This window comes from Salvelinus alpinus, chromosome 1 (genome assembly GCF_045679555.1).
Source record: "Salvelinus alpinus chromosome 1, SLU_Salpinus.1, whole genome shotgun sequence".
In the NCBI taxonomy this organism is placed as follows: domain Eukaryota; kingdom Metazoa; phylum Chordata; class Actinopteri; order Salmoniformes; family Salmonidae; genus Salvelinus; species Salvelinus alpinus.
Window position 1 is genome coordinate 45166702 of NC_092086.1, and position 119234 is coordinate 45285935.

At 43.7% G+C, this 119234-nt stretch overlaps 6 protein-coding genes and 2 long non-coding RNA genes across 9 annotated transcripts in view; 6 read left to right on the forward strand and 2 right to left on the reverse strand.

Annotated features, from left to right (window-relative positions):
* The first annotated feature begins 12218 nt into the window (after window positions 1-12218).
* Window positions 12219-30382, forward strand: LOC139577492 (vascular cell adhesion protein 1-like). Its single transcript, XM_071404512.1, has 8 exons — window positions 12219-12576; window positions 13106-13378; window positions 13469-13786; window positions 18388-18651; window positions 20279-20527; window positions 20873-21196; window positions 21449-21691; window positions 27403-30382. The coding sequence occupies exons 1-8, from the start codon at window positions 12516-12518 to the stop codon at window positions 27627-27629; spliced, it is 1959 nt and encodes a 652-aa protein (XP_071260613.1). The 5' UTR covers window positions 12219-12515; the 3' UTR covers window positions 27630-30382.
* A 4467-nt stretch (window positions 30383-34849) lies between these two features.
* On the forward strand, window positions 34850-37419 carry LOC139577503 (vascular cell adhesion protein 1-like). Its single transcript, XM_071404542.1, has 5 exons — window positions 34850-35016; window positions 35568-35834; window positions 36008-36340; window positions 36461-36712; window positions 36966-37419. Exons 1-4 carry the CDS (start codon window positions 34965-34967, stop codon window positions 36709-36711), a joined length of 903 nt encoding a protein of 300 aa, XP_071260643.1. The 5' UTR covers window positions 34850-34964; the 3' UTR covers window position 36712; window positions 36966-37419.
* A 4-nt stretch (window positions 37420-37423) lies between these two features.
* On the forward strand, window positions 37424-40419 carry LOC139577500 (hsp90 co-chaperone Cdc37-like). The gene is made up of 8 exons (XM_071404527.1): window positions 37424-37807; window positions 38221-38502; window positions 38616-38721; window positions 38804-38919; window positions 39277-39399; window positions 39486-39668; window positions 39791-39862; window positions 40042-40419. The coding sequence occupies exons 1-8, from the start codon at window positions 37697-37699 to the stop codon at window positions 40180-40182; spliced, it is 1134 nt and encodes a 377-aa protein (XP_071260628.1). The 5' UTR covers window positions 37424-37696; the 3' UTR covers window positions 40183-40419.
* Window positions 40420-46076: 5657 nt separating this feature from the next.
* On the forward strand, window positions 46077-59500 carry LOC139539167 (non-receptor tyrosine-protein kinase TYK2-like). The gene is made up of 24 exons (XM_071342062.1): window positions 46077-46232; window positions 46860-47068; window positions 48895-49018; window positions 50110-50242; window positions 50387-50550; window positions 50755-51139; window positions 51267-51452; window positions 51727-51884; window positions 51969-52086; window positions 52224-52407; window positions 52569-52684; window positions 52926-53096; window positions 53353-53440; window positions 53710-53837; window positions 54055-54190; window positions 54567-54718; window positions 54842-54992; window positions 55123-55214; window positions 55359-55551; window positions 55784-55902; window positions 57778-57950; window positions 58067-58184; window positions 58348-58470; window positions 58561-59500. The coding sequence occupies exons 2-24, from the start codon at window positions 46882-46884 to the stop codon at window positions 58696-58698; spliced, it is 3537 nt and encodes a 1178-aa protein (XP_071198163.1). The 5' UTR covers window positions 46077-46232; window positions 46860-46881; the 3' UTR covers window positions 58699-59500.
* A 3606-nt stretch (window positions 59501-63106) lies between these two features.
* Window positions 63107-70385, reverse strand: LOC139577525 (uncharacterized). The gene is made up of 2 exons (XR_011675322.1): window positions 69983-70385; window positions 63107-68882 (listed from the first exon to the last, which is right to left on the reverse strand). It is a non-coding gene; the product is annotated as an uncharacterized lncRNA (long non-coding RNA).
* A 41-nt stretch (window positions 70386-70426) lies between these two features.
* On the forward strand, window positions 70427-83649 carry LOC139577509 (ribonucleoprotein PTB-binding 1-like). Of its 2 annotated transcripts, XM_071404553.1 has the most exons (15): window positions 70427-70783; window positions 74201-74267; window positions 74431-74900; window positions 78125-78316; window positions 78425-78545; window positions 79142-79242; window positions 79370-79441; window positions 79755-79833; window positions 80181-80356; window positions 80496-80577; window positions 80687-80826; window positions 81262-81333; window positions 81491-81622; window positions 82261-82320; window positions 82423-83649. In XM_071404553.1, the coding sequence occupies exons 1-15, from the start codon at window positions 70430-70432 to the stop codon at window positions 82555-82557; spliced, it is 2253 nt and encodes a 750-aa protein (XP_071260654.1). In that variant the 5' UTR covers window positions 70427-70429; the 3' UTR covers window positions 82558-83649. The 2 variants fall into 2 exon arrangements, with proteins under 2 accessions (XP_071260654.1, XP_071260662.1); XM_071404561.1 differs by lacking the exon at window positions 79370-79441 and having other exon boundaries at window positions 70428-70783.
* Window positions 83650-94810: 11161 nt separating this feature from the next.
* Window positions 94811-119234, forward strand: part of LOC139577532 (3',5'-cyclic-AMP phosphodiesterase 4C-like) — a 65251-nt gene continuing 40827 nt past the window's right edge. The window contains exon 1 of the mRNA XM_071404578.1: window positions 94811-96529. Within this exon, the coding sequence (XP_071260679.1) occupies window positions 96234-96529 (296 nt within the window). The 5' untranslated portion in view covers window positions 94811-96233. The remainder of the gene's footprint in view (window positions 96530-119234) is intronic.
* Window positions 98104-98702, reverse strand: LOC139577549 (uncharacterized). The gene is made up of 2 exons (XR_011675329.1): window positions 98324-98702; window positions 98104-98165 (listed from the first exon to the last, which is right to left on the reverse strand). It is a non-coding gene; the product is annotated as an uncharacterized lncRNA (long non-coding RNA).

Below are 119234 nucleotides of genomic sequence, written 5' to 3' on the forward strand. Positions count from 1 at the left end.
AATAAAATATTGAAATATTTATATTTTATTTGACCGTGATGAGCACTGACAGAAAGACGCATCAATCTCAGATAACATTTCAGAGCGAGCGAAACAGCACCCCCCTGTCTCCGTATGTGTAGACCATGTATCTGATGCTGTCTGGAATAAATGAGCATGGCATGTCATACATTTTCTGGCCAGACAGCCTCAGATACATGGGCTAGATATAGTAATACAGAGGGGCGCTGTTTAGCTCGCTAGTTTCAGCAGAGAGGAAGAGGCGAAGCGAGAGGGCTCACTCTCGCCAAAATCTGTCCATAATAAGCCCAATGCGTTTCAATGGGCATATTATGCAGAAAAACGGGACGCCTATAGAAATCAAATGCCCATCCTACTGATTCATTCGGGCGCTGGCTCTGGTGTGTGCATGCTTGTTTGTGCACCTGGGTGCTTGTGTGCCTGTGAGTGAAGTGTAGTGAATGTAAGCATATATTATTTCACGCAACATGGCTGGAATTTCTCCTAGGAGCAGCATCATCAGATGATATTGAAAGGTCTCTTGACTGAAAATATTTCCACTTTATTATCCCCTAATGCATTACACAATCTGTTATAATTCCTCCACAATCTCACATAACACAGCAGAGGACCCATACATATCTGTACATATCATCCCCACGCACATAGTTACTGGATCTATCTTCATTCAGTCACATGATAACATGATAAGAGCCAGTCAGCCAGCAGCTACAGTTTACGATGGAGCGCTTCCTCTACCACACAGGAGGTGCTGGCTGGATCTGCTTGTTGTCAGTGAGCCGGAGAGGAGGGAGGAGAAAAGGAGAAGGGCTTACTCCTAAGTGGGAAAGTGAGAGTAGATTCTTCATGCAGGAGTGTTCATTCTCCCATGACTCAGCAGAGAGAGAGAGGTCCTGTGAAATCCAGTCCCTCAACAGCCATCACTACCCCCATCCCCACCCCCTCCTCAAGAGAGGGCATAATAAGAGAAGAGAGGGGAAGACCAGAAGCAAAGAGGAAAGGGGAAAGGGTGAATGAGCCTCTGATTCATCAAGCCAATGCTTACCTCATGCTGGTGTACATGTATTCATATTCAGGGCCGGCTCCAGAATGAATCAGTTGGAAGGGAATTTGATTTCTATATGCCTGCCTGTTTATTTCACGGGACTTCCTGTGTGCACGCGCTTGCTAATTAGTGGGTGTTATCAGTGGCGATTTTAGCATGTAAATCTTGGTGGGGCAAACACTAAACAATACATTAATTGCACTCTAACGGTGACAAACGGTGCCCACAAACTGTTAGGGCCTACATAAAGCTGTCCCAACAGCAGTCCTGACACCTTACCACCTCTACACCTGGCTATCAGAGGATCATTGTCTGGCAGCAAAACAGTTCAATCAGCCTCATTTACTGCCTTTTAAAAAAACATAGCTGATATGGCTGACTTGCTTAAACAAATGTGGTTTCGAATGACAATTGAGATGTACAAACTATGGGGATGACAAGCGGATAAGAGGCAATTCGTAATTTCGATTAAGACAATGAGCGAGCTAAGACGGACGTAACGTTAGTCAATATAACTATTTGTTTAGCACCTTTGAAATGTACAGCGACAGTACTGTGTGTGCACAGAACAAGACTCAGTGGCAAGCTCCGGCTGGCCTCCTTCAACCACTTCCTGTCCCTCACCATCCCTGGTCCCATATATCCTTGGACTTCGTCACGGGCCTCCTGCCGTCTGATGGCAACAACACCATCCTTACGGTAGTGGACCGGTTTTCCAAAGCCGCCCATTTTATTCCCCTTCCTAAGTTGCCCTCAGCTAAGGAGACGGCCCAGCTCATGGTGCAGCACGTCTTCCGGATCCATGAACTGCCGGTCGACATGGTCTCCGATCGCGGTCCTCAGTTCTAGTCCCAGTTCTGGAAGGTGTTCTGCACCCTTATTGTGTTGTCGGCCAGCCTGTCCTCTGGTTTTCAGTCCTGAGTGGCTGTCCACTCAGGACCTGCCCCTCTGGGTGGAGTCCCGCAAACTTTCCCCCCATTTTATTGGTCCTTTCCCGATCTCTAAAGTCCTTAGCCCCTCTGCTGTTCATCTTCTGTTGCCCCTTTCCCTCTGTATACATCCCACTTTTCATGTGTCCAGAATTAAACACGTCTCACAGCCCTTTGTCTCCTGTTTCCCCCGTGTATTTATATCTGTGTTCTCTATTTGTCTGTTGCCAGTTCGTCTTGTCTTGTCAGGTTTTACCAGCGTGCTGCACAAGTGTATGATTATTTTGATATGCACATTTAGGTGGAACAGTTTCATTTCAATAATAATGTGGTTAATCATAAAAATCTTAATTAAAATTATAAAAATCTAAAAAGTTCAAATTCAACTGAAGCAAGAGCACCAGCCTTTGCTTTTTTTTCAAATAATCTTTATTAAAGTTTGATCTCACATTTTACAAACATAACATTAATTAATATAAATACAAATCTGTTTTCACATCAATACATTAATTATTAGGCTACTTAACATGATTTACATATTTAATAATGTTCATGGAAGTTTTTGTATGTCAACTTGTTTTTTGGAGTCCAGCATTATATTTAAAATAATGTTTGATGTGACAAAACGTTTTTTTTATAGTCATAATACATCTTCTCTTCCAAATCTTATTGTTCACAAGGCATATTATTGTCCATCATAGATCTTCAGTATTGTCATCCATGTGAGTATCAAAAACACTGTGAATGGTTTTAAACATACATCCAAATCAATACTTCTCATCGGGTTCCATATTTCTTTAGTGTTGTAGCAGTTAAATTAAAGGTGTTCTAAACTACAATTCGGCATAGGGCAAAATGTACTTTAACAATTGTTTTATTTATTTTACCCGGTAAATGAACTGAGAACACATTCTCATTTACAGCAACGACTTGGGGGATAGTTACAGGAGGGATGAATGAGCCAATTGAAGCTGGGGAAGATTAGGTGACTGTGTTGATATGAGGGCCAGAATGGGAATTTAGCCAGGACACCGGGGTTAACACCCCTACTCTTACAATAAGTGCCATGGGATCTTTAGTGACCACAGAGAGTCTGGACACCGGTTTAAAATCCCATCTGAAAAGGTAAAGTAATTTGAATTATTATATTTAGACAGGAGTCATTATATAATGTTGGCAAAACATCAATTTACTTTAGGGGAAGCCAGCATTCGAACAGTGCACCATGCACCCGCCAATTTTACTTTCTAATTCGCAAATGGCTGAAACCAGATATCTGCATATAATGACGAGATGCTCATGTCTCCGCCCAAACGACGGTGGTCGTTTTCCCAAAGGCGGGAATGCAAGCAACAAGCTTAGGTCTCCACATTATGCCCATAGAAATGTATTGGGCTTATTGAGCAAAGATTTTGGCGAGAGTGAGCCCTCTCGCTTCGTCACTATCTGATGCTGTCTGGACAGAAAAATTATCTCATGCCATGCTCATTTTGTCGAGACAGCATCAGATACATGGTCTACACATACCGCGACAGAGGGGAGCCGTTTTGCTCATTCGGGAATGCTCTATCTGAGATTGATGCGTCTTTCTGTCAGTGCGCGTCTCGGTCAAATAAAGAATCAATATTTCAATATTTTATTTGGAAGGCAAGGACGTAGCCACCCTACCCCCTCTAGTTCCCACCCATAATACCGGCCCGGTTCATATTCACGGCAGCCCAATCTGAAATGGGGAACAAGGGCTGAAGTGTAACATGACAAAATATTTTCTCCCTGTGAAACTCAGGTCCTTATTGGTTTACCACATACATGGTGAAAGTGAAGGAGAAAGAGGGAAAAAGGCTCAGACAACATAGAAACTTACTGAACAAGACCAAAAGATAAACACAAAAAGGAAGGGGAAAGGGACACATTCAGGATGGATCCAGAAAGATGGACATACAGGAGGAGATCATTCAATTATAGGACTCAGGGTGGGGCTCAATTCAGAATTTTGGAATTGACTCCCATTCAACTCATGAGTTGAAATTGTAATTGAATTAGCCACAACCCACAGGATGTAGAATTAGAATTAGAGTTTGAGTGACAGGAAGTAGTTTTTAATTCAGTGCAATTCAAAGAAATTCCACTGTGTCATTGAACATGAGAGTTTTGTTGAATCTAACAGGTCACACTTCCTCATACCACAGAATATATCACTCACTTCCTCTGAAAACAATGTTAATGTACTCCTTAGTGCTTAGAAGAGCCAATTCTATTTTCTCGACAAGCAATGCAGTTACTGTATATTAGACCATACCTTATACGGTGCTTTTAGAAAGTATTCACTCCTTGACTTTTTCCACATTTTGTTGTGTTACAGCCTGAATTTACACATACCGTTATCTGTAAGTTCCCTCAGTCTAGTAGTTTTCCAATGCCTCGCAAAGAACGGCACCTAGTGATAGATGCGTAAAAAAAAGAAGCAGACACTGAATATCCCTTTGAGCATGGCGAAGTTATCAATTACACTCAGGATGATTTTTCAATACACCCAGTCAAATGTTATTTGTCACACGTGCCGAATACAACAGGTGTAGACCTTACCGTGAAATGTTTACTTACAAGCCCTTAAATTAACCAACAATGCAGTTCAAGAAACAGAGTTAATAAAATATTTACTAAATAAACGAAGTAAAAAAATCGAATCAATCAATAGGTAACACAATAACATAACAATAACGAGGCTATATACAGGGAGTACCGGTACCGAGGGGTACAGGTCAATCGTCACTACAAAGATACAGGCATTCTTCCTAACTCAGTTGCCAGAGAGGAAGGAAACCGCTCAGGGATTTCACCATCAGGCCAATGGTGATTTTAAACAGTTACAGAGTTTATTGGCTGTGATAGGAGAAAACTGCGGATGGATCAACTATGTAGTTAATTCACAATACTAACCTGAATGACAGAGTGAAATAAGGAAGGGGGAGATCACAAAGTTAAATTATTTCCAGTCTGATACTGACATGCAAGCGGTAGGTCACATTCTGAAATAAAGCATTATGTGTGTACGGTACCTGTTAAATGTTGGAGGCCTCCTTGGATGTGCTTTTGTATGTTAATGCTGTTTAAGCAAGTTAGCTAGCATGCTCTAATTAGCGCCCTGCTAATTCACAGTTATTTCCATGCTAAAAGACGAATCACGAATCTACAGCCATCAACACACTGTTGTCCTGCACATCTGATGTGCTTCAATCAACTGGGACTGCTGGCTGGACAGGCCTTTTTTTTAAACACAACGCAAGAGAGTTACAAAGTGTGATGACATCTGTTACAAATGTATATAATGACATGTTTGATGGTGATGTCGAAGATCTAATCCTAACATTATTAGAAGAGGCATTTGGATTTCATTGAATTGAATTCTATTTCCTTTCATTCAAATTCTGAATCCTGTTTACTACTTACATTTTTTATTTTTATTTACATTTTTTGCAGACGCTCTTATCCGGAGTAATTAGGCTTAAGTGCCTTGCTCAAGGGCACGTCAACAAATGTTTCACCCAGTCAACTCGGGGATTCAAACCAGCAAACTTTCAGTTATAGGCCCAACACTCTAAACCGCTAGGCTACCTGCCATCCAAGAATTAAATGGGAATTTATGAGGCATTTTGAATTCAATTCTGAATTGAGCCCAACCCTGATACAAATAAGAGTAGGAAGAGAGCTGTATCCTCCATCAGTGTCATCAACCATCACTAGACTATTTTTGCTGCTCATGACTCAACTCCTGATTTGATTCTGGTTGGAGGAGACTCTTTGTGCTCCGTGGCTCCTATCCTCCCTTTCCTTACAATATCCTCATAAAGTACAGTCGTGGCCAAAAGTTTTGAGAATGACACAAATATTAATTTTCACAAAGTCTGCTGCCTCAGTTTGAATGATGGCAATATGCATAAACTCCTGAATGTTATGAAGAGTGATCAGATGAATTGCAATTAATTGCAAAGTCCCTCTTTTCCATGCAAATGAACTGAATCCCCCAAAAACATTTCCACTGCATTTCAGCCCTGCCACAAAAGGACCAGCTGACGTCGTGTCAGTGATTCTCTCGTTAACACAGGTGTGAGTGTTGACGAGGACAAGGCTGGAGATCACTCTGTCATGCTGATTGAGTTCGAAAAACAGACTGAAAGCTTCAAAAGGAGGGTGGTGCTTAGAATCATTGTTCTTCCTCTGTCAGCCATGGTTACCTGCAAGGAAACACGTGCCGTCATCATTGCTTTCCACAAAAAAGGGCTTCACAGGCAAGGATATTGCTGCCAGTAAGATTGCACCTTTATCAACCATTTATCGGATCATCAAGAACTTAAAGGAGAGCGGTTCAATTGTTGTGAAGAAGGCTTCAGGGCACCCACGAAAGTTCAGCAAGCACCAGGACCATCTCCTAAAGTTGATTCAGCTGTGGGATCGGGGCACTACCAGTACAGAGCATGCTCAGGAATGGCAGCAGGCAGGTGTGAGTGCATCTGCACGCACAGTGAGGCGAATACTTTTGGAGGATGGCCTGGTGTCAAGAAGGGCACCAAAGAAGCCTCTTCTCTCCAGGAAAAGCATCAGGGACAGACTGATATTCTGCAAAAGGTACAGGAATTGGACTGCTGAGGACTGGGGTAAAGTCATTTTCTCTGATGATCCCCTTTCCAATTGTTTGGGGCATCCGGAAAAAAGCTTGTCCGGAGAAGACAAGGTGAGCGCTACCATCAGTCCTGTGATAAAAAAACACATCTAGTCATCGGCATGTGATACGATTATTCTTAAAAGTTCAGACAGAGCCAAGTTTATGCTCTATGGCTGCATTTATACAGGCAGCCCAATTCTGATCTTTTGCCCAATTATTGTCAAAAGGTCTGATCTGATTGCTCAAAAGACCCATTAGTGGAAAGAAATCTGAATTGGTCTGCCTGTGTTAACACAACCAAACAATCTTTAATTTATAATACTCAAACATTGTGCTGGCTAAAGTGCTCTCCGTGAGTGATTTTCCCTGAATTATTCCTCATGATGATTGGCAAACAAAGAACGGCAACATCTGGATAGTTGGATCCTTCCCAGAACAGTTTGTATGGAATTAGAGTATACCTTCTCTCAGAGCACATACTGTACATAGTCCAGATTGGACCCAATCAGGGAAAACAAGTGACTGGTTTTGGCCAGGAAAGTTTGTTAACTTACATAAGCACTGAGGGGCATGTGACAGAGAAAGAATGATCAGGAGAAAGTGTTTACATCATTGTAAAATAGGGACCTTGTAGCAGACATAAGAGCAGAAGAGTTTCAGGAGTCAGACAGAATCCTGTGCAGAAGTTGACTTTTATTTACAGAAGAGGATGGTGGTTCAGATGTGCAATTGTATTTTGTAAATATCAATATTTACAAAACAATAAAAAAAAAAACGTTTATTTACAAACTTCTCAATTTAACTTGTCAATGAAAAGAAAATGCCTTATTGGAGCAGACAAACCTGTATCGTCCATAAGACTCAGGTTGGGGGTATGTCAGGCTCACGTCAGCATCCCCTCACTATTACCAAGACTAATCTGTCTGAGAAGCCCAAAACAGCTGTTTGTGCTCTCCCTAGGACATACCAATGTCAAATGACATTTACAGGTTAACTTTTATTTAACAAAATCATTTTAAAAAATTGTTAATGGCAATCATGTTAACTTTGAATAAGAATATGGCCATGTGAATCATGTAGGCCTACTGGACATTCATGTATGTGACTGATTTGAGCTAGGATTAGCTGATATCTATCACACCATTGCAGATGATCGAGACTGCAGTTCTGTTGTCATCATTAATCATTATTGCCTGGCTACCCAAACTCCTTGCTCCAGTCAAATGATATGCCCACGGATGTTAGTTTCTTCTCAGTTATGAGTCTGGATCTGAGTACCTCTCCAACGATTTCTAGAATGCAATCACATTCTAACCGTTCTGATTGGTCCCAGAAACCAATGGGTTGAGCCAGAGTCGTAACACACGTGGGAAAAGCGGCGTTTTGAAAATTCTGTATGTAGTTCTGTATGTAGCAAACATAGAGCAGTGGAAGAATTCAGTTTGAGTCTTCAGGCAAGAATCATTATGGAAGTAGTTATAGTCCTCTGGGCAGCCATCGTTCTGCAACCTGGTCTCAGAGCATTTCATATTATTCTCTATGTAAATCCGAGACACTCCATTTAGTATGCTATGTTATGTTTCGTATGGTAAGTATTAATCTGTGGATGTCCATCATCCATTTCGTATGATAGATTACGAATTACAATTTGTTTGATATGTTACGAATTGCAATTCATAGAATATGTACGAAATGCAATTCGTACAATATGTTACACATTTGCTAAATGTATGATATGTTATGAATTCCAATTCCAATCCAATGTTAGCTAGATGGCTAGGCAGCTAACACTAACTTTAGCTAGCTCTACGGGTTAAGGCTTAAGGTTAGGGTCAAGGTTAGGAGTTAGGTTAAAGGTTTACGGTTAGGGTAAGGGGAAGGGTTAGGTAACATGCAAAAAAGTAGAAAGTTGATGCAAAGTTGCTAATTAGCTCAGGTTTTCCATGATGAGATTCGAACGCGCAACCTTTGGGTTGCTAGACGGTTGCGTTATACGCCCACCTATCATCTTTTAGTTTTTGTCATAAGTAACCTACAATCTTATGTAACCGTACCAAACATAACATATCATAGTAATTTTAGTGTCCTGGATTTGACATTAACTATGTTATGTCTAGTCTATGAGACTAGTCTGGGGAAGCTGACAGGTCAGGGTTAAATTGGGAGGAGAATTCCCAATGTTTTTATCTTTCTAAAACTCAGGACTAAACATAGATTCACTCACGTGTTTGTGAGTGTGTGTTCTGAGAATAATGTGTGTTTCACAAGCCCTGATTCATTGTTGTAGGTGTTTAGTTAGAAACCCCCTTACAATTGTATACTGAGGAGTGAGTGGCAAATGCTCTATCTAAAATCTACTCTAAATACTGTTTGGGAAAATACTCCCTACTCAGAGAGTACCCAACCCACTTACTCACCCACTCACCAGGCCTTATTCTAATTGGCAAGATATGGGAATGGCTTCTAAATTCCAGTATCCCCATGAAGAATGTGTAGACACAGAGGGGCGTTTGTTGAGCTCATGTATTCTACATGATCATATTTCAGAGGTTTGCATCAGGGATTAAACGAACAACAACCAGATTGTTTTAATGTGCTCCACAAAATGTAACCATTTTTTACTTGCTATCTTTCACACTTTCAAACAGCTTACTGAACTGTGTTAACAACGAGACTGTTGACTGTACTCAGAAGTGTGAGAAAATACAGTCTGGTCACCAAAGCTGACGTGGTCTTTAGTTTGTCAACAGGGTACAAGGTCACGTCATCAGTGTCCTGTATCAAAGCATTACAAAGCTATTAGAGGCTGGCCTTGGAGTGGGACACACACTGACTGTGCGCACACACGCACGCACGCGCACGCACACATGTAGACACTGAGGGGCACAGAGAGCAATGAAACAGTGAGGAGAGAGAAATGTAATGTGATAGGCCTGCCGAAGGGTGAATAGATGAATACACTGCAAGAGGGACACAAGGCACAAGGGGCCACATTCTACATTTCAGAAAAAGTGTAAGAGGGTGCCAACATTTTCCTTTTCCCCAATTTCTACCTTCTTGAACACACTGTACTGTTTTCCTCTGTGTTAGTGTATTCATTTGTCTGGTGCATTCTCTGTTCTTTTTATGTTGCCAGCAGGGATGTACTGTTCTGCAAATGCTGCACTGTTGCCGCGTGTTCTGGTGTCAAAGTTGCTAAAAAAAGGAATGAAAGTGTCATCTTAAGGGGAAGTCATGTGTGGGAAGAACAGCTACTGTGTTTCAAATCCTCTAGTATATTTGTATTTGTTTGACATGTCGCTCTCTGAAACATCGGAGTACACCGAGGTGCAAACTGAACCTTTGATCCACAGGAAACTGAAATGTTTGATCCACAGGAAACTGAAATGTTTGATCCACAGGAAACTGAAATGTTTGAGGTCTGACCCAACATGCAACGTGTCAACTCCCTCCAGGTCTCTCTGCTTTAACGTACAGGGTAGCTACAGGATCTCTGCTGATAAAGTATCAAAACATACACATGGCTGACAAAGGGGAGCGAGGGGAAAACTGAGTTTTGGTTCCCTCAGCTACAGCTCTGAAAATGTCTGTCCCATTTGGCAACTATTTACTTTGCCTTTGACCTTGTTGCTTAGATACGCCGAGCACCTGTGTGGAGATTAAAGTTTCCTTTTGGCTGGTGGTCAATAACAATATCTTTGATCTATCCATTTACATTGAATACTATTGTTCACATTGAGTGTCTGTGTATGAACTTTCTATAGCGTTTTTGGACATTGACTAGAGACTTTACATGTAGATGCAGGACATACATATAACACAGACTCAGAATGTCTTGAGAGCACTACAGTATGAGAGCACTATTAAATAGTGAGTGTGTCGGAGACATGACTGGAATTCAAACGCTTGTTTTTGCAACAAGAACACACTGTTTGTTCTTATGGGGAGTCCAGTCCTCCCCTGTATATCACTTTGTCTCTCCACTCCCTTCGCCTCCCCTTTCTCTGACAACTAGCTAGAACAGCCTCTGACCCTAACTCAAGTCTAGAGCTCTGCTTAGAAATAGCAGCAGCTGGTATTTTGTAAATACTCCTCTTGTTCTGATCCCCTGGTATGACTTATCCTCAACGTATCTTATAAACACAGACCAAACCTGGGCTGATGGATGATGTAGGGCTAAGAAATCATCTAAAAGGCTAGAGCTTTAGCTAAATAATTCCATTGTATTAGTCCAGACTGCTACTGTGACTAGACTGACGGTCCCATTCAGACGAGTAGCAGATGCACCTTTTGATTGGATGGAGCTCTTGAGTTTCTTCCCACCTGCACTTGCCCACCTGTGGGTTGCTATAAAGCCTGTTTAGTGTATAAGATAGTGAGGCATTTCTGTGTTCTCAACATCTCTATTCTAACTAAATATCAGTCTAAGCCAACAGAGATGTTATTTGTGGATGGAGCCATCCCATCGCCCACATCTGATGACTTATTATATCATCACCACTTCACCACTCAGTTCTGCATCCACTCTACCAGAGCACACATCACATGGTCAAGATATTTAGTACTTTCCAACGAGTCGCCTAAATAGACAGGAAAGTGCAGAGAGAAACAGTTCATTCTAGAATGCACAGAGATTCTGCCCTACTGTGCTAATTTCAACATTATGAAAAATGATAATAAAAATAGGAATATAAATATTCTGAAATTAAATAGATGCAATTAATTGAGCGACTGTTCCGCTGAAAAAAAAAATATACACAACAAAATTAAAAGACAAATGACTTAATATGTACATTTGATGGAACTGTTAATTATGTTTCAAATGGAAGAACACAAACACTGCATCACATTGCCTAATGCTGGTGAGTGGGTGTCAATCTGTGAGCTGGTGACCTCAGAGGCTTAGACATATAGCCTTTCAGAAAAAAATGAATATTGCTATTTAAATCTTTGTCATATATTTGTCATATTTCATAAATATTTTTAGTTCCCTGACTATAGACATGCCTTGTGATTGGGCTATAGACAAAACACAACTAGGCTATATAAAAAAAAATAACTACTGATCCTCTTTGGCTAAATTATATGCCTATTACTGGTGTAGTTTTCTGAATTGTTTCATTTCTTTCTGAACAGACAACAGTAATTCTATAATTTTGGCAAATGTATTTCAATGTATCAGCGGTGAAAGAAATGATGTAGAGCAACGCTGGAGAGATGACAGTTGCAGGCTCATGTCTATCAGAGCAGAGAGAGGGAGAGAGATCACAGAAAGTGAATGTCATTCTAGTTCTATTAGAGATACAGGCGCAATTCTGTTTCTGACCACAACAATGGCCACATGTTGGTCTATAGGCGCTACAATGTTGCGCAAACCATAAACCCTGTCCGGCCCTTTTTTAGATGGCAGGATAAATACAGAGCAGGCAACTTGAATGAACTCTGATTGTTTTCACTATAATTTTTACATCGCAAAAAATGGGAATTATGTATGATACAAGAGAGCTACCGCATCCTTGCAAATGGGTTCCAGAATGAAACAGTCCAAAACGAGGTGCCGGGTCCTGTTCCATGGAAATTCCCTAAATTTATATTGATGGTTTCTTGCGCTTGATGGTTGAAATCGTTCGAAGGGGTCTTCCAGTAAAGAGCACGTGACTTCTCACGATTTTCCGGTCCTGTTCTTGTAATTCAATACAGAGCCAAAATATAATGTGAGACAACTGACCGCTGCGCCTGTTGAAGAGTTTGGCTGTGTGCATGTGGGGACTGGACACTTGGACATCAGACACTGACCACAAGGAATACCTATATTTTTCTACGTCTTTCTGGGAATGAAACATTAGTTTAATATAAAATGTGTGAAATAATATTTAGTCAGATTTTTCTTCGGTTTCCGTTACTTCTCTGGATGGCAGGTAAAGTTAGTTTTGTTATACCGTTATTGAAAGATTTAAGAATTTCAAGCAGAATAGGAACACAGATAACGCTAAAATATTTGACATTCCAGTTAAGAGGGATAAGAACAATAGCCGCCTTGGTTCGCAATACAATCCACAATAACTGGATTTTATTTCATAGTGGCCAGAGAGATAAACTAAGAACCAATAACACGTTTTGGAATAACCAGGAGAGGGCAATGTAGTAGCGAATAAAATCTGTATGCTCACAGTAAAGATGATGTGACATATGACACAAAATGTCCATTTTTTGTCTTAACGGTTATGTCTTTGTCCAATATAATACGTTATAAAATGTATTTCCTATATTTCAATTACTGATTAGAAACTGCCTTCTGAAAAAGGCAACTAATTTTAACCTCTTGTTAGTTTACCATTCTGCATTCTAGGCCTAGACTTGGGATCGTTTATGTTTAAAGAAACAGTATGTCTGCTTGAGAATGCAAATTAGCTGATTATGGTCTCTGTCATGTGGTCTGACCTGTAGGTGGGCCTACACATGCCGCCTGTCCTATTGATCTCAACCCTCCAAGATTGGTGTTGAGATATGGAGACTCAGTCTCAGTCAACTGCAGCACATCATCCACAGACCATGAGGGGATTGGCTGGGAGGCCACATTAGGAGGTACAGGTTTAGAAGAGGTCAACTTTGTCATCTGGAATGTGGAGAATTTGACAGACTGGACAATACAACCTAAATGCTTCCTCACATCAAAAGATGGAGAGCAGTGTTCGAAAAAGTTCCCTGTCATTCTATACAGTAAGTTGTTTTTCTTTTTCGTCTTGCAGTGAGTTTTGTCAGTGAAAACAATTATTTTTTTCTCACTATATGTAACTATTTTGTCTCTAGAGACTCCAGACAGCGTCTCCGTCTCTCCTCAGAGACACTCTGGTCCCATGGTGGAGGGGACAGAGTACCAGCTGCAGTGTGACATACAGAACGTCGCTCCTTTACGCAGCCTGGTTGTCAGATGGTACAAAGGGAATGAAACTGTAAAAATTCAAACATTTAATGACTCCAAGATGAACCCAGTGGATGTGTTCTCCACCCTTAACATCACCCCCAGGAGATTTGAGGATGAAGTAAAGTACAGGTGTGAGGCAGAGCTGGACCTGGGACTACTACCTTCTGTCATGTCATCACAGACTCTTCATTTTGCTGTTTACTGTAAGTCTTTTTGTTTTCTTTTTGGGGTTGGTGGCACTGCGGGGCTGTTCAATGTTGGTCCTGGAGTGCCGAAGCACTTCTGGTTTTCATTCTCTCCTTCTAACAAGGGACTAATTCAGACCTGGGACAATTTACAGGTGAGTGCAACCAGGTAGAAACCAACAATGGAAGTGTTTTGGGCCTCCAGGACCGGAATTGAACAGCCCTGCACTAAATGGACCATTTACAGGGCTAAGGGACTATTTAATTTCACATTCTTCAAACGATCCTAAAGTGATGTCATTGACCCTTTTGTTTGATGTTAACGTCAGTCTGCAGTGCCTGTAGTCTGTATCATTGGCAAAACTGTCATCAGCCAAAACAGCTGTGAAGTCCTTGGTTGCTGCACCCATTGCAACTAGCAGCAGGATGTGGGGAGTGCTGACTGAGGGGAACTGTAGTTCTGCCTGGATGACAGCTTGTGGTGGCTCATCTTAAAGGGGAAGGCAACCATTATTTTTGTCTGCGACAGATTGCCTGACAACTCAAACTGAATTCTTCCACTGCTCTATCTTCGCTACAAACTTCAATCTAAAATGGCCATTGTTGAAGTCGTTTGTAGTGACGCCAAAATGAGGGGTGTTCTACAAACAAAGTAATCAGCGATTGGATCAGCTCTAACCAATCAGAGTATCAAAGCCAATGAACAATTTTCAAAACATGCTTTACCCATGTGTTGTTCTGGCTCTGGCACAACCCATTGGTTTCTGGGACCAATCAGAATAGTTAGAATATGTTTGCGTTCCTCAAATCGTCGAGGAGGTAGTCAGATCAAGACTTATTGCGGAGGAGAAACTAACGTCTGTGGGCGTGGTGTAGCTGTCACGCTCATCATAATACCTGGACCAAAGCGCAGCGTGATCTGGGGTCCACATCTTTTTATTACTATGTGAAACTCACAGCAAAACAAAACAATAAACGAACACACGATACGTGAAGAAAATGCAGTCCTCACAGGCACTACACAAAAACAAGATCCCACAAAGCACAATAAGGAAATGGCTGCCGAAATATGATCCCCAATCAGAGACAACGATAAACAGATGCCTCTGATTGAGAACCATACCAGGCCAACATAGATGTATATACATATATTCACCTAGATAACCCACCCTAGTCACACCCCGACCTAACCAACATAGAGAATAAAAAGCTCTCTATGGTCAGGGCGTGACAGTACCCCCCCCAAAGGTGCGGACTCCGACCGCAAAACCTGACTCAATAGGGGAGGGTCCGGGTGGGCATCTACCGTCGGGGGCGGCTCCGGTGCGGGGTGAAGTACCCACTCCGCTCGCGGATCTTTCATCTTCAATGGCGGCTCTGGTGCGGGGATCGTCGCCGGAAGCTCCGGACTGTGGACCGTCGTTGGAGGTTCCGGACTGTGGACCGTCGTTGGAGGTTCCGGACCGTGGACCGTCGTTGGAGGTTCCGGACTGTGGACTGTCGTTGGAGGTTCCGGACGGTGGACCGTCGTTGGAGGTTCCGGACTGTGGACCGTCGCCGGAGGTTCCGGACTGTGAAACGTTGCCGGAAGCTCTGGACTGGGAACTGTCGCCGGAAGCTCTGGACTGGGAACTGTTGCCGGAAGCTCTGGACTGGGAACTGTCGCCGGAAGCTCTGGACTGTGGAGGCGCACTGGAGGCCTGATGCGTGGGGCCGGTACAGGTGTCATCGGGCTGGTGACACGCACCTCAGGGAGAGTGCGTGGAGGATGCACAGGACGTACTGGACTGTGGAGGCGCACTGGAGGCCTGATGCGTGGGGCCGGTACAGGTGGCACCGGGCTGGTGACACGCACCTCAGGGCGAGTGCGAGGTGCAGGTACAGGATGTACTGGACTGGGGTCACGCACTCCAAGGAGAGTGCGAGGAGCAGGTACAGGACGTACCTGACTGGGAAGGCACACTTGAGGGAGAGTGCGAGGAGCAGGAACAGGACGTACCGGGCTGTGGAGGCGCACTGGAGACACGGTGCGTAGAACCAGCACACATTGTACCGGAACGATGACACTCTTCACACGGTGAGTACGAGGAGTTGGCACAGGACGTACTGGGCTGTGAAGGCGCACTGGAGACCTGGTGCGTATAGCCGGCATCAATTGTACCGGAAACATTAACACACTTCTCAGGACGAGTTACGGGGAGTTGGCACAGGACGTACTGGGCTGTGAAGGCGCACTGGAGACCTGGTGCGTATAGCCGGCATCAATTGTACCGGAAACATTAACACACTTCTCAGGACGAGTTACGGGGAGTTGGCACAGGACGTACTGGGCTGGGAAGGCGTACTGGAGACCTGGTGCGTATAGCCGGCATCACTTGTACCGGAACTTTAACACACTTCTCAGGATGAGTACGGAGAGCTGACTCAGGTGGCTTTAAATCAATAACACGCTCCTTAGGGCCAATGTCGTGCATCCTCCACCAATTCAATAACTCTCTCATTTCTCTCTCCTCCACATTCTCCCTCAACTCACTGACAGTTTCTAGTTCACTCCTCAGCGTCGCCGACCACTCCGTGTGCCCCCCCCCCCAAAAAAAACATTCGGGCTGTCTTTTGGGCTTGCGTCGTGGCCGCGAGCCCTGGCGTCGTCGCTGTCCTTCCCTCACCGCTTGCGTCTGCTTCCACGGAAGGGGATCCTGTCCTGCCAGAATCTCTTCCCAAGTCCAGGATACTTCCTCCTCCTGGGCACGCTGCTTGGTCCTTTGTTGGTGGGATCTTCTGTCACGCTCATCATAATAACTGGACCAAAGCGCAGCGTGATCTGGGTTCCACATCTTTTTATTACTATATGAAACTCACAGCAAAACAAAACAATAAACGAACAAACGATACGTGAAGAAAATGCAGTGCTCACAGGCACTACACAAAAACAAGATCCCACAAAGCACAATGAGGAAATGGCTGCCTAAATATGATCCCCAATCAGAGACAACGATAAACAGCTGCCTCTGATTGGGAACCATACCAGGCCAACATAGATATATATATATATATATATATATATATATATATATATATATATATATATATATATATATATATACACTGCTCAAAAAAATAAAGGGAACACTTAAACAGCACAATGTAACTCCAAGTCAATCACACTTCTGTGAAATGAAACTGTCCACTTAGGAAGCAACACTGATTGACAATAAATTTCACATGCTGTTGTGCAAATGGAATAGACAAAAGGTGGAAATTATAGGTAATTAGCCAGACACTCCCAATAAAGGAGTGATTCTGCAGGTGGTGACCACAGACCACAGACCACTTCTCAGTTCCTATGCTTCCTGGCTGATGTTTTGGTCACTTTTGAATGCTGGCGGTGCTTTCACTCTAGTGGTAGCATGAGACAGAGTCTACAACCCACACAAGTGGCTCAGGTAGTGCAGCTCATCCAGGATGGCACATCAATGCGAGCTGTGGCAAGAAGGTTTGCTGTGTCTGTCAGCGTAGTGTCCAGAGCATGGAGGCGCTACCAGGAGACAGGCCATTTTTTTGAGCAGTGTATATATATATATATATATATATATATATATATATATATATATATATATATATATATATATTCACCTAGATAACCCACCCTAGTCACACCCCGACCTAACCAACATAGAGAATAAAAAGCTCTCTATGGTCAGGGCGTGACAGTAGTATTTTGCGTAGCCAAGTACGGAATATTAGTGTGTTCCAACAAATCCAAAATTCCAAACGATCACAACAGCAATTTGCATGTGTTTTTGTCTCTCCTACCTTTCCATTCGGCTTCATTGTACTGTTAATTTAACAGCCTGCTGAAAGGTCTCTGTCATTTCCCCTTATACTGTTACTATACTTATTGAATGCCCAAGATATTACAGCATAGCTGAGTACACAACCCATAACCTGAGCTGCACTGTTGAGGGTTATCCTGTACCTGAGGTCATTTGGTACAATACAAATAGTATATAACATCTTTGAATTTTTTTTGCTGTGCTTGATGGTGTCACGTGAGGACGTGAGCTGGGTGGGCATTCTATGTTGTGTGTCTAGTTTGTCTGTTTCTGTGTTCGGCCTAATATGGTTCTCAATCAGAGGCAGCTGTCAATCGTTGTCCCTGATTGAGAATCATATATAGGTGGCTTGTTTTGTGTTGGGATTTTGTGGGTGGTTGTTTCCTGTCTTTGTGTTTTGTCTGCACCAGAAAGGACTGTATCAGTTTGCCACATTTGTTATTTTGTTTTGTAAGTGTTAACGTTTATTTGTCATATTAAACATGTTGAGCACTGGCTACGCTGCGTGTTGGTCCGATCCCTGCTACACTCTCTCTTCTCGTGAAGAGAGGGAAGGCTACCGTTACAGATGGAGCTTATCTGTGCAATGGAATCAATGCAATAGTCCCAAAAGTCCAAACCCCACCCATGTAGCAATCCAGACAGGCCCAAGCAAATATGCAAAGTATTTTAATGAAAATGTAAAATATTCTTTGAACCCAGGTCTTCTGTGCATATTTGTATTTTCTATATCAGTGTCTGTTGCATTTTGGTCTTATTATGCTCATGTGACTCTCGCGCCTCCAGTCCCACCACAGAACATTCTGGAGCTGAGGGACACAGAAGTTGATTTTGGTTCCCCTACTGGGCTGAATTGCTCCTCCAATGGGAACCCCCGGCCAGAGTACTCCTGGACTTTTCACCGGGCTCCCAACGTGAAATTGAAGAATGATGATGGGGGGTCCCTACTGACCATCAAGCAGGCCGCAGGGGAGAACATTGGGACCTACACATGCCACGCCAGTAATACCCTGGGAAAGGTCTTTAAAATAGCCAGAGTCTCTGTCAGAGGTAAGACCTTCACCAATTATAATGAATTATTGGATTTTGCCTGTCCGGATGCTCAAAGCGCTTTACATAGTAAGGGGGACACTCACCTCATCAGCCTCTGTCATCAAAGCGTCCAGGACATTGGTAATGTCGGCTAATGACACTCTTGGCTCAGATCTACCATGTCTCTCTCTATGGTTCTTAAGAGGGTGAAAAAAAAAAATGGTTCTATAGTCTACGTCTATGTGCTGTATTCACAGTTGCATTTGTCATCTTTGCTTATGCCCACTGGACATTATGTCATTGTTCAGTGACGCATTTGGATATGATAGTCTATTATAATATGATACTATCACAATTTCGTGACAGCAAATTTCATGAGGAACATGCATTGAAATACATATTACTGGACTGTCCCTTTAATACCAGGAATAAAACTGAGCTCAACCAGTATTTTACTGGAGAAAAAAACCCCAGTATGGCTACAGCTTTGTTTTCCCAAATTAATCTCTGCTTTCTGAAATGTCGTTATGTATAGCCTATCTAGGCTATTGATGTGGTTTCTCGTCCCATAATTGAATAACACATTTAGAAACGGCCTGGTGCTTGTGGGGGAGGGTTGTTTTCTATTATATTTAAGAGGGAGTGGAGTTGAGGGATAGGGTGAATGTGCTGTGCTGGCTGCACTTTCGTTAAATAAGTTAAAGTCGGCGCCGCGCGGCTTCTACTTCCAATGAACTAGAGAAAAGCACTCGAATAGATAGATATATTCAGAGGCTGCTAAATAACGGGCCGCTAGACATCCAGGCGGCTTACAAAGCCTCTGACGAGCTCAGGCAATGAAGGATTTGTACCTAAATCGGCTTTTTTCATTCGCTTTGACTTTGGAACTGTTGTCGCTGTTGAATGGATCAGAATCAAGTAAGTTTTTGTAGCGCACTGAACGGGAAGTGATCGGTGATGTCCACTGTAGAACATGTTAACGTGCTCATCGTCATACAAATTGCCTGACAACTTTATTTTGTTTCTTCTAAAATATGATGAGAAAAAAATACCACACTAGTAGACGCACATTGTTGAGATGAAAGAGGCTACAAAGGTAGATATTGGCTTATTTGCCATAACCTGGCTCTGTGCTCTCTGATTCTGAGAGTCAACATCATGTATAGAAATAGTATTCCTAGGTATTTTAGTCATATTCCTTAATCCGGCAATAGTGTTAAAGAACCATGGAAATGCGTGCGCAAACACACACACACAGACACACACACACACTAAACCCCAGTTCATTGAATAAATAATTGTTTAACTAGTTGAAGTTACATTGAAGTTACGTAGAGATGTGCTTCATGTGAAGTATGTTATTTAGTTGTGAAGTGGGTTACATTATTGATGGAGCTTATTAGGTGAAGGGACAGTGACATAAAAGCATAAAAGTCAATTTTTGTGAAGGAAGTGTATCCTTCCTGGCTCATTTTCCTGTATTTTGGTCTAATGAGTCACTGGCGGCTTTCAGCTGTATGTCACATTTGACCACCCTTTTCCTTTTTTGCTGCTGCTCATTGAAATATGATGTGATTTATTGTTGGATATTACCAGCTATTTAAATTATGTAATTCATTATCTCTCTTTTCTCCTAACTCTGTAGGAGCAGAGCCGGTATGTCCTATCAAGCTGATCCCCGAGAGTGTGGTGGTGAAATATGGATCTCCAATCTCAGTGTCGTGCAGCAACACAACCAGTGTTGAAGAGATCTACTGGACAGCAGGTCCAGAAGTTGTCAATGACACTACCTGGAGTGTTCTGGAACTCCTAGACTGGGACATAAGGCCTGGTTGTAAGGCAACCTTTCAGGGGATTGGAAGATGCAGTAAGCCTCTGCACATCACAGTATACAGTAAGTGAAGATGCTGTCTTCCTCATTCTCTATGTCAGAAGAACAATGTCTCTATCCGTAAGGGGTATCCTCTATATCTTGCTGGAATACTATATTATACTGTATATTGTATTATATGAAATGGCATTTCATGTTCCTGTTGTACCGAAATAAAACCAATCTGTGACCCCAAAACCGCAATGCGTACCGAGGGGGTTTGGTGAACCGTTACACCATTATTGTTCACCATATGCTCTTACACATATTTACTGTCTCTTTTTTACTGTTTCGTATTAACTTCTAGTTGTTTTTAAAGGTTGTTTTTTGTCTTCAAACACTAATAAGTATAAAAATTGTCTTCCGCAGAGACTCCAGACAGCGTTTCCATCTCTGTTCTGAGACACTCTGGTCCCATGGTGGAGGGGACAGAGTACCAGCTGCAGTGTGACATACAGAACATCGCTCCTCTACAGAACCTGGTTGTGAAGTGGTACAAAGGAAATGAACCCTTAGATAATGTAACTTACAGTAACGTCAGTAAGACACCAGTGGATGTGTCAGATACTCTGATGATCAGCCCCAGTAGAAGAGATGATGGAGCTCAGTATAGATGTAGAGCAGAACTGGACCTGGGACCAGAGGGACCACAGCATACAGTGACATCAGAACCTCTCAGCATTACTGTACACTGTGAGTTGCTGAGAACTGTTCATATATACAAACCATGCTAACGTTGTATAACGTGTGATAGTATATTAGCTCTATGCACATTCCGTAAGTGCGTAATGTTCTACGGTGAAGTCTCACTCCACTGTCTTTTAATGTTAGAAGAAAATAATCAAACTTACAATTGTGTTTGTTTCCTTCACTGCAGTAATTCATTCAAGAAATGTGTTTTCATATTTTCACCACCGGCCTTTATACTCCCTCCCTCTCTCTAAGATAAGCCATGCATCAATGCATCTCGACTGCCAGTGAGGATACCTGTGTTCAGGGGCTATCCTGAGGAGTTAGTGTGTGAGGCTGAGGGTTACCCACAGCCCAGGATAAAGTGGGTCTATGACCCAGCGAAGCATGTCAGTGAGGCGGGAGGCAACCTGACTGTCTTTGAGGCCGGGCTCTACAACTGCACCGCCACCAACGATGTGGAGACGACCTTCATTGTGGTAGAGGTGGTTTTTAATGGTAATGGAACCTTTATTAAACTGTATTAAACCCTTTATTAACCCATTATTTACTGTTTATGAACGTCTTGTAGAACGTTTTCTTCTTGCTGGTCTGCTTCCTCCTCCCATCTCTCTGGTCTCCTTTCTCTCTCTGTGTCTGCTATTCTTTGGTTGACTGATTAATGTTCTCTGAACAAATTGTATTAATAGCTTTTAACTATGCAGTTTTTCTCATATGTCCTTTACCCGTTGACCAATCCAATACCTCTTAGTTACTGGTTTCTGAACTGCTCTCCTCCTGCCACATTCTGTAGTCAGATACATGTAGTACATCTCAGTTGTGTGAGGGAGTTTGAACCAAAGCTCCAAAACATGAGATTTTTTATTTTTTTTTATTTTTTTATTTCACCTTTATTTAACCAGGTAGGCTAGTTGAGAACAAGTTCTCATTTGCAACTGCGACCTGGCCAAGATAAAGCATAGCAGTGTGAACAGACAACACAGAGTTACACATGGAGTAAACAATAAACAAGTCAATAACATGGTAGAAAAAAAAGAGAATCTATATACAATGTGTGCAAAAGGCATGAGGTAGGCAATAAATCGAATAATTACAATTTAGCAGATTAACACTGGAGTGATAAATCATCAGATGATCATGTGCAAGAAGAGATACTGGTGTGCAAAAGAGCAGAAAAGTAAATAAATAAAAGCAGTATGGGGGGTGAGGTAGGTAAATTGGGTGGGTAGTTTACAGATGGACTATGTACAGCTGCAGCGATCGGTTAGCTGCTCGGATAGCAGATTTTTAAAGTTGTTGAGGGAGATAAAAGTCTCCAACTTCAGAGATTTTTGCAATTCGTTCCAGTCGCAGGCAGCAGAGAACTGGAAGGAAAGGCGTCCAAATGAGGTTTTGGCTTTAGGGATGATCAGTGAGATACACCTGCTGGAGCGCGTGTTGCGGGTGGGTGTAGCCATCGTGACCAGTGAACTGAGATAAGGCGGCACTTTACCTAGCATAGCCTTGTAGATGACCTGGAGCCAGTGGGTCTGACGACGAACATGTAGCGAGGGCCAGCCGACTAGGGCATACAGGTCGCAGTGGTGGGTCGTATAAGGTGCTTTAGTAACAAAACGAATGGCACTGTGATAAACTGCATCCAGTTTGCTGAGTAGAGTATTGGAAGCTATTTTGTAGATGACATCGCCGAAGTCGAGGATCGGTAGGATAGTCAGTTTTACTAGGGTAAGTTTGGCGGCGTGAGTGAAGGAGGCTTTGTTGCGGAATAGAAAGCCGATTCTTGCTTTGATTTTGGATTGGAGATGTTTGATATGAGTCTGGAAGGAGAGTTTGCAGTCTAGCCAGACACCTAGGTACTTATAGATGTCCACATATTCTAGGTCGGAACCGTCCAGGGTGGTGATGCTAGTCGGGCGTGCGGGTGCAGGCAGCGAACGGTTGAAAAGCATGCATTTGGTTTTACTAGCGTTTAAGAGCAGTTGGAGGCCACGGAAGGAGTGTTGTATGGCATTGAAGCTCGTTTGGAGGTTAGATAGCACAGTGTCCAAGGAAGGGCCGGAAGTATATAGAATGGTGTCGTCTGCGTAGAGGTGGATCAGGGAATCGCCCGCAGCAAGAGCAACATCATTGATGTATACAGAGAAAAGAGTCGGCCCGAGAATTGAACCCTGTGGTACCCCCATAGAGACTGCCAGAGGACCGGACAACATGCCCTCCGATTTGACACACTGAACTCTGTCTGCAAAGTAGTTGGTGAACCAGGCAAGGCAGTCATTAGAAAAACCGAGGCTACTGAGTCTGCCGATAAGAATATGGTGATTGACAGAGTCGAAAGCCTTGGCCAGGTCGATGAAGACGGCTGCACAGTAATGTCTTTTATCGATGGCGGTTATGATATCGTTTAGTACCTTGAGCGTGGCTGAGGTGCACCCATGACCGGCTCGGAAACCGGATTGCACAGCGGAGAAGGTACGGTGGGATTCGAGATGGTCAGTGATCTGTTTGTTGACTTGGCTTTCGAAGACCTTAGATAGGCAGGGCAGGATGGATATAGGTCTGTAACAGTTTGGGTCCAGGGTGTCTCCCCCTTTGAAGAGGGGGATGACCGCGGCAGCTTTCCAATCCTTGGGGATCTCAGATGATACGAAGGAGAGGTTGAACAGGCTGGTGATAGGGGGTGCGACAATGGCGGCGGACAGTTTCAGAAATAGGGGGTCCAGATTGTCAAGCCCAGCTGATTTGTATGGGTCCAGGTTTTCCAGCTCTTTCAGAACATCTGCTATCTGGATTTGGGTAAAGGAGAAGCTGGGGAGGCTTGGGCGAGTAGCAGCGGGGGGGGCGGGGCTGTTGGCCAAGGTTGGAGTCGCCAGGAGGAAGGCATGGCCAGCCATTGAGAAATGCTTGTTGAAGTCTTCGATTATCACGGATTTATCGGTGGTGACCGTGTTACCTAGCCTCAGTGCAGTGGGCAGCTGGGAGGAGGTGCTCTTGTTCTCCATGGACTTTACAGTATCCCAGAACTTTTTGGAGTTAGAGCTACAGGATGCAAATTTCTGCTTGAAAAAGCTGGCCTTTGCTTTCCTGACTGACTGCGTGTATTGGTTCCTGACTTCCCTGAACAGTTGCATATCGCGGGGGCTCTTCGATGCTATTGCAGTTCGCCACAGGATGTTTTTGTGCTGGTCGAGGGCAGTCAGGTCTGGAGTGAACCAAGGGCTATATCTGTTCTTGGTTCTGCATTTTTTGAACGGAGCATGCTTGTCTAATATGGTGAGGAAGTAACATTTAAAGAATGACCAGGCATCCTCAACTGACGGGATGAGGTCAATATCCTTCCAGGGTACCCGGGCCAGGTCGATTAGAAAGGCCTGCTCGCAGAAGTGTTTTAGGGAGCGTTTGACAGTGATGAGGGGTGGTCGTTTGACCGCGGACCCGTGGCGGATACAGGCAATGAGGCAGTGATCGCTGAGCTCTTGATTGAAGACAGCAGAGGTGTATTTGGAGGGCAGGTTGGTCAGGATAATGTCTATTAGGGTGCCCATGTTTACGGATTTAGGGTTGTACCTGGTGGGTTCCTTGATGATTTGTGTGAGATTGAGGGCATCAAGCTTGGATTGTAGGACTGCCGGGGTGTTAAGCATATCCCAGTTTAGGTCACCTAACAGAACAAACTCTGAAGCTAGATGGGGAGCGATCAATTCACAGATGGTGTCCAGGGCACAGCTGGGAGCTGAGGGGGGTCGGTAGCAGGCGGCAACAGTGAGAGACTTATTTCTGGAGAGATTAATTTTTAAAATTAGAAGTTCGAACTGTTTGGGCATAGACCTGGAAAGTATGACAGAACTTTGCAGGCTATCTCTGCAGTAGATTGCAACTCCTCCCCCTTTGGCAGTTCTATCTTGACGGAAAGTGTTATAGTTGGGTATGGAAATCTCAGAGTTTTTGGTGGCCTTCCTAAGCCAGGATTCGGACACGGCAAGGACATCAGGGTTGGCAGAGTGTGCTAAAGCGGTGAGTAAGGCAAACTTAGGGAGGAGGCTTCTGATGTTGACATGCATGAGGCCAAGGCTTTTTCGATCACAGAAGTCAACAAATGAGGGTGACTGGGGACATGCAGGGCCTGGGTTTACCTCCACATCACCCGAGGAACAGAGGAGTAGTAGAATGAGGGTGCGGCTAAAGGCTATCAAAACTGGTCGCCTAGAGCGTTGGGGACAAAGAATAAAAGGAGCAGATTTATGGGCGTGGTAGAATAGATTCTGGGCATAATGTGCAGACAGGGGTATGGTGGGGCGTGGGTACAGCGGAGGCAAGCCCAGGCACTGGGTGATGATAAGAGAGGTTGTATCTCTGGACATGCTGGTCTCAATGGGTGAGGTCACCGCATGTGTGGGGGGTGGGACCAAGGAGGTATCAGAGGTACGGAGAGTGGAACTACAGGGTCCATTGCAAACCAAAACAATGATAATGATAACTAGCCTGAACAACAGTATGCAAGGCATATTGATATTTGAGAGAGACATACAATAAGGCATAAAGTGATTGCAGGTCTTGATTGGGAGAGCTAGCTAAAACAACAGGTAAGATAACAGCAGCAATAACAGGGTGCTAGTCTAACACAGCAACAACAGGTAAAAATGGCGACGACTAGGCAGAGAGGGTCGGATTAACTACACACAGATCCTGAGTTAAAGCACAGAGCCGACAGATAAAACACAAATAAACAGAATGGAGTACCGTGAATTAATGGACAGTCAAGCATGCATCAGCTATGTAGCCAAGTGATCATAGTGTCCAGGGGGCAGCCGTAGATGGAGCAGGGAGGCCTCCACTAAGCTAGCACGCGGCGTTTAAAGTTAGTAGCCCGGGGGGTGGTCTGCTCAGACGGAGGGGGTCTGCTCAGACGTGGTCGTGTCGACAGAGAATCCAAGCCAGATGGCGATGGCGAAAGAGAGGTTGTGAATTGTAGAATTGTGTTTGCTAACTGGTGCTAGCTTCGTGGCAGTGGCGCTAGCTGCGCTAGCCGCAAGCTAGCTGTGAGGATCAGAAGCAGTGGCTCAGGGATTACGGCAGGAATCCGGCGTTGTTGTCGAGAGATAGTCCGATGCTGGTAAATTGGTGAGTAATATCCAGGCTAATAACAGGGCTGGTGTCTGTGCAGAAGGTAAAAGCTACTAGCAGCGGCAAAAAATGGCTAAATTAGCTTGTAGCTGGTATTGTAGCCCAAGAATTCGCTGGTAGACCTCTTCAGCTAGCCGGCAGATGGGCCTAGCTCGAGGCTAGCTCAAGGCTAACTGGTGCTTGCTTCGGGACAGAGGTGTTAGCCAGTAGTAGCCACTCGGTTGCAGCTAGCTAGCTGTGATGATACGGTGTAATTGTCCAGAGCTTGCGTCAGGAATCCGGTGATGTGGTAGAGAAAAAGCAGTCCTATATGCTCTGGGTTGATATCGCGCTTGCAGACTGGCAGGTATTGGCCCGGTATTGAAGCTGACTGTGTCCGAGTTGAGGGTGAAGACCGCAGCAGTGGCTAACTGACTACTAGCTAGTAGCTAGTTATCTGGCTAGCTTCTGATTGGGGTTACGGTTCTAAAGTATAAAAAAATAGCAGGTCCGTACCACATTGGGTGAGGCGGAATGTAGGAATGTATATTCAGTTCCTAGATGGAAAGTGAAATTAAAATATATACGAAATGTATACGAAAAATACGAAGACTATTTACACGGGACAGGACAAAACAAAGACACGTCCGACTGCTACGCCATCTTGGATTCGATGATGAGGGGACAGTATATTTTTGTGCACATATAAAATCAGGCATGAAACAAACTCCTTGGGAAGGGCACCTGGTGAGGCTAGGTAGAACTGAGCATCATCCATCATTCATTGAAGAGTGTTGGGTAAAGTTGTTGAGTATTTGGCAGTTTAGCTCAGTACTGACTGTTGTCTTGTAGAAGACTATTTCAAGGTTAAAGTTGAGCAATGTCCCCACTCTTAAGGTATGTTGTAGATCTACTCTGACTGGTGGGATCATGTAATATTATGTTAATTAATACGTGCTTATTCTTTCCTGTTGGAGGAAGTAGGATAAATCAGTGTATTGACACTTCTCTATTTGATGGTGAAAATGGTTCAGTCTGAGGTGGCGCCAGAACGTTAACAGAGTGTGATGGATTAATGGGTGTTTGTTGTTTTGTCTCTCTGTTCACAGAGGACTACCTGCCCCTCATAGCGGGCTTCGTGGCCTTCATGGTCGTGGTCATCTCGGTTATCTTCGTCTTCATCTACTCCATCTACTACAAGAACACCAAGATGGGCCGCTACAGCCTGAAGAAGGCCAAGCTCAGCAGCACGCCCAACGGCAACGTAGCGCAGAACGGCGGCCGGGACACTCCGCTCCCGATGACTAAACTGTCTCAGCCAAACATCAACTTTTAAGAGAACGAGCTTTATTGGGATGGGCCACTCTTTCCCCGCTGAGAAACTAAGTGACTAAGTGAGAGACCAAGTGGTTGAGGTGGTTGAGGGGCTGGTCACAACTCATTCAGCTGGCAGACGCCGGTCTGGATTGTGATAGTTGGGAGTGTCTCCTGACTCTCCTCCAACCTCCCTATGCTTCATATGCACTCCCTTTCCTCTTTAGCACTAAGATTTTAAGTACAGATCAGTCCCTCTATTTCCCCTTCTACTGAAGAACCTGATGAGGTAGAATAACCTCTGTTTTTAGTGAGCTTTATGATCTATTCTACACATTCAAAGTGTAGCTGATGTTTTCTCTGAAGGACAAGAAGAAGTAGCAGCGAATGGACAAGGTAAAATCCCTTTTTGGAAATTGGCTTATTTGAAATGTATTTTTTACATGACTGGTTTTGGAAAAACTGGTTTGTATTGCATAAGCACCAACAAGGGAATTGTTATGTCATTTTGAACATCTTTTTTTTGTTTGGTCTGATGACAATGTAATTGCTGTCACATTATGCAATTGCTTGAAGAGCAGCACATGATTGAAATTGTGAGAATGCTCCCTTTGCCTGGATGTGATGTCTTGCTCGTGACAAGAAGCTTGGAGTGGAACCTGCAGTACAGTGGAGGCTGCTGAGGGGAGGACGGCTCATAATAATGGCTGGAACGGCGTGAATGGAATGGCATCAAACACATGGAAGCCATGTTTGATGTATTTGATACCATTCCACTAATTCCACTCCAGCCATTACCACGAGCCCGTCCTCCCCAATTAAGGTGCTACCAACCTCCTGTGCTACAGTATATGCACATAACTTATTTAGGTTGTGAGCACAATGATCACTGAAACCAATTAATATAGCCTACATGTGAAAAGTATTATTTCCCCAGAGTGTGAATTATTCCGTGACATTCAGGGGGTCTTTATTTTTTTTGCAGGACTTCCTAAAAAAAAGAAAATTGGGGGGGGGCCCAATAGTAAAGATATATTTTAACAGTAAACATGTATTACCTTTTAATGTGGCATGAACACAAACAGTCATGATGCTTTCCTCTGATTCTCAAACAAATCACTTCAAAAATGATTAAGTTACCTGTGCACTTTTGTTCACAAAATAATTCCAGCTTCCAAACAGTGCACCCGCCATTTCCTGAAGGGAAAGAGACATCTGTCACAAAACACCAAAAAGTGTAATGACATTCAGTGATTGTAAGGAAGCCTACACTCTTGTAGCCTGAATTAATTGATGCGTCTTGCTGACAAATTTACGTTTAGAAAAAAGTCTGGACACCTGAAAAGGGGCTGAAATACGGGACACAACTACAGCTGTCTGTCCCAAGCTCATGTGAGGGCCCAGTTGAAACAATGTTGCAAAGCTCTAAACAGACATCAGAGAGGCAGACAGGTGGAGAATGAATGTGATTGAAAGAACCTGAACCAGGTTTAAACCAGTGGGGAGCTCATTTAGGGGAGCTCATGTCTCATTTGGGGGTCAGAGCTACTCTGTTACTACTCTACACTGCTCCTACTCACCCAGAACTGCATCTGGAGTGTTCAGTGTTTTAACTGCATCACTGTAATGCCTGACTGCATGTGAGTTCTGAATGTGTGGAAGGGGCAGTTGGTGTGTGGTTGCCTCTTCCTGTAAGCAGATTGAATCAAGCCATTATTATCAAATGCAGGAGTCAAGAGAAAGCCTGGAGCTCAAGAGTAATGTCAATACTTTTTAGGTCCCACTTCACATTGTGGCCTAAAACCTTTGTAATTACATGGTAGTTACATTGTTATATAGTTACAAGTATGTAACACTTTGTAATTACAAGGTGCCCATATACACTCACCGGACAGTTTTTTAGGTACACCACCCAATTCACGAAAATGGATCACTCCTACAGACAGTCAGCTGGCCGTGGCTTGCTATATAAATCAGGCAGACAGGCATCAAAGCATATAATTAATGTTCGATTGAACGTTAGAATGGGCAAGACGAGTGACCTAAACGACTTTGAGCATGGCACACCAGATCCAGTATCTCAGAAACGGGCGCCCACGACCCATCCTGCCTGGTGTCAACAGTACAGGCTGGTGACGGTGGTGACTGTACAGGCTGGTGACACCACCGTCCAAACTGCAGCAACTGCGTGATACCATCGCGTCAGCATGAACCAACATCCCTGTGGAACGTTTTTGACTTGTAGAATCCATGTCCCGAATAATTCAGGCTGTTCTGGAGGCAAAGTGGGTCTGACTCGGAACTAAATGGGTGTACCTAATAAACAAAGTGTATGTAACTGCAATGTAAATGCATACGTTTTAGGCTACTTCATGTAAACTCAAAGCCTTTTGTGTATGTAATATAAAATATAGAACTGTATATTTAATAAAGTCTGTAAAAATGAGTCCCTCTACATTTAAGGGCCCATAGAGTATGTGGAGAATAGATTGCAAGGGGGGGGGCTTATAGGGAAGAAGAGAACAATTCATATTGTACAAAGGGATGGTCAGTGTAGATTTTCTATCAATATTGGTCCTCTGGTTGTTAGGAGAGAGAGTATCTCCCTTGACCCCCTTTCACCACAGAATGTAGTCTACACAAACTTCTGTGGAGATCTTTTGTTTCACAATCCTCTCATGTCAATACTCCTGTGTTCAGAAATTAATTTGTATTAATCTTTTGTATAATATTGCTTTGAGTTTTCATTAAAATATTGCGTTTTTTATGATGATACTTATTGTTGTATTGTGAAAATGACTGAAAAATAATTGAGCAAAATGTGTTTAATATTTCTAAAAAATTATTGTTTATTTAACACAAATATCAGAATTTCCTTTTCAGAAAGTAAATTATATATTTTAAAATATTTTTTAAACTGTTACATTTGTAGCCACAAAATGTAAATTAGGCCTTATGGCTTTTTATAGCCCAAATAGGCCTAGAGAATACCCCACACTACAGTATTTCTTTTGTGAATTGTGTGCGCTCCCTGGAGATCAATTTATGATGCTCTGAGTCAGTGGTTCCCAAACTTTTTATAGTCCCGTACCCCTTCAAACATTCAACCTCCAACTGTGTACCCCCCCCCCCCCCCCCCCTCTAGCACCATCATTGTAAGTCTGCCACACACACTATACGATACATTTATTAAACATAAGAATGAGGGTGAGTTTTTGTCACAACCCGGCTCGTGGGAAGTGACAAAGAGCTCTTATAGGACCAGGGCACAAATAATAATTTAATAATAATCAATAATTTTGTTCTTTATTTAACCATCTTACATATAAAACCTTATTTGTTAATTGAAAATTGTGAATAACTCACCACAGGTTAATGAGAAAAACTGTATAGTTTTTTTGGCCTTTTCCCCCAGCATTGTCCCAGTCATATCCGCGGCAGCAGGAAGAATTAAGTCCTCCACAATAGTATGGGGCTTGCCTGTCCTAGCCACTCGGGAGCTCATCTAAATGTCTGCACAAAAGTGAAGATGTAAGGGGTGCGTACTGGCGGCAGAGAAGTCAGACGCAGGAGAGCAAAAAACGATGTTTCCAACGGCGCAGTTTAATAATAAAAACCCACCGGAAAACAGAACAATCAATAAATGGGTACATAACCCGATGCGCACCAGACATAACGTGCACAAGCACTTACAATAAACAATACCGGACAAGGACATGGGGGGAACAGAGGGTTAAATACACAACATGTAATTGATGGGATTGAAACCAGGTGTGTGGGAAGACAAGACAAAACAAATGGAAAATGAAAGGTGGATCGGCGATGGCTAGAAGACCGGTGACGTCGACCGCCGAATGTCGCCCGAACAAGGAGAGGGACCGACTTCGGAGGAAGTCGTGACAGAAGGTTTCATCAAGTTGTGAGATAGTACTTTTGCACATATAACACTCTGTGACTGAAGAAAGGCACTACTCCCAATATAAGTGAACCCCAGATCAATGTAGTTCTCATCTTATTTGCGCCTCTTCGATGGTCCAACGTCCCTGTCTGCTGTTCTGTGCTTTCCCGGGTAAGGGGGCAGTAGCTCTTCGGCTGCATCAGATTCACATCTGTCAGTGTCCATGCTAGCTGGGCTAACAACAACTGTAGAATTACTGATGCTTGCATTGGATGTGCTCGTGGAAGCAGAACAACTTGTGTCGTTGACAGGTGCAGGTGTAGTACTGCTGGTAGTAGCAGTACTACCAGTAGAGCTGGTATGTGTCTCTATGGACGCGGGCCTTACTTTTTTTTTACCATTTATCCATTTTCGAGCAAACGGAATGAGCAGCAGCAACTTTTGGCTACATACAGACCGCTAGTGGAATTCCTGCGAGAGAGTAAAGGTTAATGTGATTGGATGTTAATTATTTGACTAGGCTACCTGTATTTGACATTGTGTTGTTATTTCGCTGAACACTGGATGGTTTAATTTTGTTTTTGGCATTGAAACGAGGCTACTAAGGAGGGAAAAAAACTCACCCAAATGTATAGCTCGAAAATGTAAATGGTTTGTTTGAAAATGTGAAGAATTTTTTGGCGGACAAAAAAAAATAAAAAAATAAAAAATAAATAAATATATATATATATATATATTTTTATCACATTTTTGTTTTGCATACCCCCGACGGCATTGCTCGCACCCCTGGGGGTTACGACATCCCGTTGCTATTGTACCCAGTTTGGGAATACCTGCTCTGAGTATTTAAAATGTAACTTGTGAAAAATATATTAAATATTTCAATAGGCTTTTTGTTTTGAAAAACAGTCATATCCTTAGGCCTAATGAATTATAGAAGAGACCCGAACACTCACTAAGTTGTTCATTTCAAAGAATCTCTCATAAGATTTGTTGTGTGATTTGCAGAACTTTATTTTTCTTGTACGTTACTCATATGAGTACCCTTGACAGCACCCTTCACAGCACCCTTGATTCTCAGTATTGTCAGTATGTTTGATGATAGCTTTAATCGTTTGTCTTTCACTTTCTCAACCTATATCTGTGGACCATAGGGAAGCGGACATGCATACCGACATGAACCCCATGGACACAGTCTCAGGGCTGTGAGGAGAGAAAGGCCACTAATGTGTTTTATCTATCTCAGGTATTTTAATAGGCTACACAATCATATCTCACCATAGGTGGCTCACATGGTCCTTTAAGAAGTTGCTAAACTGCGTGTTAAGTAGAAACAATTCCCTGAGATGATTTTGTTACTTGCCACTTCTTTCTGTTTTGACAAGAGTACAGTGGCACAGTTCTTCAATAGTTGTCTTTTTTTGTTGAATCACAATCAGAGATTTGGGTTTATTTTTTATAACAATTTTAAAACAAATTCATGCTAGATATTTCAAGGTATGTTTACAGTGTTAAGTGCAAAGTATGTTCAGTTCACATTGTGGCAGGGTAGCCTAGTGGTTAGAGTTTCGGACTAGTAACCGAAAGGTTCAAATCCCTGAGCTGTCCTTCTGCCCCTGGCCATCATTGAAAATAAGAATTTGTTCTGAACTGACTTGCCTGGTAAAATAAATACAATTTCACAGGGCTGGAATAGCATTGGTACAGTTGGAAATGGTACTTGTAAGGTGCACAGGGCTGGAATAGCATTGGTACAGTTGGAAATGGTGCTTGTAAGGTGCACAGGGCTGGAATAGCATTGGTACAGTTGGAAATAGTGCTTGTAAGGTGCACAGGGCTGGAATAGCATTGGTACAGTTGGAAGTGGTGCTTGTAAGGTGCACAGGGCTGGAATAGCATTGGTACAGTTGGAAGTGGTGCTTGTAAGGTGCACAGGGCTGGAATAGCATTGGTACAGTTGGAAATGGTGCTGCAACATTGGTTGAAAGTTTTGCATCGACAATGCAGGTGATGTTTACCATACATACACAGCATTCACTGTCAAACATCAACCAGTTATGCTCATTGAGTTAAAGTTTTGAAAGAATCCGTCTTTCACTGTGACATGTTCCTCTACTGTCTTTTGTATGCCATTGGGAACCTTTCTCTCATACATCACTGTAACACTGACACCTCCATACTAATCAGTGCAAACTAAGGTCAATTTAAAGAGAAGCATGAAAGTCCATCTGTTATCCTGCCTACAGTGGCTCATATAAATACTTCCTTTTTCAGAATTGAGTGTGTGTCCTTTTTGTGTCACTCGGGTTCATCCTGGTGAAGGGGACTTCTGCCTTGCCAAGAAACAGTTTGTGTGTGCAGCCTGACTGTTGCTATAACAACCTGGCTGCAGTGTAGACTTGTAAGGGCAATTTGCCAGCACATTTAGCCCTTGAGCAAAAGCATTTTATATTATACACACATGATCATTTTCAGAAACAAGTGTACAGTAGTGTACTTCCACAACAAACAAAGGCACGGGGTAGAAACACAAAATGGAGTCGACATACTGTAGACACTGAGGATTGGCAGCTGAGCCTTCTATAAATACACCCAATAAGCATCCAATTACTGAGCAATGTTTCTGGCAGCCTGGTCACGGCCGGTGCTGTTGTGCAGTGGTGGTACATTCTGATCACAGTGTGAGGCCTACACACTACATGCCGGACAACTCAAGTCCAACAATCCAACCTGCTGAGTCTTAACAAAGCATGGGGTCTCCAAGCAGTGTGCGTATGGGAATCAAACATGCCTGCAGAAAAGAGAGTAGAACTGCATTGTGAGTTCTCTCAAACCACCTATGTATATGAATCCACAGTCACACGGGAACTGTTTCGTTTGAGGTAAGTTAACACGGGTCATTGGGGTTTAATTTCAGATTAAAGAACTGAAAATTGTAACCGTAGTACTCTTCTGAAGTCATAGAACTCTATATGGGTATTTTATAAAAACAGAAAAGGGATGTCACCTGAATAGCTTGGGGTTGTGCTGCTGTAACAATACATGACAGCAAACAGAACTACAAAAGATCTAGGCTGTGATTCTAGGAGTAGGAATACATTTTGGGCTGAAATATATCATGGGTCTGCTATATTAACTCTCATTGAACATGAAAATACAGATTCTAACTAAACCACAAATAAATTATTAAAGAAAGAATTTCCCCTGTGGGATGTAGGCCTAATGAGTTGCCATTGAGGAGGTCTGGCCTTGATGCCTGTCAAACGTCCTTAGCCCCCTCTTCTCCCCCTCGGGGCCCTGCAGTCAGACACAGACTACGGTATGAGAGCCCTCGTTTGGTGAGGGAGGGCTTTTGTTAGTGATCACAGTTTACTTTGGAGTTGCCAAGCAGGACCAAGTCGGAATTCCACTCGCCTTTCAACTCCGACCATAGTGGACCTCAGCAAAGTCTGCAAAAAGATGGAAAACAACTTTCTAAAATGGATCCTAGCCTTTTGCATGTTCTGCACCGGTAAGATGTTACAAGAGACAACATTTTATTATTCATAAGATTTATATATTCTCTGTGGAGTCAAGGGTTATGGGACATCTGCAGTAGAGGCCCCCATTGTATCGACGAGTTTGTAGTTTGAAGACGTGTTTGGCAATAGAATCGGTCATATGTGGTTTTAAAGCTCTTTGGCGAAATACTCTTATATAATATTGAATTTATGAGTGTGTGAATTATTTACCTGTGCTTTGTCCACTGAAATTAAACGTGCAACCCAGAGATGATGGCAAAGTGGAACCTGCATCCCACCCAATCTTATATCCACAGTGATACAAACAGATCATAAACACCTGCTAAAGTCACACAATCAAATCACTGCAAGCAACATTCTTTGTATCTGTAAATGTGATTTTATTTAACAAATATCAATGTTGCGGATATGCCAGCAATAATAGACCTTTCTAATTAGATTACGTGATGATCATGATGATAGTGAAAAAGATAGTGAAAATGATGCGGATGAAGACAATGTAACGATGATGATAGTGATGATGATATTGTCCATGTCTCAGTGTCAGGTGAAGGATGCTCTCTGGAGCTGAAACCCTCCAGGGTGGTGGTGGGGTTTGGGGAGCCTGTGTCTGTCAGCTGTGAGGCCTCTCGCCCGGTGCGTGTCCTAGGCTGGGAGTCAGCCATCGGAGCAGCACACACCCAACAGGACCGTGCTGTCCAATGGAAGGTGGACAGCCTGATCGACTGGATCGAGGAGCCTATCTGCTATGGAGTCTTCTTCACTGCACCCAGACAGTGTGAGGAGAAACTCAACCTCATTCTTTACAGTGAGTCAACCTGGCCTAAATAAAGCTGGCTTTTTATCTTAGCACAATTTAAGGCAGAGCATGGCTGTAGTACATGCATCAGGCCATACTTCATAATAATGAATTCTATTTGTGACGACTACTACTAAATGTACGTGTTTTGCGTGACACACTAACCAGCTGATATTTCACAGAGACTCCAGACAGTGTCACCATCAGCTCAGCGAACCACACTGGTCCCATGTTGGAGGGGAAAGAGTACCAGCTGCTCTGTGATGTCCAGAACATCGCCCCTGTTCAATACCTCACCCTGAGGTGGTACAGAGGGCAGACTGAAGTTTACAACCACTCTTTCTCTGATCTGACCCCTGCCTCCCCTGTCCAAGTATCCTCCATCCTCCTGATCACCCCAACCAAAGCTGATAACGGAGCCCAGTACAAGTGCGTGGCTCAGCTGGAATTGGGACCAGAGGGACCACAACCACCTCCTTCAGTGACATCAGAGCCTCTCAACGTCTCTGTGCAATGTGAGCCTATCCACTCAACCCAACCATTAATAGTTTCATGAGAAACAATGAAATACAATTGTGTTTGTGTATTCGTTCATATGCAATATCCATCCCTTTCCCTTATACTTATTTTCTCAGACCCGCCATCCTTCCTCAGTCCTGAGGCTGAGACCCTGGACATCGGTGTGGGGGATGAAATCTCATTAAACTGCACGGCTACAGGAAGCCCCAGTCCTGTGTACAGCTGGCAGTCTTCAGATCCCAAAGAGAAGATGGAGGACCAACCTGTTTTTACCTCTTCCTCCTTGCTTCCAGGGACCTACACCTGCATTTCCTCTAATAAGATTGGCAAGAAGAGTAAGCAGTTCATCATCAAGACTAAGTCTTAAGGTAGGAGGACACAGTGAGGGGGCATTGTTAAATGCACACATTTAGAGGATAGAACTAGCACTCCCTACCATCACACTTGTTATAGAAGCCATTGTTCTTATTTGAAGGTACAAAGGGCCACATCGGAGGTATGTGACTTTTCCCACAGTGGAGTGTTGGCTTTACAAAACAAAAGTCCAAGTTTGGGGGATTAGCAGAGGGAATATAATATCAATATCAATTCTCTAATATCAATTGCACGGTTTTGTTACAGGTGTGAGAATGTCATCATTGTCAGCCAGACCATCGCACAGAAAAAAAGGAATCGCCTTACATTTTTAAAGACTTTGGTCATGTAATAGTTTATAGTAGCATATTATTGTGTTATGATTGATTCTTGTTGTTATTGCAACATAACGTATACTTTGATGTGTTTAAATATATATGTAGGGTATACAGTTCACTTTCAGTGTGGAGAACCCTAGAACGCGAGGTAATGTGAATAATTATATCCATTAATAAGCTATCCATTAACTTTATTTTGGAAATCTACGTTGTTGTTTATGTTCTTTCTTTTTTTACATGCATAAAAACACTAATAAAATGACAAATGTATATTTATATGGCCAGTTGGTTTTATTATTATCAATGATGGTAGGCTATTATTATTAAAACAACTAAATAATCTTTATATTTCTTTTTTTATAATAAAAATCTTATGCCCCACCCACATGCCTTTGCCTTGACGTTCTTCAATGACGAGTTTACGTAGAGACGTGGAAAACGTCTAAACGGAAACGTCTAGGGTTTTCTCCATAGCAAGCTAAAGCTACATTGTGCACTATTGTTGTTTAGCAATAGTAAATATATTAGCTACCGATATAATTTTTAACAAGGTTTGAAGTTAGATAGTTACGTTGTATCATTAGACTCACATCTGTTATTTTCACTTTTAACGTGCTCTTGCTGCAAGCAACGTTTTAGCCTGCTAGCTAGGTAGCTAGAATGACAAGTAGGATAGACTACAGCGTGTGGGACCACATTGAGGTTTCAGATGATGAAGATGACACCCATCCAAACATCGATACACCCAGCCTTTTCAAATGGAGACATGAGGTAACGTTATGTCGAACGTTTGGGGCGGCAGGTAGCCTAGTGATTAGAGTGTTGGGCCAGTAACTGAAAGGTTGCTAGATCGAATCCCCGAGCTGACAAGGTAGAAATCTGTCGTTCTGCCCCTGAACAAGGCAGTTAACCAACTGTTCCTAGGCCGTCATTGTAAATAAGACCCTGTTCTTAACTGACTTGCCTAGTTAAAGGTTTAAATAAATTAGAGTGATGTATTTGATAGCTTCTTGGTCTCTGTAAGTTAGCTAATTATCACATTATTAGCTAGCTTTCTAGATTTGCAGAATTTGTAAACAGCCTGCTATCGCAGATAAACGCAATGGAAAGATAAACATAACATTTGGCGTTGTTATCTTCGATGAGATCTCTTTGTCCTGACCCCTCTCCCCACCATCACCTAGGCGCGTGTGGAACGAATGGACCAGTTCATAAAGGCTGGTGAGGACCTGGAGAAGGGGCTAGCTGAATCTAAGCGCAAGTTGACTGAAGCACAGAAGAAGACAAAGAATCTGTCCAGTTCAGTCACGGACGATGCCAAAGCCGAGCTGAGCAAGGCACAGGCCGAGGAGAAGAGGCTGAAGAAGGAGGAGCGAGACTGGGAGAAGAAACTGGAGGACCACCGGCGGGAAGAGAAGAAGATGCCATGGAACGTAGACACACTCTGCAAGGAGGGCTTCAGCAAGGTGGGTTTAGTGTGTGGAACCATTGGTTCTCACTGGCTGCAGGTGATGGTTATTTGCTGATGCCACTTGACTTGCCCCACTCCAATCTCTCTCTTTCCTTCTGTCTCTCCTAGAGTGTTATGAATGTTAAGCCAGATGTGAAGGAGGAGACCGAGGAGCAGAAAGAGCAGAAACACAAGACCTTTGTGGAGAAGTATGAGAAAGAGATCAAACACTTTGGTGAGAGTCATTTCCCCATTCTTTGTTGTCCCCATTCTTTGTGGGTAGTTGTCATGGCCATGGTCTCTGTCTCTGTTGTCAGGTATGATGAAACGCTGGGACGACAGCCAGAAGTACCTATCAGACAACCCTCACCTGGTGTGTGAGGAGACGGCCAACTACCTAGTCATCATGTGCATTGACCTGGAGGTGGAGGAGGTGAGAGCAGAACCGTAATATGACAAACCTCACCACTAATAACCCATCAGGGATTTCATCCACTATACATTACCCCCGAGGACACTCATCAGGGCCATATTCAGTAGGGCACAGGGTAGCAAAATGTTATGAAACAGAAAACGATAGTGTTTCTTGTTGAACAAATCCAGGTAGTCCTTCCCTGTTTCTGTCCATTTTCTTATGTTTGGTGCATAAGGTTAGTAAGTGATCGTCTGATCCTCTTTATTTGCCCAAACATGCCTCAGTACGAAGTACACATGCAGTTGCCTTTTCTTGATACAGATGAGCATACACAAGGGTTAATGTCAGTGTCCTGTTGGTGTTTTCCTCCTGTAGAAGAAAGCGCTGATGGAGCAGGTGGCCCACCAGACCATAGTGATGCAGTTCATCCTGGAGCTGGCTAAGAGCCTTAAGGTGGATCCCCGCGGTTGCTTCCGTCAGTTCTTCGACAAGATAAAGGTTTGTTTGCGTGTAAAGGTAATACATTTCCCACTTGGACTCAATAGCAAAGCATATAGACTAACAGTTACATTTCCCTCGCTCAGACTGCAGATCAGCAGTATCAGGATGCCTTCAATGATGAGCTGGAGTCCTTTAAGCAGAGGGTGCGCGGCAGGGCCAAGATCCGCATCGAGAGGGCCATGAAGGAGTACGAAGAGGAGGAGAGACAGAAACGCCTGGGGCCCGGAGGACTGGATCCAGCCGAGGTGTATGAGTCCTTACCTGAGGTACAGGACATCTACTGCTGCACCTCCTCCATCATTTAGCACCGTTTTTCCATCATAATCATCATCATCCCTATCTCTGTTTTTGCAAGTTAGTGAAGCCATTTATTTTGTCCTTTTTGTAGGAGATGCAGAAATGTTTTGACGAGAAGGACATTGCCATGTTGCAGACTGTCATCACTAAGCTGGACCCAACGGTAGGTTACAAAACCAAATCCATTCCTGTGTTTCTTTTGTTATATTGTCTTCCACGTGCTCAGGGCAAGCATATGACAACATACATTGTACTACAAATGTAAAGGCACACTGAATAGTGACATAAAACCTGAAGTTGTTATAAACTGGTGCTCTGAATGTCATTGTTCCCACCCGTCAGGAGGCTAAGGTCCACATGAAGAGATGCATTGACTCTGGCCTCTGGGTCCCTAACTCACGGGCAGACGAGGGAGACGACAAGGAGGAAGAGGCTACTTATGAAGAGCTGAATAAGGAGATGGGCGAACAGAAGATAGAATGATTGACATGAATTGACTTTACGATGATGATATTGTCATCTATGTAGTCATCACTTCTATTGCTACTCCCAATGTTTTCATGAATTTCTCCTTAACGCTTTGGAACAATGTAACCTCTCTGTGGTGATGTCCACTCTTTGTGGACAACAATATCACACCAATATCACTTGCTGAATGCTCTTCTTTTTTTAAACAATTCTTGCTTGGGCCTTATTAGTAAAGCTGTATTCTTAAACGTGTGTGTGCCTGTACATAGTCTCTTTGTGTGTGTGTGTCTGTACACTGTGTCAGCCAGCCAATCTGTTGTCTACCTTGTATTTGTGTGCTTTCAGTTGCTGGGGAACATGGTTTCTCTTTTTCATTCAATAGTCTCACTACTGGTTCTACATGTATAGGGAAGGCATGGCAGGATTTCAGTTCTTGATGTGATAGAATTATACATAGTGACGTAACGTGGGATAGCCTAGTAACTGAGGTTGAAATTGGATCATATCAACATGTGACATTTTGAATCCAGTCCACTGGCCCCTTACGACCTTTTTGCTCATTGTTTTCTCTCCTTAATTTGACCAGCAGGTGTCACCTCACATCAACTTTTAAGTTGATGGAGAATCACTTTTGAGTATTATTTGCTATTAAAAATAACACTGTGGTTTACATGAGTCAGGATAGGGTGTTCTTGAATTTAGATTGATTAGAAATATTGTTAGATCGTTTCACCCGTCTTCCATTGCATAATAATGTTAAGTACAACAAACTATTATGGTCCAAACACACCAAGACAGTCGTGAAGAGGGCACGACAACACCTTTTTCCCCTGAGGAGACAAACGGTTTGGCATGGGTTCCCAGATCCCCAAAAAGTTATACAGCTGCACCATCGAGAGCATCCTGACTGGTTGCCTCACGGCCTCGTATGGCAACTGCTCGGTATCTGACCGTAATGCGCTACAGAGGGTAGTGCGTACGGCCCAATACATCACTGGGGCCAAGCTTCCTGCCGTCCAGGACCTATATACCAGTCGGTGTCAGAGGAAGGCCCAAAAAATTGTCAAACTCCTGTCACCCAAGCCATACTGGAGCACCAAGTCTAGGTCCAAAAGGGTCCTGAACATCTATCCCCAAGCTATAAGACTAATGAACAATTAATCAAATGGCCACCTGGACTATTTACATTGATCCCCCACTGCTGCTACTCACTGTTTATCATCTATGCATAGCCCCTTTCCCCTACCTACATGTACAAATAACCTTTACTAACCTGTACCCCCCGCACATTTACTCAGTACCGGTGCCTCCTGTATATAGCCTTATTATTGTTATGTAATTCTGTGTTACTTCTTTATTTTTACCATTTTATTTAGTAAATATTTTCTTAACTCTATTTCTTGAACTGCACTGTTGGTTAAGGGCTTGTAAGTAAGCATTTCACGATAAGGTCTACACCTACACTACCTTTCAAAAGTTTGGGGTCACTTAGAAATGGCCTTGTTTTTTTAAGGAAAATCACATTTTATGTCCATTAAAATAACATCAAATTGATCAGAAATACAGTGTAGACATTGTTAATGTTGTAAATGGCTATTGTAGCTGGAAACGGCTTATTTTTTTATGGAATATCTACATAGGCGTACCAAGGCCCATTATCAGCAACCACCACTCCAGTGTTCCAATGGCACGTTGTGTTAGCTAATCCAAGTTTATCATTTTAAAAAGGCTAATTGATCATTAGAAAACCCTTTTGCAATTGTGTTAGCTCAGCTGAAAACTGTTGTGCTGATTTAAAGAAGCAATTAAACTGGCCTTCTTTAGACTAGTTGAGTATCTGGAGCATCAGCATTTGTGGGTTCAATGACAGCCTCAAAATGGCCAGAAACTAAGAAGTTTCTTCTGGAACTTGTCTGTCTATTCTTGTTCTGAGAAATGAAGACTATTCCATGCGAGAAATTGCCAAGAAACTGAAGATCTCGTACAACGCTGTGTACTACTCCCTTCACAGAACAGTGCAAACTGGCTCTAACCAGAATAGAAAGAGGAGTGGGAGGCCCTGGTGCACAACTGAGCAAGAGGACAAGTACATTCGAGTGTCTAGCTTGAGAAACAGACGCTTCACAAGTCCTCAACTTGCAGCTTCATTAAATAGTACCCGCAAAACACCAGTCTCAACGTCAACAGTGAAGATGCGACTCTGGGATGTTGGCCTTCTAGGCAGAGTTGCAAAGAAAAAGCCATATCTGAGACTGGCCAATAAAAATAAAATATTAAGATGGGCAAAAGAACAGACACTGGACAGAGGACGATTGGAAAAAAGTGTTATGGACAGACAAATCTAAGTTTGAGGTGTTCGGATCACAAAGAAGAACATTCGTGAGACGCAGAAAAAATGAAAAGATGCTGGAGGAGTGCTTGACGCCATCTTTCAAGCATGGTGGAGGAAATGGGATGGTCTGGGGGTGCTTGGTGGTGCTAAAGTGGGAGATTTGTACTGTGTAAAAGGAATCTTGAAGAAGAAAGGCTATCACTCCATTTTGCAACGCCATGCCATACCCTGTGGATGGTGCTTAATTGGAGCCAATTTCTTCCTACAACAGGACAATGACCCAAAACACAGCTCCAAACTATGCAATAACTATTTAGGGAAGAAGCAGTCAGCTGGTATTCTGTCTATAAGGAGTGGCCAGCACAGTCACCGGATCTCAACCCTATTGAGCTGTCATGGGTGCCGCTTGACCATAAGGTACTGTAAGAAATTCCCATCAAGTAGTGATGGGTCGTTCGCCAACAAGTCGGCTCTTGTAGATGAACGTTGGGAGCCGGCTCGCATATCAGAAGAGCCAAATCTATTTATAAAAATCTACAAAAATTAAGATATGAGTAATCAAAATATTTAAATTATTAGAATTAACTAATTCAAAACGAAAGAAAATGTAGGCCTAAATGCTCAAGCGCACACACATTCGTTCTGACTGTCTGCTCAGACTAACAGCCTCACCTGTTGTTCCTGTCAATCAGACACGCAGTGTCAACCAATGAACCAAAGATGCGTGAGGGAGGCTCGAGCCAACTCACTCACAGTCACACACTTAGCTGCCGAGGAGGAGAGAGAGGAAGGACAGCTGTGAAAACAACAGCTGGAAAATGAGTCGGAAGCACAGTAGCATTTGGATGCATTTTAATAATGTAGACAATGTTAGAGCATAGTTTAGAATTTGCCAAAACAAAATCTCATATAAAGCCGGTTCTATGCACAGCTTGTCACGAGAATTTTCAATCCCAATGATAATAACTATCAATCAATAGCTTTGACCAATCCCCGAGGTTTGTAAGACCATGGGTATAATAATAATAATTAGGCAAAGACTCAGCTCATGCAAAAGGTTAGTACAGTTTATTCACGAGAACGTTCTAAGGTCAAGAATACAAAGACATCCATTTTATAGCTGCGCACATACTTCCACACAAACAGTAGATATCCTACGCACATACATACACACAAACAGTATGTGAGTTTTATCCTTCTTCATGGTTCTCACCACTGTGTATCCCTACCCAGCCAACAGTTCCATTCCCCCGAGATTAGAGAAACCTTGAGAAGTCCTCCCTGTCCTCATAAGTGTTCTCAATTCCTGCCAGGTCGGTTCAAACACAGTCTAACTGTTCTCGGTATCTTTCTTCAGTGGTCTGTTGTGTTAGCGACAATGCAGCGAACATAACCAAAGTCATGAAAATGTTTAAATGGACTGACCCATCATCCATGTCTTTCCCACACAATCAACCTGATTGTAAGAGATGCTCTGAAGATGAAGCTCACTGTGGACAAAGTGAAAGCAGCTGTGGAATACTTCCACAGGAGCACAGTAGGTGCTGAAAAACTCAAGTCTACACAACGCCAGATGGGGATGCCTGAGCTGAGGACTGAACAAGACTGCACTACAAAGTGGAATTCAACATTTTATATGTTGAAGTGGTTTCTTGAGTCCAAGGATGCCATCATCTCTACCCTGGTCATTGTCAATGCACCTATTGATGCTCTGACCAAAGAGGAATGGGAGATGGTGGAGGAGGTGTGCAGAGTCCTGGAACCCTTTGAGCAGGTCACTGTGGAGATCCATGGAGAGAGGTACAGTAAGCAGTTATTACTACATCATTATTTAATCCAGTATTATATATGTAGATGAGAATGTAGTATCAGTAGACAAAACATGAACCTGAACTAATAAGTTACTGTTCTCTCTTTTCAGCTATGTGACAGCCTCAAATTATACTCCTGTGTAAGGGTCTGCAGCGAATCACAGCCAGCCAACAGAGAGAAGCAAATGTAACCACAGGACATGTGACAGAGTTGATGGACACCCTATGTTCATCAATGGACAGAAAGTTCCACAGAATGGAATATAATCACGTGCTATCAGAAACCGCTGCACTTGACCCCAGGTTTAAGAAGTTAGCCTTCAGTGATGCCAGAGCGATTGATGAGGCTCTTCAAAGAATAACCTCAGCAGCAGGGAGGGACAGCCCCAGCAGTCAGCTGACTCAGGCACCAGGGCAACAGGAAGAAGAGGGATCAGATGGAGCAGAAGCACCAGCAGCAGTAGTGCCACAAACATCTGCTGGATGCTGTTTGATGAGAGGGCAACTGGGGATGCAGCACGAAGGAATCCCTCAGCAGATGCCATAAATGGAGGTCCGATCCTATTTGGAGGAGCCCCCCCTCCAAAGATCTGCAGATCCTCTGAGCTGGTGGAAGAACAAGGCCTCTGTCTACCCACAGCTTACTAAAGTCATGACAGGGAGACACTGCATAGTGGCCACAGCCGTTCCCTCTGAGGGTCTTCTCGAAAACGGTACAAATAATTACTGAGAGAAGAAACCGCATCAGCCCCTCGAAAGTGGGGCAGCTTGCATTTCTGAACGCAAATCTCTCATAAAAGCAAAATATGGTCAGCATTGCTGTGTGCTGCTCGTTATAACATGGCAATAAAGAAGAGAAAAGAGGGACCAGTTTAATGTTTTAAGTGGGATGCTGCAGTTTTGCACATTGTTATTTATTTTTCTTTGATATGGTGCAATATTATATTATTCTGTTCAGATTGTATTCGTTTTGAATGGTTAGATTTATATGCACTTTGTTATTATACATTAAAAATGTATACTTTAAATGAAAATGTTTAATAGCATTCTTTTTCATAACAAACCATGCATTTTTAAATACATTGTGGTTAAGGTGGAGTATGATTTCATTTAATAATTTAATTCGAATTGTTTTAACACCAATCATAGTCAAACTATCGCAAACTGTTTGACTTGAAAAAATACAAAACATGTTTTTTTTAAAGAGCCGTTTGGGAGCCAAAAGAGCCAGCTCTTTTTGGTGAGCTGAGCCGAACGAGCCGGCTCACTGAAAAGAGCCGGAAATGTCCGTCGCTACCACCAAACCAATCCAATTTGTGAGAGGTGCTTCAAGGAAGCATGGGGTGAAATCTATTCAGATTACCTCAACAAATTGACAACTAGAATGCCAAAGGTCTGCAAGGCTGTAATTGCTGCAAATGGAGGATTCTTTGATGAAAGCAAAATTTGAAGGACACAATTATTATTTCAATTAACAATCATTATTTATAACTTTGTCAACGTCTTGACTAAATTTCCTATTCATTTTGCAACTAATTTCATGTATGTTTTCATGGAAAAAAATGACATTTCTAAGTGACTTAACTTTTCAATGGTAGTGTATTTCTTTAACGGCAATGTTGGTTAAGGGCTTGTAAGTAAGCATTTCACGATAAGGTCTACAACTGCTGTATTCGGCGCATGTGATAAATACGATTTGATTTGATCTATCCCACAAGCCTACTGTAGTACAGCTGGTTCAAGGGGAGTGGCCAAAAGTGTCTTTCGGTGTTTTCATTTTGTAGCTGACTTCTCTGTCTATGCGCTTCACGGGCATGCGTAGGAGTAGGGGAGACACGCATTAGGAAATCATACGAAGAGTGGACTTCGGTTCAACCTGCATTGGGTTTTCTAACTACACGTTTTAGGGACGCAACTAAATGGTAAGAATTCTGTAGTTTGACAAATGTGCAGTACAATTTACAAATACCCGGGTTTATTCCAGCATTGGCGGATAAAGCATACTGTATCATCAGCATTATAGGAAGTGGGCTTTATGCCACTGGTTTACAATTGTTTACAGTACACTGTAGGCTATATGCCACCATATCCGTGAGCAATCAGTTCGATGACGAAGTGATTAATGTATTGGTGAGAATCGATTTTTAAAATGTGGAAACATTGGATAAATTCTATCCGGATTTTCATGTCATGTTATCGTTAAATATGCGTCTTTACTGAAGTTCATGTGCAATACCCCGGAAGGCCTTACTAGAAAATATTGAATCATATCGCGAGTTCTCAGAACATGGTAATAATGCCGATCAATTACATGGTAACAAATCTATTTGATCCAGATGTGCTTACTTGCTACAATAAGGCTTACATTGTAATTGAGTATAATTTTTGTTGATATTAACAAAACCCATGTATAAAACGTATGTTCTTAATTGTTATCTAATTTTCTTTTCAATTAGTGATTTTGCACCGCAAGACACTATTGAATTACTGCTTGTGGTAAGTGCTGGATTACAGTGAAATACTTTTCTCTTACTTCCTACCTGGGACAGGTGTTGTGACCCAGCCTGGTCCATGATGTCTCGAAGTGGCCGTTCCAAGAGTACCAGGACAGGGTCATCCACAGGCCAGTGTGAGCCTCCTCAGGGACCAGGCGTCCATGTCTATCTGTTTTGGACCAAGGGAGGGGAGCGCTATCTGACCCACACAGAGGGTAAAGTGACAGCTGAGGAGCTTTCCATCTCTGCAGCACAGACTGTGGGTAAGAACAAGTGCCATTTATTGTTTTCATGAAACAGAAAGAATATTTTGTGTGAGTATTGAGAAAGAATTTAGGACTCTCCGGTTAGCTGTGTGGTGTTCTGTTTCCTCATGTTTGAGGACATTGGCAGCCAGGCACGTAAGGGTGTGTTTGGGTTGATGACCCCAGGAATCTGGGTTTTACAGGGCATTGAGGAAAGTATTCAGACCCCTTCACAATTTCCATATTTTTTTTTGTTACATTACAGCCTTATTCTAAAATTGATTAAATAGTTTATTTTCCTCATCAATCTACACACATTACCCCATAATGATTAAGCAAAAACAGGTTTTTAGAAATGCTTGCAAATGTATTATTTTTTTTTGATGTTGAAATATTTACATAAATATTCAGACCCTTTAGTCAGTACTTTGTTATAGTACCTTTGGCAGCGATTACAGCCTCGGGTCTTCTTGGGTATGACGCTACAAGCTTGACACACCAGTATCTGGGGAGTTTCTCCCATTCTTCTCTGCAGATCCTCTCAAGCTCTGTCAGGTTGGATGGGGAGCGTCGCTGAACAGCTATTTTCACGTCTCTCCAGAGATGTTCGATCGAGACATTCAGAGACTTGTCCCGAAGCCACTCCTGCGTTGTCTTGGCTGTGTGCTTCGAGTCCTTGTCCTGTTGGAAGGTGAACCTTCCCCCCTGTCTGAGGTCCTGAGTGCTCTGGAGCAGGTTTTCATCAACGATGTACTTTGCTCTGATCATCTTTCCCTCGATCCTGACTAGTCTCCCAGTCCTTTCCGCTGAAAAACATCCCCACCGCATGATGCTGCCACCACCATGATTAACTGTAGGGATGTTATTTGCCAGGTAATGAGAGGTGCCTGGTTTCCTCCAGACGTGACGCTTGGCATTCAGGCCAAAGAGTTCAATCTTGGTTTCATCTGACCAGAGAATCTTGTTTCTCATGGTGTGAGAGTCATTTAGATGCCTTTTGGCAAACTCCAAGTGGGTTGTCATGTGCCTTTTACTTAGTGGCTTCCATCTGGCCACTCTACCAGCAAGGCCTAATTGGTGGAGTGCTGCAGAGATCGTTGACCTTCTAGAAGGTTCTCCCATCTCCGCAGAGGAACTCTGGAGCTCTGTCAAAGTGACCAAAGGGTTCTTGGTCACCTCCCTGACCAAGGCCCTACTTCCCCGATTGCTCAGTTTGGCTGGGTGGCCAGCTCTAGGAAGATTCTTGGTGTTTCCAAACGTCTTCAATTTAAGAATGATGGAGGCCACTGTGTTCTTTGGGACCTTCAATGCTGCAGAAATGTTTTGGTACCCTTCCCCAGATCTGTGCCTCAACACAAGCCTGTCTATGTACAATTCCTTCGACCTCATGGCTTGGTTTTTGCGTTGACATTCACTGTCAACTGTGGGACCTTATATAGACAGGTGTGTGCCTTTCCAAATCATGTCCAATCAATTGAATTTACCACAGGTGGACTCCAATCAAGTTCTAGAAACATCTCAAGGATGATCAATTGAAACAGGATGCACCTGTGCTCAATTTCGAGTCTCATAGCAAAGGATCTGAATACTTATGTAAATAAGGTATTAGAGTTGTTGTTTTTACATTTGCAAATATTTCTAAAAACCTATTTTCGCTTTGTCATTATGGGGTTTTGTGTGTAGATTGATGAGGACATTTTTATTTATTTAATCCACTTTATAATAAGGCTGTACCGTAACAAACTGTGGGAAAAGTGAAGGGGTCTGAATACTTTCTGAATGCACTGTATGTCATTGAAAGGGTGAATCCAAGGTGTGCGTAACCTATATATCTGTCCCCCTAGGTATAACTCCACTGTGCCATGTCCTGTTTTCCCTGTATGACCCTGAATCCCACTGTTGGTACAGTCCCAACCATTTCTTCAACTCAGAAGAGCAGACAAGACTGACACTCCATTATCGCATGAGGTTAGTTTGTGTGTGTGTGTGTTTTAAAAAAGGCCATCCGTCCCCTCCTCTCTACCTACATTTCCCTCACACTCCCTTCAGTTTCCCTTGAGTCCCGTTAGTTTGGCTGTTCAGCCTACCTTAGTTATCCCGGACATCCTGTGGAGGATCAGAACCCAGAGAAGCATCAGCATTGTTCTGAGCGGACATCCCGTGGAGGGTCAGAACCCAGAGAAGCATCAGCATTGTTCTGAGCGGACATCCCGTGGAGGGTCAGAACCCAGAGAAGCATCAGCATTGTTCTGAGCGGACATCCCGTGGAGGGTCAGAACCCAGAGAAGCATCAGCATTGTTCTGAGCGGACATCCCGTGGAGGGTCAGAACCCAGAGAAGCATCAGCATTGTTCTGAGCGGACATCCTGTGGAGGATCAGAACCCAGAGAAGCATCAGCATTGTTCTGAGCAGACATCCTGTGGAGGATCAGAACCCAGAGAAGCATCAGCATTGTTCTGAGCAGACATCCTGTGGAGGATCAGAACCCAGAGAAGCATCAGCATTGTTCTGAGCGAACATCCTGTGGAGGGTCAGAACCCAGAGAAGCATCAGCATTGTTCTGAGCAGACATCCTGTGGAGGGTCAGAACCCAGAGAAGCATCAGCATTGTTCTGAGCGGACATCCCGTGGAGGGTCAGAACCCAGAGAAGCATCAGCATTGTTCTGAGCGGACATCCCGTGGAGGGTCAGAACCCAGAGAAGCATCAGCATTGTTCTGAGCGGACATCCCGTGGAGGGTCAGAACCCAGAGAAGCATCAGCATTGTTCTGAGCGGACATCCCGTGGAGGGTCAGAACCCAGAGAAGCATCAGCATTGTTCTGAGCAGACATCCTGTGGAGGGTCAGAACCCAAATCCCAGTCAGAATAATTGTGCTAGCGGGAGAGGGCATTCACAGCCGACCGCTCAGACGGGCTAGGGAATACCAGCCAACTGTTTTTATAGTGTGTGTGTGTGAGAGAGAGAGAGTTAGTATTGGTCTGTTTGGGGAGACTATGCACTGTATGCTTTTACGTACAGGCATATTTATATAGGGAATTTTCTCTTTCTGTTCCCAGGTTTTACTTTCGGAATTGGCATGGGTTGAGTGAGAAGGAGCCGTCAGTGGCGCGATATGCCCCACGGTCAGGGACAGAGCACGGGGGCTCACCTCTACTAGAAATGACCTCCCTGGAATACCTCTTCTGCCAGGTGAGTTTCAGAATGAGGCGTGTTTTATCCAAAATGTGTTTGTATTCATATATTCCTGTGGAAGTGTGCATTAACATAATATTCCTGTGTCACACGGACATTTTCATATTGTGAAATAAGTCATTTCCCTTTTGTTTCGCTTAGGCAAAGTTTGATTTTGTGAATGATGTCACGCCGATGGAGGATGCTCAAGGAAAGGAAGAGTTGAGTTGCTTTAAGAATGAGAGTCTGGGGATGGCTGTGCTGCACCTGTCTCACCAGGCCCTGCGCTCAGGCTGCACGCTACAGGAAGTGGCAAAGTCTGTCAGGTAAGCCATGAGTCAGAGGGGATGGGTGCATTGCTTCAGGAAGGGCTTTGACAAGGTTTCAGACATTACTATAGTCTGAGGCTGTGTTGAAAATGGCACCTTATTCACTATCAAAACTAGTGCACTATATAGGGAAACTAGTGCCATTACAAACGCAGCCGTAATGTTTTGATTTACTTCCATATTCCCCTTGCCATACTGCAGCTTCCTGCGCTGCATTCCGAGATCCTTCTCCAAACACATAGCGAGGGACAACTTCCTGACCAAGATCCGTATCCGGCGTGTGTTTGCTGACTTTGTGAGGACCTTCCAGGAGCACACTGTGGACGTAGGACGCCTGGGCTCCCAGGAGGTCATGTATAAATACATGTCTACTCTGGAGCACCTAGCCCCCCGCTTTGGCACCGAGACCTTCCTCACGGCCCACCTGGAGCTGAGGAAGGACGGGGGCGACGGGAGCGGCTCCTACCTCAACACCAGCCATGCCCTTGGGGCATCTGACCCTGAGAACGTTGGCCCTCAGGTCATGCATGAGGTCATGGTGTCTGGTACCAAGGGGATTCAGTGGAGGAAGTTGACAGTGAAGAAGGTATGTCTGTCCCATTGGATGTTTATCAGGCCCTTTGACTGCTAGTTAGAACTGTGAGTTTCCTTTGTGTGTTTCTCATAGTATGCCTTCTGTGGGATGCTCTGTAAGTTGTGTCTATCCGTTCTAGCCTCAGACCAACAGTTACTTTGGGAACGATTACTTAGGGAATCGGAAAAGTGTGAAGCAATCGCCCCTCCAGCAAGAACCCAAACCCTCTGACACATGGACGTCTTTCTGCGACTTCCCTGAAATCTCCCACATCACCATCACTGGAGCCAACGTCAGCATCATTAAACAAGACAACTTCTCTATGGTTCGAGCACCTGCATCTCAACTGCTTTCTGTTGGGCCCCAAACTTATCTTGAGATACACACACGTAGCTCCATGTTTTGTGAAAATCCCCCATTGACAACAGTGCATGATTTATGCGAAAACCTAAGTCAAGTGTGCGGATCTCAAGTTAGGTTTGTGTGTGTGTGAAGTTGCATCTTACTATATGATGTATGTCTGTATGGTAGCGGAGTATCTGACTGCGAAATGTGTGTAGGTGGTGTTTTCTGAGGATGATATGTTTATATGTGTGTAGGAGGTTCAAATGAATTCCAGCCTTGAGGCTCTGTCTTTCGTCTCCCTGCTGGACGGGTACTTCCGGCTTACTGCAGACGCACACCACTACCTGTGTCACGAGGTGGCTCCGCCCAGAGTGGTGCTCAGTGCCACCAATGGCCTTCATGGACCAATGAAGTGAGTAACACACACACACACACACACACACACACACACACACACTGCCCTGGCTCCCACTACAATTCTGACTGTCTTTTTCAGTGATGACTTTGTGCTGCAGAGACTGAGGAAGGAAGCCGTGGCAGAGGGAGCCTTTCTTGTGCGCTGGAGCGTCCTCGACTACCACCGCATCATATTAGCTGTTCTAAACAAGAGTCAGGTAAAAGTGCCTCCACACCAAGCCCTGAAGGACGAGGAACATGGGAAATGTTGAGTCCAAAAATATAAAAAGCAATACAATGTCATTAGAAGTTATATATTTGGATGCATGTGTGTGTCTTTGCTGGCTTCCTATAGGATGGACAAGCTGCAATCCACAAGCAGTTCAGGATCCTGCATAGTGGTTCAGTGTTTGCTCTGGAAGGCTGGGACCGGGAGTTCTCCAGTGTCAAGGAGCTCACCGACAGTCTCAAGACCTTTGTGCTCAAGTCTGGCACGGACAATTTCACTGTGAAGAAATGCTGCCTACCCCGACCTGCAGGTTAGTTTGTGTGTGATGTGTTTTTTATAGATGTGCATTGGTGTTGTTCTGACCCTAACATACAACGGCTCAACATATGTACAGCAACGTTATTCTGTAAGGTAGTGTTGTGTGTCCATGTTTTCCTATACTGTATTTAAATGAGTGTTTGTGTGCTGCAGAACTGTCCAACCTCTTGGTGATGAGGCAGGGTGCGGACCAGTGTGTTCAGCCTGACTCTGCCCTCTGTCTGACTCAGCTGAGGTTCCATCAGATCAAAGACAAGGAGATCACCCAGGTGAGAGAGAGGGCATTCTTCTCTTCTATACATCTCTCTGTCAGCGCCCTCCTTTGTGTATGTTTCACCTGGGTTATATTCAGTAGGGCACACCCTAGCGAAACACTTTGCAACAGTACCTCCCAGTTTCACTAAATTCCAATACATTTTTGGAATTGACTACTGAACACTGATGCTCTTCTCTATCTTTGTACGGTTTGTACGCAGTACTTCTAAAATGTCTGTTTGTCACTGTGCTCAGGAGCAGCATCTGGGCCGTGGGACCAGGACCAACATCTACTCAGGCAGTCTGTTGGTGTGGGGCGGAGCAGAGGAGGATGAGGAGGACAAGTGGAACAACAATCTTACTGATCGCAAAGAGATCCGAGTGGTTCTTAAGATCTTGGACCAGAGCCACAAGGACATAGCATTAGTGAGTTACCAATACTGTATCATTATCCTCTTACAGGAATTGATTGCGTGATGAGTAACCTTACCTGAGACCTGGAGACTTTAGCTCTGTGCGATAACACCATCCCAGGTTCCAACCCAGTTTGCCACATTCACACAACGGTTTCTTAAGTACCTTGTTGGTTCTAAACTACCATTTTCACCAATTCAACTCTGTTGAATGTGAACCTTTGTTTACAATGTCATGATAATCCTTCCTCTTTCCTGTCCTCTCGTAGGCGTTCTTTGAAACAGCCAGTCTGATGAGCCAAGTATCTCACAGTCACCTGGTCTTTGTACACGGAGTGTCTGTCAAAGGATCTGAGAGTAAGTCACCGTGGCACTACTCAACCTCACACTTCCTCATTCAGCTGTGCAACTTCCTTCTTCAGCACTGACACTTCTCTCTCAGAAGGTTAATTGTATTGGTTGTTTGAATTACTAGGCAACAGGACTGGCGTACAGTACAATCACAAGCCTGACTCTCAGCCAAACCATATCCCTTTAATTAGAATCAATACATTGAAGTGTTGCTTATCTCTAAAAGTAGGTAGTGTGATCCTTGATAATAATCCTTGTCTTTGACCTGTCTGCAGACATCATGGTGGAGGAGTTTGTGGAGTTTGGGCCTCTGGATGTGTTCCTGCGAAGGGAAAGGGCGCTGGTCACTCCTCAGTGGAAATTTACTGTAGCCAAACAGCTGGCCAGTGCCCTGAGCTACCTTGTAAGTCAGCCTGATACCCTCACATCACAACAAACTAAGATTACTCCTCACTAATTGTATGAAACAATGATCTTTTAGGATGTTGATCTCCTGTCTTCTGTGATAGTCCCTCCGTTTCAAACTCTAAACCCTTGTGTCCATAGTTAATGTATTGCCAACCCTCATCTCCCACCTGCATGTACTTTATGTTGTTACCTCTACCACCTGGTTACTGCAGGAGACTAAACAACTGGTACATGGTAACGTCTGTGCCAAAAACATTCTGGTGGCTCGCCGTGGTCTGGAGGAGGGCACCTTTCCCTTTGTCAAGCTGAGCGATCCAGGCATTGCCCTCAACGTGCTGTCCAGAGAAGGTTAGTTCCTACTTGACCAATAAAACAGTTAGTTCCTACCAGACCACTTCCATGTTGGGCAACACTCACTACATGAGAAATAGAATCTCTCCACAATGAGTTATTTTGTCAACCCTCAATTTCCGTCTCTGGTGATTTTGTTTGGTCTTCATTCTTTTAGATCAGATTGAGTCACAGGAAGCCCAGTGCAAACCACTTCCTGGTTGCTGTGAGGCCCACTTCCTGGTTGTCTTGTACTTGTCATCATATTGACACTTAGCAGGAAGGCTTTAGAGGTTATTTAGTTTGCGCTGTGAGTCCATGTGATTCATGAACCTATTAAATGTAGTGGTATTATATAGCCTGGTGTGACTTAGACTGTCTGTATGCTCTACAGAGCGTGTCGAGCGAATCCCATGGATCGCCCCGGAGTGTGTGCCAAGCAGTTCCCCATTCGGCAGAGCTGCCGACCAGTGGAGCTTTGGAGCCACACTGCTGGAGATCTGCAACAATGGAGATTTGCCCATGAGTGGCAGCACGCTCACTGAGGTACCTACAGCCCTATCGTGAATGCCCTTCAATTCTCCTCCCTCTAATCATAACTCATTTATCTGCCATCCTCTTACCATGCCTGTGATTCAGGCTGAACCCTGACCTCTCTCCTGCCAACAGAAAGAGCGTTTCTATGAGACGCGGAGTCGCCTCACCGAGCCCTCGTCGCAGGAACTGGCCAGCTTCATTAGCATGTGTTTGACCTACGAACCCCGGGAGAGGCCGTCCTTCCGCACTGTGCTTCGAGAGCTCACTGAACTACAGATCAAGAGTATGTCCTCTCCTTTTATTCTTTGGATCACAGTCTGTTTCTCTCCGTCTCCTCCTCTAGCATTTAGATTGACCACATTTTCGTGATTGATTAGTGTTGCTTTAATGTTGCTCTCCTGGTTTCTGATCAGATCCTGACATATCCCCCCTGGAGTCTCTCCCGGATGCTGACCCCAACGTTTTCCTCAAACGCTACTTGAAAAAGATCCGGGACTTAGGGGAGGTGAATTAATTTCCCCGCAGAACAACATAAACCCCTCTGTGCTCTTCATCTTCTGTTGTACTTCGTGATCTACTAGCATTATGTAAAACATTATTCCCTGGCCTTCCTCTGAGAGAATGCTTTGTGCTCTCTCTCTGTCTCCAGGGTCACTTTGGGAAGGTGATGCTCTATGTGTATGACCCAGCCAACGACGGGACAGGGGACTATGTGGCAGTGAAGGCCCTGAAGCATGAGGGAGGCAGCCATCTCCATGAAGGCTGGATGAAGGAGATTGAGATCCTCAAGTCTCTTTACCACAGCAACATAGTCAAGTACAAGGGCTGCTGCTCTGAGCTGGGTGAGTGGCATGTGATCCAGTCAAGCTCACCTGTCTGTCATCCACCTGTTGTATATGACTAGCTGTCTCATTTTCATACAATGCTTGTTTATTACGTTTCTTGCTTGGCTCCTTCCTACATATGACATGTTCATGTGTGGGGGTTTCCAGCATCTGTTCACATATACGTGTGTAGGTTAGCGTCTGTATGTATGAGTGACTGCTGTAAATGCCTGTTTCGTTGTCTCCACAGGAGGGCAGACGGTGCAGCTGATTATGGAGTTTCTACCGCTGGGCAGCCTCAGAGAGTACCTAGCCAAACACCGCCTGGGCGTGGCTCACAGCCTCCTCTTTGCACAGCAGATCTGCCAGGTGAGACAAGAGCACTGCACGTGGGGCTGGTAATATGAAGATACAGTTGAAGTCGGAAGTTTACATACATCTTAGCCAAATACATTTCAACTCCGTTTTTCACAATTCCTGACATTTAATCCTAGTAAAAATTCCCCGTCTTAGGTCAGTTGGGATCACCACTTTATTTTGAGAATGTGAAATGTCAGAATAATAGTAGAGAATTATTTATTTCAGCTTTTATTTCTTTCATCACATTCCCAGTGGGTCAGAAGTTTACATACACTCAATTAGTATTTGGTAGCATTGCCTTTTAAATTGTTTAACTTGGGTCAAACATTTCGGGTAGCCTTCCACAAGCTTCCCACAATAAGTTGTGTGAATTTTGGCCCATTCCTCCTGACAGAGCTGGTGTAACTGAGTCAGGTTTCTAGGCCTCCTTGCTCACACATCCTTTTTCAGTTCTGCCCACACATTGTCTATAGGATTGATGTCAGGGCTTTGTGATGGCCACTCCAATACCTTGTCTTTGTTGTCCTTAAGCCATTTTGCCACAACTTTGGAAGTATGCTTGGGGTCATTGTCCATTTGGAAGAGTCATTTGGGACCAAGCTTTAACTTCCTAACTAATGTCTTGAGATGTTGCTTCAATATATCCACATAATTTTCCTCCCTCATGATGCCATCTATTTTGTGAAGTTGCACTAGTCCCTCCTGCAGCAAAGCACCCCCACAACATGATGCTGCCACCCCCGTGCTTCACGGTTGGGATGGTATTCTTCGGCTTGCAAGCCTCCCCCTTTTTCCTCCAAACATAACAATGGTCATTATGGCCAAACAGTTCTATTTTTGTTTAATCAGACCAGAGGACATTTCTCCAAAAAGTATGATCTTTGTCCCCATGTGCAGTTGCAAACCATAGTCTGGCTTTTTTATGGCTGTTTTGGAGCAGTGGCTTCTTCCTTGCTAAGGGGCCTTTCAGATTATTTGATATAGGACTCGTTTTACTGTGGATATAGATACTTTTGTACCTGTGTCCTCCAGCATCTTCACAAGGTCCTTTGCTGCTGTTCTGGGATGGATTTTCATTTTTCGCACCAAAGTACTTTCATCTCTAGGAGACAGAATGCATCTCCTTCCTGAGCGATATAACGGCTGCGTGGTCCCATGGTGTTTATACTTGCGTACTATTGTTTGTACGGATGAACGTGGTACCTTCAGGCGTTTGGAAATTGCTCCCAAGGATGAACCAGATTTGTGGAGGTCTACCATTTTTTTCTGAGGTCTTGACTGATTTCTTTTGATTTTCTCATGATGTCAAGCAAAGAGGCACTAAGTTTGAAGATAGGCCTTGAAATACATCCACAGGTACACCTCCAATTGACTCAAATGATGTCAATTAGCCTATCAGAAGCTTCTAAAGCCATGACATAATTTTCTGGAATTTTCCATGCTGTTTAAAGGCACAGGCATCTTAGTGTATGTAAACTTCTGACCCACTGGAATTGTGATACAGTGAATTATAAGTGAAATAATCTGTCTGTAAACAATTGTTGGAAAAATTACTTGTCATGCACAAAGTAGATGTCCTAATTGACTTGCCAAAACTATAGTTTGTTAACAAGATATTTGTGGAGTGGTTGAAAAAATGAGTTTTAATGACTCCAACCTAAGTGTATGTAAACTTTAAACTGTATATGTAATCTAGATTCTTTCTAGGGTTCTGTAGCTGGTACACTGTTTGGGTTCAAGTTGAAGATTTGCTATCCAATATTGGAATATTGTTTCATACAACAATAGATTAAAGTACTCTATTTTCTTCTCTAACCACTACTGTCTTTCACCTTGGTCTCCCTCATCTCTCCTCCTGCTCCTTCTGCTTTTTTTCCTTTTAAGGGGATGGATTACCTGCACTCGAAGCGATACATCCACCGGGACTTGGCTGCCCGGAACGTACTGGTGGAGAATGAGCATCTGGTGAAGATCGGGGACTTTGGCCTTACCAAATACATCCCAGAGGGAGATGTTTACTACCGCGTGCGTGAGGATGGAGACAGTCCTGTGTACTGGTGAGTCCTGGAGCCATTGAGCAATTACTTCCCTGCTGGGCTCTGGGCTGCTAATTTAGAGTCCAGATGTGTGCATTAAAAAGGTGTCTTACGGTAACCTTTGACTTATTTTACAGGTATGCGATTGAGTGTCTGAAGGAGAGCAAGTTTTCCTTCTCTTCAGACATTTGGTCCTTTGGCGTGACGCTCTATGAGGTCCTGACCCACGGTGACCATCGTCAGAGCCCTCCAGTGGTACGAAACGACATCCTTCGTCTCTCTCAAACTAGCTCAGTCTAAATCTGCATGATCCATTTAATCAAGGACACCAACCCTTTACATAATACTGATGCAGTCAGTGTGTGGTTTGCTGAGTGTATTAATTGTGACGTGTATGTATTGTATGTGTTTTTTATAGAAGTTTGTTCAGATGATGGGTAACGTGATGGATAACGTGCCGGGTCAGATGACGGTGATGGTGCTGATCAAGCTGCTGGAGAAACACAATAGGTTGCCCTGCCCCCGAGACTGTCCTAGCGAGGTAAAGCATACAGCTAAACACTCACACAATCTTCATTATTTCTGTAAGCCAGATGCACCTAGGGAAACGAACCTGTCTTGTTTTCAACAGGTCCACATGTTGATGCAGCATTGTTGGGACTTTGACCCCGCGAGACGGCCATCTTTCAAATCCCTCATTGATTCCATCGAAGCGATTCGCAAGCCATACGAACGGCAACCCAATATGCGGCTGGCCCAAATTAGCTAATGAGAACCTTACTTTTTCACAGGCCAGCTGGCCTTACTCCTGTATACCTCAGCACTTTGCTACATAAGTCTACTCTAGAGTCTACACCACACCCTGAACCACAGTGCCCTCTGTCTGTTCTGAAGGAGTAGACTGCTCTTTGTATTAATAAATAGGAACTCAGGTTTTTAGTAATTCCCATCTATTCATTCATATAGATGAGCCCTTAGTGATGGCACTTGTTTTATTTTGATGCGACAGATATATATTTTTTAGGTGTGAAATTCCCTGAACGGCAGCTATAGTGCTGTCTCGGGAGGAGAACCGGGTCCATGTTCCATGACTGATCCAATTAGGTTCTACATTTTAGCCCGAGTTGGAGGATCCCGTGTGGCTCAGTTGGTAGAGCATGGCGCTTGCAACGCCAGGGTTGTGGGTTCATTCCCCACGGGGGGACCAGGATGAATATGCATGAACTTTCCAATTTGTAAGTCGCTCTGGATAAGAGCGTCTGCTAAATGACTTAAATGTAAATGTAAATATGAAATATTTACTATCCAGAAGAGGAGAGGAGCTGTCGTTCCACATGATTTGTCACTCATAATGTTCACATGATTAATAACACTTCAATTGAGGCATGTAAATTACCAACAGTTTCTCTTTATTTCTGTATTGATGTAAATATTAAACATTTACTGTTTTTATTGTATCATATGTTTTTCCTTATGTTTGTATGTATTAAATGTTTGAGTGGGTCAATGTTGAAAAGTAAGCATTTGTATCCCTTGACTGTGTTTAATAAATTTGACCGAAGTCCAAAAAATGCAGGTTGTGAATTGTTAGTTCATCATTTGTAACACTTTCACTGACTGTAAATGACCAATTGTGTATTTTTAAAAAAGGGTGTTGAGTGCAAAGCAAAGGGAAGTCCTCTTGTGTTTGTCAACTTGAGCAAACTGCCTACTCAGATGTGGCTTGGCCCTGCTCCGACTGAGGGGGATGAAGAACAAGGTGCGCTGCCTATGGACTGTGCCGTCTCTGATCCGGTCCAGAGCATGGGCCAAGCCTGTGTAAATGTACATGTGTTTATTTGCTAGCAGAAAAATAATAATTTGTTTATCTACGACATGTACCAATCATTTGTGTTGTAGTGAATATCAGTTTGTGTGGAGCTTGTATTGGCTTTAATTAGGCAATGAGTTTAGGGGTGGGGGAAAGAAATCAAGTAAACACAGAATAGCCAGAATGCAAGATTGAATACAATGTTAGAGATGTGTAATTGATTAACTGAACTGTTGAACATTTGCTGAAATACATGTTTTTAAACAAATCTATTCTACTGTAGATTTCTTCACAAGAACATCAATACTTATTTTTCACAAAACCATAGACACTTCTGCAAGTAGTGGTAAAAATAAAAGTGGTCAAACTTCTCTCCTATAGTTTTTGAAACCTGTAAATCTTTATATATCCTTTCAACTAGGATGTCCTGTGCAAACTAGGATGTCCTGTGCACAGATGACAAAGTCACACCATCTACAACCTGTGAGAAGGATTTGACCTTGCACCTGCCAGTAGTAAGCATGAGATCTCTTCAACTTCAGCTCTCCATTCTGTATCTTCAGGTAAGGGCAGTCAACATAACTTGGTTATGTGGGCACTTGACCTCTAAGAGTCCAAAGTGTGGTCTTACACTGGGATCAAATATGATGCCATCTGGAGAGGATCCTAACCACGGAGCATCTGGGTGCACTACGAAGCCACACGGAAAGAAGTTAACATTCTTCAGTGTACAGTACTCCTGTACAGCCACTGGCTCCATGGCTAGCCCCCTCTTCATCTCCACGGTCTGTACACCAGATCCCTGTACAGCCACTGGCTCCATGGCTAGCCCCCTCTTCATCTCCACGGTCTGTACACCAGATCCCTGTACAGCCACTGGCTCCATGGCTAGCCCCCTCTTCATCTCCACGGTCTGTACACCAGATCCCTGTACAGCCACTGGCTCCATGGCTAGCCCCCTCTTCATCTCCACGGTCTGTACACCAGATCCCTGTACAGCCACTGGCTCCATGGCTAGCCCCCTCTTCATCTCCACGGTCTGTACACCAGATCCCTGTACAGCCACTGGCTCCATGGCTAGCCCCCTCTTCATCTCCACGGTCTGTACACCAGATCCCTGTACAGCCACTGGCTCCATGGCTAGCCCCCTCTTCATCTCCACGGTCTGTACACCAGATCCCTGTACAGCCACTGGCTCCATGGCTAGCCCCCTCTTCATCTCCACGGTCTGTACACCAGATCCCTGTACAGCCACTGGTTCCATGGCTAGCCCCCTCTTCATCTCCACGGTCTGTACACCAGATCCCTGTACAGCCACTGGCTCCATGGCTAGCCCCCTCTTCATCTCCACGGTCTGTACACCAGATCCCTGTACAGCCACTGGCTCCATGGCTAGCCCCCTCTTCATCTCCACGGTCTGTACACCAGATCCCTGTACAGCCACTGGCTCCATGGCTAGCCCCCTCTTCATCTCCACGGTCTGTACACCAGATCCCTGTACAGCCACTGGCTCCATGGCTAGCCCCCTCTTCATCTCCACGGTCTGTACACCAGATCCCTGTACAGCCACTGGCTCCATGGCTAGCCCCCTCTTCATCTCCACGGTCTGTACACCAGATCCCTGTACAGCCACTGGCTCCATGGCTAGCCCCCTCTTCATCTCCACGGTCTGTACACCAGATCCCTGTACAGCCACTGGCTCCATGGCTAGCCCCCTCTTCATCTCCACGGTCTGTACACCAGATCCCTTGAACATCCGCTCAGCTAGGTGGTCAGCTGAGGTCTCTCCCCGGACATGGCAAACATCTCGGAAACGAGAGGATGTTATTCTCATTTTCCTGAGCTGATGCCATTCCAGGCTGCTGCTCTGCTCCCTTGTAGCAACCTCGACTTTGTGTTACATCTTGTAGGTTGTCTCTAATGCCTTGAGGTGGAACTGCTCCTGCTGGCTAAGGATGTAAGCACACTGGGAAGCCTGTAGCCATCTAATGGAAGTATTCGTGGAGAAGGGGCATCGGCAATCTTCACAATTTCACAGGTCTTTGGCTGTGGAAGCTGATAGGACAGAACACTGCCGGCTTGCACTGGCCCAAAGGCGGACTCAACCAGGGGCACGTCAGCTGACATTTCCATTGTTGTCACAAGAGGGGCAGTAAGTGGAGAAAAGTTGGCATACGTTTCTGAGACGCGGAGAAGGTCCATGTCAGGCATGTATCCATTGAGTGCTTTGTAGAGAGAACTTCTGCAAAACATTTTAAAACCTTAACATCAGGTTGGAGAGATTACTATGACAAAGATTCATGTAACTTTTCCAGAAACAGCACAAGCCCGAAAGTTCAAATAAAATGAATTAAAATATACAGATTTATAGATTATATATTTTCCCCCAGTCTTTGTCCCAAACATTTGTCATTATATCGTAAAGACGCCACTGTTTAGGCTTATCACCTGGATACAAAAACAATCACAAGAAAATATTTTCTAAAATGTTTCCATTCTAGGAACCTCCAACTTACCTTATTCCATCAGCACACAAGTTAGTAGGTTTACGGAACTCTATCCCATCAACCGGACCTGGTTTCACACCCTAATTAACAAGGATTTACTGTTACATAGGCTGAATACTTTTCAGGTGCATTTTTTTATGGATATTGATAGACTCACAAGTGTTCTTGGCTTGTGCCAACGCTGTTCTGTGTCTGTGCAGCTGTGAACTGGTGGTGCAGCAGGAATGTTTAGTTGAGAGTAGTGCGCTGTCTGGTAAAGAAGGGCCACCAGATGATTGCACAGAGCACTTCCTGCAACACAGGAGCAGTGGCTTTGGACCACTATCACTGGTACGTGCTTTAACACCATCTGTGAAGATATGTGTGATGAAAGACTGAAGTGAGAAACAAGAATGATGCGGCCCATAAATAACAATAAACATAGTAGTGTCTAGTCTTCTTAACTAGGGGCTCATTTAACTATACAGGAATACATTGTGTCTCAGTAACACAATTACCAAACACTGCATCAACAGATCTTTACCAAATAACCTGTTAAGTGGGCAATTCTAAATTGGGATTGGGACCCATCATTAATATCTATCTACTGATAAGATTAAACGTTGACACTGTCTCCAACACATTTTGACCATGATGACAGTGTCGCACAGGAGATGTTTAACAAGGTCCCTAGTAGCTATCTATAACCTTTCCCTACTCTCATGCTGTGCTGCTTTTCACTCTTCCTCATGGACCTGTGACAGGCAGCCCTCACGGTTTGAACACACCGACTACGTCATTGCATCACTGCTGCATAATATAAGGGATTTGCGTCAATTCAAATCTGGTATCAGGACAAAATGTGATTCAGAGTCACCGAATATACTTTAAGTATTTTTATTAAACTCAAGCGATAAATGGTAAATGCAATTTTCGTATATACGGGTTCACTGTAACACCTCGCAGGGTAGAACAGAAAACTGGCAGGATGTAAGTAAACAGCTGTTCTTATACTGTGATTGACGTAGTTCCAACCCGTCTGTTGGCCTATCACAGTAGAGGCTGAGCGTGGTTTAAACTTGCTCAGCCTATCGCCGGCGCTCAGGCTGGTCCCAGCCTCTTGGCGCTCCTTGGTGTCCGGCGCTGTTGCTGTGTAGATTACGCTCCCACACCCTAGAGACTGAGGTCAGACAGTTCTGTAACATTGTTTGAGCTATTTGCACCTGCATAGAAAGCATACTGTTCTCGCTCAAGGTTAACCACAACCAGGCGCCCAGGCCAACAGTTGCTAATATTCAATCACGTGATGTAGTATTGGGTTATAGTGCAATAAACACAGATCCTCACAATTCCCCCTTTTTACACCCCTAAGGGGTTGTAAATTAAAACAGAAACCATCAAGTTCAATGATTGATACATACATACCAGGTTGTTGATAAACCCAGGAACTTTAAACCTTTAACCTTTCTGAACAACCCATCCCGGATCCGGGATAATTGTCATCAGCAACGCTGAATAGCATAGCATAGCATAGCGCCACAGTCAAATAATATTACTAGAAAATATTCATATTCATGAAATCACAAGTGCAATATTGCAAAACACAGCTTAGCCTTTTGTTAATCCACCTGTCGTCTCATTTTGAAATTATGCTTTACAGCGAAAGCAATACAAGCGTTTGTGTAAGTTTATCGATCGCTCGACAAAACATTAAGTACACTTAGCATCAGGAAACTTGGTCACGAAAATCAGAAAAGCAATCAAATTAATCGTTTACCTTTGATGATCTTCGGATGTTTTCACTCACGAGACTCCCAGTTAGACAACAAATGTTCCTTTTGTTCCATAAAGATATTATTATATCCAAATACCTCCGTTCGTTTTGCGCGCTATGCTGAGAAATCCACAGGAAAAAGCGTTCACGACAACGCAGACAAAAATTCCTGATAATATCCATAATGTCCACAGAAACATGTCAAACGTTTTTTATAATCAATCCTCAGGTTGTTTTTCAAATATCTATTCGATAATATATCAACCGGGAGTGTTGGTTTTTCACTAGGACCGGGAGTAACAATGGCTGCCTTTCTCTGTTGCTCACAACTCACTCTGAGAGCCCCCACCTATCCACTTACGCAATGTGATGGTTCTCGCTCATTTTTCAAAATAAAAGCCTGAAACTATGTCTAAAGGCTGTTGACACCTTAGGGAAGCCATAGAAAAAGGAATCTGGTTGATATCCCTTTAAATGGGTAATAGGGATGCATAAGAACAGAGAGGTTTCAAAGAAAATGGCACTTCCTGATAGGATTTTCCTCAGGTTTTCGCTTGCAATATCAGTTCTGTTAAACTCACAGACAAAATTTTGACAGTTTTGAAAACTTTAGAGTGTTTTCTATCCTAATCTGACAATTATATGCATATTCTAGTTTCGGGGGCTGAGAAATAGGCAGTTTCAAATGGGTACGTTTTTTGGCCAAAAACGAAAATACTGCCCCCTAGCCTTATGACCATTCAGAACTCGTTCTCAGTACCCTAGTAACATATTAGATAACATAGGGATTTTTAGGAGTCCCCCCTTTGACATTGTCACTCATTATCCTTTACTTCAGCGGCCACAGTATAGTAATATGTTAATAGTATTTCATGAAAATAGTAAAACGTTTATTATTAATAATAATGATATGCTGTTGCTGTGTAGATTACGCTCCCACACCCTAGAGACTGAGGTCAGACAGTTCTGTAACATTGTTTGAGCTATTTGCACCTGCATAGAAAGCATACTGTTCTCACTCAAGGTTAACCACAGCTTCTCAGCACACTTATCTGGGGCAAAATGTTACTTCCAGCACACACACAGACACCCAGGCCAACAGTTGCGAATATTCAATCACGTGATGTAGTATTGGGTTATAGTGCAATAAACACAGATCCTCACAGTAACTTTTTGCGCAGCTAGGCAACTATACAGATGCAGGTACCTTTTGCATGCGGTTGGACACATGGAGGAGAGAATCATTTTCGAGGTATCCTCAAAACCGTGTCTTTTTGACACAACTGCTGACAGCTACAGGGACATAAACACAAAAATGCTGCTTGGAGAAAAGTGTCCACGATAGTAGGATTGCCAGGTCAGTTTAGTAGTGAGCTTGTGCTAGATGTGGCTAGTTAGCGTTAGCTACCTAGCTAACCTAGCCAATGAGGTGTGTGTGTGAAAGAAATAGTCAAATAAATTATGCTAGTTACTACCCCTGATAACTTTACCAAATAATCATGTTTGAAAGAGTGTGAGTGTGTATGCTAGATAAATAGTAATAGAAATGGTAGATACTACTGTACCCCTGATAATTTGGTCAGATAACCGTGTGTGTGTGTCTATGTGTACAGTAGGTGACATGTCCATGAATAGCTATCTAATAACTATAGTTATGGTAGGTAATGGTTTGGCTTATCATGTTCATGTCTATGTAGAAGAAGACTGTAGGAGGAAGTGGAGAGGACTCAGGGACAGGTATCAGAGAGCGAGAAGGGCAGAGAAAGAGAAGAAGAGGTCTGGGTCAGCAGCTTCAGGCCAGCAGCCTTGGCGCTTCTGCCACATTCTTTCTTTTCTGGATTTATTTATTGTGCCTAGGGCAATGAGTGGCAATTTTACAGCCAGACCCTCTACTACGTCACCCACAAGTGTTGTCGCCACCGGTGCATCAAGACCCTCAACGTCACCTACAAGTGTGACCATCGCCTCCACCGGTGGAGTGAGACCCTCTACAACATCATCCACAAGTATGACCACCACCGGTGCAGCCATGGAAGATGATGAAATGGAGGAAGCACCTCTGGATCTAGGACCACCTGTGATTATTATGAGCCTCACGGAAGTGACCACTGAGGACCTCGTTGAACAGGATGTGGCCATGGAGAGAAACAGAGAGAGAAACTAAGAGGAACAACGTCACGCCAGGCGTCATCGGAGGTACCAGCCCCCAGATCCACTCAACTCATTTCAGCAGAGGCTCCTCCAAGCCGTCGAGAGCGATGCAGCCCAACCTGATGCTCACAGGAAGGAGGATGAGGAGACCCTCTTTGCCATGAGCCTGGTGCCAACACTGAAGAGGCTGCCTCAGCAAAGAAAAGCAGCAGTCAAGGTTAAAATGTATCAGCTGCTTTTCGAAGCCGAATTCAATGGTACGTTTTTTTTCTTCTCCACATCACAGGTAGTGTCATAAGTGTTGCGACTGTGAAGTAGGTCATTTTTACAGTATAGTCATGTAGGTTAATTGGTATTTCAGATCAAAGTATTAATATGAGGCAAATGTATAGCTGTTGTTTCTGGGTTAGATAATATCGTAAAACAAGTTTGCTGTCTAAATATTTGCCTGTCACATTCATCTTTTGATCTGAAATACAAATTCCATGAGTAAACAGCAAATATTACCAACTTTACCACACGGTTCCTATATTTATGCCACTAACTACACTATACAAGCAGTATTTAGTTAACATAAATCTCACCTTTTATGGTGTCATGGAGAAATGGAGTCAATTTAGCCGAGCAGCTCACAGGAAGGACAGGAAGAGGAGTTGTCTGGGTGTTGTTTTGACCTCCCTCATTGTACCTTTCTTTTCACACACGTCAGTTCTGTTTAAATTCAGTCAATTCAAAAAGTCATTTGTTTATAAAGTCTTAGGATAGCATTCATTATTAGTGTTACATAGATTTCTGAATTGACAGAATTGAAACTCAAACACCGGAGAATTCACAGATGCTCTTGTTGGTCTCTTACGAGACTAAAGGTGAATATATTTCTTTCATTTAAAACCACTTGAAAACCAGAGTGTTGAAACTGTTTGTGAAGTTATGTTCCATCGACTGGTCCATGACGTCCAGGGGCCATTTGTTTGTTTTGCTGTGTTATGGCTACACATTCTTTTTTTTTTCTTCCAGAGACACACACATACACACACACACACACACACACACCTATTCTCCACTCCTCTCTGTCCCTCAGATCTCCAGTGGCCTGCCCTCTCTCTCTTTATGGCCATGTCTGAAGTTCCCCTACTACGTCTAGGCTTTATGAGTAGTCCCTGTATCGGTCTGCAGTTGTGCCAAAAATACATGCTCTTGTTGTTCTCTTACAGATTACAGGCTACACATTCTTTTTTTTCTTTTTTTACACGCACATACACATCTCTTTCAATAGTTCTATTTTTTTTAAATATTTTTACAACACACATACCTGTCATGTTCTTTCCTGTACTTGAATACTTATTAAATTATGTTTTCATAGTCAGTTGTTTCAGTTGTTTATTAATATCTCATTTAGACTTAATCTGCTTATTTCTTCCCTACACCTTTGCTGATCTAAGACAAGATGAAAGTAAAAACACATTCTCTTCCTAATTCGTTTTTTTCCCACCTGTATTTTGTCAGGCCAGTGAACATGGTGGTAAACTGTACTATTTGTATGGACCCTAGGTTACCCTTTCCCTTTGTTATCATACTTAACTGTATGTCGTATAACCTTAACTAGTGCTCCCGCTCACCTGATGTACCATGCCAGGTGTATATAATACTGACGTTAATGGGAGAGGGAAGGTTTTTTTTAAGGTGTGGTCTTTACTCCCAAATGTCTCTTAAATATAACTTCCAAATGAAGAGAGACAATGATACATAAAGTAATCTGGGGGAAAAATGCAACTTTATGGACAACGGTGGATGGTTCTTAAAATAACCTTTATGTTAGGGGACTCTTAAAAGAGCAGTTTCACTCCACGGCATACTGCCATGGGACTTCACCTGCTGGCGATGATAAGTAGGTGGTCAGCTTCTCCCTCACCTGAAGTGCCTGTCTGGGGGCGTTGTTGGCTGATGACATCAGGTAGGTGACCATTTGGCGTGCCCATCTCCACCCGGAGCGGCTCCTGGAATGACCTCCGCAGGTAGTTATAGAGAACACACGTGGCCTTCACGCAGGCATCGACATTTGAGGGGCTGAGACCAAGCACTCTCCGATACATTCTCCACCGGGCTGCCAGAATCCCAAAGGCGCATTCAACAACTAACCTTGCCCTGGACAATCGTTTGTTAAAGATCCTTACAGGCTTTGGCAATGGCAGCTGCGTCCAGCGTAGGGCCTCATGAGGTTGGGTCTTAAAGGGAAGGCCTCGTCGCCGACGAAGATGTGGGGAACAGGTCCCAGGTCTTCAGGTCCAGGGAGTGATGCAGGTGGTGGAATCTCCAGGGTGCCATCCTGAAGTGCCTGGCCAAAGGCAGAGTCCCGGAGGGTCCCGCCATCACTTCCCTTGCCGTAAGCACCAACATCGACAACACAGAAACAGTAGTTGGCATCTACTACAGCCAAGAGTACAACTGAATATGTACCCTTGTAGTTGTAGAATTGCGAACCTGAGCACGGTGGAGCCTGGATTACTACATGTTTCCCATCAATGGAGCCAAGACAGTTGGGGAAATTCCACCTCTCCAGGAACTCGGCAGCGATGGCCCTCCAGTCTTCCTCCTTGGGGACTGGCATGTATTCACCAACCAAACAGTCCCAAATGGCTTGTGCCACAGAGGGGACAATGCCTGCCACCGTGGACCGTCCAACTCGGAAGCTGAATCCAATGGTCCTGTAGGAGTCCCCTGTCGCCAAGAATCTAAAATATAATTATCAATAATTATCAATATTGTGTGTAACTTGAATTCCACCCACATATTATATCTACTCATATATCTACCTCATTACAGTTTATTATGCTCTACTAATTATATTGTAATACTCATCAACCATCATTAACAATGCCTTGAAACACTACAATTCAGTCTATGACTATATCAATAAACTGTAGCCCAGGCCAACTCTACTCTTAGAAAGAATGGTACTATCTACTTAAAAGGGTTCTCCGGCTGTCCCCATAGGAGATCCCTTTTTGGTTCCAGGTAGTACCCCTTTTGGTTCCAAGTAGAACCCTATTGGGTTCCATGTATAACATTTTCCCCAAAGGGTTATACCTGGAACCAAAAAAGGTTATCCTATGGGGAAAGCAGAACGACACTTTTGGAACCTTTTTCTCTAAGAGTGTATGTGAATCCAATAAGAATGTAATGAATGACTGTAACTGTCTTGAACAACAATGGGTCCTGGAGAAGACTAGCCTACCTTCATCAGGGCAGAAGGCACCTCAACTTTATTTTCATTTGGTAACATTGCATAATTAAAAAAGAATTATAAACCAACTTTGGGAAAAGTTATAGTCCTAATGAACATTCGATAAATCGAACGTATTGTAACGACCCTGGGTTGAAATCGACTCTGTCGATAGCGCGCCGGACCTCGGGCTAGGAGGTCGAGGGTTCGAGACCTGCTCCCTGCCTGTTTCATTACAGTATGCACCACACAGAACGCACTGCAACTGCCTCTGCAACGCAATGCTGCAAGGCAAACGCAGCGTTCCATTGGAAATAAATGTACTTCTGGTGTATCGAAACGCAATGACACAGTCGGTGTGTTCGAAGCGTCACGGTGATCTCCCCTGTCAATGTATCTTTGTTAGATACTGTGTAGAAGACATGAATAACAATTATTTTTAGCTAGCAAATATAGCTAGCAAGCATAACTTAACCAAGCTAACGAAAATACACACATTCTCAGGTAGATTCTGTCAACGTTACATCATTTTACGAAGTAACTAGCTAGCTACAGTTAATAGTTAAATTAGCTAGCTAACGTTATATCTGTCACTGACTTGGTACTCACCTTCATAGTTGTCTATGTAGCTTCCTATATACATCTTGAACCCCTTTTCATTCTTGCTAGCTGGAGTCTCGGAGGCTGATTGAACAATTCGATGTACATCATTAATATTAATTTGAGGCAAGTCCTGAAGACAAAAACTGTGACATAGTGGTAGTAACGTTATATCGTCGATAACAACTAGACTGACCGGAAATTGCCAAACCGATAGGAAGTGTGTTTAGAACGTTCGATCATGGAATGTGCATAAGGGCTATTCAATGTACTGGATCATGTAGGTTTGTTGAACTTGCAGTGGGCATCACTGGTTTTGATTTATGACAGGCAAGCTACAGTCAGCAACTACCCGCCCCGCTCATGACGTGACGTGGTATAAAAAAAATGCATCCTCTCGTCCAATTAGAAACCGAGTTGCGCCCACGTGTGTATTGTTTAAACTGCTCAAATCTGATGGTGTTGTCAGTTTCAGAAAACTTCCAAGCAAAAGTGATGGCGGCCGTGGCGTCCGTTAGCGCAGCTGCCAGAGAAGAAAATCCAAATGCAGGGCCCAATTTCGCTAGCCGTCCACTTCACGAAAACTATGACCCCGCTGTCGAACACGAGAATTGGGTATCCAGGGATCCCGAACTCGAGCCCAGTGATGGGGATGCATCATCTGACAACGAGTGTCAGCGAAGGGTCGATGAAGAGTTGACGACGCTTAGCCCTGAAGAGATTGAGAGTCGCTTGGACAGAACTCGTCGAGAGTTTTACAATCGCCGGAAAATCATAATTAAAAACCTGCCATCCGATGTTAGCAATCAGGTAAGCTTTCTGAACTTTGTTTAGTTTTCACAAGCGTTAGAAATCTAACGCGGGTCAGTAATTGCATCAGATCATGTCAAGCCCAGGCTGCAGCTGTTGAATCTAATAAATATAAACAATTAATTACCATACCCTTGCCATGAAATTGACATCTAGCTATATTACCAGTAATTTAACTGAGTTCGCTGGCTTTTGGTGATTTCTATATTCTAGCTAGCTTCTCTTACCGTTAGTTAGCATAGTTTCCTAGTAACTAACAATGATTTGCTGACTAATTGTCTTAACTAATTATGTCGCGAATAAACTTTGAGGTCTCAACGTATCTGGTACGTGGTAGGTGATGTTTGGTGGTTATTCACGGCCTGGCTGCCATTGCCCACTCCAGTATCGCGCGTGGTTGATGGACAAGTTGAAAGTGCAGAATTAAAATCCTCGTGCGGAAAGGCAATGCTAGTTGCTAACGTTAGCAAAACGGTTTGTTTTGACAAGGAATTGTCAGGCTATGGATTGACATGTATTGTATGTGACTGGTTCAAAAGTGTCGTTAAAATATTTTCAGTTAATTTCCCTCATTGAAACAAACTTCATGGCCCTGGAACATTTTGTAAAACAAAGTTGGAACACGCTTGACTCGTGGGGAACTGTGGCTTGTGCGCGTTTCATTGTTTGCGTGGGTGCATATTGGGAGTTCGAGATGGGAACGTGAGTAGCAGTGACAAAGGGTTGAAGGTGTAGAGGCAACGTAACCGCTTTCAGAAAATGCTAGACAGCATTGCGATTCGTTTGTGGAACAGGCAAAGCGTTGTGGAACAACATTTCTCATAGCACAGTGAATGGGCAACTGTTTTCCACCATTTCCCAATGGCTGTGGATAACTTTGCTTTTGTTACATGTTGGCAAAGACACCTGTTGTAAGCAAGCAATCATTCAATTGTTTAAAAATCAATACTGATAAGCATTTAGGTATACGCATATTGTTGTGGAAAGCACTTGCCAATATCACACTATCCCTAATTGGACATTTAAAAAAAACTGATAACAACATGTCTCGACCCCCCCCCCCAAAAAAAATGTTTTAACTTCTTTGGGGCACCCCCCCTCAATTTCCACCTAAAGACATACCCTAATCTAACTGCCTGTAGCTCAGGCTCAGAAGCAAGGATATGCATATTCTTGGTATCATTTGAAAGGAAACACTCTGAATTTTGAATGTAGGAGAATATAATACAATAGATCTGGTAGAAGAAAATACAAGGAATTAAACATACGTTTTCTGTTTTTTATTGTTGCTGCATCATCTTTCAAATGACCAAGAACAGCCAAACATACAGATAGGATGCTGTGGATGATTTGAATGAAGAACATAAGTTGGCAACAATAGCTGAGCAAAGTTTTAGACAGATAACTTCAAAAATGAGCGAGCTACATGACATTGAGCGTGAAGTCACCCAGGTGTCCCACACAAATATACCCAAGTGGCCGAATTGGTACAGTGATATATTTTGAAGGAAAGAACTATAAACAAAATACATAAATGCTATTCTAACACCCCCCCCCCCAAAAAAAATAAATAAATATATATATATATAATTAAAACATAAATAATAAACAAACATAACATGGGTAACTATTTACACATTTTCTATTTACAATATTGTGAAGACCCTCAGTCCTCTACACAATATTGTGCTGCTGGTGCCATGGCCCATAGCAGTCTCTTTCTGCTGTAAAGCAGAGGCTTACTGAACAGGTGGTGCAGGTGATGGGGCATTTCCTGTGACAAAGCGCACAACGACGTCTCCCTACTGTGCCCTTTTTGCCCTGAAGCACATTCATGCCTGCAGAGATGAATCTGGGCAGGTGAACACCACTGGTTGTGGTGACTCTAGACTTTGTTTTAGCTTTTCCTGATTTATTCACCATAATTTAAATATATAAACTTGTTGAAAATGTAATTGAATATGTACTGCTATGCGTTACACTCGTGGCTCCGTCAAGTAGGATTTGCAATGGCGAATGAACCTCTTTTACGCCAGAGTTTATGACAAAGGCTGGTCTTCAAACGTATAACCATTACATATTGCCGTTTACCTCAGCTCATTGGCTATCTTCCAAGCTAGATTTCAAGATGATCAGTGGTCATTGGGCCAAAATAGTCAATCAACGATAGACCGGTCCTACCATTGGTGCGCAATGAGGTCATTGATTGGTGTCTTCCAATCGGTTTGTTTCGGTCAATACGTCCCGGGAAAAGAGCCATCATGTATGGTTGTTTTAGTAACAACCAGAGGATTGCAATGAAACCAACCATGACTGGATAAACGTTTGTTTAGTGTGTGTAATTACCACGAACGCTTCGTCCAAAGTTGAATGAGACGGAAATCACGACGCAACCGGTTTACAGATGTTTCGTGTTAGGCTATAAAAATGGATTTTATCAAACAAAACAAACATTCACTGTGTAGTTAGGACACTTGGCATTGCCACCAGAGGAAGATCTTCAATGGTAAGCGATTTATTTTATTGTTATTTCTGACTTTCGTGACGCTAATGCTTGGTTGGAAAATGCTAGTAATACTTGTGTGTGTGGGGCGCCGTCCTCAGAAAATCGCATGTTTGCTTTTGCAGTAAACCTTTTTGAAATCTGACACAGCGGCTGGATTAATAAGACTTTCATCTTCTAAATGATGTAAGATACATGTATTTCCAAGAATGTTTAATCCAACGAATGGTGTATTTAAAATGTTAGCTCTCTGCAGTTTCACCGGATGTTGGCCTGGTGGGACGTTAGCGTCTCACCTACCCTAGAGAAGTTAATGGAAAGCTGGTCAGTGGAAAAAAAAAAAAGTAGACATGTAGATGGAGCTACACAACAGATGGCTTTAGATTAGGGATGTTAACACCACATTAGTTTGTTCTCAAGTGATTGTAGTGTCTAACACTTAATTTTAAGCTTAATTTATGACTGCAATACTACACCATTGTATGGTTAAAAGTAGACCTGTACTAATCTGGGAATATCACATTTTAAGTGTTCTGTGGTAGTTGGAGAAGAATAACCCATTGATTTATTATAATGGTAATGGTATTCATTTAGGTTAAGTTATTAGTTTAGCAGCGGTGGGCTATCACTGCTAAATCGTTGCTTCCATGCCCAAAAATATGAAAGAACCAACAATCATAAAAATAAAAACTAGATGGGGAGAATCTAAAATGGCATTATGTTTGAGTCACTCAGATGGCATAAGAACACCGCATAAGCCCGGGCAAGATGTGTAGAATTGTAGGAAATAAGCTTCAAAAAAGCAAAATTATATCTGGCCAAGGAGGGCTTTTAAAAATGTTGGCTGGAGGATGCTGTGGCAAAAAATATAGGGGAAACACTGATTGTAGCTAACCACACTTTCTCCCTTTCAGGAGGTTCATGAGCTGTTGCGCAACTATGACTTGAAGTACTGCTTTGTGGACAAATACAAGGGAACAGGTAGGTAAAACAAAGACTAAAATGTAAATCCCAGTAAGACTAATTGGATGCAGCAGGCTCTCTGACTGAGCTAGACAGATTCCTCAACTCTCTTCCTATTTTGAGCAATGTAACTTTCCGCATAGTTCTTCACAAGGTCTTGGCTCATGTTCTCTTCCCTCAGCCTTCGTCACACTGCTCCATGGGGAGCAGGCACAATGTGCCATCAAAGAGTTCCACCAGCACATGATGCGGGAGCGGGAGATCTCTGTGCAGCTGCAGCCCACCGACGCGCTGCTGTGCATCGCCAACCTGCCCCACGCTTTCTCCCAGCAGCAGTTTGAGGAGCTGGTGAGACCCTTCGGCAACCTAGAGCGCTGCTTCCTGGTCCACAGCGCCTCCACTGGCCACTCCAAGGGCTACGGTTTCGTGGAGTACATGAAGAAGGACTCTGCGGCTAGGGCTAAGTCTGAGCTGCTGGGGAAGCAGCTGGGCTCAAGGATGCTGTATGTCCACTGGACTGAGGTGGGCTCCCTCACCTACCCCCTGCTGCACTCCAGGTGTCTCTGTGTGGACCGTCTGCCCCCCAGCCTGCTGACTGCCCAGGACCTCCGCAATGCCCTGGCCGACACGCACGCACCCATCTTCTGCCAGGTCAGTCACATGCCAACACGCACACAGGAACTCCAACGCCCTCTCACATAAACTTACACTGATATTTTCAGAGGATTTAACATGTGTATCTGGCTCTCATGAATAGTATATATCTATTAGCTTTTCTCAGTTCAATTTGTGTCTCAGTGGCTCCAGTATACTCTAGTAGCAAGCAGAACATACCTGCTTGTACTTTTGACACTACTTTTTACTTTAGTCATGAAAGCTGTTCCAACTGTTTCCCTCTAGGTTTTTTTTAAGCCGTGGTGTCAGAGTTAGCGTGGGTATGGCTAATGGCACGGTATTAGAGGCCCTCTTGGCCTCAAACACCATTTTGTTTTAAAGCTAATTTCCTGCACTAATACAAATTTTGCCATTGGGCAGAGAAAATTAGAAGTTTTAGAGCTATTAAACACTTTGCCATTACTTATACCCGTTTCTTATGCTATCTGGGTGACTCAAACGTATAACAAAATCAATGGGTGGCCAACGCTATGACATTTTTGGGAATTTTAGATTGTCCTGGACTGTTTTTACTTTGCTTGTTAGTGCTTAAAGATCTTGGTTTTATATCAAAAAACATTTTGCTCCATTGTCTTGTCTACATACTTTATATCTGGTTTAAGTTTACACTGAATATTTTACCGTCCTGAATAATTTTTATTATTTTTTATTGTACACTGCTCAAAAAAATAAAGGGAACACTTAAACAACACAATGTAACTCCAAGTCAATCACACTTCTGTGAAATCAAACTGTCTGATTTCAATAAATTTTACAATAAATTTCACATGCTGTTGTGCAAATGGAATAGACAAAAGGTGGAAATTATAGGCAATTAGCAAGACACCCCCAATAAAGGAGTGGTTCTGCAGGTGGTGACCACAGACCACTTCTCAGTTCCTATGCTTCCTGGCTGATGTTTTGGTCACTTGAATGCTGGCGGTGCTTTCACTCTAGTGGTAGCATGAGACGGAGTCTACAACCCACACAAGTGGCTCAGGTAGTGCAGCTCATCCAGGATGGCACATCGATGCGAGCTGTGGCAAGAAGGTTTGCTGTGTCTGTCAGCGTAGTGTCCAGAGCATGGAGGCGCTACCAGGAGACAGGCCAGTACATCAGGAGACGTGGAGGAGGCCGTAGGAGGGCAACAACCCAGCAGCAGGACCGCTACCTCCGCCTTTGTGCAAGGAGGAGCACTGCCAGAGCCCTGCAAAATGACCTCCAGCAGGCCACAAATGTGCATGTGTCTGCTCAAACGGTCAGAAACAGACTCTATGAGGGCCCGACGTCCACAGGTGGGGGTTGTGCTTACAGCCCAACACCGTGCAGGACGTTTGGCATTTGCCAGAGAACACCAAGATTGGCAAATTCGCCACTGGCGCCCTGTGCTCTTCACAGATGAAAGCAGTTTCACACTGAGCCCATGTGACAGACGTGACAAGAGTCTGGAGACGCCGTGGAGAACGTTCTGCTGCCTGCAACATCCTCCAGCATGACCGGTTTGGCGGTGGGTCAGTCATGGTGTGGGGTGGCATTTCTTTGGGGGGCCGCACAGCCCTCCATGTGCTCGCCAGAGGTAGCCTGACTGCCATTAGGTACCGAGATGAGATCCTCAGACCCAATGTGAGACCATATGCTGGTGCGGTTGGCCCTGGGTTCTTCCTAATGCAAGACAATGCTAGACCTCATGTGGCTGGAGTGTGTCAGCAGTTCCTGCAAGAGGAAGGCATTGATGCTATGGACTGGCCCGCCCGTTCCCCAGACCTGAATCCAATTGAGCACATCTGGGACATCATGTCTCGCTCCATCCACCAATGCCACGTTGCACCACAGACTGTCCAGGAGTTGGCGGATGCTTTAGTCCAGGTCTGGAAGGAGATCCCTCAGGAGACCATCCGCCACCTCATCAGGAACATGCCCAGGCGTTGTAGGGAGGTCATACAGGCACGTGGAGGCCACACACACTACTGAGCCTCATTTTGACTTGTTTTAAGGACATTACATCAAAGTTGGATCAGCCTGTAGTGTGGTTTTCCACTTTAATTTTGAGTGCGACTCCAAATCCAGACCTCCATGGGTTGATAAATTTGATTTCCATTGATAATTTTTGTGTGATTTTGTTGTCAGCACATTCAACTATTGTAAAGAAAAAAGTATTTAATAAGAATATTTCATTCATTCAGATCTAGGATGTATTATTTTAGTGTTCCCTTAATTTTTTTGAGCAGTGTATATAATAAAAAAAATTCAGTGGTGGCCACAATTTAAAAACGGCGGTGGACTGCTGCTAAGTGCATGTAGGGGAAACACGGCAACTGCTTTTGTTTACACTGAGCAAGTGTGTTTGACACATCTGTTTGAGGTAGCTCTGCTCCAAGGTTCAGGTGGTTGTGTTATCATGTAACATGGGGCATCTGTAGTGATGAAAGGGTCTTGGGCAGTTCACATAAAGGAGGTGGATATGGATTGAGTATTTTTGTATGAATCTGGCTTTCGAGCACTCACCTTTTGACCTGCTTTTCCTGTGGCCACTCTGTTTCTTTAGCAATGAGCATTGCTGGTTTCTATGGTGATGTCAGCAGGCCTCTGGTCAGTCAGCAGGCCTCTGGCCCTACAGGCCTTTCTGGAATGAGACAGCAGTGTCCTTTTGGCACCACATACACACAGTCATTCATATACCTATAGGGCACAGTAGTTTGAGGTCTGGCAGAACACTGTTGCGTAATAGTGTGAGTGAGGCAATTTAACTATTGGACAGGTTAACTCAGCAATATGAAGCAATTTTTTTCCACAGCTCACTTGGTCTTGATACATTGTTTATGACCTTTTTGTAGATCATTGATTGGTAATTGCTTTTAAACGTTGAGACTCCAGTAGTAGCTGTGGCCAACTAGAGAGAAAAGATTTGGGAACATGAAGTCTGAAGTATTTTGTCTACTTTATATTACAGAATGCCACTGGGCCTGATTCAGTTTAATCCCATCTACTGTCTACCATCGTATCAAATACTCCTTTTTACTAATTGCTGTAAGATAAGTTATCTATCATAGTGTGGATGGTGTTTTCAACAATGTCACGATGTTTAATATTACTGAATTCTTCTGTGTAAACCTATTTCAATGGCAAACATAGAATTAAGTGAATTTGGCAGAACCAAGGCTTGGTCATTAGTTTTGGACTGATGGCATAAGGAATGCATATTTAACTTAATTTTCCTTCAGTTGGCTCAGGGCCAGGATGACAGTTTCCGGCGGTTTGCCATGTTGGAGTTCTCCTCAGCAGAGATGGCTGAGCAGGTGCAGCGAGAGGCTGACGGCAGGGCGCTGGGTGGGACCCACATCCGGGTCTCCTTCTGTGCCCCTGGACCCCCGGGAAGGAGCATGCTGGCTGCCCTCATCGCTGCCCAGACCATGGTAAAGACTTCTTGGTTGCCACACCAGACCATATGTTTGAACTAGTACTCCCTTGTGTTACTGTGGTAAAACAACTGTTCTGAATGGCTGTCCTCCCCTTCTCCACAGGCCCTGAACCGAGGGAAAGGTCTCCTCCCTGAGCCCACAGCCATGCAGATCCTCACAGGCCTCAGTAACCCTGCCACCCTCAAGATGCTGCTCAACCCCCTAAACCAGGGCAGGAAACAAGGTGAGTAAGATCATGCCATTTCCTAAAGGAAGACAATGTATGGTATGAGTCTCTTACCCCGGTGTTAATGCTTTAAAGCAGGGGTGTCAAACTCATTTCATGGTGGGTGTAGTGTCTTCTGTTTTTCCTTTCAATTATGACCTAGACAACCAGGTGAGTGGAGTTCCTTACTAATTAGTGACCTTAATTCATCAATCAAGTACAAAGGAGGAGCCAAACCCCGTAGAAATTCAGTGGAATGAGTTTGACACGTGCTTTTAAGCTACAATGGTTAACTTTTTCGGCGACCCAACCAAATTCACATAGAATGTGAGTTATAGATCTGTCATTCTCATTGTAAGCAAGTCTGAGAAGTGGTAGATATTTCCTATGTGTGCAATTTCTATGCTTCTCAATACGTTTTTTTGTCTCTTACTTACGGTTTTATACACCAGCTGAAAATATATTTCACAGTGGTTTAGGTCACATAATGACCTTGTTTTGTTATGAAATTAGGCAAATGATTCGAATTTTAGCAACAAGGATGCATATTGCACCTTTAATGCATGGTGAAATAATAGGTTGTCAGGTTCTAAGGTCAAATGGTCTCTCTGCAGGTCTCCTTGGTGCTGCTCCCACCATGCCGCTGCTGGCTAACCCTGCCCTTTCTGCTGCTCTGCTCCAGCTCCTCCTCCAGAACCAGGCCCAAGTTCAACAGGTACCCTGCATACCATGCCCTGCATACTCACCACCTCCCTCTCCTCCAGCTCCTCTCCCCTCTTTTGTTGGTTCATTAGTCTCTCTCATCCACACTTCTCCTACTTTATTTTCTCCTCTACTATCAGCAAGCCTTTTTGGGGAATCATCTTCTCTGGGCTCAGGTGCTGCACAATAAAGAGAATCGACTACTTCCCTGTGTGAGTGATCACTAAGCGCGTGTGTTGATGTGCGTGTGGTAGATATAGGTTTGTCGTGAAGGGACTGCTCCCTAAACCAAAGCCGGTAAATGCTCTCCCTCAGGTGTTTCTTTCTGCTGCTTTCTTTTTGAGGTGCTTTTCTAGTCATATTAATGTGCAACTGGTTTGGTTTTGGAATGTCTTGGTGTGAATTTTGTTGACTGACAATTCTGAAATGTGATGACATTTTTGGTTCAGTAACTATCTGGTATGTAGACAGTTTTTATCATCTTGTGGGTCACTGAGGCGTGTGTCTAACTCGTGTCTCCTACAGGCAGGGCTGATGGGGGACAACCTTCTGGCTGCTATGCCTCTCCATCAGGGAGTCCATCTGCTGGGAGACCTGCCTCAAGGTTTGGCTTCCATTCATCTCATTTAAAAATTCTTTATTGGCATGACTAATGTCTATTTTGTATTGCCAATACAACTCACTAGTAGCCGTTTCTCTAGTTTGGTTTATTTATCACATAGAGCAATGCTCTACATTGATGCTCAGCATATGCATGCTATGCTAGCCCTGCTGGTCTGTTAGTGATTTACATTACAGCTTCTTTACACATGTAGTGGATTTGGGCAGTACTTATTACATCTAGGTTATTTACTGTGTCAGTGTTGTATTGATTTTCAGTGTGATCTCAGGGCTCTCTACAGTGTAGTGATGGGGTGTTATATTAATAAGGTGTTTGTCTCGTGTCCTCAGGCGGTGTGGTTCAATCCCTGGGCCTCCAGTCAGACCCTATGGGCCACAGAAACCCCCACTCTATGGGTCGCCCCCTGGGCAGAGAGTCTCCCACCAGCTTCTCCCAGAACCCCTCCCCCACTCTCCACCCCCACCTTGGTGGAGTGATGGGGGCAGAGGGGCCTACAGCACCTGGGGTATGATTAAAATACTCTATACTTTTCTAATATTGTCCCTACTAGCAGGGATGCTCAAGTCATTGTGCCTCATTACATAACATCAAGTCCCCTGATTTATAAAAAAAAAAAAATAATGTTTAAATGTCTTCTCCAATAGGTGTCCATACTAGGATACCCTCCCAACGATGTGAATCTTCCCCAGAACCCCTTCAATGTCCACAGCCTGTTCCCATCCTCAGGTGAGCTTCCCCTCCTACTGTCTGCAGCCTGTGAAGTTTGACTGATTCTTTCCCAGTACTGACCCATAGGGGTTTTTGACATTTTCCATTCCTGCCGTCCTTCACTCAGGCGCCAACTGCAGGCCCCACCCTTACAGGAAGAGACCAGCGCTAGGCAACTCATCCAACCAGCGCACACAGAACATCCACTGTAACTACAGGCTGCGTTACCAGGAGTCCTACACCCCAGACTACCCCCCAATACACCAGGTAGGTCCCCCTTATCCTCTAACCTTTACTGTCCAGCCCTAGTGCCTGGCATGGCTGATCTGATGTGATAGAATGCCTGGTCATTGATGTTTATTTGATATCTGAGGACACTGCTGTCTTGGTTAAGGTCATTGTGGCCACAGGTGGGTTTTCTAACTCTCTGGCTGCCCAGTGGTCAGTGCGTGGGCTTTTCTAGTGTGATGGAACACAGTGGGCCTGCTTATCAGCACCACTTCCTGCCTGTCTGGTAACCCTGTCCTCACAATGGTTTGATCCTAGGGTCTTCTGCCTCACAAACACAGGACTGCCCGCTTGACAACATAGTAGCCAGATGCCCCACCAAAAAGTTTGAAGCTGTGATTTAAGCGTACGGTACAATCTTAACTTGGTTACATGAGCAGCAGGTTTAATGGCGTCTGGCTCCTCTCTCCCCAGGACCCTCTGGCCCATCTGTATGAACAGCAGGAGGCTCTGGACACTGGAGCTCTGGCAGGGTTCGGACAGCAGGTAAGAGACACTATACCATCTCCACTATTCCCATCCAGCCTTCAAACTGTGGCATCTCTTGCCTTTTCAATCTTTACTCCCCTTTGTAGTCTATTTTTTATATATGCATGTAGAACTGTACATGCAGATTAGGATAACATGATGAATGTCTCTGTAGCGGTTTGGCCACCCTGGCTACAGTGAGCAGGCCTCCTCCCACTATAGTTACCCCCCCAGCCCGCCCTCGTCTTCGTACTACAGCTCAGTGGCACCGGGCCCCGGCAGCCTCCCCTCCAGCCATCTCAACAAGGTAGGCCCACACTGATACACACCCCCACTGCGGCTTAGACTTTCTCTGCCTCTTCCCAATGTAATCAACCGATCTAATGAGGGTTGAGTGTCTGATCAAAATATAAAGGTTGACCTCTGTTATTTAGACTTAGCGGAGATGTCTTGATGTCTGTTGGCTAGCCTTGTCCCCAACATGATGGGGACAATCTAAGTTCTAAACGTTATGAAAGTTGGGCTGCAAATGTTAATTGAAATTATTGGCTCAGTCTGCATGTCCTTGGTCCACTCAGACGAATGCGGACAACACATTATCCGATATGCTTGAAGCCGCGCATTGTTGTATAACCACAGTAGCCATGCTGGCAGAACAATGACAAACAAAATGGTGGAGAATTGTCCTGCAGAGATTTTGTAGCGAAATCCTGTGAAGTCAGATGCGGATGTTCGATATTGCATATTTTTGTTTGAGTGGACTGTGTCAAAGTTGAAGGGATAGATCAGGCTTTACTGTGCCTGTTTGTAAGTGTAAAAATAAAGGGGAACAAAGACCCAAGCTGGCCGTCTTCAATGGAAATCAAATGTACATATTGTGCCTTTTAGATGAGACCAATGCTTTGTGGTTCTGTTTTGATCACTGAACACTGTTTGTCTGTTCAGGCTGTGGGCATGCCTCCTGTGAGCCACTCTAACCTGTACCCATCTGGTCTGGGGATGAAGGTCAGTGTGCCTCTTTGTCATTGTCATTTTGTCTGCCATTTCCTGTTCTGTCCCCATTTCTCACCATGGCATTGACAGTGGTTATGTCTCTGCCCCCTGTAGACTCCCGTTGGTGGTCACAAGCGTCTGATCCCATCTCCAGAGCCCAGCCCAGAAGGGGGCTACGTGGGACAACACTCTCAGGGCCTGGGGGGCCACTATGCTGACTCCTACCTGAAACGCAAGCGTATCTTCTAATGTAAACCAATCAAAGCTTCTTGTACGAGTTGCCAATTAACAGCCAGGATGTGGCTCATGGCTCCATTTCCCCCCGGAGCTCCTCCAATCAGCTTTTACGTTTGGGCTTGGTGGTCCAGTGGTCTCTCACTTGTGTTCCTGCCAGCGACCCCTGGAGGGCGCTGGGGGTCAGCCTGTCGCTAATCAGGACATAACAATGCTTGCCAGTGTATGGGAGTTTTGAGTTTGTTTTTTTTGTAAATATGATTTCAGTGTGCTTGTAAATTAAGTTTTTTTTATCTTTTTTTAATGTCATTTTTTTCTATCAGGAAATCCTTTTGTTTAAAAAACGGGGAGTTACCTTGTACTATAAGAAAATAATTGTAAAATCTGATTTCAGGTCTTTTTTTTCCCTCTGTGTATTCTCTTCATTGGTTGGCTGAACACAATTTTTTGATTTTATTTAAAAAAAATCTTTTTGCATTAGTTTTTTCTTCCTGTTGTGATCTGTCAACGGGTTTCTATTTTAAAATGTTTTGCCTCCCAATATTTTTGTATATAGTTTGTTTGATTGGATGGTGTTTTTCCCGCTCCTTCCTCCTACAGGGGTTATGTACTGACTGTCTGGACAAGATTCAGGCCTTTACTTGGATTCACGTAGATCTGTGTAGCAGTACTGCCTTTGTCTTTCGTCCTTTGGAAAAACTCACCTTATCAAAAACTAGTCTGGAATATGCTGTTTTCAACCCTTCACTCTTCCACCCCTCCATCTCATTTGGGAGCACGTTCTCTGCACTGAGTGTTTTAGTGTTGCACTTGGAGGACACAGCTGGGTCACAATTTTCCAGGGTTGTTGAAATTCTGTAATCACTTTATTTTTTTCTCTGTGCTCTGCAGAATCGGTGTATTCTGTGTTGACGTGAGCTCTTTGTCTCAGTTATTATTTGCATCTCAACCACCATGGCACCTGACTTGCTCTCGTTTGTTCGGAGGGGATGGTTGCTGTGCCTTATCCAGACTTTAATATCTACAGATTATAACAGTAAGCAGGGACACCTGTGGCCTCTGTCCTCTCAGTAGTTAATTCATGTTTAGCCCCTGAGGACAAGCAGCCCCCCCTGCTGGTCTACAGGGGAGGGACAGCCACATGGGAGCCAACCTAGCCATGGCTCATTAATAAATGATAGTAGTTAATTCATGGTTAGGCTCTATCATTTATTAATGAGCCATGGCTAGGTTGGCTCCCATGTGGCTGTCCCTCCCCTGTAGACCAGCAGGGGGGGCTGTTTATCCTCAGGGGCTAAACTGACATTTAATCTAGCTTGACAGTTGTAGAATTTTCATCCAGTTTACCAGTCCAGGAGAAGTTGACTTCCTATCTGAAGTGTTACTGTGATGGGAGTGTCCAGTGACTCTTAACAGGTGTTTACTCTGCCTCGGGAGGTTTGCATGGATATTAAGCTTATGATTGGTCAGTGATTGAGTTCTTAGTCTGTGACGAATAATCTGACATTTTGATTGTGATCACCATTACCTCTTGACTTCTGATGGGAACTGCAATTACACTTGAGCCTTAACAGTTTTTCCCTCATCTCATCTTCCCCCTCTGGGCTTTTTGACTACATTGACCCCCCCTTTTTGTTTTTGCCGTGTACATACTTTAAAGCTTGAACATTTCCTCGGAGTCCTAAACTCTTTTCTCAATCATATCTTTGGCCTCTGGTCTGTTTTACGATTGAAACTGCTGCTCAATATTTTGTGTATATTTTAGTGACCATTACTGAGTGCAGCTGCCTGTCTGATGGTAGATTTCCCCATGTTCTGTATAGACCAATAGGTGCTGCTGTATGATATGAATGAAGATTGCTTTTGTTTTTCCTCATACAAGAAGCTCATCTGTCATCTGTACTGCCATATGTCTGTTTTGGAGCAAGTAAATGTTATTTAATTCATCTTTTTGTGGTCAATTCATTTCCATGGTCAATACGCTGGCTGTGTTAGACAGCACTTCTGTTACATTTTGATGCTGTTAACTCAGGAAAACACTGACTTGCACAGTTTGGTTGACAACGTTGCCATGGATGCAGCCACCACACCTGAGCCCCCCTGCCTCCTCTCATAAGTGAGGAACACAGATCAAACTTGTAAGTAAATGATTTACTCTTATGGCTCTCTACAGTCCCCCTTTGGGTTGTTCATGTTATTTATAACAATACCTCCATAAACCTTAACCGTCAAATGAATACATTTGGAGTCCTGTACTCAGGGAAATGGGTTATAATAACTGGCCAAAAGCAACCCCATAATACCAATTAGTTGGCATGCAAACTAGCACTCAATTTTGGTTGAAGGTCTACCCTATGCACAAGGACTGCTTTTCAATAGTCTTTTGTAAACCACAAATTCTGCTATTCATCAACTGAAATTTTCTTTGGCTGCCTTGAAACCATTGTCGAGGTAAATCAATGATACAAAAGATGGCTTCAGAATACAGATTCAAACTGACAAAGTATGGCTTCTGTCATGACTGCTGTTAGGGGAGAGGATAGTTGTTTTTCTTGTTTCTGGGTCTGTTGTGCCTTGGGCCACAAAGCATCTCTCTCACATGCACAATAGTCCCAGAGTTAGACATGGAGAAAGATGTTAGAGCCACGTTCACCGAGTCTAAAGTAGACTATCAATTGATACTGGCTGACACAGCCTGACTCCAAAGCCGTGTTTGTGTCAACTCCAAAGGTTAAGATTTAAATATTACTCTTGTCAAAAAACACAAACCCAGTGTGATTTGTGGCGAGGAGGATAAATGTCAATACAATGAAATGGAGAGACTGACATCAGTATGAAAAATTGATAATGTTAACTCTTAGTTTTGTCCAGTTCTCCCTCTGAATAGTCAATGGGTAATAGGAGGGGAAGTTATGACTGGTGTTTAGGGTACATTGTCTTGTGGACATGGTTGTGTCCAGTAGGGTGAAAATATTTTGAAACGGAAGTACTACTACCTGAACTTGGACAATTTTAAATAAAAAAAATTAAGATTTCTGTTTCCTTGCATCTTACAGCAGAAAAAGAGCTGATGAGGTTAAGGGCACCAGCACTGGGATATTTGTGGAAACCGTTGGGTTCGGGCTAGAGGTCGACCGATTTATGATTTTTCAACGACGATAACGATTATTGGAGGACCAAAAAAAGCCGATGCCGATTTAAAAGATATATATATATATTTGTAATAATGACAATTACAACAATACTGAATGAACACTTACTTTAACTTAATATAATACATAAATAACATCTATTTAGCCTCAAATAAATAATGAAACATGTTCAATTTGGTTTAAATAATGCAAAAACAAAGTGTTGGAGAAGAAAGTAAAAGTGCAATATGTGCTATGTAAGAAAGCTAACGTTTCAGTTCCTTGCTCAGAACATGAGAACATATGAAAGCTGGTGCTTCCTTTTAACATGAGTCTTCAATATTCCCAGGTAAGAAATTGTAGGAATTATAGGACTATTTCTCTCTATACCATTTATATTTCATATACCTTTGACTATTGAATGTTCTTAAAGCACTTTATTGCCAGTGTAACAGTATAGCTTCCGTCCCTCTCCTCGCCCCTACCTGGGCTCGAACCAGTAACACATCGACAACAGCCACCCTCGAAGCAGCGTTACCCATGCAGAGCAAGGGTACAACCACTCCAAGTCTCAGAGCGAGTGACGTTTGAAACATTATTAGCGTGCACCCCGCTAACTAGCTAGCCATTTCACATTGGTTACACCAGCCTAATCTCGGGAGTTGATAGGCTTGAAGTCATAAAAAGCTCCATGCTTGAAGCACAGCGAAGAGCTGCTGGCAAAACACACGAAAGTGCTGTTTGAATTAATGCTTATGAGCCTGCTGGTGCCTACCACTGCTCAGTCAGACTGCTCTATCATAAACATAATTATAACATAACACACAAACGAGCCTTAGGTCATTAATATGGTCAAATCCGGAAACTATCATCTCAAAAATAAGACGTTTATTCTTTAAGTGAAATACAGAACCGTTCTGTATTCTATCTATCCCTAAATCTAAATATTCCTGTTACATTGCACAACCTTCAATGTTATGTCATAATTATGTAATATTCTGGCAAATTACGCGGCCCAAACTGTTGCATATACACTGACTCTGCGTGCAATGAACGCAAGAGAAGTGACACAATTTCACCTGGTTAATATTGCCTGCTAACCTGGATTTCTTTGAGCTAAATATGCAGGTTTAAAAATATACTTCCGTGTATTGATTTTAAGAAATGCATTGATGTTTATGGTTAGGTACAGTTGTGCAACGATTGTGCTTTTTTCACAAATGCGCTTTTGTTAAATCATCCCCCGTTTGGCGAAGTTGGCTGTCTTTGTTAGGAAGAAATAGTCTTCATAGTTCGCAACGAGTCATGTTAGCAGGCAATATGAACTAAATATGCAGGTTTAAAAATATATACTTGTGTATTGATTTTAAGAAAGGCATTGATGTTTATGGTTAGGTACACATTGGATCAACGACAGTCCTTTTTCGCGAATACGCACCGCATCGATTATATGCAACGCAGGACACGCTAGATAAACTAGTAATATCATCAACCATGTGTAGTTAACTAGTGATTATGATTGATTGTTTTTTTATATGAAGTTTAATGCTAGCTTACAACTTACCTTGGCTTCTTACTGCAATCGCGTAACAGGCAGTCTCCTCGTGGAGTGCAATGTAATCAGGTGGTTAGAGCGTTGGACTAGTTAACTGTAAGGTCAGCTCGGGGATTCAATCTTGCAACAAGGTAAAAATCTGTCATTCTGCCCCTGAACAATGCAGTTAACCCACTGTTCCTAGGCCGTCATTGAAAATAAGAATGTGTTCTTAACTGACTTGCCTAGTTAAATAAAGATTAAATAAAGGTATAAAAAAAAATCGGCCAAATCGGTGTCCAAAAATACCGATTTCCGATTGTTATGAAAACTTGAAATTGGCCCTAATTAATAGGCCATTCCGATTAATCGGTCGACCTCTAGTTCGGGCACACCGTGGTCAAATGTTTTACTGTTGCTGCCCTTCACCCCCTCAGCTCCTCTACTGTAAGAAACAAGGGGGACTGGAGAGGCCAGTCTTCCTCCATCCTTAATCAGGCTACAAGGTGACTTTGGTTGGCTGTTACTGTCTCCTGGTCACAACTGCTAGAAGCAGCAGTGTTATTGACTGGGGCACTGAGATGAAACAAATTAGATGCCATGTAGAGGAAATGTGTGCTTTACATTTAGGCAGCGAACGTTGGTTGAACACCATTCTCATATGGTTTAAATGGAACGTTCATATCAATTTTATGGCAAAGGAAACAAATGTTACCATAGAAATGAAACGTTGCTCGGATGGTTGCATCATTTTAGCATATTGGAAACAAATCTGCACAACCTCCATTTTGTATATTTGATACTTTTAGTGCCCCTAATCTCTCTTGTGGTGCCTGCTGTCTGTAACCAGAGCGCTCTGGGGGAACCACCAAACGTGGCTCAGTGGACGGTGTGTCAGACACATTTAGATTTCTGCCTTTCATATTTCCACCCACGCAGTCACCCTGCACACAGTTGCTGTTGAATGCTGCAGAAACCTGTGATTTTCCAAAATACAGGAGGGAGAAGCGCTACGAGGACTGCACTGTAAATATCAGCAGCAGAGAGACTGTTTTCCCTGTGCTACACTTACAGACATGGAGTGTGCCTATTCTGCAGGATCAATTCTGTTTATAATCAGTATAGTGAAATGACAATTGAACACTCAATCAACCAGAGAATTTTGGGGGGTTTACAAATCATACTCTTAAGCATTTTCAAATAATGGAGCTGTTTTTAGCATGAATACCTCTTAAACCACCCTTTCCACTACATGGCTATCATTGCTGACTGTATAAAAGCTTTGGTAGGTGATGTGAAACATGTAAGGCTGCCTGCTATGTTTTATTAATCAGGAATCTGTGTGGTGGCCAATGGGTCCAGCTCCACTGGTTCCAAAGTTAAAATAAAAAAGCAATTGCTTTGCCATGTACTCTCCATTTCAGTGGTGCCACATCCGTGGTGTCCAATGCCCATGTTCCATACAGAAGCAGTATCAGCATCATTGCTAATTGTGTTTGAAACAGAAGCCATGGCAGTGGATGGGGAGATGGGAGAGCGGCAGTGAGGAAATTGGACAGCCTGGTGGATGGGTCAGCTACTGGATCTTGCTCTCAGATATCCTCTCCAGCCCCTCAGCCTCATCAATGTGGTCTTAAGAAGCTCCTAAATCTACTTATCTGGACTTTAAAGTCATAAATATTGCTCAGCTGGTCCCCAAAGTAAACCACAGTCTCCTCAAGGTCTCCCATTCCTAATACATTAGATCACGTCATCTCCCTCTCTTTCCCACCTCGGCCCTGGAACACAAACACACACAAAGAGACACCAGTGCAGGTTCAAATGGAGTTTAAAGGAGGATGCAGGTCGTTAACGGGCTCATAGCCTATATGAACACGCTGCTTCATCATCGCTGCAGAGAAAGAGAATGTAGACAGGTTATTTCTAGGTTTATACAAATGACAGATACCCTGCTGGAAGAAAATACATCTATTACATTCTTATGCATGGCTGCATTCACATGGTGGCCATTCTCTGACACCATCGGCATATGAGCATGTATGGACTACCTTCCACCATCCATTGTCCTACAGTACAAACGAACAACCACATATTTACTGATACACACACACACAAAGTTAGTGGCCAGGCCAGATTATTCTTCACTGTCAGAAAATTGGTGTGGCTTAATGTTTCATTGTCCTCCCTAAGAGGAGGTCCAATTCCCAGAATTCCCTGGTGCTCACACTACACTACACTACACACAGCTTGGGACAGAGGCCAGACAGACACAGGGCTTTTCTTGGCATGATATAAATAGAGGAGTCTTTCATGTGTTGGTGATGCATCAAAGAGCGAGAGAGAGAGCGAGCGCTCCTTTACCGGAATCATCTTAATATCAATATTCCAAAACATAAAATACCCAGCAGGCACAGGTTTATGTTGAGCTCTCTCACACTCTCACAGAGAGAGAGACAGACAGACATGCATACACTATATTCAGAGGACTAATGTAAGATTTCTACAGGGGGCTAAATGTGAATAACCTTCATGGTATTTCGCCAGCAGCAGGTAATATAGTTTACGAAAGTTCAGTCAGTAAGGCTGGTCTGAATGGATCGTCACTTTTCATTAATCTAGTTAACTCATATAATGCACATTGCTTACTATCTCACTTACCAGCAGGTATTTATTGATAAGGTAGTGTCCTCATATAACGTTACCTCATCAGTATAGCCGGTATTCATAGGGTAGTGTTTATAATGGTACCTCATTAGCACATCCGGCATTTATATGGTAGCTTTTATAAGGACACGTCATCAGCATAACATGTATCTATGGTAGTGTTCATGATGTTACCTCATCAGCATAACATGTATCTATGGTAGTGTTCATGATGTTACCTCATCAGCATAACATGTATCTATGGTAGTGTTCATGATGTTACCTCATCAGCATAACATGTATCTATGGTAGTGTTCATGATGTTACCTCATCAGCATAACATGTATCTATGGTAGTGTTCATGATGTTACCTCATCAGCATAACATGTATCTATGGTAGTGTTCATGATGTTACCTCATCAGCATAACATGTATCTATGGTAGTGTTCATGATGTTACCTCATCAGCATAACATGTATCTATGGTAGTGTTCATGATGTTACCTCATCAGCATAGCATGTATCTATGGTAGTGTTCATGATGTTACCTCATCAGCATAGCATGTATCTATGGTAGTGTTCATGATGTTACCTCATCAGCATAACATGTATCTATGGTAGTGTTCATGATGTTACCTCATCAGCATAACATGTATCTATGGTAGTGTTCATGATGTTACCTCATCAGCATAGCATGTATCTATGGTAGTGTTCATGATGTTACCTCATCAGCATAGCATGTATCTATGGTAGTGTTCATGATGTTACCTCATCAGCATAGCATGTATCTATGGTAGTGTTCATGATGTTACCTCATCAGCATAGCATGTACAGTATTTAAACTGAGTACACAAAACATTAAGAACACCTGCTCTTTCCTGGTGAATCCAGGTGAAAGCTATGATCCCTTATTAATGTCCCTTATTGAATCCACTTAAATCAGTGTAGATGAAGGGGAGGAGTGGCGATTTTAGCATGTACATCTTGGTGGGGCAAACTCCTCCCAAATTGTTTAGATGCATGCCAGCAAAGCCACTACACAACACCCCTAAACCCCCTAAACAATACATTACTTGCACTAACGGCAACAAGCGGTGCCCACAAACTGTTAAGGCCTACATAAATCTGTCCCAACAGCAGAGCTTTCCTTTCAGCACCATGGAGTGAATCCTTACCACCGCTACACCTGGCTGTCAGCGGAGCCTTGTCTGGCAGCGAAACAGTTCATTCAGCCTCATTTACTGCCTTTTTAAAAACATGGCTGACTTGCTTAAACAAATGTGGTTTCTACTGACAATTGAAGGAACGATGAGCGGATAAGAGGCATCCCGTATTTTCAATTAAGACATTAACAAGCGAGCTAAAACGGACATGGCGCATCGGTCTAAGGCATCTCTGTGCTAGAGGTGTCACTACAGACATCCTGGTACGAATCCAGGCTATATCACAACCGGCCGTGATTGGGAGTCCCATAAGGCGGCACACAATTGGCCCAGCTTCGTCTGGGTTTGGCCGGTGTAGGCCGTCATTGTAAATAAGAATTTGTTCTTAACTGACTTGCCTAGTTAAATAAAAAATATAACTATGTGTTCAGCACTTTTGAAATGTACAGCGACAGAATGCAGAACATGGGCTGCTCGTAAAGTATTTTCCCTGTACACCAAGTCAGAACCATAGGATAAATAAAGGGGGCAAATAAGAAGACAATGAAAGCTCTTACAATATTAGATGATGACATTTCTCAAAAACAGATTTTAGGCTATATGTGCACCACTGAGTCAGAACAGTAATGTTAGGGGAAATTAAGAGGTGAAATTAGACAAAATTATTAGGGTGAGGCACATGGGCAACTAACAGCTTACTACACAACAAACACTTTCTATTACTTTCTTAGTTACAGTATACATATCTCCCTGGCATATTACATCATTTATGCAGCAGCATATAAGACATTTTTGGACTCACGTTGTGGTGATGTGCTCACTTAAACAGGAAGGTGGCGCAGTGGTTCTTCTTGGGGAAATTTTGTTATCAAAGAAAGAGAAAGAGAAAGATTGACAATTCCGAGTTGGATGACTGTTCAAAACATATTTTCCCAGTTTGAGCTCATTTATTCCCGACTTCCCAGTTGCAATGCTTGCGGTTAGCCACTGTCACCGGCTCCTTCCAAACCACTTATTGTTGAATTTGCAATTTCCAACTTGTTGTGTAATGTTTATATGCAGTTGCCGATGAGCAGCGATACATTTTATCTATAATTTATCTTCATTATTTCTCTTCATATGACAAAGATTAAAAAGGATTTGCCAGTAGATTGTCGACTTGATTCGTGATGATGACTGCTAGATAAGATTTTGAAAGTAAGATGTTGACATGATCAGTCCAATCAAAGCTGCTGTACATATAATGTAATTTGATGTCATTTTATCTATGGCCAATGACCTTGAGCTTTCTTGGAAGGGCACTACTAATGTAACTATATGGCAGGATGCATAGGGCTAGAATTTTCGATGTCTAACCTAACTAAGGACTGGTGACTCCTATTTTCTGCTGGCTTGACCCACCACCACAGAAAGCACTGAGCTAGGTTGAAACACCTGCATTTTGGAGCTGCCTTACTCAAGAAATCAAAAAAGAGACCATGTTTGTATGCGGCTTTATTAACTCAATTATATATATATTTTTTTTACATTGTTTGCAAACTGATATGTGACTCGTAATAATGCCAAAATAACATGCAAAACAGTCAAGCCCCCCCCCAAAAAAAATATGTCCCACCTGCCCTGAATGACAGGTCGCCACTGATCTCAATATCAGATAATTTCTGGGTAACAATTAAGTACCTTACTGTTTTTTTATTTTTTTTATGACAAAAATATCTTCTTAGCAAAGAACAATTTCTCAAGCAAGAATTTTGCTAGGACTGTCTGGGAGTGGTTTGAGTGAGGGGCCTAATTGGACATGCCTAATGGGAGGGATATGTAACCTGAAAGGTTTGAAACTCCATTTGTTATTGATCTATTAACTTATACTGCAGGCCAAAACTTCATCTCAACAAAACAGGCAGACATTTCAGGTGTTCTTTTCAAACAGCTCTTACACTAAACTGCATTTTCTTTCATTTTCACAATTTCACAGTACTATTCCATCCTCACAGTGTGGAAATACACTATATATGCAAAAGTATGTGGACACCCCTTCAAATTAGTGGATTTGGCTATTTCAGCCGTTGCCGTTGCTGACAGGTGTATAAATTAGAGCACAGCGCCATGCAATCTCCATAGACAAACACTGTCAGTAGAATGGCCTTACTGAAGAGCTCAGTGACTTTCAACGTGGCAACAAGTCAGTTCGTCAAATTTCGGCCCTGCTAGAGCCAAAATGTTGGACTAATTGCACTTAGCACGTGCACTATGAAACTGCACTTACCCTGCCTATTTGTTTGTAAATATCCTTTGCTAATTATTTTCATTTTTAGATGTGATATGTTTTATGGCTACTGCAAGATGAATTGCCTGTGAGGACATTAAAAGTTATCTGAATCTGTAAATGCTGTTATTGTGTAGTGGAAATGTCTAGGAGCAACAACGGCTCAGCTGCGAAGTGGTAGGCCACAGAAGCTCACAGAATGGGACAGGCGAGTGCTGAAGCTCGTAAAAATCGTCTGTCTTCAGTTGCAACACTCACTATCAAGTTCCAAACTGTCTCTGGAAGCAACGTCAGCACAATAACTGTTCGTCGGGAGCTTCATGAAATGGGTTTCCATGGCCGTGCAGCCGCACACAAGCCTAAGATCGCCATGCGCAATGCCAAGCATTGGCTGGAGTGGTGTAAAGCTCACCGCCATTGGACTATGGAGCAGTGGAAATGTATTCTCTGGAGTGATGAATCACACTTCACAATCTGGCAGTCCGACAGATTAATGTAGGTTTGGCGGATGCCAGGAGAACGCTACCTGCCCCAATGCATAGTGCCAACTGTAAAGTTTGGTGGGAGGAATAATGGTCTGGGGCTGTTTTTCGTGGTTCGGGCTAGGCCCCTTAGTTCCAGTGAAGGGAAATCTTAACACTACAGCATGCAATAGCATTCTAAACAATTCTGTGCTTCCAACTTTGTGGCAACAGTTTGGAGGTGGCCCTTTCCTGTTTCAGCATGACAATGCCCCAGTGGACAAAGTGAGGTCCATCCAGAAATGGTTTGTCAAGATCGGTGTGGAAGAACTTGACTGGCCTGCATAGAGCCTTGACCTCCACCCCGTCAAACACCTTTGGGATGAATTGAAACGCTGACTGCAAGCCAGGCCTATTCGCCCAACAACACCGACCTCGCTATTGCTTTTGTGGCTGAATGGAAGTCCCCGCAGCAATGTTACAATATCTAGTGGAAAGCCTTCCCAGAGGAGTGGCTGTTATAGCAGCAACGGGACCAACTCTATATTAATGCCCATGATTTTGGAATGAGATGTTTGACAAACAGGTGTCCACATACTTTTGGTCATGTTGTGTATATATAAAACACAGAAAATCACGTTTTTGACTGCACTGGAACTTTAAATGATTCCTGTAGCCTATAGCCACCTCTCCACAGCTGTAGAATATCTAACTGATAAACAAAAAAAGATGTTTGACGTGAGAGAATTTCTGCAGATTAAAAAGCAAATTGTTTAAGCAGACGTGCTCATATGTGATATTACAAATACTTAATTCGATGGCGCACGGTGCCATAGCATTGCCCGGAGATTTAATAAAAACTGGAGCTGAGAATCCCTGATCATTATGCAACAGCAGATGAGACGATAATATGATTAATGTTATGATTAACGGAAGGTTGTAGAAATGCAGTTGTGAATGCGCTCTACAAACGCATCTTGCATTGAGAATGCTCTTGGTTTCAACCCTGCGTGTCCAGATATGATCCAATTATGCTGAAAACGGTCAGAGAAATCTAAGTGACAGCTCGCATCAGTGGAACGACTGCGACAAATAGCTAAAACGGATACAACAAATAGCGCGTTTTGTGAGAAGTGGTTATCCATTTACTACGGCTTACACTTCTGACCACGTCGGCAGTGCACTGAAAGCAGACAGTGGTGAAAAACGATTTAGTAGACTATTAAAATACATCAGTTCTTTTGATTTTATGTCGAGGGCTTTTCAGGAGAATACCGTCAAAATGCGCTTGCACAAAATTGACTGTCGAGAAAAGAACGCAATATGATGGAAATAATAATACATTATTAAATTCCTTTCAGTCCAAAGAGATAAACCAACTGAACCGGGGCCGCGAGTGTGGGCTTGCTGGAGAGAGAAAAAGAGAGCGAGAAAGAAGCAAGAGAGAGAGAGCGAGAGAGAGCGAGAGCGATGGACTGGAGGGGTTGATGATGCGTTATGGTTAATGTAACATTTGTCGTCAATCTGGAGTTCAGACGTGACAATGGACAGATAATGGAAGCAGCGACTACAGGACTTCGACAGTCAATGCTTTTATGGTAGTCTTTTGCTTTTGATAATGCATTGTGCGAAGAAGAGCGGCAAAGAAAATAACATCGCGTGGGTTTTGAATACAGGCACAACCACAACTCCAAAGGCAACCGAAATTATGTAATTAATGGAGATGTTCTAGTGTTCGAAGTCTAATTTAATCTCAAACTGAAATAATTGGATCAAACATTTGAATACAGGGGAAAGTCGAGACAGTGGGCTCCGCGCGTGCGGCTCAGCCTATGTAGTTCCAGATGCACTACAGTATTCTGTTACTTTTTATGGCTACAGCTGGAGACCGAGCGGTTACGAGCGAGATTTGACAGACATGTGCAGTCCGGAGCAGCAATAATACCCCGCATCGCACAGGAGCCAGCGGTCTGTGATTCTGCAATAAGGAGCTGATAAAAGCAATACATTGTTCTGTAACTAAAGTGATCCAGTACGCAATGGGCGACAAGGCGTCAAACTTCAGGGGAAGCACCGGCGAGGGGCTATCGTCACCTACCAGACGGATACTTTAACGATTGGCGAAGCTCTCAGCAAAAAACAAGGGAAGCGTTTTACATTTAGAAGAGAGATTAACTTTTGGTTGGGAATTTAATTGGATAAACGGTAGGAAAAAGAAAGACACTTTCTGGGTGAAATGAGTCACATTCTCTGCCTGACAGTACCACTGTGATAATGGTCGAAAGGTTTAAATGTTATTATTTAGAATATTACATATAACATCGGACTGCACTTGACATGGTCACTTTTGTCTACCCAATTACACAGGGTAGGCTACGATTAAGTGGCAATGATGGACATTAATAGGTTAGTAATTTGAAGTCAAAGAATATATAGCCATATTATTATTTGTGTCAATAAGTTGAGATATAAAAGGGATATTTTAATTTGGACTATGATGGAAGTACCACCACCATGCTCGAAAAAGAGCCTTTCTCTCTCGCTCCCCGTTCCCCGGGAGCAGGCGACCCTAAAGCCTCCGCAACATCTTTGGAGGCAGCCACGGACCCCGATCAAAATCAAACACCGGGGATACTCCGACACCGACCGCCATCACCACCGAGGGATAGAGCGCTCTAATGCCATGGACACGAGCGACAGACCGGGGCTTAGGAAGTGTCGGATGTCCTGGCCATCCTCGTTCCAAGGAACCACAAACCCCTCCATCGGCAATTGTGTTGGAAATAGACGGTATGACGTGCATCCAACAAACATTTCCAAACATTATAATCGAAACACATATGCATAAATAGAGCCGCTAATAATGAGTGGGTGGTGCTCTGTGTTAAAGTATGCCGGAAGGGTTAACTGATATGAGGTGTTTGGTATTGGGAGGCGGGACGCGTGGGTTCTCGGTGATGCTTTATGCGTCTTGGGCATGTCAGAGAACATGAGTTTGAGCACTCGGATTGGCACTGTCTGTAAACCCGCCCGCCCACACAAAAACAGGAATAACAAGGGAAAATATCAATAACGTTTTAAGAGTAGCCTAGGCCTATATGACCATGACAAACATATTATATAGATAACAGAAATACATTTGTTTTGCGCGTTTCTAATGGATTCAAAGGTCTAGTGGGTGCGTTCATGCGTGCATACTTGACTCAGATAATCTTCCACTGAAGCGTTCGGCTATTGGCAATGTTGGCATAGCTGATACGCCATCCATGGGTACAGTTCACATAGAGGTCGGGCATCTCCATGTAACATACCTGGACAGGTCAGGTGCATCACCTACAGGCAGTGGTTCTCATTTCAGGGCTTGAGTGCCTCAGTATGATATCATCTTTCTTATTGAATTGAATCAAATTAAAGGTTAAAATGAGAACCAGCAGATTATGTTGCCCAGAAGGGTGGAACTGTGTTGGGTTGGCTATAGTCTCGGTAGCTTAGCCGTACCTCAAAATCACGCTGTTGTCACGCCTCCTTGGAGGACTGGGGAATTTTGTATTAGACGAAACGGCTAAAATGTTACGCTGGCTTCCAGCTGCTAAATTTTTATTGGATGTTACATTTCAAGAAATCATATAAAAGTGTATTTGTCATGTACTCCTATGCTATTGTAATGGTGAATTTGCTCACTCATCATTATTCACGATTCACTCAGGATGATCCATAATATGTAGGATCCACATGAACGTAGAAATGTTTATAAACATAGTCTATTCTTATTTACAATAAAAGTGACTACAAAATGACACAATACATTATGTATCATTCATTTCAATTTGGCACAAAATAATCTGAAACAAAACCAAAACAAACAGCAAATGCATCCAGAAAATGTGTAGAGTCAGAAGTTTGATGTAGTCATTGCGTTCTATGAATATGGGACCAAATACTTCTCTTTTGACTACTTTAATACACATATAAGTGAATGTCCCAATACTTTTGGTCTCCTGAAATGGGGAGACTGTGTATAAAAGGGCTGTCATTTTTAAACTGTTCACCGATATGGATGAAAATACCCTCAAATTAAAGCTGACAGTCTGCACTTTAACTTCAAAGTCATTATATCATTTGAAATCCAAAGTGCTGGAGTACAGAGCCCAGAAAAAGTCACTGGGGCGGCTAGTGGTTAGAGTGTTGGACTAGTAACTGAAAGATTGCAAGTTCGAATCCCTCAGCTGCCAAGGTAAAAATCTGACAAGGTAAAAATCTGTTGTTCTGCCCCTGAACAAGGCAGTTAACCCACTGTTCCTAAGCCGTCATTGAAAATAAGAATGTGTTGTAGCTCCCTCCAGTAACCACGAGCACAACCGTTCCTTGATTTTAACTGGCGGCTTTATTCTGTAGTTTCAGTCAGATTTATCACCTTCCGTGAGAACTATAAAGTAAATGAAAAATACAGTTAAGCACACTCTTACAACCTTATCTTACGAGTGACTTATTAGCTTGGTATAACTCTGAAGTGCTTACATACATAAACAGTTTAGCCGGCGCTATAACAGTATTAGATTAAACACATGAATAAAGGAAAAATACCTCATTGGCTGCTTATTACAGAAGGGAGGTAATCAAACTTCACACTTATTATTCCTGGCATGAATTCACGCTTCATCCTTAATTATTATAACGTTACCATCCTAACAATATACGCTTCAAACTTTATGAACTACACCCGATGACATGAAAACTTAGCTAACACAGCGTGGGATTGCATTCCCTCCAAAAGTGTGTTGCTACAATAAGAATCCCCGTTACAACAGTTATTAGCTACGTAGTTCCGCTTGTCTTATCATTTCCCCGCACAGCGGACACGTAAACAATTCAAACACAAAACAACGACATAACCTGTAAGTCTAACTGTCAGTTACACAATTCAAACACAAAACAACGACATAACCTGTAAGTCTAACTGTCAGTTACATGTGTTCTTAACTGACTTGCCTAGTTAAATAAAGGTATAAATAAAAAAAACTGTCCCAATACTTTTGGAGCTCACTGTATAAATAAGAAAGAGGTATGTACAGTAGTTATATAGGAGGAGCTATGTCGAGAATACAGTATGCACATACACTGAGTATACCAAACATTAGGAACACTTTCTTAATATTGAGTTGCCCTCAGAACATCCTCAATTTGTCGGGGCATGGACTCAAAGTGTCGGAATCTTTCCACAGGGATGCTGGCCCATGTTGACTCCAATGCTTCCCACATTTGTGTCAAGTTGGCTCGATGTCCTTTGGGTGGTGCACCATTCTTGAAATACACGGAAAACTGTTGAGCGTGAAAAACCCAGCAGCGTTGCAGTTCTTGACACAAACCGTCATAGCCGCAGGAAGTAGGGGTGTTGAGGTTGCTGCAGCATCCCCTGAAACATCAGAATTTTTAAAATATATATTTCCAAAAAAAAATATATATATATATATATATATATGAAGATGAAAAATCTCACAAAAGTAGTGCCTTTACTAGTCCTGTATTAGTGGACCGATATACACCCTGGGGGAGATGCTGTTTATTGACTACAGCTCAGCGTTCAGCACCAAAGTGCCCTCCAAGCTCATCACTAAGCTCAGGACCCTGGGACTGAATACCTTCCTCTGCAACTGGATCCTGGACTTCCTGTCGGGCCACCCCCGGGCTGGTGAGGGTAGGCAACAACATCATGCTGACCCTCAAAACGGGGGCCCCTCAGTGATGCAAGCTTAGTCCCCTTCAATACTCCCTCTTCACCTTACGACTGCGGGACTGCGCACGACTTCAACACCATCATTAAGTTTGCTGACGACACCACGGTGGTAGACCTGATCACCAATGACGATGAGACAGCCTATAGGGAGGAGGTCAGTGACCTGGCAATTTGGTGCCCGGACAACAACCTTTCCCTCAATGACAGTAAGACAAAGAAGCTGATCACGGACTACAGGAAATGGAAGGCCGATCACCCCCCCCATCCACATCGACGGGGCTGTAGTGGAGGGTATAGAGAGCATCAAGTTCTTCGGTGTCCACATCACTAAGGAATTAACATGGTCCACACACAAGAACACAGTCGTGACGAAGGCACGACAATGCCTCTGCTAAATAGTTAACCAAATAGTTCCCCGAACTATCTGCATTGACCCCCTTTAGCACCAACTCTTTTGACTCATCACATACGTTACTGCTACTGCTTATCCTCTCTGGGATATGTGGGACGATACAGAAATCTCATAATTAAAATTCCTCAAACATACAAGTATTATACACCATTTTAAAGATAAACTTCTTGTTAATCCAGCCACTGTGTCTGATTTCAAAAAGGCTTTACGGCGAAAGCACACCTTGCGATTATGTTAGGTCAGCGCCTAGTCACAGAAAACCATACAGCCATTTTCCAAAGAAGGAGAGGTGTCACAAAAGACAGAAATAGCGTTAAAATTATTTACTAACCTTTGATGATCTTCACCGGATGGCACTCCCAGGACTCCATATTAGACAATAAATGTTTTGTTTTTTTCTCGATAAAGTTAATCTTTATGTCCAAAAACCTCATTTGAAATTAGTGCGTTATGTTCAGAAATGCATTGTCTCAAACAAACATCCGGTGAAAGTGCAGAGAGCCACATCAAATTACAGAAATACTCATCATAAACATTGATCTAAGATACAAGTGTTGTACATACGATTATAGATAAACTTCTCCTTAATGGAACCGCTGTGTCAGATTTAAAAAAAACTTTACAGTAAAAGCACACCATGCAATTATGTTAGGTCAGCGCCTAGCCACAGAAAAACATACAGACATTTTTCAACCAAGCAGAGGTGTCACAAAACTCAGAAATAGCATTATAAATATTCACTTACCTTTGTTGATCTTCATCGGAATGCACTCCCAGGAATCCCAGTTCCACAATAAATGTTTGTTTTGTTCGATAAAGTCCATAATTTATGTCCAAATACCTCCTTTTTGTTCGCGCGTTAGGTCCAGATGAAAAGTCAAAAAAGTTCCATTAACGTTCGTAGAAACATGTCAAACGATGTATAGAATCAATCTTTAGGATGTTTTTATCATAAATCTTCAATAATATTTCAACCGGACAATTCCTTTGTCTTTAGAAATGAAAGGGAACGCAGCTCGCTCTCACGGGCGAATGCGTGACTTAGCTCATGGCATTCTGCCAGACCCCTGGTTCAAACAGCTCTTATTCGCTCCCCCTTCATAGTAGAACCCTGAAACAAGGTTCTAAAGACTGTTGACATCTGGTGGAAGCCTTATGAAGTGCAATCTGACCCCATTTACACTGTATATTGGATAGGCAAAGACTTGAAAACCTACAAACCTCAGATTTCACACTTCCTGGTTGGATTTTACCTGCCATATGAGTTCTGTTATACTCACAGACATCATTCAAACAGTTTTAGAAACGTCAGAGTGTTTTCTGTCCAAATCTACTAATTATATGCATATTCTAGCTTCTGGGCCTGAGTAGCAGGCAGTTTACTCTGGGCACCTTATTCATCCAAGCTACTCAATAGTGCCCCCCAGTCCCAAAGAAGTTATTATATATCCTGTAGCCTCGTCACTTTACCCCTACCTGCATGTACATACAGAATCAACCTCAATTACATCGTACCCCTGCACATCGAGTCAGTCCTGGTACTCAGTGTATATAGCCAAGTTATTGCTACTCATTGTGTATTTATTCTTTGTGTTATTATCTTTCTATTATTTCTCTGTTCTCTCTGCATTGTTGGGAAGTGGCTGTAAGAAAAAATGTCACTGTTAGTCTTCACCTGTTGTTTACAAAGAATGTGACAAATACAATGTGATTTGAGCTGACGTTAAAGGCGAGGTGAGATGGACTGATCTACAAATCACCTTGCATTGTAAATAACCAGTCAATATTATTTGGATATCAGTCAGTCAGTCCGTCACAATTTACCCATGATACATCACGGTTTTGACGCTCTCGATCACGGCCATTGACATCAACAGGCTTTCTGATTAGGGAAGCTTGGTTCTGGACAAGGCAGGTATTACTGACAATGCTTCATTTTATGATTGCCACAGTGGCACAAAGACATAGCCCACAGGTTATGAAATAGTGATGCTGTCACGCCCTGACCTTAGAGAGCTTTTTGTCTCTATTTTGGTTTGGTCAGGGTGTGATTTGGGTGGGCATTCTATGTTCATTTTTCTATGTGTTGTATTTCTTTGTTTTGGCCGGGTATGGTTCTCAAACAGGGACAGGTGTCTATCGTTGTCTCTGATTGGAAACCATACTTAGGTAGCATTTTCCCACCTGTGTTTGGTGGGTAGTTGTGTTTTCTGTTTAGTGTTCTGCACCTGACAGGACTGTTTCGGTTTTGTTTATTCACTTTGTTATTTTGTTCTAGTGTTCAGTTTAATTAAATCATGAACACTTATCATGCTGAGCTTTGGTCCGATTCTTCCTCATCAGACGACGACGACCGTTACAGATGCATTATGCTTCAATCCAATATGGCGATAGAATTACCACATAATTCATTTGTTTTTTTCTAGATAGTAACAGTTGCACAGGAAAGCGTCATCAGGACTGAAAGCTATACTCTGTTAAAGCTTTCCTAATGAACCATTGTAATTGGATGAGCCAAGTCAGACAAAAATCTATATCTGACTGTTGTTTCTCTCACAACAATTAAAAGTCATCCCAGTCCAATATCAATCTTAAACTTCATCAATATGACAATGGCTTCTTTGGCAACTTTTGAGCTGCTATTTCCCAAATGTTTAAAGAACAGGAGGAAAATAAGGAGAACTGAACGCCACCTCTGTTTGACTGACTCACATTGTATAATTGTATTTTCACGTATTCAACACAGAAGCATAAGAGAGAATGTGTGTGTGTGTCTGTGTACGGTTTGTGTTTATGTGTAGGAAAGCTAGAGTGAGAAAAAGAGACAGGCCTTCATGCTGTTATTCCAAGCTGTTCCTCCCATGTGACACACTGATACCCCCAGATGTTTCTCCTGAATGTGTGTGTGTGGGCGTGAAAGAGTGTGTTGGGGTGTTTGTGGTTCTCTCTCTCTCTCTCTTTTTCTCCCTCCCTCTCTCTGTGTCTCTCTCTCTCTTTTTCTCCCTCCCTCTCTCTTTTTCTCCCTCCCTCTCTCTGTTTCTCTCCCTCTCTCTTTTTCTCCCTCCCTCTCTCTTTTTCTCCCTCCCTCTCTCTTTTTCTCCCTCCCTCTCTCTGTTTCTCCCTCCCTCTCTCTGTTTCTCCCTCCCTCTCTCTGTTTCTCCCTCCCCCTCTCTGTTTCTCCCTCCCTCTCTCTGTTTCTCCCTCTCTCTCTCTCTGTTTCTCCCTCCCTCTCTCTGTTTCTCCCTCCCTCTCTCTGTTTCTCCCTCTCTCTCTCTGTTTCTCCCTCTCTCTCTCTGTTTCTTCCTCCCTCTCTGTTTCTCCCTCTCTCTCTCTGTTTCCCTCTCTCTCTGTTTCTCACTCTCTCTCTACTTTTCTCCCTCTCTCTGTTTCTCCCTCCCTCTCTCTGTTTCTCCCTCCCTCTCTCTGTTTCTCCCACCCTCTCTCTGTTTCTCCCTCTCTCTCTCTGTTTCTCCCTCTCTCTCTCTGTTTCTCCCTCTCTCTCTGTTTCTCCCTCTCTCTCTCTGTTTCTCCCTCTCTCTCTCTGTTTCTCCCTCTCTCTCTCTGTTTCTCCCTCCCTCTCCCTGTTTCTCCCTCTCTCTCTCTGTTTCTCTCTCTCTCTGTTCCTCCCTCTCTCTCTCTGTTTCTCCCTCTCTCTCTCTGTTTCTCCCTCTCTCTCTTTTTCTCCCTCCCTCTCTCCTTTTTCCCTCCCTCTCTCTGTTTCTCCCTCCCTCTCTCTGTTTCTCCCACCCTCTCTCTGTTTCTCCCTCTCTCTCTCTGTTTCTCCCTCTCTCTCTCTGTTTCTCCCTCTCTCTCTCTGTTTCTCCCTCTCTCTCTGTTTATCCCTCTCTCTCTCTGTTTCTCCCTCTCTCTCTCTGTTTCTCCCTCTCTCTCTCTGTTTCTCCCTCTCTCTCTCTGTTTCTCCCTCTCTCTCTCTGTTTCTCCCTCTCTCTCTCTGTTTCTCCTCTCTCTCTGTTCCTCCCTCTCTCTCTCTGTTTTTCCCTCTCTCTCTCTGTTTCTCCCTCTCTCTCTGTTCCTCCCTCTCTCTCTCTGTTTCTCCATCTCTCTCTCTGTTTCTCCCTCTCTCTCTCTGTTTCTCCCTCTCTCTCTCTGTTTCTCCCTCTCTCTCTCTGTTTCTCCCTCTCTCTCTCTGTTTCTCCCTCTCTCTCTGTTTCTCCCTCTCTCTCTGTTTCTCCCTCCCCCTCTCTGTTTCTCCCTCCCTCTCTCTGTTTCTCCCTCTCTCTCTCTCTGTTTCTCCCTCCCTCTCTCTGTTTCTCCCTCCCTCTCTCTGTTTCTCCCTCTCTCTCTCTGTTTCTCCCTCTCTCTCTGTTTCTCCCTCCCCCTCTCTGTTTCTCCCTCCCTCTCTCTGTTTCTCCCTCTCTCTCTCTCTGTTTCTCCCTCCCTCTCTCTGTTTCTCCCTCCCTCTCTCTGTTTCTCCCTCTCTCTCTCTGTTTCTCCCTCTCTCTCTCTGTTTCTCCCTCTCTCTCTCTGTTTCTTCCTCCCTCTCTGTTTCTCCCTCTCTCTCTCTGTTTCCCTCTCTCTCTGTTTCGCACTCTCTCTCTACTTTTCTCCCTCTCTCTGTTTCTCCGTCCCTCTCTCTGTTTCTCCCTCCCTCTCTCTGTTTCTCCCACCCTCTCTCTGTTTCTCCCTCTCTCTCTCTGTTTCTCCCTCTCACTCTCTGTTTCTCCCTCTCTCTCTCTGTTTCTCCCTCTCTCTCTCTGTTTCTCCCTCTCACTCTCTGTTTCTCCCTCTCTCTCTCTGTTTCTCCCTCTCTCTCTCTGTTTCTCCCTCTCACTCTCTGTTTCTCCCTCTCTCTCTCTGTTTCTCCCTCTCTCTCTCTGTTTCTCCCTCTCTCTCTCTGTTTCTCCCTCTCACTCTCTGTTTCTCCCTCTCTCTCTCTGTTTCTCCCTCCCTCTCTCTGTTTGCTGGGATGGGGTTGGGTTGGGGTGTTGGCTGGGTGGGGTGGAGTTGGGGTGTTGGCTGGGTGGGCCTGGGTTGGGGTGTTGCCTGGGCTGGGTGGGGTTGAGTTGGGGTGTTGGCTGGGTGGGGCTGGTTTGGGTTGGGGTGTTGGCTGAGTGGGGTTGGTTTGGGTTGGGGTGTTGGCTGAGTGGGGTTGGTTTGGGTTGGGGTGTTGGCTGAGTGGGGTTGGTTTGGGTTGGGGTGTTGGCTGAGTGGGGTTGGTTTGGGTTGGGGTGTTGGCTGAGTGGGGTTGGGGGAATGGGATGGGAGGTTGAGGGTGAAGGCCCAAAAAATGTTTTCTTTATTTTCCTGTTTTATTATAGCTTAATGTATTTCATACTTTTTTTTCTCACATTTTTGAGTGGCTGCCTACAGGTATAGGTTTTATAAAAATATAATTTGAAATGGATAATATACTTGTAACCCCCCCAATTTAAGAAAGAAATAAATAAATAGATAATAATAATACAAAATATAAAATACCAATTAGTTAAAAAAGGAACAAAATTGGTCTGCCTGTGTAAACACAGCATAAGGGGGTTTGTGAGCGGTGGCTGATAAGTAGAGTGTGTGTGTGTGTGGCTGTGTCTGTGTGCATTTTGTGTGTACACAACAGTGTGTTTGTGAGGTCAGAAATATGTCTGTGTCTAAGTATGCACTTTAGGTCATTAGTGAAATGGTGTGCATCTGTTTGGGGGTGTCTGCAATTAGGACAGCGTATATATGAATATGCGTACGTTTGTATGAATAAATATTATGGGAGTGGTTTGTGTTTAATCAATTGTGTTTGTGCATGTGTGGCTGTGTGTGTTTGTGCGTGTGTGTGTCTGTGGCAGGATGGTGTGGTAGCTGTCTCTGGATGGTAATAAGGCTTGTTTTATCTACATTCATATCGTAGGGGGGTTGGGATGGGGGGAGTCACACCATTTTCATTCTTTTCATATATGGCATCAGAATAATAATGAAAGTCTCTGGATTTATCAACCTTTATTACTGACAGCTTGTCTCTAGCAGGCAGCTCTCCCTCTCTGTAACCCAGGGCTAGTGTAGCTTCCTTCAGGCCCATGGTATCTAAGGGGACACAGCTTCACGCACATCTGCTCATTCCCCTACTGATGTCCTGCTGATGGCACATGCCTGCATTTTTAAAGGCCCTGTGCAGTCAAAATTCAGTTTTTCCAGTTTTTTGTAAAATATTGTACAACAGCTGATGAATCTAACACTGTAAATGTGTTATTTCCTGATAGTTGCTGGTTGAAAATACAATCTATGCAGGACCTTCTAATCAGCAGGTTTTGCATGGGTTGAGTTTTGGTTTGCATGGTAACATCACCAGGCGGTATAAGTTAATAGACCAATAATAAAGAGAGGTCCAAACCCCTCTACCAACAGCTAGTTTTCAGGTCACATATCCATCCTATGAGGCCCCTCCCATTAGGTCCCTCACTCAGACCACTCACACAGTCCTAGCAAAATTATCGCATTGACCATTTGACCCCCACATGCGCCAACTTCTGTCTGTAGAGTCCGAACAGCTGGGCTACACACTAATATGACCACACCATCGAAAGGCAGTGGCGTGTATCCATGGGTGCCAAGGGAAGCCAGGCTTTACAAAAATATAAAATAATGTTTCTTTCGTCTCTCTGTGTTTCATCATTTCCCTTCAATTCACAAGAGGCTGAATGTATCTCTCCGGAGAAAGCATCCGAGCAAAACAGCGCCCCTCTGTCTCTGTATGTGTAGCCCATCTATCTGATGCTGTCTGGTCAAAAAGCGTATGATATTGTTGCCACCTGTAGCATTGAAGGCAAGGGAAGCCAGCGAGCATTTGGCCTTGATAAACTGAGTGAGCTCAACTGTGAATGGTCCTGGCTCACCTAAAAAAAGTGTCAATGGAAGCCAATTGTATCGGTCACATACACATATTTAGCAGATGTTATTGGGAAATCTAAAGTAAAAGAATGGAGTTAAGAAATGTGTAAATATTAGGATGAGCAATATCGGAGTGGCATAGACTAAAATACAGTAGAATAGAATACAGTATATACATATGAAATGAGTAAAGCAGTATGCAAACATTATTAAAGTGACTAGTGTTCCATTATTAAAGTGGCCAGTGATTCCATGTCTATGTATATAGGGCAGCAGCCTCTAAGATGCAGAGTTGAGTAACCGGGTGGTAGCCGGCTAGTGATGGCTATTTAACAGTCTGATAGTCTTGAGATAGAAGCTGTTTTTCAGTTTCTCGGTCCCAGCTTTGATGCACCTGTACTGACCTCGCCTTCTGGATGATAGCGGGGTGAACAGTCTGTGGCTCGGGTGGTTGTTGTCCTTGATGATCTTTTTGGACTTCCTGTGACATCGGGTGCTGGACGCGTGAATATGAACATGTTATGCAATGCGTTTCTATGGGCTAACAGCAGTAAGGCCAAATTCAATGTTTAATAAAATAAAATAAAAATATTCTTTGGGTACCTACAGGGGTCCTAAAATTCAAAATCAAATAGAAAAACGATCCATGGTATAACCATCTTAAAACAATTCCATTTGTTAGCTTAGTAGAACACCCCTTGAAAGGCTTAGACCTTTACTGGTAAATGGATGTTTACATGCAGTTGCTATATTGTTGGATCCCTCTGCCCTTATCTTATTTTCCATCTATCAGACGCAGGAGAGAGCGGTGCTGTAATCATTTTTTCTTCCTGCTTTTTGGCATCTCTGTGGCTTGAACAAGCACTTTACGTCCTCATCATGAATACTTTACGTAGGGGTCATCAACACTAATAAGTAAATAGTGCTGCAAAATTCAAATACATAAGTTATAGCTTAGATGTCAGTGATAGCGAACGGAAATCACATCAGTCGATCATCATGGTCCCCTGGGGGCCCCAGCCTCCTGTAGATAATGTATGGTCATGTCTGGTCATGACTGGATCTGTGTACTGCTGACTCTGGTGTGTGTATCAACATCACACAGACAGACAGCCCTCTCACCTATGGGCCAGCCTGGAGACAGCTCAGAACAAAATCAATTCCCTCTGACCTCTTGTCAGATGAGATGGGACTGGGATCCCAAAGGTGACTGTATTACCGTTGTGTCATAGCTTGCTTGAATCACATTGGTTAATTTAACAGAAACAGCGTCACTGTGGGGAGTAGCCCAGCCTAGTGCATGGGTGGCATACAGACGACATGTTGAGGTAAGCAACCTGTGGAGGAAACCAACCGTGTGTGTGGAAGTTTGATTCTTATAACAGCCAGTCAACCTGAGTAGAGACTGCTTTCATAAATGTTTTACAAATTCAACTAGTTATCTTGTCCTTGCTGTATAATGTTACCTGTAACAGAGTCTGAGTGGCTGACTGTGTTTCCCCATGTGTATCAGACGGTTCATCCTCTCTCCCTCTCTCTCTCTATCTCTCTCGCTCTCTCTCTCTCTCTCTCTCTCTCTCTCTCTCTCTCTCTCTCTCTCTCTCTCTCTCTCTCTCTCTCTCTCTCTCTCTCTCTCTCTCTCTCTCTCTCTCTCTCTCTCTCTCTCTCTCTCTCTCTCTCTCTCTCTCTCTCTCTCTCTCTCTCTCTCTCTCTCTCTCTCTCTCTCTCTCCATCTTTGTATGACAGTCTTTCAATCTATCAGTCACTGTCCCAAGCCCAATACACTCTGGAAAGTTAGTTACCAGAAGAATGACAGATGCTGAAAGAGGAACCTGTTGCTATGGTTACTTGTTTCATGGATGTGTATAATAGCTACATTTACCTAAAAAGCATCAGCCTCTGATGGGTATTACTGGGTGATGCTCCGGCACATAACCTCCACACATACATTATGAGTGCTGTTGGGATGTGGTGGAAACTGAATCACGATTTTCTGTAGCCTTGCCCTCTGAACCCCCCCCCCCCGCGGATAAGTCACAGTGCTCTGAAAGTATCTTATTCACTCGCCTGAGTCTCCAACCATTTCCACCCCTCCCTCCCTCCCCTACGGCTTGAGGCATTCCCTACGCCTCCGCCTCCCATGCCGCCGCTATCCAGGAGTGAGTGGCAAACTCTGTGGTTGCTCTCGTAACTGCTGATTGGCTCGCTGACATAATCGTTTAGCACCTAATTAGATAGACCTGCAGTTGATCACATCCAGCTGCATTGTGAGGTTCCCATACTGTCGATATACAGACTCAATAACACATACCGTATACTCTACATATCCACATACGGTTCATGTACTGTGCATGAATTATACTAACAATACATAAATACATAATGTATGATAACCACAATTTGTCCTTTTTCATTTATGTAGTGTAAACGGTTTGGTTCAGATGCAGGTTAGTCTTTTCTCTGCACATACAGTGTGTTTCCATGTTAACCTTTGGTTCTAATTGGTGTCTGATGGCTGCTCATACAGCCGGAGTACACTCTATCTGTTCAGTGTTCACTCAGGCTGATCCAGAAAAGCCAGACGTTCAGGCGTTCTCCACTGACACCTAACAGGTTGTTTTACACACTAGCTCAGGCCAGTGAGTAAAACAGGGGTCCTTCAGGGCCCCTCCAGATGTAGCTATCCCTGCTCATTACTATGCCCTCTGCTCAAGTACCTGCAGGCTCTGTTTTGGCTTCCTCCATGTTCCCCCTCTCTCTCTAGTCTAGATTCATCATCTCTGCTAACCAGAGCCTCCATCTCTCCTGCTGTCTGTCTATTGGACATTCTTCTGCATATCAGCTATTTATAACCTTGCTGTTTGGTTATCTTCTTTAGTCTGCATGACTCTCAACACATTTTCTCTTTTATGATATTCAGCGTTTTACACTTGACCTCCGGTTAGTCGTCTTCTTTTATCTTCAAGCGCCTTGAATCCACTTAGCTGTCTCCAGTGATTTCTCACTCACTGTCGTTTTCTCTCGTTCTCTCTCCCCCTTCCATACCTCTCCCCCCTTCTCTCTCTCTCTCTCTCTCTCCAGAATATCAGGTGTTCCACACCCCGTCATCCTCCCAGCTGGCTTGTTATTCTTGATAAGCCCTGTCGACTCTTCTATTTCTCCTTATATGATAATACTGTTAATAGGACTCCTTGTTCACTGTAATTACTAACTTCGATCACAGCAAGTCTCCCAGCACTGGTCTACTCTCCCATCAGCGCTGTTAAATGGTAGAAATATTGGCTTTTCTCTCCTCTCTTTCTCTCCCAATTCTGTGGTTCTGTCCTCTTCATAAGATCCACGATGCCTCTCAGATTCTCTCTCTTGCCAACTGCTGTGTTAATCACACTGCTGTTCCCTCCCTTTATCTTAACTCTCTCATTTCTTCTTCTTCCCACTCCCCCTCTCCTCTCGTCCACTGAGTTCCTCATGATCTAGATAGCAGACTATCTCTTCTGTTCACCGTGCATTTTCTGAATCTCAATCTCTCTCGCTCTCATCTCCATCGCTCCATCTCCCCAGGTGAGATGAGCTGCCCACCACTACCATTGTGCTGTGCATTATCTCATCTCCTGCTTGCCCTAAAGTCACACCTCTGTAAATAATACTTCATATCTGTTCATGCAGCGCTACCATTTACCGCATCACCCTTCCAAGAATCCATAGTACTGCAATCTGCCCTAATGACTCAACTGAACAAACTTGTTATTATGGATACCTAGAGAGTAGAATGGAAGTGGATTAGTTTGTTTAGATACAGATTGGTAGTCTGCTAAATAAGTTAAAACAGTGACATAGCTGGATAACCCATGTGTGACCACGTGTCACTATAATAATAATATAACAACCTGATGTCACCCACAAGGTTTTATATGACACAGAAATATGATGCTTTGACAGTACCATTCGGGACTCGGGTCACAGAATTGCTGTCTAGACAAGCACAGCCAGGGTGATATTTATGTACCCTCAAAGATATTTCTATTTTGAAATTCCTTACAGTCCCTGACTTTCTAGATGTCTTGGTAAGTAACATGTACCTTTATTACTGAGACCAAGTCATATTCCTGAGAGAGACCTGTAGTATTATTTCATCATTTCAATTCCCTTGTGTGACACTGCCAAGCACCCAGTCTTAGAAACTACACAGCAATTTAGAGGTGTAAAGAGTTCTTTCTCCCCCATGTTTCCCAGTGAACTACTAGACTCTACACTTTAGAGAGACCACTCTAATCCCAGCAGAAGCGCAGCGGCCCACAATCCCATTGTCAAATTGTGATGCTGGTGCGGCAGGTGGGTGGGCAGGGGGGCACAGGCAGAGATGCAACAGCAGCTTGGCGAGAGGACAACCCCCTGGAGGGTGCTTTAGGAGTCTGCTGCTCTCTCCCAGAGGAGAGGCTGCCTGACTGAAGAGGAGAGACTGGATGTCACAGCACATCTCCCATCCATCAATAACCTAGTAGTCATACTGGAGACGGGAGTGGAAAGAAGCAGAGCAGAATGGAGAACGAATGCAAGGTACAAAAGGGATCATACATACAGACACACACAGACAAACACAGACACACACAGGCTGAGAAAGTACCTTGTTTAGGTCAGCAACTCACAACGAATCAGGGCAGAACTGAGTGAATGACATCACCTGGGAATGGAATGTGGCTAGCCACAGCACAGCAAATGCAGCCAGACATGAGAGAGTCAGTCCTGTGTTTATCTGTATAGAGTATGCAGGCTGAGGCAACGGCAGTTTTACTTCCTGTTGTTCTCCTGCCTAATACACCAGGCCCCATGGGATACATCTTTCCCAGAATTACTGGCAGGATCTCAAACTCCCAATTCAGTGGATAATTAGAAGAAGGTGGTAATCCCGGGTCCCGCTTACAGAGGAAGGACAGATGGCAGCCATCGCAAGCAGCAGAATATGTCACTGACTGACTGTCATACTATACTGTACTCTCTGGCTTCAGCAGAGCCAATACATGGCCATGCCTTGTCTGTATGTCCTCTTTTCCCTATTGGATTGGAAATAATACATGTTAATCATTTTGCCATAATATCACCATGTACAGTATTTAGCAATACATTCTGATTGAGAAAATAGAACACGTCTGACTTATGACATGATTAATGTGTTGATTTCGAAATGCCAGAGAGGTTGTGTTCTCTAGGGAGAGAGAGTCAGAGAAAGAGACAGAGAGAGTCAGAGAGAGAGAGAGAGAGAGAGAGAGAGATGGTGAGTGTGTGTGTAGAGATGGAGGAGAAATTGGCCTCCTTTGGCCTCTTGGTCTTGCTTGGCTCTGCTCTGCTGTGGTTGTATGGGAATTGTCTTGCTTGGCTCTGCTCTGCTGTGGTTGTATGGGAATTGTCTTGCTTGGCTCTGCTCTGCTGTGGTTGTATGGGAATTGTCTTGCTTGGCTCTGCTCTGCTGTGGTTGTATGGGAATTGTCTTGCTTGGCTCTGCTCTGCTGTGGTTGTATGGGAATTGTCTTGCTTGGCTCTGCTCTGCTGTGGTTGTATGGGAATTGTCTTGCTTGGCTCTGCTCTGCTGTGTTTGTATGGGAATTGTCTTGCTTGGCTCTGCTCTGCTGTGGTTGTATGGGAATTGTCTTGCTTGGCTCTGCTCTGCTGTGTTTGTATGGGAATTGTCTTGCTTGGCTCTGCTCTGCTGTGGTTGTATGGGAATTGTCTTGCTTGGCTCTGCTCTGCTGTGGTTGTATGGGAATTGTCTTGCTTGGCTCTGCTCTGCTGTGGTTGTATGGGAATTGTCTTGCTTGGCTCTGCTCTGCTGTGTTTGTATGGGAATTGTCTTGCTTGGCTCTGCTCTGCTGTGGTTGTATGGGAATTGTCTTGCTTGGCTCTGCTCTGCTGTGTTTGTATGGGAATTGTCTTGCTTGGCTCTGCTCTGCTGTGTTTGTATGGGAATTGTCTTGCTTGGCTCTGCTCTGCTGTGGTTGTATGGGAATTGAACTGGAAGCAATTGTTTCTGACTCACCATCTTTACATAACCGCCAGACAAATAACATTTTGTTCACAAATATATATTTAGTTGATGGCACCAGGAAATGTTAGTGTGCTACTTGCTATGGTATTTATAGATAGATGTGACTAAACTTGCAATTTTTTGCAGATATTAGTATTTTTAAATTAATCATGTTTGACGTAGAAACACACTGACTGGCTTGAAATGCTTCATGAATTTGATTATACTTTTTTCCTTCATATTTCAACTTTGAGTGTCGGTGGCTGTCTGTGGGTTTGGTGTGTGTGTAAGTGTTTGTGTGGGTGGATGTGCACGCATATATGAGTGCAGCATCTACAGATGTAGGATCTTCATTTGAGCCAGTTTGCTACAGCAGGAGAATAATCCTGCACCAACAGGAAATGTGAATTATTATGTGGATTATAATTAATAGACATTTTTTGTAGGGGTTGATACATTTTTCATCAGGGCAAATCAAGTCTGACATTTTAAAGTGTAAATTACAAACTTTAGAAGCCTTACGCTACAAGTTGGCATTTGCTTCTCTGATCAAATTAAGATCCTACATCCATTCTCTGTAGCAAGCAAAACAAATCATTGCTATTGCTAAAGCATAGGCATGATTCTGAGAAATCCTTTCGCAAAAGGCATCCAAGCACAAACCACAATGTATGGCTTTGGAATATAGAGCAGCGTTTTCCAAGACATAGCGTCTTGACAAGGTTATTGAAAACACTCAAGGTTTCTACATAATGTATGAGAAGCCTTGATGTATAGCCATACAGCCCACTGTTAGGTGTACAGTGGAACCTGGTAATGCACACCGCTATTCTGCTTGGTCTCTCCCTCAGCCTCAGGAGAGAGGATTCACTTATACAGTTCCTGACCTCTGTTAGATCAAAGTGTGAACATAGCTTGTTTTGTCACAGTGTCCTGTCCATCTGTTCTGTGCACAGTGCCTTCAGAAAGTATTCACACCCCTTTGTTCAACATTTAGTTGTGTTATAGCCTGAATTAAAAATGGATTCATTTGAGATTTTTTTGGTCACTGGCCAACACACAATACCCGATAATGTCAAAGTGGAAATATGTTATTATTATTTTATTTTTTTACAAATTAATAAAAAATTAAAAGTTGAAATGTCTTGAGTCAATAAGTATTCAACCCTTTTGTTATGGCAAGCTTAAATAAGTTTAGGAGTAAAAATGTGCCCTCAGTGAATTTCAAACACAGATTCAACCACAAAGACCAGGGAGGTTTTCCGATGCCTCAAAAAGAAGGGCACCTATTGGTAGATTGGTAAAAAAAAAAAAAAAGCAGACATTGAATATCCTTTTTAAGCATTAATTACACAATTGTGTATCAATACACCCAGTCACTACAAAGATACAGGTATCCTTCCTTACTCTGTGCCGGTGAGGAATGAAATCACTTAGGGATTTCACCATGAGGCCAATGGTGACTTTAAAACAGACTTTAATGGCTGTGATAGGAGACAACTGAGAATGGATCATCAACCTTGTATTTACTCCACAATACCAACCTAATTAAAAGAAGGAAACAGAATAAAAATATTAAAAAACAACCATCCTCTTTGCATTGCAACAAGGCACTAAAATAATACTGCAAAAAATGTGGCAAAGCAATTAAGTTTTTGTCCTGAATACAAAGTGTTATGTTTGGGGCAAATCCAATACAACACATTACTTAGTACCAATCACCATATTTTCAAGCATAGCAGTGGCTGCATCATGTTACATTTACATTACATTTAAGTCATTTAGCAGACGCTCTTATCCAGAGCGACTTACAAATTGGTGCATTCACCTTATGACATCCAGTGGAACGGCCACTTTACAATAGTGCATCTAAATCTTTTAAGGGGGGGTGGAGTGAGAAGGATTACTTTATCCTATCCTAGGTATTCCTTAAAGAGGTGGGGTTTCAGGTGTCTCCGGAAGGTGGTGATTGACTCCGCTGTCCTGGCGTCGTGAGGGAGTTTGTTCCACCATTGGGGGGCCAGAGCAGCGAACAGTTTTGACTGGGCTGAGCGGGAACTGTACTTCCTCAGTGGTAGGGAGGCGAGCAGGCCAGAGGTGGATGAACGCAGTGCCCTTGTTTGGGTGTAGGGCCTGATCAGAGCCTGGAGGTACTGAGGTGCCGTTCCCCTCACAGCTCCGTAGGCAAGCACCATGGTCTTGTAGCGGATGCGAGCTTCAACTGGAAGCCAGTGGAGAGAGCGGAGGAGCGGGGTGACGTGAGAGAACTTGGGAAGGTTGAACACCAGACGGGCTGCGGCGTTCTGGATGAGTTGTAGGGGTTTAATGGCACAGGCAGGGAGCCCAGCCAACAGCGAGTTGCAGTAATCCAGACGGGAGATGACAAGTGCCTGGATTAGGACCTGCGCCGCTTCCTGTGTGAGGCAGGGTCGTACTCTGCGGATGTTGTAGAGCATGAACCTACAGGAACGGGCCACCGCCTTGATGTTGGTTGAGAACGACAGGGTGTTGTCCAGGATCACGCCAAGGTTCTTAGCGCTCTGGGAGGAGGACACAATGGAGTTGTCAACCGTGATGGCGAGATCATGGAACGGGCAGTCCTTCCCCGGGAGGAAGAGCAGCTCCGTCTTGCCGAGGTTCAGCTTGAGGTGGTGATCCGTCATCCACACTGATATGTCTGCCAGACATGCAGAGATGCGATTCGCCACCTGGTCATCAGAAGGGGGAAAGGAGAAGATTAGTTGTGTGTCGTCTGCATAGCAATGATAGGAGAGACCATGTGAGGTTATGACAGAGCCAAGTGACTTGGTGTATAGCGAGAATAGGAGAGGGCCTAGAACAGAGCCCTGGGGGACACCAGTGGTGAGAGCACGTGGTGAGGAGACAGATTCTCGCCACGCCACCTGGTAGGAGCGACCTGTCAGGTAGGACGCAATCCAAGCGTGGGCCGCGCCGGAGATGCCCAACTCGGAGAGGGTGGAGAGGAGGATCTGATGGTTCACAGTATCGAAGGCAGCCGATAGGTCTAGAAGGATGAGAGCAGAGGAGAGAGAGTTAGCTTTAGCAGTGCGGAGCGCCTCCGTGATACAGAGAAGAGCAGTCTCAGTTGAATGACTAGTCTTGAAACCTGACTGATTTGGATCAAGAAGGTCATTCTGAGAGAGATAGCGGGAGAGCTGGCCAAGGACGGCACGTTCAAGAGTTTTGGAGAGAAAAGAAAGAAGGGATACTGGTCTGTAGTTGTTGACATCGGAGGGATCGAGTGTAGGTTTTTTCAGAAGGGGTGCAACTCTCGCTCTCTTGAAGACGGAAGGGACGTAGCCAGCGGTCAGGGATGAGTTGATGAGCGAGGTGAGGTAAGGGAGAAGGTCTCCGGAAATGGTCTGGAGAAGAGAGGAGGGGATAGGGTCAAGCGGGCAGGTTGTTGGGCGGCCGGCCGTCACAAGACGCGAGATTTCATCTGGAGAGAGAGGGGAGAAAGAGGTCAGAGCACAGGGTGGGGCAGTGTGAGCAGAACCAGCGGTGTCGTTTGACTTAGCAAACGAGGATCGGATGTCGTCGACCTTCTTTTCAAAATGGTTGGCGAAGTCATCTGCAGAGAGGGAGGAGGGGGGGGAGGGGGAGGAGGATTCAGGAGGGAGGAGAAGGTGGCAAAGAGCTTCCTGGGGTTAGAGGCAGATGCTTGGAATTTAGAGTGGTAGAAAGTGGCTTTAGCAGCAGAGACAGAAGAGGAAAATGTAGAGAGGAGGGAGTGAAAGGATGCCAGGTCCGCAGGGAGGCGAGTTTTCCTCCATTTCCGCTCGGCTGCCCGGAGCCCTGTTCTGTGAGCTCGCAATGAGTCGTCGAGCCACGGAGCGGGAGGGGAGGACCGAGCCGGCCTGGAGGATAGGGGACATAGAGAGTCAAAGGATGCAGAAAGGGAGGAGAGGAGGGTTGAGGAGGCAGAATCAGGAGATAGGTTGGAGAAGGTTTGAGCAGAGGGAAGAGATGATAGGATGGAAGAGGAGAGGGTAGCGGGGGAGAGAGAGCGAAGGTTGGGACGGCGCGATACCATCCGAGTAGGGGCAGTGTGGGAAGTGTTGGATGAGAGCGAGAGGGAAAAGGATACAAGGTAGTGGTCGGAGACTTGGAGGGGAGTTGCAATGAGGTTAGTGGAAGAACAGCATCTAGTAAAGATGAGGTCGAGCGTATTGCCTGTTATGCTTGTAATCGTTAAGGACTGGGGAGTTTTTCAGGATAAAAAAGGATAAAAAAGGATAAAAAAGAAACGGAATGGAGCTAAGCACAGGGAAAGTCCAAGAGTTAAACCTGGTTCAGTCTGCTTTCCACCGGACACTGGGAAATAAATTCAGGACAATAACACAAGGCCAAATCTACATGTACCAAGAAGACACCGAATGTTCCTGAGTGGCCGAGTTACAGTTTTCTCTTAAATCTGCTTAGAAAATCTATGGCAAGACCTGAAAATGGTTGTCTAGCAATGATCAACAACCAATTGATCAACAACCAATTTGACAGAGCTTGAACCATTTTGAAAAGAATAATGGGTAAATGTTGCACAATCCAGGTGTGTGAAGCTTTTAGAGACTTATCCAGAACAAAGTATGAAAATGTATGCACTCACTACTCTAAATCGCTCTGGATAAGAGCGTATGCTAAATGACTAAAATATTTAAAATCCTGCTCACCACCATCCAGGCTATTAGCTGGTCAAAAGGTCCCTGCGGACTGGACATGGTATTCCCGGTGGATACTGGACTTGTCAGTCTGAGAGCCGGATCCTCTTTAAAATACCATGACTGTTTCTTGGGCTGCGGCCATATGCAGCAGCAGCACTACATGCTGCAGTGCACTGTGAGTGGCGGTCAGTGCAGGTCATCAGCACGAAGCTGGAATGGGATTTGTGGAGAGCGGATGGAGGAGGGAGGCCAGAGGCTGGGTTTTACACTGGCAAATTAATTAACAACAGGGATGAGCCGTCCTGGCCTTGACTCTCTCTCTCTCTCTCTCTCTCTCTCTCTCTCTCTCTCTCTCTCTCTCTCTCTCTCTCTCTCTCTCTCTCTCTCTCTCTCTCTCTCTCTCTCTCTCTCTCTCGACCTTTATCAGTCCATTCTCAGCTCCATCCTACTACATAAATATCTCTTGCCCCCATCTCTCATACACAGACTCACACATATGCAAATACGCTGGAGATGTATGTAGTTTATGCTCATACACTTAGTGTGAAAACAGTCAGGGTGGGGGAGTCTACAGTATATTCCAGTGTAATTCTGGCCATGCGGAGTAACATAACCTATAGTAACAGCCTAATGAGGTGTCTTTGAGGGTGACGTTAACACCATGCGCACACACTCTCTCTCTCTCTCACACACCCCTTCTTCCTCTCGTTCTGCTCCTGAGAGTTTTATTCCCAGTGACAGATGAAGGGCCATGTCGTTATGTGTTTAGACCCTGTTTTCTGTCATCCAAGGTGACACTGGAGCCCAGCTTTTTGTGGAGGGCAGGTGGGATGAGGACAGGAGACTCCAGGGAGAGGGGGCGTAGGCAGACTAGAGAGTAGAGGAAAACAGAGGGTGAGAGGAGGAGATTGTGGCTGGAGACCGTGGCCTGGCTGAGAGGAAAACAGAGGGTGAGAGGAGGAGATTGTGGCTGGAGACCGTGGCCTGGCTGAGAGGAAAACAGAGGGTGAGAGGAGGAGATTGTGGCTGGAGACCGTGGCCTGGCTGAGAGGAAAACAGAGGGTGAGAGGAGGAGATTGTGGCTGGAGACCGTGGCCTGGCTGAGAGGAAAACAGAGGGTGAGAGGAGGAGATTGTGGCTGGAGACCGTGGCCCAGCTGTCATGAATGATTTCGGGGCTCTCTCACGTTTTGTCACTTCAAATTAGAGGAAGCCGAACCTCAAGCCAGCTGTGATTGGTTGTGTTGCCCGTCAGTAATCCGGCCACATCAGCCCCAGCCAGTGGAGCATAGTTTATGTCAGGGCCCACCCTCCTCTCTGTGAGGGGGCTATAAATAGGCGGAGGAGAGGAGACAGGAGGCCCAAGGCTCCAACTGTAATGAGATTAAACCCAACCAGCTTCAGCTTCCAGTGTTGGTTGAGCTTTATTTCTGCTTCCTTTCTGCTTTTAAATGTGTGCACGCAAGATATTGACTGTGTCGGCTGCTGCGGTTGCATGAGTGGAGGAAGATTGTGGATTGATCATTTGCGTTTGGATCATCTGTTTGTGTGTCAGTGAGTGTGTTGATGCGTGTGTGTGCTCTATATGCATTTGAAAGAGTGCGTGTGTGTGTATGTGTGTGTAATGTCCTCATTTGGCAGCCCTCTGGGCATGGCACATCTTCTGAAGATGTTTGTCATGAGGGTAAAGCATTTGTCACTGTAGCATTCTGCCATCAGAATGTTGTATTTGCAACCTCAGAGTTGAAACTGTCGACAGGCTCTCATATTTCCCCCGGTGTGTTGTATTCAGTCAGCGCTATGGGACTGGCCTTTGTTCAA

Bases quoted from the DNA above. Each gene is read 5' to 3' on its own strand.
- LOC139577503 (XM_071404542.1), top strand. From the start codon at position 34,965: ATGGAAAACAACTTTCTAAAATGGATCCTAGCCTTTTGCATGTTCTGC. The intron at 35,017-35,567 runs GTAAGATGTTAC...TCCATGTCTCAG, and splicing joins CTTTTGCATGTTCTGCACCG to TGTCAGGTGAAGGATGCTCT. The intron at 36,341-36,460 runs GTGAGCCTATCC...TTATTTTCTCAG, and splicing joins TCTCAACGTCTCTGTGCAAT to ACCCGCCATCCTTCCTCAGT.
- LOC139577492 (XM_071404512.1), top strand. From the start codon at position 12,516: ATGTGTGAAATAATATTTAGTCAGATTTTTCTTCGGTTTCCGTTACTT. The intron at 12,577-13,105 runs GTAAAGTTAGTT...TCTGACCTGTAG, and splicing joins GTTACTTCTCTGGATGGCAG to GTGGGCCTACACATGCCGCC. The intron at 20,528-20,872 runs GTAAGTGAAGAT...TGTCTTCCGCAG, and splicing joins TCTGCACATCACAGTATACA to AGACTCCAGACAGCGTTTCC.
- LOC139577500 (XM_071404527.1), top strand. From the start codon at position 37,697: ATGACAAGTAGGATAGACTACAGCGTGTGGGACCACATTGAGGTTTCA. The intron at 38,920-39,276 runs GTGAGAGCAGAA...TTCCTCCTGTAG, and splicing joins TTGACCTGGAGGTGGAGGAG to AAGAAAGCGCTGATGGAGCA. The intron at 39,669-39,790 runs GTACAGGACATC...TCCTTTTTGTAG, and splicing joins TGTATGAGTCCTTACCTGAG to GAGATGCAGAAATGTTTTGA.
- LOC139577509 (XM_071404553.1), top strand. From the start codon at position 70,430: ATGGTGTTGTCAGTTTCAGAAAACTTCCAAGCAAAAGTGATGGCGGCC. The intron at 74,268-74,430 runs GTAGGTAAAACA...CTCTTCCCTCAG, and splicing joins GGACAAATACAAGGGAACAG to CCTTCGTCACACTGCTCCAT. The intron at 81,623-82,260 runs GTAGGCCCACAC...TTGTCTGTTCAG, and splicing joins CCTCCAGCCATCTCAACAAG to GCTGTGGGCATGCCTCCTGT.
- LOC139539167 (XM_071342062.1), top strand. From the start codon at position 46,882: ATGATGTCTCGAAGTGGCCGTTCCAAGAGTACCAGGACAGGGTCATCC. The intron at 50,551-50,754 runs GTAAGCCATGAG...GCCATACTGCAG, and splicing joins GAAGTGGCAAAGTCTGTCAG to CTTCCTGCGCTGCATTCCGA. The intron at 52,408-52,568 runs GTTAGTTTGTGT...TGTGTGCTGCAG, and splicing joins CTGCCTACCCCGACCTGCAG to AACTGTCCAACCTCTTGGTG.